The following is a 144179-nucleotide window of genomic DNA, read 5'->3' on the forward strand; positions in this document are numbered from 1 at the left end:
CAAAGCTGCTTTGCTGATCTGGAAACCCCTGGGGCTAGACAGCGAGAAAGGGGGGTGACAGAGGCTCTTTTGAAACAAGTCAGTCTTTTAAAACTTCACGGTGCAGCCTTTGTCTATACCTCTATAAAATGTCACTCTACTATCGTGATCCGAATCTAGGTCTACACATAGAGGTGGGATGAAGAGACACTGTGAGACGCTCCATCAAATTCTAGAACCTTGATTACCTTGGTGATTCCTTTTCTCATCAATCTGTCTTTGAGTGGAGAGCAGCCATTCCTGTGACGTGACTAATCTTTGGCTTCCATGGCACCCTTCTTTCAAAGAGCATCTGGTGTAATGGAGAAGAAACCATGGGGTCCGATAGTCATTTTTCTGAGTGGGAACAGCTGGTATTAATTGCCAAGAAGGCAGCATAAACACAGAGCAATTCCAGAGTGGCTGGTGAACCAGAGCAGGCATCTTTAAGCGTGAAGATGAAAATGACAGCCTCTGATAGCAGCTCACACTGACTTAGTGTAAATACTGTGTTCAAATTAGTGTAAATATTATGTTTAGTTTTAGTCAATGGGTTTGAGGACAGCAGATCAGGATGCTCAACAGGCTAAATAAGGGGGCAATTTATTTTCTCTCAGAAAAAAATAAGTGCTGAGGCAGTTCCAAGGTTGGTTAATTCAGAGATAAAAGGATATCATCAAGGATTCAGGTTCTCTCCATGTTTTCACTCAGCCATCTCATTCTGACAGTCTCATCTGCTAGCTTAATGTCCTCATAGCCACAAGATGGCTGCTGTGGCTCCAGGTATTACATGCAGACATGAAAACATCAAATAGAAGAAGAGACTATCTCCTCCTTAGGCTTTTTTCCTCCCCCACGATGAGTGAAGGAAACACTTCCCAACATTCCCCTAGTAGGTATTTGCTCATAGCTTATTGGCCAGGACTGGATTACGTGTCCATGTTTAAAACAATCACTGTTGAGAGAAATTGTACCCACCATGATTAAACCAATCAAGGTTCATCCTTGAGTCATATGGGAGAGGAATAACCTCTGGAATAAAATAGGGGTCCTGCCATTATTTAAAACAAGGGGAGGGGCTGGCTGTTGTGTTAGCAAGCAATGTTTGCTACATGTAATTATGTGTAGATATATTTTCTTTTTTGAAAATCATTTAAGGATCCTATTTACAGTCCAGACCCCCTCTCAACCATTTGGCATGCAACTGGGCAGAAATAACCATACTCAACACCTATAGGAACTTTGAATGAAACACCTCTTAGAAAGGAGAAAGGGAAAAACCTTATGAATTCAACTCTTCTTATCTTAGGGAATTATAAAGATTAAACAGTATTTAGTACCCTCACTTTATGTTTCGGTCTGATAGTGGGCATTCCCCAAGCACATTTGCCAGCAGTTTCCAGACCCACAGAGAGAAGAAAGCCTGTGAAGTTACTATTTCAAAATATATGTTTATATGTTTTAAATGATTCTGACTATAAAAGTAATTTTATATAATAAAAAGTTAATATTTTCCACATTACCTATGTGTACCTGAGTGTGTGTGTGTGTGTGTCTGAGAGAGAGAGAGAGAGAGAGAGGGAGGGAGAAGGAGAGAGAGAAGGTGGTAGAATGAAATTGTAGTTGTTGAGAAAAAGTGCTTAACAAGTCTCTTGTACACAGAAAATGAGGCTCTGGAGCATGTTTGGAAGGAAACAGGAGACAGTGAAATTGTCTTGCCTGTGAAGTGAACAGGACTGTAGATATGGGAAGAGAAGAGAGAGGAGGAAAGAAGGAAGATGGAAAGCGAGCAGGGTGGCAAGGCAGGAAGCTACGCCTGAGTTACAAATGAGAAATTCCTACAGCAAGGCGATCAAACGACTTTTATGAATGAGGAACAAGGTCATCTAAGACTTCAGTTTAAACTTAGGAGATATATGATCCTCTTTGGTCACCTCAAATCCGTGTTGTCTTGCGTCACATCCCAATGCCTTGTGTGTGTGTTTTGGGGGACATGAAAATGGCTGAATTCTACAACTAGGTAGGTGTGGAGGAAGTGATAGAGAAATGCCACGGTGCCCGATGCTTGGGTGAGATCCAAAGTTCAGTAGAAGAAACCTGACACCACAAATAACTAAGACAGTAAAACCCAGAATGCTCGGGAATTTTAGAGATGGCCCCAAACTCCCACTGAGATTTAGAAAGGAGGCAACAACAATTTTACTTAAATCTGATAGAATGGTAAGATTTAAATAAAACCGACACTTGGTTTCCACTGATATAATGAAAAATAATTGCCATGACAGTGGGCATAGTTTTATGCATTGTTTTTTTCCCCCTATACATCATAAGCATTTTCATGTTTTAAAAAATATAGTCTATCTAGATCTGAAATCTTAAACACTTTATAATGAGTTATAGCCTATTTCAATTCAAAAATACAAAACAAAAGTTTACAGGACCGCTACTCTAGATGATAGTAAAATATATTTGTATGGCCCTTATAAATTCATTTGAGTGGGGGTTTGGGCACATATTTAATTTTTATTGTGTACCTATAAACAACTAAATGCTGAAATAGCTAATGACTTAACCCCTTGAATTTGAAATAGTTAAGCTGCATAAAATGTGCTAACACCTCAAAGTAGATTTATTGAGCTGAATTTAATTGGTGTGGACAATTAAAACAGATTGGTGTGGTTGTTTTGTTTTGTTCTGTTTTCGTTTTTTCTTCAAAATCTATTTTCCTCTTCCACATTATTCTTCAACTTTTGGAGGTAAGAGTTAAGACCAGTTACGAGCCTGCCTTATGCCATGAGGCTAGCTTACTATATTTTAAGATGGATATAGATAAATTATCTTGGTAGATGCAAACTCTTTACCTTTTTTAATGCAGAACATTGATCTTAAATATTAGCAGTCACACAAACAGACACACGGACCCGTGTTAAAATATGTGAACGCATTAGTCGGAGCACTTGGCTCAAAACCTCCCTCCTCCCCTTTCCTTCCTTCAGATGACCTCTTCTCTGAGGTGCCCAGTTTGAAATTATGATCTTGAATCCTGAAGCTTAAGGATTTTTCTCAAACATTGCATAAAACAAATACAGACTGCTGAAAACAAATAATGCTTGCCTTTGATTTTAAGGGGCCAAGAACACTGGGGTTCTAAAATCGGAGGTAACGTTAATGCTGCTTTTCCATGCCTCGTCCTGGAATATCCTTCCCAGATGCGTGCTGTAGCTAAATCTTTCTACCTGCGGGCTAGAGGCCCCCAGTTAGCCTTCACAGTTTTATATTTGGGAATGATGCAGGTACTGAATAGTTTTTCTACTTGTTTGCATGTGTCACTACTTGTTAAATGGGCATAGATACCATTGTGATTAATAAAATACAAATTCATTGATAAGTACTGCTATATTAATAGTAGCCTTTTGTTTCCAGAAAAGTCTTCAGTGAGATACTAGAAGTATGACTATTGTCATGTGGATATCTGATCATTTCTTTTTATGTTGAAGAAAGGGTTTGCATAATAGCAAAAAAAAAAAAAAAAAAAGAAGAAAGAAAGAAAAAGAAAGAAAGGAAACAAACTAAAAGCCTAACATTAGAGCATTAGAGGCCTGATTAAATAAAAGACGCTACATTCTTATACTTAGAACGTTAGGCAGCCATTGAAAAGCTGGTTGTGTAGTAAAATAATGAATGACAAGGAAAATATGTATATTAGCAGAATATTATTATATGGAAAAAAGCAGGTTATAAACCATTATCACAGTATAATACTACCGTTTAATAAGTTATAGATAGATAGATGGCTAGACAGAATATAGAATAAAAGGATATCATTAAAAGATTATTACCCTTTGTGTTTGGTAATGAAATTATAACTTTTTTTCCTTTCAGTGAAGTTTTTCATTTCATTTTCTAAGTGTTCCGTAACTTCAGTTATAAGAGAAAAATCTAAACTTATTTTTAGGAGTCCTTTTATTAAAGAGTTTGCTATCGTCCCATTTATAAATCGTGTTGGTGACCCTGGTTTTTTTAACCCACTAGAAACGCTAAAGCTGTTCAATATTTTTGGTGTGCGCCACCAAGCTGATGAGCTTTTGCTGCAGCCCTCTCCCTCACCCCATTGTCCTTGGCCGTCCTGCTAATGATGTGACTTGATGCCTGTCCCCATAACTTGGGGAGAGAGCACAGCTGGGCACGTCTTTCTCAGGGAACAGGAGAGGTCTTTTCTGATGGCCACGAGAAAATGTGGAGTAACAGAAAAGATGTGTTGAGATGATAAAAGATCTTCCCTTGTTTCTAAACAAAAATGTATGTGCGTGTGGGTGTGTGGAGCCTGTATGTATATAGTGTTTCTCAATAAGGGAAAATTGTAATTAAAAGCAAGTGTTGCTCTGGGCTATCGTGGGCCATTAACTGCCCCTTTTGCCGAGCTGCAGATGGACAGAATTACGTTGCCTTAATAACGTGACTCTTAAGTGCCAGCTGTCATGCAGCATGGCAGTCCTCCATGCTAACAAAGCCCTCATTAAATGGTTTGCTCGGAATAATTTGCCTGCTCTCCCTGCCTTTCTAGCAACTGACAACTCCTCCCCTTGCCCGCTCCCCACAGACCTCCAGTGGACACCATTCATCACTGAAAGAGAAGTCTGTGCCATGTGTGATGGGATGGTAATGTTTTTAATACTGTGTATCTCCCTGTTCTTTTTTATGCCCTGTTTCAAAAGTTTTGAAGCGAGGTTGGTAGCTAGCAACGTGTGCTATCATTCATTCCGTGGCAAAATAATAATTGCTAATTTTCTTCTTCAGAGAACCAGAGCTTTATCAGGAATAACATTATGCAAATGACTATGCAAATGTCAACCAGAGGAGTATCTGGGAAAAAAAAAAGTTCAGATAAAACCTTCAGAACACATCCAAAGTTGGCTGAAAAAAATAACTGAGCATTTTAAACTATAAGGTCACCATGGTAGCATAGAGAATTTATTAACTAATAATAATCTTGTGAGAAAGCTCTGCACTCAAAATAAAAGAGGTAGAGCATACATTAGTATTTATTCTAGCTTAATTTATTTATGATATGAAGATTGTCCTTGTCAACTGTTAAGTCTCCTTGGAATGAGTCTCTTCATCTTTTGTATGTTGTCTGATGGTCCAAAATGCTTAATGTTCAACCTTCTATTAGCATTAAGCATTAATCCCTTATTTTTTCTGCTATGTATTTTCCTTATCATCAGTATTTTTAGCTTTTTTATGTTGAATATTATGGGGGGAAGGTGCATGGAAATATAGAGAAACATGCTCAATTATTTCAAAACAAAACTTTTAGGGTATTGGTGAAGAAAGCCTGTCTTACAAAACTGCATTCTTCCTCAGTGTATACCCTTTGGGAGTATTGGGGAAAGAAGCCTGATTCAAAGGAAGGATGAACTCCAACACCGTTTATTTCACGTACGTGAGGTATGTATTTATTTAACAATCAAAAAGGAAAAATTGTGATTCGTAAGTTTATTATTATTTATTAAAAGAATTATTTGGTATGTAGTGGTAATAAACCTGTGAGGTTTTATTTTTGTTCTTTTTTAAAAATGTTTATTTCTTTCTTTTGAGAGAGAGAGAGCATGAGCAGGGGAAGGGCAGAGAGAGAGGGAGAGAGAATCTTAAGCAGGCTTTACACCTAGTGTGGAGCCCAAAATGGGACTTGATCCCATGACCCTGGGATCATGACCTCAGCCGAAATCAAGAGTCAGGTGCTCAACCAACTACCCAGGGGTCCCTATTTTTGTTCTTTTTGAATATCAATTCTTTGAATTTAGTGCAAGAGTATTTGAAAGACCCTTGCTTTAAGATCTACGTAAATAAGGAGCGCCTGGGTGGCTCAGTGAGTTAAGTGTCCAACTCTTGATTTCGGCTCAGGTCATGATTTCATGGTTGTGGGAATGAGCCTTGTGACTTGGAGACTGCTTAAGATTCTCTCTCTCTCTCTCTCTCTGCCCCTCTCTCACTCATGCATGCTCAAGCTCTCTCTCTAAAAATAAATGAAATAAATAGATAAGTAAATAAAATCTACATAAATAAAATCAATAGGTAAGACTGACCTATATGATAGCAGAAGGAGAACACAAGGGCCGTTCTGCTCTAAAATATCTCACCCACCCTACCCTGACATTCCCACTGGAAAATCCCTCTCTACAATGCAAACATGTGGCCAAAAAGTAGTGACATATTGAACTCGTGTAAATGAGACTGGGTTGCCGACATCTGACTCATGGGACCCTTACTGAAAATGTGAATCCCTGAGCCCCATTCAGTTCTACCTCATCAGAACCCCTAGGTTTGGGGCCTGGGATTTGTGTTTTCAGTCATGTTTGGGATTGCAGTTTTCACTCTAGAGTGCTACATTTGACCATGAAAAATTAGAAAGGAATAAACAAATTATTAGCTCCCTTCTGCAGCCCCTCCCAAGTAGACAAAGGAGAGAGTAGTTTTATGATGACGGGGGGCCTGGGGGTTGGTAGGGAGGGGGAAATGGGTGGCAGTAGGAGTTCAGAGGTGAAATGCAGATAATGGAGAGGAGAGAAGGTGGCAGTTTTTGGAGAAAACGTCAGTGATTTAGCACTTTTGTCCAAGGCCAGACACTCACTGGGGTTTCTGGGGTCATTGAGTTTTGTTCCCAGGCACCAAGGCTTTGGAGTCCAGAGGACCTGGGGAGGGCCCCAGCCACTACCTATATTAATGAACAGTTCTGGCCCTCAGTTTCTTCACCTGCCAACTAAGTATAACAGTAGAGTTGTTATAAGGATGAAAGTGGCTGAACAGGGAAGACAAAATAACATGATGGTCAAGGGCATGGTGGCTGGAGCTTGTGGACATCATGCTTCCAGACGTCAGGTCCGCCAGCTCCAGAATTTACTACTCTCGTGTCTTAGGCAGGTTCTGCCTGCACCCCAGGTGCCTTACGTATCCACTGGTGCTAAAAAATTAGTGTCTACTAATAGAGTGGCTGGAGGGGGGTTAAATGAGAAAATACATATAAAGAATCTATAACAGTGCCTAGCATCTAAACCCCTCAAGAAATGTTACCTCTTGTCATTATTTCATATAGAAAGCAGCTGGCACCTGGTGGAATTTAATAAATGATAGCTATTAGTAATAGTAATAATCACTCTTGGCTTCAAGACAAGATCTGTTGCCAAGACCCTCTTGTGCAATCCTGGCTGAGCCCCTGTGCCTTGTTCCTAGTTTATCATAATAGTGCTATTGAGATGATCCGCGATAACATCTGGTTGGAAGACTGATCATTACATAGAGGTATATGCGCACATAATTGAGCAGAGAAATATCTGAATGGTTTATGAAGGTGTGTGGGTAGAGGGGCTGGTCGCCTGGGGCTGGCTGCAAGCTGCCTCTCATCCCTCATAAGGAGAGCCCACCAGCTGTGTCAACAGCAATGGTGACAGCTAGGTAAGAGCTGATCCCTCAGGAGTGAAATGGCATACTTAAAAAAAAAAAAAAAAAAGATTTGAAAATTCAAGAATTGTACTCGCTGGTTTAAAGCCTCTCAAATTCCCTCAGGTTCTGTTGTTTGCCCCCTTGAGTTGAGCTACCCAACCATCCCCAGAGCAATAGTGCTTCTTTTTCAAGGCTGGAAACACAGTGATTTTTTCCGTAGTGAACACAGTTTTTAAACCTCTTGTTCTCAAAACTCTCAAATTTGAAATTGGTGCCTAGTTCATTATCCTTTGTTGCCACATAAACCCAGCACACCTCGTAGAAAAATAAAGAATACAAGTGAGAAGTGCTTCCTGCTGGGCATTGATGTAATTGGCACTTAAATGGAAATTAGAGTGGGGGCGGTTAAACTACTCATCGATGAGAGGGAGGGTGAAGGAGAAGAACACGGATTATTACAAGAATGCCTGATTGTGGTTTCACTTTGGGCGAATGTGACACTAGCAGTCCTTTGTGGAGGCTCTAAAAAGTAGTCAGGTGAGAGAAATCTGATGTAAATTTTAACAAGTGTGGCCGCCATGGGTCTACTAACTTGGTTTTGCAAACGTAGTGACTGGATGCTCGTTTGTGTCTCGAATCACACTCAAGGCTGTAAAAAGATGTCATGGATAACATTATTGGCTAGAGAACCTTAAGGAAACAGGTAAATTCTTCTCATGACTCAAGATAAATCCTGTACTGGGTAGAAATAGAATATCTATAGACTGAAGAGCAGGTCTCAATGTTCCTATTGCCTAACTATTGGTTTACTGGAAAGTGGCGCTGAAGATCCAGGTAAAAACCTCCCAGGCATTGTTCTCTTTTTATTAAAACAGACAGACTGCTTGTTTTCATGGAATGCATGAAAATAGGAAGCAAATATGAAAATGCATGCATAAACCCCCCAAAAAATCTTTTAATTAATAAGAGAAGTATTGGAAGAGAAAATAGGAAAGATCATCCTTTCTATATAAATAATCTAAAACCAGTTATCTTTTGGATCAGGATGAAATTAATGTCACTACTGAAGTTACAGTCTTTATAATTCAGGTTAACAAATATTTATTGACCGTCAATTGTTTGCTTGGGTGTGCTTGTGACGAACAAAGAAAGAGGGGCTGCCTTCAAAGACCTTACGTTCCATAGGTCTCAAAAAACACAAAAACCAAACCAAACTAAACAACACACACACACACACACACACACACACACACACACACGCCACAAAACCCAAACGCTCAAAAACCAAAACACAGAAAGACAACAACCCAAAAATCTTTGCAAAGTAGCATCTACAGTACAAGGGTACATGATGTGTGATAAGTGGTGCCTTGTGGGCCATCTACTCATAGCTACAGAGAATATAAGAGAGTTTTAAAGATTTGGTGGCTGGGGAGATAATCTTGAAGATGCCATTTCAGTTGTACCTTAAATGAAGTCTAATACTTTAACAAAAGTGTGGAGGGAGAGTCCTCAAATAAGGCACAGCACTGGGGTCACTGGGCTTAGCTGGCCTGCAGAGTCTGTGTATGAGAGACGCATTAGTTGGTATCGCATTAGAAATCTGGATTTCGTAGGCACGTAGTGAACCATCAACATGTTGGAGCAGGGGAGTGACGTGGTAATTGAGCAAGTGTAATCTGATGGGGCTGGGCAGGAAGGATTGCATCAGAAAGGGTCTGGAGGCTGGAGGTTAAGCGGACGGGTGTTGTGTGAGAAATGATCTGGTCCAGAGCTAGGGTTTAATCCAAGGACACAAAAAAGAAAGAAATTATAGTCAAATTTTATGGCTTAATACTAGTATTTATGAATGAAAGACAAATTAAGATTAATGAAAAAAGTATTTGAGAACCAGATAAAGAGCATCTCAGTAGATTTGCTAGAATCTGAGGCAACAAACTAGTTGCTTCATCAACTCTGTAAAAGTAACATACTGTAAGAATAACTGTAAGAACAATCACATACTCAGTATTTCTTTTGTTCAACTAGTTCCTTTGAGACAGCTTCTAGGGACAGTATAAACCAAAACCTAAAAATACACACATACTATTTAGTGGTACAAATGCATGTTTATGTATTTTTGTGTGCATGCTCATTCATTAATTTCCAGGTGAGGAGGAACTCTTTTAGTCTGAAAATGGCAGTCTGCACTTCACCAAGATTGGAGTTTAAAGAGGAATTATGAACTATTATTTGAAATAGTCTTCTTTTTTTTTCCCCTGGGGGAAAACTTCTTATTCCAGAGGAAAAAGATAAAAAATACTGATAACAAATTATGTGGCAGCTGAAGTTTAGCAAGTTGTTCTTTTGTAATTCCTGCCACATGAGAGTTCTGTTACCTGTTACCGATATGACATCCCCTGCGGTAGGAGCTTTGCTTAAGTCTCCCAAAGAAAGGAGAAATCGGAAAAATGAGGTTGACATATTGGCTTTCATTTGTAATAATGGGCATTTGGAGTGGAAAAGCAAACTTGGAATTTTGAGAGGTCTAGGAGGGAGAGGCAAGACACATGATATAGGCTACTTCAATATATACATCATTCCTTATTCATTGGTGCTGTGTTCCCCTCTTTCTTCTACAAAGAGTTATAAATAAGAGAAAAATAAAAGAATTGACACAAGGGCTTAGCTCCTTGGTCATAACCCATTGTGGAAGCATATGCTCCATATAATATTTATGAGGGATAATCTTTGTAATTGGTAGGAAAGTGGTCTTGGGTGCTACTGCAGATTAGAAAGCATGTGTAATTATGGATCTATTTCCCTAAGCAATTATCATTTGGTAGGTAAAGGTCCTGTCTGTAACCTAAGATCTTTAACCCTTTAAGATGACGCTGTTGAAGAAATCAGTCTTCAGAGACTTCAGCTGTCAAAGACACCGTCCCTTCATTTAAATACGGTTCTCCTGCTGCACTGTCCTTTCCAGAAGACCTCTTGTTTATATTATTTGCTTAATCTCTCTCTCCTCCCATTAGTTGGTAAGTTTCATGAGTGTATAGCTAGCTGTCTAGCCCCAACCTCTTCTTTGAGCTTCAGATTCCTGTATCCAATTGCTAACTCAATTTTTCTACTTGAATATTTATTAATCTCCTCAAATTCATCATGGCTGAAACAATGCTTCCTCCTCAACAAAACCTGCTTCTCACTCAGGCTTCTCCACTACCAGGTTTCTTGACTGAAAATCCAGGAGCCATCCTTAACTCCGCTCTCTCCCTTACACACTATGGCCAGTCCACCAGAAATCCCTGTCAGTTCTAATGCTCAAATATGTCCTAAATCTATCTGCTTCCCTCCCTTCCACTGTTACCATCCTAGTCCAACCAATCCTATCTTTTCAATGGCCTCTCCCCTTGCCTCCTTGACAGCATGATGCTTTGAAAAGATAAATCAGGTCGAATCATTTCCCTCCAGCGGCTTCCCACTGCAGTTAGAAAAACTTCCAAGCCCCTTGCCTCGTCTGCCACGACCCTATGGTACCTGACAGGTTCTGTCACTTTCTCCTTCATGTATTTCAGACAGTTGGTCAGAATAGGCTCTTTCTAGACTCTCAGAAACACAGAGCCTTTACAAACCTCTGCCCAGAACTCTTCTGCTGGATCTAGTCGTATTTGCCCTGATATCTCCAGTACCAGAAAGGGTGACTAGAATGATGTGGACACTCGATAAATACATGTTGGCTGAGGGAAAGGATATAGTTAGCACGACAGAAGTCACATATTATAGTCAAGTGTCATCAAGACCAGGACAAATCTGGATCACCCAGAAAACTCATCAAAATGGAGGAAGAAAATGTAGAAAGCAAGGTCAGGTCTATTTACCCATAAGAAGGTTTTTATATATAAAATATCTTAACATATGATAGGAATACCTTATATACTAGAGCTCACACTATCACCAAGGAACTATATAATACTTTTCACAACTCGTTTAAGACAACACTAAAATATTCCTAACGATAAGGAGTAATGTTTAAAAGTACATCCCAAGCACATTTGTGCCTTGATTTTTGCATGAATAACTCATAATAGCAAGTGTTTTGTGTATTTGATTATGGGAATTTGTGAATTCCAATATGGGAAAATTGCAGGGGCATCGCGAATGAGAAAATCTAACTTTCAAGCTAATTTTGTAACATATATGGTGGCAAATGGTGAGCGCATACCAGACCACTTTCCAAGTCAAGCCCCAAATGAAATGCATTTTTTAAATGAAATGTAACATACAAAATATGGGTTTCACTATGGGACAATAATGTGATTGTTCCTCCACCTTAGGCCATCTCTTCATCAAGAACACAATTCTCTCCTCTTTCATAAGGGCTGACAACTGACTTTGTCTCTGGTTGGAGGCAAATTACCAAAGAGCAAGCCTGTTTGTTATATCATTCAACTCGTCTTTATCTCTTGCCCATTTAAAGACACATAGAAAAAACTTTTCTAAAGAAACCTTTTAGCTTCACTTCCCTCAGGATTGCTATTAATAAGTACACCAAAGCAAAGAAGATTTGAGCTATTTTAAAATATGCAACCCATAGTAATGAATTAATTACCATATAATACTTAAAGTTTTGATTATTCGTACATGAGAGCTTCTATTATTAATGATTGCTTATGAAATTAATCTTTCTAATTTCCATTATGATTCAAATTAACTTGATTAGTTGGTCTCATGATTCACATTTCTATCAACCTCTACTTTTAATTTCTGAAGCATGAAATGACATAAAATGTCTTTGGGGAAAAGAACTTAAAATTAAGATTTTTCTTTGATGTACTAAGTAAATGAATTGAATTAGATGAATAGTAATTGAACTTTGTTTTCATTCACACACTGTCCTCTGGTGTTTAAATCTCTACATTGCATGTTAAAATGAAAATCCAGAATCAAATGCAAAAAGTTAGTTGCTTTTTATTGCTTCGTACATGCAAAAGAATGAAACTGGACCAATTTCTGACACCATACACAAAAATCAATTCAAAATGGATTAAAGACCTAAATGTGAGACAAGACACCATCAAAATCCTAGATGAGAACACAGGCAGAACCTCTTTGGCATCGGCCACAGCAACTTCTTATTAGGCCTCCTGAGGCAAGGGAAACAAAAGCAAAAATAAACTATTGGGACTTCATCAAACTGAAAAGCTTCTGCCCAGCAAGGGAAACGATCAGCAAAACTAAGAGGCAACCGACAGAATGGGAGAAGATATTTGCAAATGACATATCTCATTGAGGGTTAGTATCTAAAATACATAAAGAACTTATCAAACTCAACACCCAAAAAACAATCCAGTTAAAGAATAGTCAGAAGACATGAATAGACATCTTTCTAAAGAAGACATACAGATAGCTAACAGACACATGAAAAATGCTTAACATCACTCATCATCAGGGGAATACATGAACTGCAATGAGATCTCACTTTACACCAGTCAAAATGGCTAACCCATAGTAATTAGGAAACAACAGAAAACCCATGCTAACTCAGGAAACAACAGATGTTGGCGAGGATGTGGAGAAAGGGGAACCCTGTCACACTGTTGGTGGGAATGCAGACTGGTGCAGCCACTCTGGAAAACAGTATGGAGTCTCTCAAAAAGTTAAGAATAGAGCTACTCTATGATCCAGCATTCACACTACTAGGTATTTACCCAAAGGATAAAAAAATGCTGATTTGAAGGGATACATGCATCCTGAGGTTTATGGCAGCATTATCAACAATAGCCAAATTATGGAAAGAACCCAAACGTTCACTGACTGATGAATGGATAAAGAAGATGGGGTCTATATATTCAAAGGACTATTAATCAGCCATAAATAAAGAATGAAATCTTGCCATTTGCAATGACCTGGATGGAGGTAGAGAGTATAATGCTAAGCGAAATAAGTCAATCAGAGACAAATACCATACGATTTCACTCATATGTGGAATTTAAGAAACAAAACAAATGAACATGGGAGGAAAAAAAGAGAGGCAAACCAAGAAACAAACTCTTAACTATAGAGAACAAACTGAGGGTTGCTGGAGGGAGGTGGGAGGGGAAGGGGCTAAATGGGTGATGGGCACTAAGGGGACATTTGTTTTGATGAACACTGAGTGTTGCATGTAAGTGACGAATCGCGAAATCCTAAACCTGAAACTAATATTACACTGTATGTTACCTGGAATTTAAATAAAATTTTGGAAGAAAAAAAAATTATTCAGTGGAAAAAAACGTTGCTTCTTGACTTGCAGAAGTACATCTATCTTTATGTTTGGTCTAATAATTATCTGCCTTATTGAGATTGTGGCTAAATGGATAAAAAGTTCAAATGGCATGATGAAAATTAAGTGCCTTCAAATAACACAGACTAATGGCTTATAGAATGCATATTTGTGTTGGCAGGATATAGACTATTTTTTTAAGAGTGCACTTGGAGATTTCTTTTAAAGTAAAATCACTCAGTACTAAATAATTCCTTCATTTCCCCTAGATTTTTTCCTTAAGACTCTAGTGTTTTCACCTGAGGTTTTGACAAAGGAGAATTTAATGGTGATTTCGTGCAGGCATGAGGCACAATTAGGCCCTCAGCCAGGTCCTGTGCTTATTTAGGAATTATGTAATCTTAACAAATATCCTCCAATTGCTTTAACTGAACTTTTTTTTTTCTCCCAATCTTCTCTCCCTTGATTTGAACTGAAATCAGAGTTAAAACTTTTTAAATACTATCTCTTTGTTTCTGTTTAATTGTCTTTTGGATTGGCTGGGAACTGGATTTGGGGATTGATTTTTAAAATTTTTTTTATGTTTTTTTTCTTGACCATTTTCCCCTCATTTTCTTCTATATGATTACTGTAATCATGATGCCTTTTCAAACATTATGAATCTAATTCTACTTGTTTGGTAGAGTTGATTGAGGAAATTTAGTGAGGTCCATGACCAGGATATGGAAAATGATAAATGTCAGCCTGAGGAAATCTGTCATTTTATTATAGTATGTTCCCTAAGGGCAAGTAATTCTGAATAATTGGCATGATGCCATCAGGGAAAATCTACTTTGGGGAGTGCTATGTTTTTGGAGGTAAATGTATTCCTTTGAAGCTGGAAGAACACTTCTCAGACATATTAATGGGAGCATTCCCTCTTCAGGAGTGAAGGTGACCTCGTAAGTGACTATTGACACTAAGAATGAGTCCCTGAACATCCTTTTATAAATTTCCCACTGCAGGGCAGTGATGTACAACACCCAGCAAAACTCCACCTCCAGGTGATGTCCAAAATGTGGAAAGTTTCCTGTTAGAGGGATTTATACCCTTGAGAATTAGGACCAGCAGTCATAGGATGCTATTTCTTGAAGGAACATAAGGGATGTATACGTTGGGAAAGAAATGCATCTTACAGGTCACTTTCTTAGATGTGTTATAGGCCTGCTGGTATACCCAGGATGTTCTATCTCTGAGGGGTCATGAGGGCAGGGAGCATGCTTAGTTTTGCTCACTATTGAATCCTGTTGTATCTAGCAAAATGTCTGGTATGCAATCAGCATTCAGTAAGTATTTGTTGGAGAAATCAATGAGTGAAAGTTGGCATGATAAAAATCCAAAGCTTCCAAATGATTAATATCTTAATGGTAAATAAATTTAGTGATAAGTATTTTCAATGCTCTACCGTTGTTATCTATCACCCACTATCGTCTATCTATCCATCATATATCTTCCATCATATATCTAATCTCCCTATATCTTATGCTTAGAAAGTGATTACTTAGAAATCTTCTTCATGAAGAACTAATGTTAGTGTCTTCATTTTTATACAGAAGATGTTGAAGTCTTTATCTAGAGACTCTTCAAAGGTGTCTAAGAAAAAGCTGGCCAACTGATTGGCATGGCATGGTGAGGTCGCTATGGTTCTGGATCTGGACACCATCTTGACAGATTCAGAATATGGAAAATGTGGCTCAATCACTGATGTTACTACTAGCTCAAAAATTACCGCCACCACCACTGGTGCTGTCTAACATTTATTAGAGATGCCAGGTTCAATGTATTAAGTGCCTCATTTAAACCTTGTAACAACTTCCTGAGGTCAAATACTATCGGTCCCATTTTTATAGAGGAAGAAACTGAAGTTCAGAGTGGCTGAGTAATTGCTCTAAGTCACACAGCCATGCTAAAATAAAAACAAGAATAATAATTTTCTAGGAAAAGAGGATAAAGCTTCAACATTACAATAATGCCATTAAAAATGTTCCTGGCATGTTAGGAGAAAACTAAACGCCAAGTCAGAGTTACAAAAACTGTGACTTAAATACTCAGTCTTGACAGTGCTTCACTTTAACTACAGACCTGTTGTCTACTGTGTGAACGTAAAGCCCCGGCCCAACAACTCCTTCCCCTTCCCCTGGGCCCCATGATAGGCCTGCCGTCTCTGTCTGGGATGGGGAAGGCCGGCCAGGGCCTAGATTTTCCTCCTCCACTAGGCAGTCCCTGGCTGCTTCTCTGCCATGGGTACGACTTCACAGCCCTTCTTCCTAAGCGAAGGGCACAGTGTCTGTCCTCTGGCAACACTGTGGAGAATAACACGATTCTGATAATGCAGCCTGGCAGATACTGTGTGCCAGCCTCAGCTTGGAGTCCCCAGGAAGAATGGGGAATGGCTATATCTGGGCCTGCCTTTGTGCTCTCTTTGTCCCCTTCCATGCAGGAGTACTCTAGGCACACTACCCCAGGCATATGCATTAGGAACTCCCCAGAGTTGGGTTCAGTATCTTTAGAAGTCCCCCCAAGGATGCAGATCAACTAGATTGGGAAAAGACCATTTAAAGCCCTTGAAATCCAGGCCTGGAAGAATTAGGTCAGGGGAGAAAGCGAGGATCTCCTTTGCACCACCCCGACTCCTCCCTCAACCATAGTCGGTGTCCTGACAGACACCTTCACTTTCAGTGATGACAGACAACAGGAGACTTCACTCCCTTCGGGGAAACCAAGCATACCAAGGCTTAAAATCATACTCGCTGGGAACACCACCCTTAACACAAACATTTCTTCAGGAGGAAATCATAATGGTAATAATAATAGTAATAACAATGACTTAGCACTTATTATGTGCCTGGCACAGTCTAAGTGCTTGTAAGTACTATCTTAATGGAATATATATATATATGTGAATATATATATGAATATATATCTGGTATATACTATATATCGATATAGTATATCTACTATATATATATACTATATATACTATATATAGTATAGATATAGAATATATATCTGATATATACTATATCAGATATATATACTATATCAGATATATACTAATACTATATATTAGATAATTAGATAATTAGATTAGATAATTAGATTAGATAATTAGATAATCAGATAATCAGATATATATATCTGATTATCTGATTATATAGTATAGTATATATATAGTATATATACTATATCAGATATATATATCTGATTATCTGATTATCTAATTATAATATATAGTATATCTATACTATAGTATAGATATAGAATATATATCTGATATATACTATATATCAGATATATACTAATACTATATATTAGATAATTACAGTGGGATATAAAGATATGAGAATTGTTCTATGAGGTCAGGGCAGGAGTTTGGTTAGGGAGAGAGGTTGTGAGACAATAAACAATGAAGCAGAATACCGTTTATTTATTTGGTTTCTCCTTTATTTTAGCCTCCCTCCACCCCTCACCCCCCAGACTTTGAGAGCCAGAGGGGAGAGACCTCTTCTGTCTTGTTCACTGTTCTGGGCCATGCGTGTATTTCAGTGCATGGGACGAAGGAGGCTCAAAGTAGTTGTCAAATGTGTGAATGAAAGGGGAGTAAAATGCTCACTTCCGCTGATAACAAGTTTATTTTCTGTTAGAAAACCCTAAATGGGCAGTCAAGTTATATTCAGAATCAGAGCAAAGAGAACGTTTTGGAAGGTATCATTGGCTGGTGGCACCACACTAAGATCGTATCCATCACCTTAACCAAGACGACTTGTGACTGGAACACCCCTCTTCCCTGAACAGAAGTGAGTTTTTGTTCTTGCATTTTTTTTTTTTTTTAAATAACAGTTTTATTGAGATATAATTAACATACCATAGAATTCACCTTTTTAAAGTATAAATTTCAGGAGTTTTTAGGATATTCACAAGGCTGTGCAGCCATCACTAGAAGAAACCCTGGATCCATTAGCATTCCCTTTTTATCCCCCTCTCACTCAGCGTCTGGCAAGTATCGATCCACTTTCTGTCGCTAGGGATGTGCTTACTTGGGGCATTTCATATAAATGGAATAATGCAATATGTGAGGCTTTATTTTTTTTTGTTTAAAAAAATTTTTTTTAAGTTTATTTATTTATTTTGAGAGAGAGAGTGCCGAAACCAAGAAGCTGGATGCTTCACTGACTGAGCCACCCAGGTGCCCCGAGATTTTATTTTATTTTATTTTATTTTATTTTACTTTATTTTATTTTATTTTATTGGTCTGGCTTCTTTCACTTAGCATAATGTGTTCAAAGTTTATCCATCTTGAAGCATAAATTAGTCCTTCCTTCCTTCTTATTGCTGTATAATATTCCATTGAAGGATCTACTCTACTGCATTTTGTTTATATATTCTTCAGTTGACAGGCATTTTCATCGTTTCCATTTTTCAACTATTATGAACAATGCTGCTTTGAATATTTTATGTAAGAGTTTTGGTGTGGACATGTGTTTTCATTTCTCTGGAGTATATACCTAGGAGCGGAATTGCTGGATAATTACTTTTTGAGGAACTACCAGTTTTCCGAAATGACTGCACCTTTCGACCATCTCATCAGCAAAGTACGAGGGTCCCAATTTCTCCATCTACTCTTCAACACTTGCTATTTTCTTTCTAATTTTAGCCATCGTGGTGGGTGGGAAGTAGTACTATCCCAGAGTGGCTTTAATCTACATTTCCCTAATGATTAATGATGTTAAGCATCTTTTCGTGTGCTTATTGGACATTGGTAGATTTTCTTTGGAGAAATATCTTTTTTTTTTTTTTTTAATTTTTTTTTCAACGTTTATTTATTTTTGGGACAGAGAGAGACAGAGCATGAACGGAGGAGGGTCAGAGAGAGAGGGAGACACAGAATCGGAAACAGGCTCCAGGCTCCGAGCCATCAGCCCAGAGCCCGACGCGGGGCTCGAACTCATGGACCGCGAGATCGTGACCTGGCTGAAGTCGGACGCCCAACCGACTGCGCCACCCAGGCGCCCCGAGAAATATCTTTTAAATTCTTTATCCATTCTTCAGTAAGGTCAATCGTTTTTTGTTTTTTTTTTTTAATGTTTATATATTTTGAGAGAGAGAGAACGAGCAGGGGAGAGGCAGAGGGAGAGGGAGAGAGAATCTCAAGCAGGCTCCATGCTCAACCTGGAATCTGGTGTGCAGGGCTCTATCTTCCTACCGTGAGCTCATGACCTGAGCCGAAATCAAGAGTCAAATGCTTAACTGACTGAGCCTCCCAGGTGCCCCCTGTGTCTATTGGTTTTTTAATGACGAGTTGTAAGAGTTTGTAATGTATTCTGAATACAAGTTCCTTATCAGATATATGATTTACAAATAGTTTTTCTCATTTTGTGCATTATCTTTTCACTTTCTTGGTGGTATCCTTTGAAACGTAAAAGTTCAAAATTTTGATGATGGTCAGCTTATCAAGTTTTTCTTCTGTTGCTTGTGCTTTTGGTGTCATATCTAAGAAATCACTGCCTAACCCAAGGTCATGACATTTTATGCTTATGTTTTCTTCAAAGAATTTTATAGTTTTATCTCATACATGTAGGTGACTTTTTACATTTTAAGTGAACTTTTGTACATGGTGTGAAAAAAAAATGTGTTTTCACTAATGGAACTCTTTCTTTTTGAACCTTTAAGAGGACCATTCTTTTCAGTTTACATGATGTTTCTTCAGGTATTGAGTAAGCTGCAAATATTTTTTTTACACCAAGCCCAAATTATTCAGTTTCTGGGACTTGTTTTTCTGGTACATGGACCAGGGAGGTAGCCTGGCTTTTAAGGTGACTTCTGTCGATTGATAACCATGTTCACCAAGTGTTGACTGTTTGAGAGAAAATGTGCTGCCAGACTATTTGGGGTGGGGGGATAACAATGGTTACCTACACGTTGATCATATAGAACATATTGTTTTGAACTTTTGGTCATGGGAAGAATATGTAATTTAGTGAAATATATAGCTTTGCCTGAATTAAATGGGAAGTCACGACCTAGAAAATAAATATCTTAGTAGCCCTTTACTTTTTAGGATCTTAGAAGGAAAATTTTTGTTACTGTCAACTCAAGTTTGTGGCTGTTAGTTAGGGGTTTAACAGGACAACATTTACACTGGCACTTATTGGAATGTGCCTGCTTTCTAACTGGGTTACAAATTTACTCCAGAGGATAACTTACGGCGGTATAATTAGCTGGCAAAGGCTTGCAGGTCTGGGCTTCCTAAGCCCCCTGGTGGTGAAGATGAGCCATGTGTTCCTGTTAATTGCTCCCTGGGTTAGGATGTAAAGAGCTAGAAGCTGACATTTCACTGTGGACAATTTTCATTTGGCAACTGAGTTTTCCCAAGTCAACAAAGCATAAGGTCATTAATTCTCAGAAGATGGGAAAAGGGACATTTTAAAAATAAAATCTTTGGTGTGGGGGGGCGGGGTAAACATCAGGGACCAAATTAGCATATTTTCTAATTACTGGGCTTGACTGATTTACATACACAGTGGGATGGGTGGTTTTTCCATAGGTCTCAGCATCAGTGAGAGGAATATCACTTTTTTTTAAACTATGACTAAAATAAGTTTCCTAAGTGTGTGACAAGACTCCCACCATTATTACTTTGTGTTCCAGTATCCGTATTTCTGGTCTCACTTAAAAAACCAAGTTGTCCTCTCTTACATAAGTAGGTACAAATGGATATTCAAAACAGAAGCAACATGATACATGGTTCAGAAAATAGCAACTCAAAAATACAGTTTTGATGGATTGTTGCTCAATCTGGTTATAGACAACCAATTAATAATTAACTGAACTAGCTATCAAAGTGGAATTATATCTAGAAAACTCTCAATCCTCCTTTCAATTATTCACCTGATTTAAAAAACCCAGCAACATTGGCTTATGTGTGGATTTGCCATAAAACCAATGAAGCTAAAGTTTGACAGTCTTTCATTTGCCAGAACCCTACTGAAGCCCTTTGCCAAATTTGCTTTGTAATTTTATGTTCTTTTCCTTATTTTTAACAAAAGCTTATTTATTTTGAGAAAAAGAGCAAGTGGGGGAGCAGGGCAGAGAGAGAGAATCCCAAGCAGGCTCTGTGCTGTCAGTGTGGGGCTTGAACTCATAAACCGTGAGAACATGACCTGAGCCAAAGTCTGACACTTAACTGACTAAGCTATCTAGGCACCGCAGTTCTTTTCCTTAAAAAGAGTCTCCAAAATAGTTAAGTTTCAAGTGTCACAAATCTGAATTCACCCTTGTCTGAGTTAGTTATGCTTCCTTTCTTTTTAGAGGCCATTTTTTTTAAATCGCAAAAACAAATGACTAAATGCAGATGATTCCTAAAACGCATTTTTTTTTCCAAGTTTTGTAAAGAGATGGCAAAGGAGGAAACCCTGGAGTCTTGTGTCTTAAAAAAACGACCTCCATTCATCCACTGATTTTTTTTGCTTCGGACCCACGGTGTAGGCACTGAACGAGCAGCTGAGGTGTGATAGTGGCTGGGAACATTCGTTCTGTTCTTGACTTGGTAGGACTCATGGAGAAGCCAGTTCTACTTTGCTTGGTGGGTGACTCCACAGGCCATGTTGTGCAGGATGCTGTATTAGGGAGATCTGGATTTGTCTTATTCGTGCCATGTCCTGTCTGGGTTGTAGTTTCTGTATGTGTACAACAAGGATAAATGGCTCTCCTGATTCAGAGTTTTCAGGTCAAGTTCAATGGCACAAATGCTATTAGGAAGACAATATGATTTGAAAATTAAGGGGCTTCCATGTAAGCTCTGTGAGGATTGGATTATATCTGTGTTCTTTATCTTCTAGCCCCCAGATTTAGCGCAGAGCTTGGTATGTAGCAATGGCTCAATAAATATTTGTGGCTGGAATAATTATAGTACTAGGCTTTGGTTATTTTGATCGTTCTCATGCATTAGTTAAGACTAGCTACTAATCCCCACGTTCACAATGGCACCACACAAAATACTTTTATTTCTTGCTTACAGAGAGGCCAATGGTGGGAGAAAGGAGGATAAAGGCAGGAGTCATTGAGGGGCCCAGGGCATCAACAGCCAGCCAACTGAGGCAGAAGATGAGAGTGCAGAAGGTGTAATGCACCACATCTGGAAGTAGAGTGCATCCCTCTTCTCATGGCCCATTTGGAAGAACTCAGCCACTTGGCTTCAACTCGCTGCAAGGGGGGCTGGGAATTGTAGTCTCTGGCCAGGTAGCTCCTTCCCAGGAACATCTCTACCCTTCGGAAGACAATGGGTGGCGGCCAGCCATGTCGGCTGCACTGCACACAGGATCTAATGAGAGAGAGGGGGGGTGGGGACAGGTGATCCCGGGCAGAAATGATTCAGCATGTGACAAGAGAGGAATGAGGACAAAAAGAGATCCAGAACATCAGGTAGAGAGGATGAATGGAAGCACAATAAGGATACAAAGTAAAAACAGAAGCAATCAATGTGGGTGATGTCCTTTGATCCCGTTGTATAAAAACAAAGCAACAAGCTTTAACCCCCCACCCTCCGCCCCAGCCCCCATGTCTCTTGCCTACATTTTTCTCCTTGGACTAAACCTTCCATTCATTTTCCATGCTTCATTCTGCCAGGGAGACTATGAAAGCCTTTCAAAAGCAGTTTTCAGTCTTGACTTTGAATAAGAGTGCTGCACAGTACTAAATCTTCAACGTTCGACTTATTCCAGTTTCCCCTTCGTGATGTTACTCTGAAAAATTTTACGGCGTTGAAAAAAAATACCAGTACCACATCCTTTTTTTTTTTTTTTTTAAACAGCTTGTCATCCATTAGCAATAGATTTTTTTTTTTTTTCAAGCGTTACTCCGCCAGTGACCTGGAAGTCTCTGAAATAAAATGAATTTCTAAAGAAGGCGGTCCTCACACCAGAGTGAAGGTGGCAGTCTGCCTCTGGAAATAAAATTGGGCTGAAGTAGTTGCAAGTGAGTCAACCTCAGTGAGAAACAAATTGTTTGAACAATAGACTTAATTAACTTGTGCTTGTGTCTTCCGTCACAGCAGGTGTGAAATCCCAGGGCATCTGCTGATACACCTGAGCTGGAAAGCAGAGTTGCTTCTGGAAGAGTGTGAAAAATGACTGGAGCGGTAAATAAGGCCATGATGGTCCGGGTAGCTCCCCCCTGCTGCCTTCCGGGAAGGCTCTGCAGAGAGGGGAAATATAGGGCTGAGTCTCCTGTATTTCTTTTCACTTTAAAAGAGCATTTAGCACTAATGGAAGTGCAGTCTGGGCTGACTTATGACAAGGACTCTCTCCATTAGAGGATGCATGGTACTTCTAGATGATAAAGGGGAGTGCCAGGAAGGTAGGTATGGAAACCCACATCAAACGGTTCGCCTCCTCATTTCTCATCTGGTTGAGAGAAATCCAAGTTTATACGATGCAGCACATTTGGGGAAATGTTTCAAGAGCTTTATTGTAGATTTAGGTCTCCAGTAAACAGAATTAAACACCTCTCTCTTTGGAAACCCTGTTCTGAGTTGGGCTTACCTTCATTAGGTGTTCTTTGTCTTAGACTTTTTAAGTCTTTATTGTAATGTGTATTAAATATGGCAATAAAATGCCTAGGGACGGATACTACAGAGCACAGACATAACTTCTTGTCTAGTTGTGTTTTCAAGCTTGGTTTCGTTCACTAATGACTGGGTTTTGAAATTCACTTGGGGTTCTCACACATTAAGAAAATCCAATCTACTTATTAATCTTACAGATGAAATCAACTGCATTCAGTGTCAATGATGCATTCACCTGGTAGGGAAATAGCTTCTCCCCAAATACTTATTTTCTGCCAGAAATCTCGCCACTAATTTATAATATAGTTTGGGAGAGGAATATGTAAGTGATAGGTAGAACTTTTTTAAGATTCAAGTGACTTCCAGGAGAAGAAAACCGTGGAACACATTGTGGCTGTCTTTTATTCAAGACTTTGATTAAAATGCTGACAGATGTTGTGTATATTTTTATACATGATTTATTCATTCATCAAATATACGATCAACAATTATTGAGTACTTTCTCTGTGACCAATAGCATGCTGGGGGCTGCTGACGCAAAGATGAATAGAACAGCCATAATGGGTTGACACTGAAAGGGGATCTGATCTGGTAAGTTTATCAGTTCTACGTTTTTGGAATATGCTCATTAAATGTGACCTCAGGGATGGATTTCATGAGGTTCCCTTACATTGTCCCAGGTAGTCAAGAGATATGTTGCAGGTTGGTCTCTCCCAGAAAGAGATGCGGGGATGGAGTTAGAGATGCAAAGATTTTACTGGGTAGTAACGTCTGTGAAAGGAAAAGGGAGGAAGACAGCTTGGACACCGGGGAAGCGTGCGGTCCCCAGAGTGGTTCTGACAAAGTATCTGCCGGCCCCTCCAGGAGTTCTGGAGCATCGACTGCCTTGGACAAGCCCTGCATTGGATAGCAATAGTTACACCTGCAGCTCTGAACTGCGCACTCAGATTCTCCACCGCACGGCAGGGTATTTTAAAATTTCCTGGGAAACACGGTGACACGTTTGGCAGACGTTCCACAAACTACGTCTGTCACCTTGTTTGGACCTAACTGTTTAATAAAAGGAACTGGAAGGTAATCTCTTTTGGCTTACGGAGGGCCATCAAAAAATTACTGAGACATTAAGGATGCCACGAAGTGAGAAAGCTTGGGGACTTCTGGGCTAGGTCCTTGTGCCTTGGGACGCTCAGGGAGAATGTGATCGTGGCTATCACCGCCTTGTTCGTCATTGACTAGGGCCATCGGAGAAAAGTGTGACCTCAGTCTGAAGGCTGGGTGGCCCCTAGGAGAGCTGGTGGCTGGAGCCTGTACACAGTAGCCACAGCTAAGCACATTTCTCACAGATGGAAAAGAAAGTCCTTACTGGAAGGACGATCTGAGGGGTACAGGGTGGGTCTGGCTTCAAGGGTGACGGCAGCCAGGACTCGCCTTTCTTGGCTTCGTTCTCTCTGACCGTGGATGACCTTTTCCCATCGTACAGAGATGGGGAGTTTTGGCAACCGCTCTGAAACTCAAAAGGCAAAGACCCTCTCTTTGGCCTCACAGAAAACATTCCTGATTGGCCTGGGTGCATCACATAGCCCATTCTGGACCAGTCGCCGTGACTGGGGAAATGTTTGGCTGGGGCTCGTCACAGGTCACGTGTTCTCTCCCAGGTAGTCCCACACCTGGTTCTTTCACACGATTCAGGTCTCTGCTCCATTGACACTTCTTTTGAGTCCGCTAGGCAGTCTCCATTTGCCACCCCGCTTTATATTCTTCCTGACACTCCTCACTGTAGGAATGATATTATTTACGGGGCGCCTGGGTGACTCAGTCGTTTAAGCCTCCGACTTCGGCTCAGGTCACCATCTCAACGGTTCTGAGTTCGAGGCCCTCGTCGGGCTCTGTGCGGTCAGCGCAGAGCCTGCTTCAGACCCTCTGCCCTCTCTCTCTCTGCCCCACCCGCTCTCTCTTGCTCAAAAATAAATGAACGTTATTTCTAAAAAGAGAAATGATATGGTTTACTCGTTGGTCTGGGGGCTCAGTGCCTGCCCGTTCCAGCAAAGTATGAGCTCCACGTAGGCAGAGAGCTTGGTGCCTCGCTCACCGCAGAAGCCCCAGTGCCAAGATGCATTCAGTGCATGCTTGTTGGAGGAAGGAATGATGACCCATCTGTATGGTCAGGGGAACCATGGCCCCCTGCTACACGGAAGGAACACACCAGAATTGCTCCCTACGTGGGCGTGGGTTGTGGAGAGTGGTTCCTCAAAGGAAATGGAGATGTTTAGACAGAAATAAGCAACGGTCAGCTGGGCGCTCCTGCCTGGAGGCAATCTGGTAAGGCTGGACCTCGCCATGGGATGCCACCCAGCACTCTTCCACCAGCCCAGCCATTCAGACTGGCCTCAGTTCCTCTGATGTCAGCAGACGTAGCCGTCAGCGGGATTATCAGAGAGCTGCCACTGGTGATTGTCGGCAATTTTACGGAGACAGAGGAGCTGTTACACACTTCTAATATCTGTGATCCCCAGAGCCCTCTCGTTCTTTGACAGCTCATTTCCATCTCACAAATATGTTATATGGGTCTTAGCGTGACTATTAAGTCACTAGGCCCAGGCTTATGAATAAGCTTTTATGTGTCAAGGCTTGCATCTCACGTGTGAACTGCTTCTTATCTACATGATAAAAAGCAATTTCAGTAGCACTTAACTTAATTGGTTTGTGACCAGACAAGGACCCTGGGCCCCACTTACAGAGCTTGGGCAGCGCGCCTTGGCAATTCTAGAAAACACATGTCTTCTGTGTTCTGAGCCTGAAGATGGGCAGATTTCTGCGTGTTAAGCAAGGCTTGTAGAACTTAATCTTGCAAAGAACTGGGAGACATTATTAGACAACCAAAGAGTTGAGCGCTGTTTGAAAAATGTGCCAGATTTCTCATCTGGCCTGCCTAGCCTCATGTCCTCTCCCCCACTTACAGAGCCATGTGTCCTCATGCTCACATTTGCACCCTATTCCGCAAATATTTTTTAAAATATTACTCATTTTTTTTGAGAGAGAGAGAGAGAAGCAGGGCTCACCCGATGTGGGGCTCAAACTCACGAACCTACAGATCATGACCTGAGTCAAAGTCAGATGCTTAACCGACTGAGCCACCCAGGGGCCCCTCAAAACATTACTTTAAAAAAACAAAAAACAAAAAACAATAGGCATGTTTACTTGATTGTCAGCCTGGCCAGAGCAGACTTTATCCCCTCTTCTTTGGTGCACTGGGATGTGATTAAAAAAAAAAAAAAAAAAAGTCCTATGCCTGCAGCACATCAACTTTGCCATCAGCTCAGCGGGTGATCTTGGAAGTCTCGTGCCCTCCTTTATCTCCTTTCCTCACCTGTGAAACAAGGAGGGAAAAGGTCCTTCAAGTCTCGGTGAGTCTATAAATTCCAGGGCTCTGCCCCTGGTGCACATCCTGCTCCTGGAGAGCATCTTCCTGTCACTGCCTGCGATGGGGGTCCTTTCCCCAGGCTGCTCACTTCATGGAGCTCTGGTCTCCATCCCCAGCTCCGGGCTCAGATACAAGTCCCTCGGGAAGCTGCTGAGGCGCCCACAGCCTCCTCTCCGAAGGGGCAGAAATGCGCCTCTCTGTCACCCGTGGGAATGTCTCATCTTCCCTGAAGGAAGTGCCCGTGATAAATGCAAAACAGCACGAGGGCCTTCTGCTCAGCTGGTGACACCAGACGGTGTTTTCTGTTGACTCTAGCCAGTGATACTATGCTGCCTGTGGAAAAAAAGATCTATTTTTGTCTGAGATGATGGACAGTAAATCATATGCCTGGTTTACGGTAGCTCGGGGCCAAGAGGAGCCCCGCCACTTAATAGGAAACACTGACCGAAGGCACACAGGCCAATTTTCTGAGAGGGGAGAACGCGTACAGCGGACCGGCAGGGCAGAGTGTGTGGCTTTGGTTAGCTTTCACTTGAACGAGAGGCTAATTAACATAAAAATTAATTTTATGTGGCTATCAGGCAGTTCAGAGTTTATATGCTATAAAAGAATTATAGTAATTAGTGCATCTAGCCAGCAGAACAATGCAAATACTCAGTGACATTTGTGATTTCCGGCAGTGCGTTTGCTACCTGGGCAATTCTCCTTCCGACTATGTTTCTCAAGAACGTGGTTTTTAATAGCTTTGACTTGACATTTATATCTTGAGCAAAACTGAAATGGGCAGCTGAAGACTAATTATGCTAAATATTCCAACAAGCATAATTACCAGTGCTTTGGCAGGGGGCACCAAAAGCAAGGTCTCAGTGTGCCATTTCCTTTTTTTCCCCCTTTTCTTCTTTTAAAAAATGGTTTTTTAATTTTTTATCTCCCGGCTCTTTATTTTAGGCTTATTTAATGGAAGCTGATGGCATATCCTAATGATTTTTTTTTTTTGCATAATCTCCACTGCAGTAGCTTAGAAGCATTTTTATTTTAGCATCATTTTAAGTTTTGGTTTCTGCTCTGTTAGATTCTTGCTATTCAGAGAAGAGAGAGATCACAGAAAAAGCAAAATCTTGGTCTGAGCTCTAGCCTTGGGAGTGTTTGAGCAGAACCTCCTGACTTGGTTTGAGGGCCACCATGCCTCGTGCCACACAGTGCTTTGCTTAGTGCCGGGGTCAGCTGCGGAGGGTGGGGGGGGGGTGTGGGCGCGGGTACTGCGTGCTGAGTCCTTGCAGATTTGGTTTCTACCAAGTGCACAGCAAAATTGAGAAACGAGCTTTTCAGTAGCAAATGCTAATTACAATGAAAGATTCCCAACCATATACACAGGAGAAAAACAGATATACTTCCTGCAGATCACAGTCGGCAGCATTTGACTGCACAAGTCAAGGACCTTATAGGCAAGATTATCTAGAAAATCCCTTGCTTCAGAAACCAAAATCCTTTAAGTCTTCAGTATTTAAATGCAGCTGTGTTGCTGATTAGATGTCAGAACTGGAGCACACTGAAGTGCCCTGTTTAGTGATTAGCTCAATGGACCAATTTTGCTTTTAGACACTTGCACAGAAGAAAAAATTTGCATACAAATTTGGAAACCACTATCATCTTTCTGGGTTATGCAGGAACTGGGGGCTGCAGCACTTGCGAATGCCACAATAGCCCTCGCTCCGCAATTGTCTTCTAACTTCATCTCCTAGCGAATCATTTTTATCACCGCAAGTATGGCATAGGCCTAGGAATGCTTCCACGACCAAATCTTCTCTCATTTTTCAGTGCTTTATTGATTAGTGTACCCCCACTCTGTCTGCCCTGTAGGGATCAGCACTCAGGGCTTTCAACTCTGTATCATGGATTCCAATCTCTGGCTAGAGGTGGGGGTTCCCTACTGCAAATATGTGCCCGGACTTTTGTTTTGCTTTTGTGCTGGTAATTTACATAGTACGTCATAAATTTGGGGTATACTCTTAACATTCTCTACCGTAGACAGAAATTCCTGTAATTCTCAGCTTATATTCTCCACCCTAAGCACAGGTGGACAGGGCCCCCCCTCTGCCATCTCACAGCACTGTGTGTGTGTGGTGGGGGGAGAGGGGGTGTTGAAGGCCTGAGATAGATGTGAAGCGATTTAACTTTAAAGCCCAGCCTGTCTCAGCCAACAGGGACATTTGATAGTCATACCCAGAACATGCTTCCATGACTCTGGAGACTCAGACTCAATTTGGAAGCTGCATTTCCCACTAAAAAGACTGAGTAGGAAATGAGAAGGACCGAGAAAGAGACTAAAATCTAAGCTCTACACCCCTGAAGATATAAAAAGCCATACTAAGTGATAACAGCAGATGTTTATTAGAGGAAAGCGAAAGCAGTTGGTAAAGACTATATATAAACTCTGAACTGTGAGCAGCTGCAGACACAGAGAATAGTCTGCAGTTAGTAAAGAGAGTTCTGAGATAAGGAAAGGATCACGAGGTACACACTGGTAAGGGGCCCAAACAGCGGACTTGCTCTTAACATTTGTAGGTCCAGGGCAAGAGTACAAGAGACCCATACACTATATGTCTGCATATTTAAAAGTTATTAATCAGGTTTATGAATTCGTAAGGAAAATACGTTGTAGCTCCCTACTTCTCCCTACCTTGACAAACGCAATTTCCTAAAGACGGGGAAGGTCAGGAGCAAATCTAGACTCTTCATGTTCTTCAGGCCTATCACCTACCCTCTTTTCTGATCGGCCAGGCTCTATCTCACACGGCAAGGGCCCTCCCGTACACACATGGCCGGCTTGTGCATCTAAGCTCCAGCCAGACCTCCTGCCGATAGTCACCCCTTGACCTTGACCACCCCGCTGGCATTAGGGCTGCACGTACCATGAGCAATTTCCCACCTTTGAGAGGACAGCCCAGGGAAGATGCATGTGCATCTTGGAGTGGGCTCAGGGCTAACTGAACAGAGAATTCCAGGGAGCTGGGTACTCACAGAGTGACCTAGAAGGGGGCGTGGGCTCCAGATGTGTCCCATGGGGAAGGCAAGGTGGGCTTTTCTCAACTGCCCACTCCAAGGCAGGGCCCTCTGGCCAGGGTTTAAAGCAGCAGAGGCAGGTACACAGAAGAGGATCTGTGGACCCTGGTGATGAAAGAACAAGGAAGCCTGGGCCAGATCAGAGTAGGGACAGTTTCCTTAGTCATGCTATTTTTGGTGAAAGGAAAATGAAATTGGATGCAATAATAGTACTCTATGCTGTGCTGTTTGTAATAGGTGCCTTTGGTTCTACATTAGCTATCTGAACACGCTGTGGGTTCAATAATTTGTATTTCATGGTACCTCCTCGAATCAAATGCTTACATCCAAGTGGACTCCTGTTGACCATGGTACTACCCATTCCGGCACCCAGGGTGGGAAGGACCAGACAATTCTTTCGGGGATCTGGAGGATTTAATCCCATCTGGGTGTGCGACAAGCACTCATAATTCTGCCAGGGGAATGGGGGTGGGAGAGGTGGTGGAAGTAATGAGACAAACACAATATCCTATTAAATACATGCTAGTTCGATGCCAGGTTCTATGTGTGCAACCTGCGTTTATGCTCTCAATAAACCTAAGAGATGAGGTATTCTTATATCCACCTTATCACAAAGACCTGGAACAATGCCACACAGTCCATGTCTCCCGTTCTCTGCTATGACACTTAAACGCTATGGTATTTTTTGTCATGATTTCCCTGCTATGGATTCCTTGTATGTAAGGTCCATGTTTCTACCTGGTACATTATAGATGCTCCATAAACATGATTAAACACACATTAGTTTCTCAGGTACTAAATATTAATTATGCCAGTACTTTGAAACCCTCAAAGGTAATGTGGCATAAAGACCAAAGGGAGAGTTAATAGAGACTAAAGCATCCCGTGAAGTAGACAAATACAAGACTCAGACTTGTCGACGATGTCAGCTCTAGTCTCTTGAGGAGATTTGCAAGTTGGGCTTGAACCAACAGGTTCACCAGTGCTATGTTCCTGATACACAATGAACCCTCCCGTGTGTGAAGGGCTGCTCAGCACAGATCTACGTGGGCCTGAAAAGCAGAACACATGATATCCACCTCGGGGCTGAATAACAAACGAAAAAGACGTGGCAGCAAGGAGCCCGGGCAGAAGCCGTGTTTTAAGTTGACCTCGTGAGACATGAGCCCAGATAGAGGCTCTGAACTCAAGGGTGGCCTTCAGCACTGGGATGTCCTTTCTCTGTAAAGAGAGGTTCACCTCCTCGCCCATCAGGAGCGAGAGTAGTTACACCGAACTGCATCATTTTGCCTATAAAGCAAAAGGATGTGTTTGCATTGCCTAGATGCTGGGGTAGAGGACAATCTTGTTTAATTCAGGAGGGAGACTGTGATGCAAACTATCTGCCTTTTTTACCCATAATGCTGACCAGTAAACAAGCGTGACTCTGCTGTCCAACAGGCTTCCTAATGTCACCTCACTTAAGTTATCCTCCCTTCTCACTGACAGGCCGCCGGCTCACATGGCCACGTAGACATTAGAGGACGGGCTGCTCACGAAAGCCTGCGACGCCTTGCTGGAGTGTTCATTTCCTCCTTCCCAGCTCACGCATCCTGCACCATATCTGCCGCTTCTTGGGATCCGTAGGGGCTTGGCTTTCCTGGGGAATAGGAGATCCCTCCCCTCTGGAATTCCTATGCGAATTCCAGCAGCAATCTCTGCATATCTCACTGAATGAGAAGGTTTGAACGTGGTGAGTTAACTAATGGCTTTAAGAACCATAGGCGGCTGGGGGCACCTGGGTGACTCAGGCGGTTGAGCATAGACTTCGGCTCAGGTCACGATCTCGCGGTTTGTGAGTTTGAGCCCCGCGTCAGATTCTGTGCTGATGGCTCAGAACTTGGAGTCTGCTTGGGATTCTGTGTCTCCCTCTCTCTCTCTGCCCCTTCCCCGCTCAAGCTTAGTCTCTCAAAAATAAATAAATGTTGAAAACAACAACAAAAAGAACCATGTGCAGCTCAGTCTGCCTGCCTTTGTCCTGCAACATTAAACAGAGTATTTAAAAAAAGCACCAGTCTCTAATGGATTGTGCTCCTTCTTAATATGATTTCAGGTCCTCTGCTTTCCTTTTAAATGTTTATTTCCTTACTTTGGGAGAAAGAGTGAGCACAAGAGGGGGAGGGGCAGAGAGAGAGGGAGAGAGAGAGAATCCCAAGCAGGCTCTGTGCTGACCGTGCAGAGCCTAATGTGGGGCTGGAACTCATGAACCATGAGATCATGACCTGAGTGGAAATCAAGAGTAGGGTGTTTAACCAGCTGAGCCACCCAGGCGGGCCTAGGGCCTCCTCTGTATGACCCTCTCCTTCTGCCTGCTTCCCTGGTAGGCTGGATGCCATTTCTGCAGCAATTTGGAGCTTACCACTTGCTTCCACCTGTCATGGCATGTGATCCACTGATAGACTGAAGAGAAATTACTGAGAACAAAACTATACAGATTCGTCACATGGATTCCAACCATGAAACTAAATATAGCAGACGGTACTGAAATAGAACAGAAAATATCAAATTTCCGTTTCCCCATTTGGATCTGATTACCTATCGCTTTTCATTGAACTCTAGCAGCTAGGAGTTTCTTCCTGGTTCTCTTGAGATCACATGATATCCCTGAAACTCAGCATGACAGATGAAACGTCTTTTCATACTATTTATTTATTTTTTGAAAAGTACCACGAGAATTAAAAGATCCCCTCCTAAATGCTTAGAAGCCCTTAGTAGTTTGTTAGCTCAATCGATACTTAGCTCTTTTCAGTCATTCGCCCTTTTGCCATTATTTGCCCAAAAACTAAGCGCCCTGAGATGCAACCAATAATTTAGAAGGTAAGAATTCAAGATTAAGTGTTATTGAATTGTAAAAAAGCTGGAATTCATTTCTGCTTGATTTTTTTATTATCAGAAACAGCACGAGAGAAGTGAATTTTCCTTCCAGAATTGCCGTAGACATATGTTTCTGGTTTTGCTCATGATGATCAAGGGTCTAGAGAAGAAAAAATAAGCAAGTTCTCCCCATGGCAACCCTGGGTGACGGTGTAGAGGCTGCAGGCATTGTTTCTGTCTTCATCTTGGCTGAAGGCATTAGTGTGGCTTCTAGTTAAGTCGTAAGATTCCCAGCGTTTCCCTTCTTCAGATGTTTAGCAGTTTTACACCACATGCAAATATGTAACTAGGAGGGAAGTTGCTCTCCAGTAAATGTCTCTTTACAATATTGGATTTGGCTTTGGTTCCTGTGGAGCCGTTTTTACCAGCTTCACAAACAGATCAAAGCTCTCTAAGTCAGTGCTGCAGGCTTGTTTTCATGTTTGTGATGCCTGCCTCCCTCCCCAACTAAGCCACACCTCTCAGCCCCTCAGTATCTTCCAGATGCTCCCTGGTCTTCCCTTCACAGTGTCACCAGCTGGTGACAGTCCAGCTGTCGGCACTAAGTACAGAAAACAGGCCTGAACTGAAGACACACTCTCGCTGGTTTAAGAGTATGAGATTCTGGCATTCTGCATTATTTGCTTTACATAGTGAGGGATTTCTAACACAGAAGACCAAGATGAAAATAGGTCAGTTCATGGATGTAAGATTTTCTCACACAATGATTCCAGAAGGAGCAGCTAGGTGTTCATGAATGTCGAAGCTTTCCTTTTGCGGTGGGCATCTGTTGTTTTTTTTTTCCCCATTCCTCATTTCTTCTCCTTTCTTCTGGCTCATGCCCCCACACCTTCTGTCTCTTCGGTGGAACTTCCTCTCCCCAGGAGGAGAAGCAAGGAAGCACTGATTATCTCAATTCTTATTTGCTGTGGGACCTTGGGCAAGATGGTCAACCTGTCCAAGAGTCAGATATCTCATCTGTAATAGACGTGTAATCACGTAGTTCATGGGGCCATGATGAGGGTTCTGCACTTAGCAAACGTGTAATAAATGCTTGTTCTTATTATAATAAAAATGGTGTGAGAAGCCAGGGAGGTTTGAGTTTACTTACCTGCCGCTGAGCTGGTTTTTACCTGGCACAGGAGTCAGGAAAGGCCTTAGGAAACAGGCCGTGTGGCCTCAGGGGGTTGGCCTCATTGGCTGAGGGAGGCAAGCATAGCTCAGGCCATGAATCCTCTTTCCCTGCTGGTTTGTGTTGGAGAGCTGCCCTCAGCAGATTCCTGAACCGGAGCCCCGTGGCTCTAGGGGCTTGCTGAGAAGGAAGGAGCACGTCAGCTGGCTGCTCCCCTCCCCACCCTCCTCACCCTTCAGTTCCACCCCTCCAGTCATGGTTCTTTCTCCTTCTGCAGCGAGGCAATATCCTCCATTGTTTCCCTGTGACTTTTTTGGAGACTCAGCCAAGCTTTTAATATTTTAATCTGTTTTTAAGGCAGCTTAAGAAAAGGCTGCTAACTTTGTCCTTTCACCGTGTTGTTCAGGGCTCCACAGCTTTCTGGATAAGACTTTTCTTTCGTTTCCTTTCTGCTATGTCAGTAGTTCTCACAGTGTGGGCCCAGGACCAGATGGGTCAGCATCATTTGGGCATTTGGTGAGTATGCAAATCCCCCCTCCCCCCCCCCCCCACACCTAGTGAATCAGAAACTCTTGGGTGGGACACCGCCATCCGGGTTTGAACAAGCCCTCCTGGTGATCCCGAAGTTCACTAACATGTGAGAATCACGGCTCCCATGTTTTTACATTCAGACTTTGCATCTAACATACTCCTCTGTGGTTCATCTTGGGAAGCTCTGATGGTGACAGACATAAAACCAAGGCCCATTGTGTCTGCTGGAAGCATCCATTGCTCCACTCAATCCTGTCTCCCTGGCCTGAGCTGGAAATGCCATCTGGTTGGGATCCCCATTGGGCTACCAATTAAGCAGGCCTGGACTCCACTTATTTCTATCCTGTCCTTTTGTTTTCTCTCAGCATCCTGCCCACCTGTGTTCCCCGAAATCCCCTCTCTAACTCGGTCATCTCAAGACAAATCTAATGGTGCATCAAATGTGCCACAATGACCCTTCTGGGCTTTCCTGATCAGATTTGTCCAGATTTTCCCTATACATTTGGGACAAGTCCTTTGCCCTGTGGGTAATTGTTTTGGTCAGCTCTGGAAATGTGACTTGTCTTCCACTGTTAAGAGGGAGCCCTCTTTCTAGTCCCTTCTCTAAGAATAGTGGGACCTAGGAGCATCTTTGTCTGACTTTCTTATCTGTCTAGCCCGGCCTCCAGTATCTCATTTTCCCCTTTATGTGGTTTATATATGTCCAAGTCCTCAACGTCCAACAAAGAAAACCCTACTTTTCCTCAGCTCCGGGCTCCTCTTTCCTTGGTTCTTCTCTTTCTCCAGGGCACCTGCAGTGACAGGAAGTCTGACTCATTCATGTTTCCCCCCCCAACTTTCAGTTTTGGAAAATTTCAGCCCCCCTAGAAAAGTGGACAGAATAGTACAACAAAAGCTTTTATACCCTTCCTCCAGACACACAAGTTGCTGGCCTCTTGCCACATTTGCTGTATCTTCTCTGTCTCTGTCTCTCTGTCTGTCTCTCTCTACACACACACACACACACACACACACACACACACACTCACACACTTTTTTCCTGAACCATTTGAAAGTAGGTTATAGACCCCATGACAGTTTACCCCTGAATATTTCAGCTTGTATTTTCTAACAAGGACATTCTCTTATACAACCACAATATCATTATTATGTACTATGTAATACATATATACATATATATATGTATATATATATATATATATATATACACACATATATGTATATATATATATATACACACACAATTGTATTATGTACTGTATATATCTTAACTAATGTATGGTCTCTAGTCACATTACTTCATCTTACCATGTCTCTTTGGTCTCTTTTAATCTGGAATAGTCCTTGTGACTTATTTTTTAAAATGTAAAATTTTGTCTTCCAAGCAGTGGAAGATCAGTGGTTTTGTAGACTATCTCACCATTGGAATTTGTGTGATTGTCCTCTCGCTCAATGCCAGGCTAAGGGTTGTTGGCCAGAATACCACATAGAGAGGGTTGTGTGTCTTTTCTACCCAAATGTTGGTAAGTTCTAGTGAAACTCAGGTTCCACAAGTATAGGAATATATATTATAGTCCTGAAATCATAGAGCAGAAAAGAGCCTCGCGGTCTGATACAGCTCATGTTACAAATGAATACACGGAAGAACGAAGAAGTTAGAAGGCCCATCCCGCCACACAGCTGGTAGTCACAAGCTGTTGCTGGCCGACCATTTATTAAACTCTTCTAAAATGTTAGCATTCACTTTCTTCAACTTTTCAGAACCCCACTGAGTGTGAGATTAATACTGGAGATACGGGGTAGTTGATATATTTATATAGATGCCAGACTGTGTTATTGCAAAGCTTTTTCTTTTCCTTGCTTTGAAGTCTGGCAAATCCCCCTAGTGACCTCCCTGAGAGATACTCAAGCAGCAAGGAAAGCCTGTTTCAACAGGAGAGATAAGTTTTACGTAAGGAGTGGCCTTCTACCAAGCTCCAGAAACACTTCTAGGTTAAGAGAAGCAGCAGCCCCACACTTCTGAGCTATTTGTGTCACTTCAAAATGCAGGTGTCTTTCCATTGACCTGTTTTCAGTGCTATAATCCCATTACCTTGGCACAATCCTCTGGAGTTCTGCTTTGTTTGGGAATTTCAAATTCCTTTATTTGTAACAGATCAAAAGCTATCTGGCGCACAAGCCGCATTTGGATGCGGACTCTCGGATGGGCCTTGCAGCCTTCCTGAACGCACACGTCCGCATATTTCCCAGGTAACTGCTCACCGTCTGCCCACTGCTCCTGATTTTAAATAGCGACGCTATTCGCAAACCTTTCAGTTTTTCTCCCTAGGAGGCTAACTAGTAACTCTGTTGATGAGTAGAAAAACGTGACTTTCTGGGAGATTTACCAGGTCGCTATACGCCCTCGAGTGGGGAGTTTCCAGCAGTGACCTGAGTTCTGGTGTCCGTGGAACCGCGCGGCTGCGTTGCCGGCGTGCTACGCAGCCTGGGTGGTGAGCTGCGCCCCACACACCCCACAGCTCCTCTCCTCCACCGTCTCTACACGTGGGACAGTGGGGCAGTCCCCATGCTGAGAACGATGACGGGTAACGTGGAGGAGTCCGAGCAGAGGTTGGCAAATCACGGTCCACAGAGCGAATCTGGCCGCCTCCTGTTTTTGTCCAGTCTACCCCGAGAAGGGTTTTTACAGTTTTCAATACATGGTGGGGGGAAAACTCGAAGAATAATAATGTCTCTTGACACGTGAAAATTACATGAAGTTCAAGTTTTATTGTCCATAAAGAAAGCGTTATTGAAACACTCCCATGGTTATTTATTTGTGTATGCTCTATGGCTGCCTTTGCATCACCAAGCCGGAGTTGAGTAGTTGCAAAAGATATCCTAGGGCTCATAAAGCCTAGACCCGAGACCGTTCATTCATGCATTTATCAAATACCCACTAGGCGTTTTTTTTTTTTTTTAATTTTTATATTCCAGGGACTCTGCAAGCCATTGGAGGTTGAAAGATATGAAAACACATAGACTGTTTTCCTTGGGGAGCTCAATCTATCAGGTGAAACAAGGCAAACAGGAAAATCACAGAGCAAGTAGTGCCATAGAGCTGTCTGAAAATATGCCCCAGGAACAGAGTGGGCGGCCTTTCTTAGGGGTCAGGGAAATGGGACAGTCTCGAAAGGCAAGCAGCTGACATTTCAGCTGTTGGGGTGGGGGTGAGGTGCCCAATATCCCTACCACCTTAACACAACCACCACCCCAAACATTGTGGTATTTCTTACCAGTCTTCTTTTTTTTTTTTTTTTAATTGTTTAATGTTTATTTATTTTTGACAGAGAGACAGAGCATGAGCGGGGGAGGGGCAGAGACAGAGGGAGACCCAGGATCCGAAGCAGGCTCCGGGCTCTGAGCTGTCAGCACAGAGCCCAACATGGCGCTCCAACTCACGGACCACAAGATCGTGAACTGAGCCGATGTCGGATGCTTAACGGACTGAGCCGCCCAGGTGCCCCTTACCGGTCTTCTTTCTTAGGCATGTTTTGTATGGTTGCATTCATAGCACAAATATGATTTTGTGTTCTACTTATCTGTCACCTGCTGTGAGTGGGGAGCAGTGTAGGGTTGGCGTGAAGTGTCAGTGTTGGCATTGAGCTCCTGGGAAAGTCATTTCACTTCTCTAGGCCCCAATGTCCTCATTTGTAAAATGAGGGCACAGTGAAAACCTGAGAGGGTTGTTGGGAGGGTTCAGTGAGAAAAAGCATGGACGACACTTAACAGGGACCTGATGGGTAATAAGGGCTCAGTAAATGATCAGCATGTACAGCCCTCCTTCTCGGTTGCAACCCGTTGCCCGAGTTCTCCTCCATGCAGGAATCTACCGGGTAGATGGGAAGGGGGTGGAAGTGAAAGACCAGGAGTGGAGGGTAAGTCTAGGTAAAGGGGACTTCAGGAAACCAGGACAGCATGTGCAAGAGCACTGAGGCATCGAATCTCACGGTGCCCAACCAGTTCAGTAGATTGAACAGATCCAGTTATCCACATTTTACTACTATATTATAAAAACTTTTTTTTAAAGCAGGTTGCAGCTAGATTAAAACCATACAGTAGAACCAGGATTAAGGGCAGTTGACAAAGGTATTGCACCTTGTTGTGTTCTTGGCAGTAGCTCAGGGCTTGTGATGTAACAGATGCTCGGTAAGTGTTTTTTAATGGAAACATAAAATGGTGTTTCAGGGAATGGAAAGAGTTTGGCGCAACAAGAGCATGGGAGAAGGGCAGAAAAGGATATTAGAATATTGGGTTTGAGCTCCATTGCTGGTAACTTTGTGCCTCGTTGTGAAGGTTCTCCAATACCTTATTATGTTTTTTAGAGAGGGAGAGAGAGAGCGTGCACGTGCTTGCCCTAGTGGGGGGAGGGGCTGAGGGGGAGGCGGAGGGAGTCTCAGGCAGTCTCCGCATCCAGGGTGGAGCCTGATGTGGGGCTTGATCTCACAGCCGTGAGAGCATGACCTGAGCCCAAGTCAAGAGTTGGACACTTAACTGACTGAGCTACCCGGGTGCCCCGATCCAATACCTCATTCTGAATGCAGTGGTAAGTCAAAGGATTTGATTTGGTTTGATCTGATTTTAGCAATACATTTTATTTTAGCAAAAGATTTAAAAAGCACAATGTAAAGCAGAAGGGGGAAATCCTGGAATTCAGGAGAACCAGGTAGGAAGTTATAGGAATAGCCCAAGAGAGGAATGATATGTAAACAAAGCAGAAGTGGAGGCAGAAGACTCGACAGCTCTTTCTGCCATTACAGGATTGAGGGTGACGAGCCAGGGAGAAGTTTCCAGATTGAGAAGCTGATGACACGGGAAGAAATTGGACATCGGCAATCGTACTAAAACACACAAATGCATCGAAGCAATGTGCTGTATATTTAAACTTACACAATGTCTCGTGTCAAATTTATTCAATAAAAAAAGAGAGAAGGAATTGGTTATATGGAGCGAAGTGGTACAATCGGTTTGGTTGAGTTTGCAATGCTGTGGGGTGTGGACTGAGTTAGACCCACAGGATGTGGGCCTCAGGAAAGGCTGGAGCTGAGATGTGGGGCCAAGAGTCATCGACACATGGACAAGAGTGGACACTACGGGTGTGGAGGAACGGCCTGGGAGAAGATGGACTGAGAACAGAAGAGGCACAGGACAGAAGCTTGCGAGTGTCCACATTTAAGGGACAGGTGAAGAGATGGGAACCGGCGAAGAAAAGAGAGGACATCAACCAGATGAGGAAGAGGAGCTGGAACTGAGGAGGTCCAAAAGCCAAGAGGAGACTTCCAGAGGAAAGGAGGGATCACCAGGACCCAGAGCAGGAGAGGACTTAATCCAAGGTAAGAGTGGAGAAGAAAACACTGCCTTCCAACGCATCCAATGCATGGATAGCTGTTTCACCAGAACATCAAGGGCAGGATTTAGTTTGTGCTGTTTCAGTAAATGGGTAAGAAAAAAGTGAATGGCCATCCACCTTCCTTGATTATAGCCCTGGCATGTACTCATCAACCATGAACTTGGATTTAAATAGCAGGAGCCACAAATTAGAAAAAGCCCTCACCATAGCACCTTCCTCTGCATCCTCACTGCTTGGCTTATCCAGTGCCCCAGTTGATAGAAAATTTCCCAAAGAGAAAGACGTAGGTCTTCTGCGTCGACGTGGTCTATTATCCCATAACAGAAAACCTAGGCCAAGCTACTTTCGACATGAACCTGTGAAGTGTATCACGTTCCCAACTAGTAGAGGTTATACCACCAACATAAAGTAAAGAAGAAACAAATGCTGTGGCTGCTCCAAGTGTAATTTAGAGTTCAATGTCTTTCTGGCTGTACATAAGGCACCACAAGCTAGATACGCTCACACTAGAATATCCCAGAGGCGTTTTTTTTTTTTTTTTTATTGGTTGAAACAGCAAGAAATAAAGACTAAGATAAATTTAATATTTAACTCTAAATCTTTAGTTTCCATCATTAGGCTGACTTGCCCGCAGCCATATTGCTGTAAATTAAACAGCTTAAGCTGGTGTCTTGCCAGAGTGCACAGCCGGAGAAATATTAACAGCTCTCTCCTTGTTCTTGTGCCCAATCAAGTTAAAAAACAAAAAAGTAATTTGTTTGCCATCCAGAGAGGTCACTGGAAAGAGTGGTTTAAAAAAAGTAAGCCTGTCATTTCACAGTGTATACAAATATTATGTTATATACCTGAAACTAATATAAAGATATTTGCCAATTATACTTTAATTTAAAAAAGCCATCAACCTATTTTGGCAGTTGGAAATAGAATACTGGCTGTATCCTCAGCTCTATGCTGGCCTTTGTCGAAAGCAGTTGATGGAGCTTAATATGGAAACTGCGTGATGGGGTCTCATCACAGAAGTTTCAGCAATGGTTCCGCCAATCCAATTGTCATGGCCCAGAGGAATGAAGAAAATACCTGTGACCAGACCATGGGGAACTCTCTTTCAGGAGTATGACCAGCCCAAATCTGGTTTTGCTAGAGATGGGGATTAGCCCTCTCTTCATGTTTAACTCCTTTCATTGGTCTTATAGGTCAAAAATGGACAGTTAACTGTCATACTGTCCTTCTACCATACTAATGACAGAAAGTGTTCCCACCGAACAAATATTTAGTGAATATTGCAAACTGTTTATTAGAAAGAAGAAAACAGAGAAGGCTAACATGCTAGCTTTACTTCTGCTCTCCCATGTCTATACAAAATAGTGGTGCGGGACACAAGCACATTCCTTGATCTGTCAGTGTCACCTGTCGTGACTCTGGAATTACAGTACGCACGTTCTTAAAACAGGTTTTCTCAACCCTGGCTGTACATCTGAATCACCTGGGGAACTCTAAAAGCATACAGTAGGCCAGCCACACCCTAGACCAACGACCTCACCTCTTAGGATTGTGACCCAGGCATCAGTGTTTCTTCATGCTTTCCTAATGATTCCAGTAAGCATTTGAGAGTCACTGCGTTAATGCGGGCCATGTGTAAGATTTATCTGGGAACCAGCCCAGACTAAGCTAATCAGAATCTGTAATGATTTTTAGAGGTTCCCTGGGTGATTCTAATATGCAATCAGGGCTGAGACCTTCTACCTTTAAATAGTGAGTCTCAAAGTGTTGTTATAGAGCCTGCATTAGGATCAACCACACTCCTCATTAAACAGGTCATTCCCAGCCCCACCCCAGGCCTATTGAATCAGAAATGGACCCCACCTATTTTGTAAGTTTCCCGGGTGACTCATATCCTCACTAAAGTTCGAGACTCACTGCCACAAACCTCCTCTATCCCAGCTTGATGATCACTCCACTTCCACGGAGGTGTGTTCTTTTTGCCCCGAGGAGGGTTGAGTTTTAATTCCTGTTAAAAGTGCAAATACCATGACATAATCTTTAAGATACATTAGGTGAAAAGAGCTAGATGCAGAATAACTTGTATAGCATTTGCCTTCTAAACATAATAAAAAGTTATATTTGTACATGGGCAGAAAATCTCTGGTAGGATATGGATAAAAAGGTGCCCTTGGAATGGAATTCGGCGGTTTCGGAGGAGAACTTAGAATTTGTATCATGTACATATAATTCCTCTATTAAAAAAGAGTAAAAATGCAAACACTACATGTTGATATTAATCCTCATTAGCACTTATACCCTAGAGGGAATTATTTCGTCAGAGTGTTTTTTCTGAACAGCTTTTGATCCGAGGAACAAATTGCATATATATGATGAAGACAAGGGAAATCAAAGATGCTATGAGGAAGAGAAATAGGAAAGAATGTCAGACCCTCAGATTCAACTTTACATTTTTGCCCATGTCATTCTTGACCTTGATCTAATCCAAAAGGTGAAAACAAAGCAGTATGCATCTCCCTTTCCACATACTGCTGTCAGAAACAAATCGAGGCGTCTTGCCTCCACCAGGTTCTCTCTAACATAAAATGTAGGAGTGGGGGCAGGGCAGGCGGCCCATGGCCATTCGGACCTTAGCACATAGGCTTCTAAGAAACGCGGCCTCAAATTTCCCCCTTGTAACCACCAGGTGGCAGCAGTAATCCAGTTTCTGGTCCAGCCCAGGACCTGCTTGACTAGGATGGCTCTGTGTTCAATTAGGGTCCCGGGCACAGAATTGTGGAAATTTAGACATGAAAGAACACTTCATAAAAGTTCTGCTGATGCTCACAGGTGTTTAAATAGAAAGAAATGAAGATCAGATATATTAAGAACACTTCATATTCAACACAATAGATTTAATCTATGAAGGGAAGGGAGGGAAATTGCAGCCCACTCTGTGGCAAGCGCTTCACTAAATGTCTCGAATGTTATTTCGGTTAATCATCAACACCACCTGTGAGGTGGATGCCACTACCTCCCTTTTACACACAGGGAATCTAAAGTTTGGACAGATTAAATAATGTGACGTTTCAGAGAAATAAGCAACGGAAGCAGGACATGAGCCCGGTGTGACCACATAAATCCGTGATCTTTCTATTAATGTCAGACCATCCTTTCCAAATGGGACTATCAGGCACTGGCCAGAAAGGGCTTTTTGAAGGATGGCTTCGAGTTGGACCACAGTATGCCTGCAGATGGGACAGGGCTGGAGATTTACCAGCCAAGAGCAGGATTTTGATCGTGAAGGACTATGATTATTGTTTGTGTACTCTGTTTTATGTGCTCAGCAGCTGTGCTTGCCACAAGAAGAGATCAACAGTGTTTTCTAAAGTTGGGGTGTCTGGGTAATCAGGAGGAGCTTCTCGGAATCAGAGGTGTCTTGAATTAGAGAAATCTGAAGAGGGGATAGAATGGTTTTTTTTTTTTTTTTTTTTTTTTGCCCCCTCAGGACAATAGTAACCTGAAGTAAATCACAGATTTTGTGTCACGATAAGTGTCGGTGGGAGTACTTATTAGCAGGTGGTTCCTTTATACTTGTGCTTTCGTAACTAAATAGTACCCTTAAATCTCTACTTCGCGATAGTATCTCTTCACTCTCATTAGGTCAAATGAAGAAATTACCTTCCCATACGTTCCTATACCTCTCCTCCCCATAAGTTTCCCAATTTGGGCTGGTTATACCCTTACTTTTATGTTGTCAAGGTTAGTAATTTCCATTCGGCCCTACACCTGTAAAGAAGGGCAGTCGCGCCATAACCACATAAAGAGTATTTACTGCAGAGCTGAGCAGGGTAACTGGCCAGCAGGGAAAGACACGCCATGCCCTACGCCTAACCTCATGTCCTTGTCAGGGGAATTCTTCACTCATCAAGGTCACACGGCTTTTCTCCTCCACCGTGCCCCAGATCACACCATGTTTGGTTTCTTTGCAAAATCTGTAATATTTTTTCAAAGGTTCTGTATGCCATTTCTGATTCTGACTGTTGGAAGAAAGTATGCCCATTCGCCATAGCACTAGGACATGGCTCCAGACCAGACTGTCTATCGGTGTTGTGTGGACCTTCTGGGTTTGCTCCACGTTTGCACTGGGGACTTTCTTTATACTGCACTGCTTGGCTAGCTTCCCTGTTTGTTACAGCTCAGATTTCCTCCTCAACTGGGTTTGCTTTTGTGTTTTGCTAAAACACATCCTTAATAATGAAGTCAGAAATAGTACACAGGGAGTATAGTTTCCAAGGCTCTGAATATCCGGGATGTCTTCTTGTCTCTTGCCCTTCATTGAAATTTCACAAGGAGAATGTTCTTCTAATTTTCCTCTTAACAGTGTATAGAAGGTACTTCCTCATTTTTATCTAGTAATAAGTCACTGAAATTAATGTTATCTGTGTCTTATGTAATTTCTAGGGAAATTATTTTGGTACAATCTCCATATTATTTTTAACAAAAGAGGTTGTATGAGTAGATTATGGCCTTAAATGATTTTTTTCAGTGGCTTCAAATAAAAAGAAGCCCTGTCCTATTTCCTGTACACCTTTGTAACACCAACTAGACGTTTTTTCCCCCCTCATACATTCTATTTTGTTACCGTGAAGCCTTATGGAAGGTTTTAAAAGCAATATTTCTGTCATCATTTTGTGAGTCCCATTTTCACAACTCACTTAGAAGCAAAATATTTTATGCGAAGCTGTGTGGGGCCCACAGTGAGTGAAACACTGGTTGTCAGGCAAGATCTAGAAAATAAAAGCTTCCAGTAGACTTAAAGCCAGAAAGCCCATCTGCATAAAGAAAGACCTCTCAACCCACCAACAAAACGCCTATGGGCTACAGAAAACTCCCTTTCCTCTCTACAAAAGATAGAAAATGGTTAAAGTTTTTTATTTATTTATGCCTCAGTCCATTGCTGTTTATAGCATAGAAATCTTTAATTCTCCTGCCAATAAAATGAAAGTTGCTTTTAAATGGTTACAGTCCAAAAATACTCAGACCAAAATATTTGCTGTCTTTTACTCTATAATGATCTCTGTAATACCTGAGTGGATATATAATTCTTTCTTGGGACTGATGGCTGAAGCGGCCCGCCTTCTTTGTCTGTCCTCCTCATAGGGAGAGGCAGTATATCACAGTGGTTAGAACGGGGCTTCCAGAACCCGACTGCCTGTGTTTAAAACCTGTCTCGGTTACTTCTCAGCCGAGTAACGCTGGACCACGTTGTTTTCAATTCCTGCAGCTCAGGTGTCCCCTGTGCCTCACACGTCCCCTCTGTGCAATGACAATAACAGAACTTAGGGTAGGGTTAATTGTAGAGGTTAAGGGAGTTAGCCTCTGAGAGGGCTAAGAATACTTCTAGGTCCCTGACGAGCTTCCTGTGAATGTCTGTTAGCATCACTATCATGCAGTTATGAATTAGGCTGACATGCCTCACCCTCAAGGTAGCCCTAAGGCGTGTGTCCAAAGACAGATGTGGTCACTCAGGGTTGATGGAGGAGGAGCCAGAGAGATGGGATCCTTTATCAAAGCTTCGTGGAAACAGAGAGAATGGATCTGAACAAATGTGCTTGACCACTTGGGCAGAAAGATATGGCCGATGGAAATATGGAAAAGTTCAGCCGCTCGTGTGTGTGGTGGGTAAAGAGAGGGTGGCAGAGAATATGAAGAAAAGATAAGAATCAACGGACCTTCTAGAAAAGGAAACCTGACTTTTCATTGGCACATTACACAGTCCACCAGTACTTCGAATGTCCTAATCTAGGAGATAATTGAAATGAAGTCTTTATAACTGCACAATGCAAAATGAGGCACGAGGAAGATTTCTAAGTTTTTGAATGTTGAGTCAGGATCGAGAAAAGAGTAGAATTGGGAAGGTAGGCTGTTGGCAGTGAGGGAGTGTCCATGAAGCCACATGAACGAAGGTGGCCCTCTCTCCTCATTCATGTTGGTCCTGTATGTTGGACCTTGGTTCCCTAGACTGAAATCAGAGGGCTGTGCTCAGTGGGGTCCACGAGTTTCTCCACAGTGGGGCCATCTCCTCTGCAATTTCATGTGTGAAAATATACAAAGATGGACCTTCAGTGGGGAAAGCCCAGGAATATTAGTCCATACAAAGCTTTGTTTCTCTGATGCTGTGTTTTAAAGACCAGAAGGACGAGGGGACAAAAAGTTCAAGCGGAGATCAAATCTAGCATTAAAAGAAAGAAAGAAAGAAAGAAAGAAAGAAAGAAAGAAAGAAGAAAGAAAGAAAGAAAGAAAGAAAGAAAGAAAGAAAGAAAGAAAGAAAGAGAAAAGGACATGAAAGTTATAGAGATGGTCAACTTTTCTGCCATGGGCTACCGAAATGGAGTTTGAGATAGTGTCCAGTGAATCTCTGGGTCTGTGCAATAACGCCAAGAAGGAGAATATCAGAATCAAGGAAGAAAGCTCCTTCTTGCTCCTTTTCCATCTGAACTAACAGATTAAAGTTCCTAGTTTAGGGGCCCCTAAGCTCTCCTGGAAACCTCCACTTAAAACCAGATATTACTTTGTGTTTAAACAATTACTTTGGGGATTATCTTAAATTCACATGACCGTGAGTTTTGACATCATGAAAATGGCTAACTTATTACTCATAAACTGCATATAGTAGGCAAGTTTTGAGCAATTTCCTTGAGAACAAATACTTAAACAGAGTTTTTGTGCCTATTGAATTCTCTTTCTTGAGCTGAAATGAGCAAGGCTCAGCTGTGCTTCAGCCTAGAATCATACACGACAGAGATAATGGTTTATCTTGAATGACGTTCATGAGCTACAAAGGCAGGCCTTGACCACTTAGCCATGTACACAGGAAGTTCTCCGTTTGGACCATGATGGTCCTTAATATTGTTGCATCCTGGATACAACAATGGAAGGAAAGTTAGGGGGAAAAATATGTTTCTTGAACGTAAATACGTCTTTTCAGGGGTAGGAAAATTGGAAATGATGTCATGATGTCCATTTGACAAAACTTAGCCTAAGAAAGGGCTCTACCATGCCCACAGAGGCTTCAGCATGCATCAGACGTTGTTTGTTCCTTGAAGCAAAGTGCCACATGCTCTTGTGTAAATTTTTTTTAACGTTTATTCATTTTTGAAGGAGAGAGACCGAGTGTGAGTGGGGGAGGGGCAGAGAGAGAGGGAGACACAGAATCCAGAGCAGGCTCCAGGCTCTGAGCTGTCAGCACAGAGCCCCACGCCAGGCTTGAACTCACAAACCACGAGATCATGACCTGAGCCGAAGTCTGTTGCTCAACCGACTGAGCCACCCAGGTGCCCCCACATGCTCTTGTTTATCTACAATTTAACCACTCAGAGAACTAAAATAATCCCTTCTCTCCAAACTTTAGGTTTAAGAGAGATAACTAAGGTTGTGTGGTGTTGGGGATACATCAAAACACAACAGGATCTCCTTGGTTTAAGCCCCCTTTTAAGATTCTGTTAGTTATTGTGACATTTCGGGGTGTCCCTAAAGCGCTGCAGAAGCTCGGCATACCTGCACATTCTTAGATCTTGAACTGAGCACTGTCATTTGCCTAGTTGGGTCGCGTTGCTTTCCCGGCTCTAACCATCTCTAACCACTCTGGACGAGTTTAAAGCCAAGGATAAATTCAGTGAGCCAAGCCCCAGGCGTTTAACATGATTTTAAGTGTGTAAAAGTGCTTTCTGATTTTAAAACGTGACTTTTGACTTCTCCCACCTTCCCTATGCAATTTAAGAAAAAAGACGGATTGATCCATCGATCTGGCTGGGCATCTCGATGAGACATAGCACAAGAAGGAGGCTGACTCAAGAAACCACTGAGATCTTCATCCCTTAAAGTCATCACTGCTTTGTGTTTCTAAAGTTATGGAAACAACTCAGTTTCCAGCTGCAGCTTGGGCTGGAAGAGGCAAGCCCAGATAAATGCAACAACTGCTGAGTATGAGGTGTGTGGGGATTAAATGAGCCTTCAAGTGCCCTGCCTATCATTGATACACAGAAGGTATGCCACAAGCATCAATGTCCTCAACGTCTAGCATTAGAATCAATCTCTGGATTCCTTTTAGAGTTGTCTTTGAATTTTTTTGAGCTTATTTATTTATTTTGGGAGAGCGAGGGAGAGAGCACAGGCAGGGGAGGGGCCGAGAGGGAAGGAGAGGGAGAGGATCCCAAGCAGGCTCTGTCAATGCAGAACCTGACGTGGGGCTCGAACTCTCGAACCACAAGATCATGACCTGAACTGAAGTCAAAAGTCAGACACTTAACAGGCTGAGGCACCCAGGTGGCCCTATAGTTGTCTTTAAATGTACTCAACTCACTCTTTCATTCACATAGAGATTCTTTCGCCAAATCCTCATTCATGGCTTACCGTGTGCCAAGCCCTGTGTTGGGCACGGGGACACAGGGGTGAACGACAAACCCCTGAACCTGTGGAGCCTCGTGTCAGTGGCATCGCAGAAATGGTTGCCCTCCTCGGTTGAATGAAGTCAGGAACCTGTATGAATGAGGGGGAGAGAGTCAGAAAAGGGTGCAAGTTAACTGAAAGACATCTTCGCACCCCTCAACCCACTTCTCGCTGTGGTCCAGACTGGCCTGGATGCCACCCTTGAGTCTGCGCCCAGAGACCAAGGTGACCGTGACGTTTTTTTCCTCAGCTCTGGCTCAAATCCAGGGGAGGGATGCCCGAGGAATGGCTACTTAAAGACAAAGAACAGAACAGTAACCGTAACGAAATAAAAGCCTTGAAGCTAAAAGAAAAACAAAATGTCATGATTTGTGCATTTTTTTTTTCCCCCTACAAAACCTATTTGTTCTGTGGTGGAGTATGGAGTCTGCATTTGATTTCTACAAGATATGCAGTAATGGGTTATGTACTCCAGGGAAAAACTATCCTTAAGGGAGCGGGAACGTGATGGATTCACTTCCTCGGTGAGGTTTATAATATGTGGCAGTTTTAGTGTGAGCAGGTATTTGGTCTATAAACTGGGAGAGCACGGCATTAGGGGCAGCTCGTTTCTAAATGAAGAAGGATGCGGCGCTCCCTCTCACCCTGGTTATTAGTCCTTCTGGGGATAAGCAGGAAGATTAAGTGTTTTCCTGGTGTTGTGTTTGCCTGTCACGGCAATGCGCACACGCCCCACTGCCAGCACCTTTCCACGGCCCCGCAGACCTGCTATTTTTGCTCATCGTGGGGCTCAGCTCTCATTCTGTGCCGAATGGAGTCGGGGTTATTTCGGCTCCTCGTTCAAATGCTCCCTCTCAATGAGATGCTCGACGACTCGCCGCTGGGCAATTAGACACCGGATCTCTTAGTCTGTGAACGTGTAGCTTCTTGGTCCCCGGAGGCCATTTCATGCGCTCCCTCCTCAAAGCCGGCTGTTCTGCTTGTTGCGGCTTAAATGGTGCTAAAGAGATGCAGACCTGGAAGCCAGCTGGCTTCCCGGAGGGCCTCGGACCCCCTCTGGAGCCTCCGGGCTGCGGGAGACCCAGGGCTGGTCCTCAGGTGGGCGTGTGGGAACCAGACTCGTCAACTCCCAAAGTGACTTCATTCTACAGGCCCTGTTTGCATTAACTAATCCCCTAAGAGACCGGCTGGCCCGTTAGAAACATACTTGCCAAACAACGTATCTGTGTCAGCCTCTCCGTTTGTTCTCTTCACGCAATTAAAGTCTGTTTGGGAAACCAAATTGTAGATCATGAGGGTTTGGGGCGAGGAGAGAACAGACTCCTTACGCGGCTCATTGGAGAGTAAATGGAGACAAGTTTTCTGGAAGTCAGTGTTTTATTATGTGGGATCTTTACGTTGAACAGGCGTGATGAGTTTTTTGTTTGTATCTCCTATCACCCCTTGAAAATTTATTCAGCGGTGGAATCTGCCCCTGTCCCTGGCTGAAAACTTGGCTGGCGCCCTGACTTTTCTGATTACTCATGTGGAATAGATTGGCCTGTGGTCAAAGTCCCAAACACCGGCTTGCCTCAGAGACGAAGAGTATACAGTCCAAGATACAAATCACCCTTCACCCTTCATTCCGAGGTGACGCTTTTCCTCGCCTTCCCCCAGCTGACGTCTGTGTTTGATGGGCCACCCATCTTGCGGACAGTGGTTTCAGTCACCTTCTCTCATTCTTCTCTTCCCGTCTGTCTACTTGCTAATTGCATCTTCTGGCCTGTCAGAGGACGGACCATGGTGGGGGAAGAGGGTAGGAGGCTTGAGATGAGGATCACCATGCACCCCTCCTCCCCCCATTGATGAGGGCCCCCAGCACAGCTCAGCTGGAGACATGCTGGTCACACCTACTTCCCCTTCCAAACTTGCAGCCCTTTCTGCCTAAACGATCCAAGGAAGGAAGAAGGCCCTCATTTTCGCCCTTTGAATATTTTGTTCAGGCACCTAACTTTAAGGTGGAACATCTGTTACCATTAAGGTCCATGTACGTTAGTTCGTGGATGTCTCTCTATTTCCTTGGACTCAATGCCAGACCTGGAAGTGTTGTGTTCCTGAGTGCCAGTAAGCAGAGTGGGTGAGAACCTGGTTCTGGAGTCTGGGTTCCAAGTGCCTGGGTCAAAACTCACTTTTAACATCCGTTGAAAGCCTTAAAGGTGTTTGTAACACTAGCAGGTGCTTATTTAGCACCTACTGTATCCCAGAGACTGTTCCAAGAGCTTTGTCTGTACTAACAAGTTTCATTTCTCAACAATCCTGAGTTTTATATTATTATCTCCACTTTGCAGATAAGGAAACTGAAACAAGAAAGGCTCAACAACTTGCCTCAAGTCACACTACTAGAGAGTGATAAATCTAGAATTCAGTCCAAACAGTCTGACTCCAGAACCCACACTATTTTATTTTATTTATTTTCTCCTCTCCTCTCCTCTCCTCTCCTCTCCTCTCCTCTCCTCTCCTCTCCTCTCCTCTCCTCTTCTCTCCTCTTCTCTTCTCTTTTCCTCCCCTCCCCTCCCCTCCCCTCCCCTCCCCTCCCCTCCTCTTCTCTCCTCTCCTCTCCTCTCCTATTTTAGAGAGGGGTGGAAGGGCAGGAGTGGGGGAGAGAGAATCTTAAGCAGGCTCCACACCCAGCACAGAGCCCAATGCAGGGCTCTATCCCACGATGCTGGGATCATGACTGAGCTGAAATCGGGAGTCAGACACTGAACTGAGCCCCTAGGACCCGCACTCTTAATTGCTCTGCTTACCAGTGCTCATGAACACAACAATTCCAGTTCCAGGAATTTAGTCTGAGCAAATAGGTAGACACACACAAAAATAGAGCTGGATCTTAATTGCAGTATCGCTAATAACTTGAAGACGTTGGATAAAACTCTTTTATGTGATAGGAGGAGATTGATTAAATAATCAATGGTATGCTAATATGTTAAAATCCCAAGACTTTAAACATGTATTTTAGAGGAATATTCACACATAAAAAACACAAAAGTGAACCAGTATTTGAGGAAATGCAAGTGAAAGTAAAAACAAGGTACAATTTCTCAACCCTCAGAGTGGAAAGGTGAAAGAGGAACATAGCATTTAGTGCTGGTAAGGCTGCAGGGACAGGCACATTCCTACATGGCCGGGAAGAGTTGGGATTTTTACAAACTCTTTGCAAAGGAATTGGACGGAAACTTCTAAAATGTTCCAAATTAGAAGTGTGCAACCCTTGACCAGCAGTTTTATTTATGAGAATCTATCTTATAGGCAGTAAAGCACGTAGGTAAAGCAAAAATCTGGGAATAATTGAATGTCTGTCAATAGGACGAGGGATGGCAATTACGGTATATCCATGCTGTGTTCTACTAATGTGGTTCTGTGGTTCTAATATAAGGAATTAGGCCTTGATTTATTGACCTGGAGGAATATCTGTGATGTATTGCATGAAAAAGTTTTTTTCATAATAATATATAGGGCAAGAGCCCATTTTGTAAAGAAAAGCTAGAATCTCTGTATATGTGTGTGAAAGTTTCTGTGAGGTAGAGGAAGATCTAGGTGGTTACAAAACAGGATATTAACTTTGGGGCGTGTGTGTGTGTGTGTGTGTGTGTGTGTACCTTTATGAGTCTTTGGATTATTTTGTTGGTCGCAGTTAGCATTTATATTTAGAAACTATCATTTTTTTTTATCAAAGAAACAAATATTAACTGGTACAAAAGACACTTACGATCTATTGTCACATGGAAAGAAGAGGTATATAAATCCATTTTAGGAAACGCTCTAACATTACATATAGATACATGTATCTGTGTATTTGTTTCTGAGGGTGCAGAGAAAAAGACTGGAAGGATTATAAAGTTCAAAATGTTAATAGTGATTATTTCTGACTCTTGGGATTTTTATTGTCTTTGATCTGTTTGTGTTTTCTGAAGATTAAAGCAATTAGCATATATTAATTTTATAAAGAAAAATGTGTTAGAAGTAAAATGAAGAACTGGTTTGTAAGGAAAGATAAAGAGAGTTGAGTTTTTAGTGAATTTTTTTGGGAGGATGATTGGCAAAATGGAAGCAGAGCAAAAAGCCAAATGACCTTTTACGGGTGGCACTGAACCAGTGAGCGCCTGAAAAAACTTTCTCCATTAGAGGGCGACATCTCCTGCACTGTTAGCCAACAACCTTCCAGTCATACTAGACGACCCAGAAAGATTAGAGAGAGACCCACTTTGGCGATTTCTTTTGTTTCATAGAGGCAACATTTAACATCTAAAATGCTCTGGTTTATTCCAGAAGAAGAAGGGGGAAGATAAAGCATTCGGACTCGAAGTGTAACAAGAAATGACAATGAATCCAGGAAGACGTGGTTGCAGGACATGAACAGAGTACAGAGCTGGATGCGGTAGGGTTGATGACTCACAGAGTCATGCAGGACGTGGCATGGCTTAGTGTGCTATGACCATTAAGCCCTTGAACATATCCGTTGAGAACATCTGAGACTAAAGTACATGTTTTGCTTACGAATCGGACTTAGCTCTTTCAGCCAAAGGTACATGTGTGTACGTTTGTGGGGAGTGGGAGGGTTACGTAAAACTTTCCTCAGACCCTCATCGTATCAGGAGGATAGGTGGTTTCGGAAAAATAAATCCTTTTCATTTCTCGCTCATCTACATAATATCCAAACCCAAGCTTCAGTTACACAGAACCTCAGATCTGGTATGTTTTCAGGATAAGGATAGTACATGGAGAAGAAAGAAGTAGGAAAATTATTATAAAATTAGAGAAATAAATTTAAAGACAGTTAAAATCCTAAGCTTTGCCACTGAAAATTATGGCTGAAGTAAATCCTCATCGATTGGACCGTATCATAAAACTGAAGCCGTGAGAGACCAAAGACCAGAGTTCTTGCTTTTGTAGAAGGAATTGCATTCAGGAAGAGGGCTGTAGTGTGAATGAGGAATAGATCGCAATTTATTTTTTAGTGTCTGTGGTGTCAGTTGTATGGTGTGAGCTCCATTGTTGTGGGGAATGTCAATGGCCCCCTAATTGGTCCAGCATAACCAGGAGGTGAAGAGTTTTGGGTAGGGGCTATAGTATCACTTATTGCCGCTGTGGAATGGTGGTATTTCCTGGAAGGCTGAGTCCATGGTGAAATGAAATGCCTTCTCTTTTTTATGTCCCTTTTCGTCTGATATTTCCAGTTGTTAAATCCAGGTTGAAATAGACCAAAATAAAAACCCGAAAATAAGAGCCTCAAGTTAAACCTCTGTTTGGCCAATGCCAAATAGAATTGAAAACCCAGGCTTTGGGCTTTTCAATGTCAATTAGAGCGAGTGCTATGATTTTTCTAATTAGCCACTTTTGGAGAAATTCATGACACGAAATCAAGAAGTAATCCTAAACCTGGAGGCTGATTTTTTTTTTTTTAAGTTTATTTATTTATTTTGAGCAAGAGAAAGAGCAGGAAAGGGGCAGAGAAACAGAGGGAAAGAGAGATCCCAAGCAGGGATCCCAAGCAGTGCAGAGCGGGACTCGGGGCCTTATCTCCCGAAAGGGAGCTGAAATCGAGTCAGTTGCTTAACCGACAGAGCCACCCAGGGGCCCCCTAGAGGCTAGTTTTCAAGGAGTGCTTCCTTGTTAATACTTTTTACTTCCCTTCTGTTTCAGAGGATTAGATGTGTTATGTCACAAAGTCACTCCACTGCCTCTTCTCCTTAGCTCACCCTTACCTAAGCCACTGATTTCTAGCTCTGGCCTCTTTCTGTCCACTAGAGCCTTTTTCTCTGCCCATAAATGCACTCTAGTCTACTTCATCCTTTAGGACCAACCATCCAGCCAACCCCGAAAACCCTCCCTCAAGCTCCCCACTTTTTCACTCCTTTCTGTAAGCCTGAATTCTCTGGAAGTGTAGTCTGGATGTTTCTCTTCCATTGTTTTACTTCTTATTCTCTCTTCAATCATTTCCAAACTAACTCTCACATTCATCTCTATCAAAGGTGAAAATGACCCCAGATGGCCAAATTCTCCTCTTCCCCAAGCTTCAAGCCATGTGACATTTCATCTTTCTTGAAATTCTTCTTCCTTGGCTTTTACAATACCAATCCTGCTGTTCTCTCTCAGCCCTTATTGGCTCATTCTCAGTCTGCCTGCCCTTAGAATCTGGTGTTTTCCAGATTCTGCCCTTTCTCTTCTCTGGTTTTGGGCTACTGAAGTGACATTTATTCACTTCAGATACCGTGATAAAACCCAGGGACACAAGATGACACAAAGTCACCACTTACTAGGAATCCTTGGACATACTATCTAACATTTCCTAGTCTCCATTTGGTCATGCAAAAACAAGCATTGTAAATATCTGAGGTCTGGATCTGCATTCCCAACTCTCTACTATACATTCTAAGCTGCCAGCTCAACATGACCAAAAGCAAATGATTCAGCCCCCTTTCCCTCACCCCATCTTTTCCTCCCTCAATAGCCCCTTCCATGCTTCATGGAAAGAACATTCCTCTAGCTTAGACAAAAGCTAGAAATTTGGGAATCCTTCTCTGTCTCCCTTTCCTTCAAGCTCCCCTTCCAATGAATCTCCCAAGTCTGTTACTTGTCCATCAGAAATATTACTTTGATACCCACTACTTCACTGTTTGGCTTAGGCCTCCTCATTTCCCACCTGCCAAATACTGCAAGAGTTTTTCTTTCTTCCAAGTTCTACATCAACCCCCAAATTCACCCCCCACAATGATGCCAGAGTGACTATTTAAAAATGCACATTTGATTACATCTTATCTGCTCTAAAAGACTTCCATGGTGCCCTAATGTCCAAAGGGTGAAGTCTAGAGCATTTGTAAGGCCTTTTGTATTTTGTCCCCAGCCTCCTTCTAGTGTCTTATCTTGTCTCCTTCCACACCCTGTCACTCTCATTTTAGCCACATGTACTACGGGATGTCCTCTGAGAGGGGTGAGGTCTCTGTGTCTTCATTTATGCTGTTCCTTCTCCTGAAGGTGCTTGTCTCTGATCCCTCTGCAGCGCAACATCCTCCTGGATTTCAAGACCTGGCTCAAAGTCTCCCTCTTCCTGAGGTTCTCTTTCACCCTTCTCAGGAAGAATAAAGCACTTCCTGTTTTCTCACATGCTCACAGAACCTTGTTCCTCCTTCTTTTTGTAGCATTAGAAGGGTGCATTCATAGGGGCGCCTGGGTGGCGCAGTCGGTTAAGCGTCCGACTCAGCCAGGTCACGATCTCGCGGTCCGTGAGTTCGAGCCCCGCGTCGGGCTCTGGGCTGATGGCTCGGAGCCTGGAGCCTGTTTCCGATTCTGTGTCTCCCTCTCTCTCTGCCCCTCCCCCGTTCATGCTCTGTCTCTCTCTGTCCCAAAAATAAATAAACGTTGAAAAAAAAAAATTAAAAAAAAATAAAAATAAAAAAAAAAAAGAAGGGTGCATTCATAGATATTTAAGAGTTACTTTATCTGCTTGTGGAGTTAGGACTTCCTCTCAGATATTTCACCGCCCCAGTAGCTTATCAGGGTCCTGGGGCAAGCACTCAACAAACTTAGGTTCCATGAAGAGAGGAAGAAGCCTGCAGAATGCCCCAGGTCCAGGGTTGTATGGCAAAGCCGGTCTTGTGTTCATGTGAGCATTAATTAAGGCAATATTTATTCCTGGTTCCAACAGATCCCAGATGATTCACCACTGCAACTAATTCTGAACTCTGGGACCATCAGAGTCTAAGGAGCAGAGCCACAAAGAGAACCATTTTGTCCACATGGGACCAGCACGGTCACCTCTACAACCTATGGATGGTATCTGAGCCTAGCCAGATTTCTCACTCTGAGGATTTATACCTAGCCAGAACTACTGAGCCCTTCTCTTCCCAAGTTGAGTTCCTGAGGCTCAAACTCAAGAAGCTAGTTCTCCTTCATCACTGTTTTTAGATCCCCCAGAGCAATAGTAGAGGATCTTAATTGTTTCTTTTAAATAGAAACTTTATTAGCTTTAAAAAATTATAATAGTAATACATACCTAATATTTTTATTGGGGTAAAATTTGTATATAGCATTTTTAATGGCATTCACTGTATATATATGTACAGGTGTACATTGTAATTAGACATCTGTATACACTACAAAATGATCACCACTGAAAGTCTAGTTACCCTCCATCACCATACAATTGACCCCCTTCACCCATTTTGCCCATCTCCCGACCCTCTTTCCATCTGGGAGCTACCAATCTGTTCTCTGTATCTATGAGTTTGTTTTTGTGTTGTTTTGCTTGTTCATTGTTTTATTTATTTATTTATTTGGATTCCACATACAAGTGAAATCACACGATATTTTTCTTTTCTGACTCATTTCATCTAGCACAATGGTCTATGTTGTTGCAAAGGGCAAAATTTCAGTTTCATTCTTCTTGATGGCTGAGTAGTATTCTGTCATGCATGTGTATGAGTGTCTATATATGATATAATTATTTTATATGTATAATGCACAGACACACATACCACATCCTCTTTATATGTTCGGTTAACACTTGGGTTGTTTCCATATCTTGCCTATTGTAAATAATGCTGCGATGAACAGAGGGGTGCCTATATCTTTTCAAATTATGTTTTTGTATACTTTGGATAAATACCCAGAAGTGGAATAGCTGGATCCCATGGTAGATTTATTCTATTTTTTATTTTTGAGGCAAATCATTTATTTTATTATTTTTTTGGTAGATTTATTCTGAATTTTTTGAGGAATCTCTATGTTGTCCACAGTGGCTGTGCCAACTTACATTCCCACCAATCTATTCAGGTTCTCTGCTCATTTTAAAAATTGTGACTTTGGGGCGCCTGGGTGGCGCAGTCGGTTAAGCGTCCGACTTCAGCCAGGTCACGATCTCACGGTCCGTGAGTTCGAGCCCCACGTCAGGCTCTGGGCTGATGGCTCGGAGCCTGGAGCCTGTTTCCGATTCTGTGTCTCCCTCTCTCTCTGCCCCTCCCCCGTTCATGCTCTGTCTCTCTCTGTCCCAAAAATAAATAAATGTTGAAAAAAAAAATTAAAAAAAAAATTGTGACTTTTTTTATTATTGAGTTGTATGAATTCTTTATATATTTTGGATATTAACCCCTTATTGGATATATGCTTTGCAAGTATGTTCTCCCATTCAGCAGGTTGTTCTTTTTTTTTTTTTTTTTTTTTTTTTTTTTTTTGATGATGGTGTCCTTTGCCATGCAGAAGCTTTTAAGTTTGAAGTAGTCCCACTTGTTTATTTTTGCTTTTGTTTCCCTGGCCTTTGGAATCAGGTCCATAAACACAATGCTAAGACCAATGTCATGGCGCTTATTGCCTATGTTTTCTTTTAGGAATTTTACAGTTTCAGTCGCAGATTTGGGTCTCTGATCCATTTTGAGTTAATTTTTGTGTATAGTGTAAAATAGGAGTCTAGTTTCATTCCTTTGCCTGTGGCTTTCCAGGTTTTTCAGCACCGCTTATTGAAGAGACTTTCTCCATTGTACGTTCTTGACTCCTCCGTCATGAGCTAATTGTCTATATCTGCATGGGCTTATTTCTGGGCCTCAATTCTGGTCCATTGATCTGTGTGTCTACTTTATGCCAATACCATACTGTTTTGAACACGATAGCCTTGTAGTACGGTTTGAAATCAGAGAGTAGGATACCTACAGCTTTGTTCTTCTTTCTCAAGATTGTTTCAGCTTTTGGGGATCTCTTGTGGTTCTGTACAAATTTTAGAATTAATTTTTCTAGTTCTGTGAAAAATGCCACTGAAATTTTGATAGAGGTTGCATTGAATCTGTAGATTGCTTTGCGTAGTATTACAGAAACAAATAATCTGTGTGGGGTTAATTGTAAATTGCTTGCTCCCAAGCACAAAAGTAAGTTTAAATCACTCACTGTATTCCTAAGTAATAAAGAAGCTTCCCCGCAGAAACAGCAACGTCATGAATCCAGATGGGCAATGCCTTTTTCTGTGGGTGCCCAGATGTGTGTGCGTGATGAGCCCTCAGGAGAGCCACATCGATGCTCCCCAGGGCTTTAGGGTGCTTAAAAACAAGTGGGCAATTACCCTCAGACCCATACACAGCCCAGCCTGTCTGGCGTCAACAGTAATACTAACTCTTTCCACAAAAAATTTCTTTCTGCCACATTCCTACTTTCAAGAGCAGGCAGTCACAGCTGCGGCCAGTATGCCATTTCTTTTCACTTGTTTTTAATAACTCCTCTTGAGTTAGTTTGTGAAAAGTTTCTCAACTGAGATTTTTCTTTCTGTCTGTCTTCTAAAGTGTTTATTACTAGAAGATTCAACTTTCAGATTCTCTGAAGAACATTCCTTCCTAGGAAAGGTAAGAGGTTAAAGAAGTTGGAGCTAAAATTGGTTTCTTTGTTGGCTCTGTAAAAGGGATTGGCAGCCATGGTGATGGTCAGAAGCAATAACTTAACCAATGGCTTCAGAAATGAGCTCTTCACTGTGATTTAAAAGTGCTCTCCATGAATCCTATTTTATAATTACCGCCTGGTTCTCCTGGAGCACCTTTAAAGCTTAAGGGTCTGCCAGTTTCATTCCTCAGGTGAACCTTCTGGTTAACTGTGTCCAGTTTGATGCCTTGCACTCGATTCTTACCCTATGGTCTCATTGCTGATGACTATCTAGTTACACCTGCCAGCCTTCAGAAATCTCAATGATTAAGAATTATAATACTGTGTTTTCATCTGGATTCATTTTCATCTGAGGAAACCAAAGTGTCTCTTCTTAGTAATTTTCAATATCCCTAGAGGAATTTGATTGTGCGTGTTGGAAGAAAATAGAGTTAGAATGGTGGTAATTGAACTCCTTGAGGTCATTCTGAGTCACCAGCAATTGGGAGAAGAGTCTGGAGATCTGAGTGGCCAGGTTGCTTTGTTAAGATGAACTTTGGCCATAGCATCTAAACCTAAACCTGTCATCATATAGCCTCACCTGGTCCTGGCCTCTGTGAGTGGGAAATGCTCTGTGTACATGCAGTGTGTTCCTGTACAAATACAGGAAATTCTCCAGCCTGTAGTTAGTAGTTCTTATCTCCAAAATGCAGACAGTGCAGGAGGGAAAGACCCATACTTGGTCCACAAACTTCCAATCATTCTTTGAGATTTTCACGCTCTTTACTAAACAACAGGACCCACCAAGATTTGCAGAACAATCTATGGCTAACATGTGGAATTCAGAATGTTATCAATTCTACTTTTCCTAAGAGAGTCTGCTGTCAGTGAGGCTGCATGCATTACTGAAATGAAAAAATGGGCAGGGGGAAGGAGGGGGACAGTGCTGGTTTAGAGTCTAATTAATGTTGCCCCTGATTTCTGTAATTAGCAGCAAATTTCTATTCTTTAGTAAAGGTGGTAAGAGTCTACCACGTTGATTGCTTCTGGAGCTGGGTGGTGGTAATGGGGGTGGGGGAAGAAGAGTGATTATGCCAATACATGCCTCCCCATGACTGGTCAGGTAAAACAGGCACCTGCTGCTTGGGATAAATACAGGAGCTGAGGAAATGAACAGAAGTAGATGCCTTCTCCGAAACCAGAAAAAAACAGACTAGAGGCCATGGGCAGAACTTGTTTCTAATATCTGTGCTGTGACACTCAGAGGTAACTGGACCAACATATACGACGAGACAGTAATCTGATCATCTCAGCAGTTAGGATAGTAGGTATTTGGGGGGACTTGGTTCCATTTTCAGTGCCCTGAGGATCTCCAAAATTGTTCAGCTAAGTTTAAGTTGTCCTTTTAATTATCTCTTTACCATCGCTACTCCATTACTGCCTCTGAATGATGGCTTTGTGCATTTTTCACTTAAGGGTAATGAACTTCTCTCTTAATCTAGTCCCATCATTCAACTTTGTTCCAAGGAGGTTCTTCACAGACAATTTCCATTTTAATCAGAAGTGAATAGGACTGTTGCCTTTAAAGTGGACCATTTGTGGGTTTACCAGGAATTTTATCAACTTGGATCTTTATTCAATTTAACTTTCTGCCAGAGCTTCCAGTAAAGTTCTTTCAAGGCTACAGAAAGCAGAGCTCAGAGCTCGGGTGTAGGCAGTTCCCTTGCACTCTCTGTGCCGATGTACGTGCTTCATCAGAATGAGGTCATTTGTTTTTATGAATCCCCCACGTGGGAGAGGTGGGGGCAGCCGGTCGGGAAGGTAAGAGAAGAGAATGTGTAGACATAGACTGTGATACTGGTATCAGCCTAGTGACAGTGGGAGCTGGAAACTTTCTTTTGGAAGAGCCTGGAGCAAGGGCTCAACACGACTCTAGTTTGAGACTCCTTTGTGCCAGCAAGGTCATCTTAAATGGACACCACCTTCCCCAGTGTTGGAGTCTCAAAAGCCCTGATGCTGGCCTGGGCTGAATGTGATGGGCGATGCGGTGCCGTAACCGTGTGGGCAGGTCCAGGCACTCACCAACCACGCTGCAGCAGGAGGCACGTGGGGAGTATCCCAGTGGCATCAGCAGCTGGGGTCGGTGGGTTGGGCAGCTGGCAGTCTTCTGGTACCCAGGTTGTGCAGGCAATAGCATAGGCTTTTATAGCTTCCAGATGACTTCTCTGGCCTTTGAGGTGGAAGAGTTTAGGATGCCTGTGACTCCCTCTGTGTTTGATGATGCCCCCTGCTCTCTGTCCAGGAGCACTCCCTCATCCTGCCCTCTGATGGTCGTCTTCTACACTTGGACAGGAATCTTTTGGGATGTTAAGGCTTCCCTAAGCTCCTACTCTTTTTCTTTCCTTCTTTCTTCCTTTTTTTTAAGACCACCTATTGAGGCACAGGTTTCAAATTCCAAGCGTACCATTTCATAAATTTTTACATATGCTTTTACCTGGGAAACTGTCACCTTAATCAGGATAATGAACATGGCCTTCACCCTAAAAGTTTCATGGTGCTCCTTGGTAATCCCTTTTTTGTCCCCATTTCTAGACAATCACTGTGACTATAGACCACTTTGTAATTTTGGATTTCAGGTATGTGGAATCATCTTTTTCTTTCGTGTAATTTATTTCTTTAGCATAACTATTTTAAGATTCACTCATGTTGCATGTGTCACTAATTCATTTATTTTTATTGCTTAGTAGTAATCCATTATATGGGAATAACACAATTTGTTAATCTATTGGGCAATCATCCCTTTAGTTTATAAAATTATAAGGTGTTAGAGCTGTGAGGGGCTTTACAGATCACTTAATCTAAGGAAATCATTGTAGAGATTAGATCATTGAAGCCAGAGCACTACTGAAGGATTTCCTTGGAGATTATTTAAAATTCAGATCCATGCCTCTACCTGCTATTCAATTCCAGTGGTGGTTTGGACCCAAGATTCTGCACTTTTAACAGTATCCTCTGGTGATTCTAATCCAAATATGTGGTCTACTATGCTTAAGACACTGAACCAACGGATTTAAATGATTTGTTCAAGGTCATAGAAGGTTAGGAGCAGGGGCTGGATTTTAAATTCACAGTGTTTAGTTTTTTAAGTTCCAGCCCCTTCCATTATACCATGCCAACACCAAATAACATCTGACACTTGAAAGCGTGACTTTGCTGGCATGAATCATTTTGTTTTCTAATGAAAGAGCACACCACAGCCCTGGGATTCTGAGCTATTCTCATCTATTTCCAGAAGAGTACGTGGATAACAAGGCTTTTCTTTTCTTTCTTTCTCTTCCTTCCTTCCTTCCCTCCCTCCCTTTCTCTCCCTCCCTTCTTTCCTACCTTCCTTCCTCTCTCTCTTCCCTTTCTTCCTTGCTTTTTTTTCCCCCTTGTCATCAAAGCTGCAAATATAAAATGAGACAACCATGGCATGGAAAATTATTTTACTTCAATAAAAAGACAAGGCCCCCTAGAGAAATTTCTTGACTTCATTACATTTTAATACAACCTTGCCCGTAGGTGTTTTTACTTATTTGCTTCTGGTGTCCAATTTTGTGACTCAGCACTTTTTCTTAGTGACAGTCCCCAAACGGTAGCAATAACATGGGTCTGAGTACCACATGCAGAGTCAAAGATGCTGAGAAATTAACCAGAACCGAAGAGACTTTGATCTTGGAAACAACAGCCGCACCAAAACAATGTCATGCAAGCAATCTTATTCCCTACCTCTTTCTCTTGGTCATGTTAGATAGTAAGCCATAAGGCCTCACTTGGTACATTTTTCACTTTGGTTATTCTAATTTCGGTGACCTTGGCGCTGCCTTCCTCTGAACTCTGAAAATTTGAACTCAGACAGAAAAGCCTGAACCCTGACTTGGTCCCTAGTGGCTGGAAATGTTGCATCTGTAGCACAAAGCTAGCTAAGCAAAGATATCAAGATCGTGAAAAAACCAGCAATGACATATCAGTTGAAAGAAAAGGAGAGCATGAGTCGAACTCAATCTGTCAGAAAAATTTAATTCATTTCTGATAGCGTTGGCATTTTCCTAACAATACTCTCATGATGAAATGGGTAATTCAAATGTGCTTGCTACTTTTGAAGCCCCAGAATGAGAACGGGCTTTATCCGCAATGAGATGAAATAAGAAAGGGGCTTTGAGAACTCCAAACTTCCTCGGGCAGAATTGTGAGAAGGCGCACAGTGTTCCCAGGCCCCTCAGATGCCCTTCCTGCTCTTCTAGAACCTTTTCCTGCCCCGTCTTTACCAGATATGGGAATTCATGGTTTTCCTTACTGATAGTGTGAGTTACACCCAGTCTTCAGTATCTGTGCCATCTACATTTACATTTTAATATGAATTGTGGGCATGAAGGGCTTTGTCTTTGAGTCACAAGGCTTGGTAATGAGACAGAAGATTGGTAATTACACAGAAGTTCTAATATGTGCTCGTCTATTTATCACTTGTGAGCCTCTAGGCAAGTCATTTAACCTTTATAAGCCTGTTTCCTTATCTGTAAAATGGTAATGATGATAATCTGCACATTTGTGAGTGGCTGTAGGGATTAGAGATAATATATATATATGGTACCTAGTCCATAAATGGTAATTAAAGGAATATCAGATATACAAGTGTCAGCCATGCGGGGCATGAAAACTTTGGACTTTCTTTTCCTTTCAACAAGGGGACCTTTTCAGAACCGCCCCCAACTGGATCATCAGAATGAAGGGTGATAGTCACTTACTCAGTTAAGGTGGCTCCATGGGCTACTACTGCTGTATGTCCACCTAATTTGTCTACATGTTCACTATGATCATGGAGCTGGGGTTTTGGAACATTTGTGAGAGTCGTAAAGCCAACTGCGTGAGTGTTGAACCGAGAAGGGACTCCAGCATATTTGTGAGCTTAGCTATTTCAGTGTTGCTGCATTTGAAATACAATTATAGTATACTTGCATATACAGAATGACAAGTGATTTCCACAATCTGACAAAGAAATACATCTCATTACTTTACGGTCACACTTTTGTGATAGTACAATTTCACTTTGCTGAAATGTATATCTGTATTTATGCACATATACATGCTCCTCGATGGCCTATTTCTATATTCAACCCAAAATAAATACAATAAAAACTGTCTCTTTACAATCCGGTTAGTTATTTCTTGCATGTGTTATGACAGAAGCATTCACTGTGATTTCTGTTCTTGGGTAATGAGAAGCTGTGATAGACATTAACAGAAGAGGCTTCGAGTGGAAAGTTCCCCCAGATTTTCTCACCGCCTCCCTCCAAATTTTATATGCTGCGATGTTTTTAGTCTTATTCTTATAATGTCTGGGTGGAGATGTTGAGAAAGAAGAGATGAAGTGCTGGAATCTAAAAATGAGTAAACAACTGTCAAGAGAAATTCTAAAGTGTCCTAAAGCGTGGAGAAGACTTAAAGAATTCGTTCTCGGCACCATGGCCTGTAATCGGTAATTAGTAACCTATTGGAATGGTATTCGTGAAACACCTACATTATGGATAAAGACCATTGAGATTGCATTAAACCAGTGGGAAGACATTCTGCAATATAGAACCGAGAATAGATTTCTGTCTCTGGGAGTAGGTAGCTCGCCTGGAGCCAAACGGTTCTTGGAAACCAATAACCTAATTAGCCCCAGGAGCCTGGGTTCTCTAGACTTAGTAGAGTGGTACAGTTGCTAGAACATCTGCCCATGGGCATCCACCTTAGTGGAGAGATCTTTTTTTTTTTTTTTTTTGCAGGCTTTAAAGCTCTGAAGATTCAGAAAGCAGCTCTCTAAGCGCTGAGCAACCATTTATCAATATTACGGTTGGACTCATTGCTCTCCCTGCCCTGGAGCTTTTGCCGAAGTCTCCTTCCAATCAGTCAGCTCACGCTTTAATCCAGTTACCACCACTGAGCACTGGAGTCCCTTTCCTGCCGTAGCTTTTCTTCAGTCCAAGACGAAAGGAGAAACGTTTAGATTCACAAGAGGTCTGTGTTTTCCAGCATACTGAAGCAATATCAGACATAGGTGAAAAAAAGGAAGCAGATTGTTTTCTTTCTTTTGGACAGATGTGAGAAATCTGTACAGTTTCTCAAACTCAGGTGAAGGTGAACTAGGCCTGTGTCTGCTGCATGGCTCGCCTGACTGCCAGATATGTTAAGGAAGTTAGTTGATGATGACAATCAGGTACGTTGGCACTTTCCCATTTCCAGAAGTGCTCAGTTTGGGCGGATAATGGGTATGACATGCAGGGTTTGTAAGACAAGGCCCCAATAAAACTCAGATCAGAGGTTGTCTTTGCTACTACCTCTCAGTCTCTTTTCCTGTCAATCAGAATTTGTATGGAAATTAATGGTGGCCTGAATTATGCCAGTGACATGTGATAGAGGCAAAAGGGTGGATTCAAGGATATTAAAAAGGTAGGTCTCAAGAGGATTTGGTGACTATGTTAGTTCTCTGAGCTGTCGCCATAAGTCTGGTGGCTTAAAACTACAGAAACTTATTCTCACGGATCTGGAGGCCGGGAGTCTGAAATCATGTTGTTGGCAAGACATCATTCCCTGCAATGGCTGTAGGCAAAAATCTTTCCCAGCTTCTCAGCTTCTAGGGACTCCTGGCATTCCTTGGCTTGTGGCTGCATCACTCCAATCTCTGTCCTGTCTTCGCACGGCCTCCTCCTCTTTCCCTGTCTTCTGTGTCACATCTCTGTCTGCCTCTCTCTTATAAGGATACTTGTCATTGGATTTAGGGACCATACAGATAATCCAGGATAAACTCATGTCAAGTTCCTTAGCTTAATTATATCTACAGAGACCCTTTTTCCAGATAAGACCACATTCACATGTTTGGAGATTAAGCCATGGGCGTATCTTTTTGGAGGCCACCATTCAACACACCACAGTGACCACCTAAATATGTTATTTTTTTTGACTGAGAAGGTGCCAGTGAGGATGTATCCCAGTACCTGGTCTGGACAGATGGGAAGATTGTGGTGGCAAACACCTAGGGAGAGAACATCAGAAGAGATGCTGCTTTTGTCATTTAGTTTTGGATACTGAGTTTAAAGTAGGGAATAGAGAAAGTGGATGCTTGACTTCATCATTTTGCCTCGTATTGACGTAGTCTTGAGATTTCCAATAATGCCATCAGTGCCATTCATTTAGCAGTCATGAAAGTAGATAAAAGACTAAAGCATTCCCAAATTGGGCATTAGATTATTATATCATCTTTGTGAAACTTTACTTTAAAAATACTTCAGGATAAATCATATGATATGTGAATGAAATTAATTTTTCATTTATGTCCTAGCGGTAGTTAGTTAGCATTTGCAGTATCCTGATCAACAATCCATGCTCCAGCCCTGAATACCAAGCTCTTCAAATATTGCTGTGGAAATCTGCACATGAGGATTTGCTAATTAGCATAAGAAACATAAGAAATAATTTTTCACTGCCGAAATGGGTAATGTTTAACTTCTATTTGACCCTTGAGTCCAGCCACTCTTGCATGAAAATTTGTGGCAATCTGGCGAGCCCAGCTACCCAAATCCTTTGGAGAAGCCCTCAGGTGTTGAGCTCATTTAGTCCTGGGTCCCCGCAACAGAGCTCTGTTGGCTAATCAGAATGGTGCTATTCTCACCATTAGAATACTATGGCATTCACCTTGGAGTAAACCTTTCATGCAAAATGTCTGTTGGTGTGTCTGAAGACAAAGAGTGGAACTTCCCCAAACTTACCAGTTGAGGTTGACTGTTCTTGTGCCTATTTGCCAACAAATGTTTGAGTGTTTGGCAGAATTTAGTTTTAAGACTAACTTTCATCTTAGCCTACCACTTTTTAAGGAGTATATGAGAAAGCTGAGGTAGAGTCATCCAGTTCTAATCCCCAGAGGCTATAGATTAAAAATTCTATTTAACAAAATTCTCCAGCATTTGTTGAATGAACACATTAGCTCAGGTAACTTTACAATAGAATCCTTGGCCTTTGAGCCTAAATCCCTGCAAGGACTGTTGACAATATACTCACCAGGCATCCAAAAAAAAAAAAAAAAAAAAGAGAGAGAGAGAGCGAGAGAGGGAGAGAGAGGGCACCTACAGACTTGGGTAAAAACGTGGGCTGGGTGATTTCTTCATTCATAATCTGATGACAGTGGTCTGTCTGAAAACAAGTGTATAGTCACTCCGTGAATCATAGAACTCAGCGACTTCTCTGATTGGAGAGGTTGGATCCTCTGAGAGAAAGTCACAGATTTAAAAATGTATTCATAATGGAGTGGAGGGCTATGCATACAGCAGTGTCAGTGTTGGAGGCATGTGTATATATACATATATGTAATACATATAAACGTATATGTGTATGTTCTATTTTTGTGAATATGTGAATACACACACACACACACACACACACACACACACACATATATGCATTAATCTCCTTGCATTCACAAATAAAGTGAGCGGTGCACCCATTTCGGGGATTCTTTGGCCTTAGCAAGATCTTCTGTATGTGTGTGTATATATACACACACATATATATAGTATATATATAGTATATACTATATATATATACACTACACACACACACACACACACACACACACACACACACACACACCTGAATGAGAGGAGATGGTCTTTCTGGTGGTTTATAACTAATGTGTCAAAATTGGAGGACAAATGAATGATTGCTATTAGATATTTGCTTCTATAAATGAATAGTATTCTTGATGATTCAAGTAATAGTTATTACTAGAAAAATAAGACCTTTCTGAATTTCATTTATTAAACATATATGATTTGAAGGAGTTAACAATTTAGAAACAACACAAAGGAACAGTTCTAGTGATTGAACAATGCTGTTGGCTTTGTACCATAAAGTCACCACTGGGTTCATAATCCTGAAGGGGTCCACAATTACAAGCAGCAGAAGGAATTTATTGAAAGGAGAGCATGGAAGTATTATAAATGTACTTAAGAGTAAAAATCTCTAAAACACTTTTATGTTTCTGAGAGTAAATTTTGCATAGGAAAAAGGAAGTGGCTTGCATAAATGAGAGAAATGTGTCAGTTTGGGGAAGAATGCAAGTGAAGGATGTGAAATACTAACTACTTACTTATAACTTTTAGCTATATTTTATTTTCTCCCTATTTTTGGTGAAGGAATGAATGACTAGAGAGAAACAGGAAATATGCTGAGACTCTTTCTTGGAATCATCTTTCTAAAGGAATGTATGCAAAAACTGAAGAGTAATCATTTGGAATTGAGATGCCTCTTGACGTAAGAGCCATCGAGTGTCACGTTCCTCCCCAAGTCGTAGGTCTGAAACTGAACAATGCAAGAGGCTGTTGGCCAGAGATCTTACTCTGATGAAGAGAGGAGGGCAAGGTAGGGTACTGACCTAGGGAGAAATCTCCATTCTTCTCTTGGAATCATGGACTCATAGGACTTAACGGCAGAGCTCCCTTAGAGGCCACCTGATTCTGTCCCCTCAGCCATAGTGCACACGGTGGTCATCCTGGCCCGCCTCCATGTGACGAGGTATTTACAGTTCCCAGTGCTCTAATTGTTACATTGCTTTCTCTCGTGCTGAGTCCAACTACCTCCTTTTAGATATGATGGGTTCTGGTTCCGTCCTCTGGAATACATGAAATGAGTCTCCCCCTCTTTGGCCTGACAACCCTTCAAATACTCAAGGATAGCTGCCATCGCCCTGCCTTGTCTTGAAATCATTAGATAATCAAGGACAGTTGTCCACGTGTGAAGTTTGGGATGGCAGGGACATTCTGGGGAGTGTCACACAAGCCCTATGCAGATGTTGTAGGGGAAGCAATCTGACAATCGACATAAGAGGCTCTACAATAGATTGATTTTTCCTCATCGCCAGTTTGTTTGGTCAAAGGACTTAAGAAAAAGAATTCCTATGCTCTTTTGAATGTTTTGTTCTTAAATGAAAGCTGACTAAAGTCTGGGAGTCATGAAATGAGATGCGAGTTTTAAATTGCTATTTTCATTCATTATTAGCCCAATTTTATTGTCCTTGGCTTTATGATGCAGAAAGAATTAGTTCAGCGTAAAGTGAACATGATATTGTGGTAAAGATTAAACCAAACAACAAATGATTATTTTATATGTACTCTTCTATTATTATTATTTTTTTTAAGAATCCCAGAGGGGCACCTGGGTGGCTTAGCCGATTGAGCATCCGACTTCAGCTCAGGTCGTGATCTTGCCATTCCTGAACTTGAGCCTCACACTAGGCTCACTGCTGTTGGTACAGAGACTGCGTTGGATCCTCTGTCCCACTCTCTCTGCCCCTCCCCAGCTTGTGCTCTCTGAAAAATAAATAAACATTAAAAAAAACAACAAAAAACAAGAACCCCAGAGACCTGGTCTACCAGGAATTTGCAGTTTGAATAAAAAAGGACGTCTACTAGTGCTGTGCTGTCTGTACTTTACTTTAAAACAATTTCGCATAGACAATGATTTAGTTTCAGTGTATAACAGCGGTTTCAGAGGACATCCGAAAGATGCTTCGTTATGATTCAAAGTACCCTGATTAGGAACACACTACGGGAATAGTTATCTAATGTCGGAGAGATGTGAGTCAGAGACCTATACTCTCAGAGGAGCTATTTCCAAACTTCAGCTACTTTCCTTCTTAATTTTTGATCAACACCAAAGATTTTTAAATAGTGATACTACTAGATATATGTTTATGCTTATTAGAGATGATTTATTAGGGCACCTGGGTGGCTCAGTTGGTCAAGTGTCTGAATTTGGCTCAGGTCATGATCTCGTGGTTCATGAGTTCGAGCCCCACGTCGGGCTCTGTGCTGACAACTCTCAACCTGCAGCCTGCTTCGGATTCTGTGTCTCCCTCTCTTTCTGCCCCTCCTCCCCCACTAGCTCTCTCTCTCTCTCTTTCAAAAATAAATTAAAAAATATTTAAAAAATTTTAAAAAGAAGTGATTTATTTATTGATGAAATTAGTGATCATAAAGAAATGTGGATTTGCTGAAAACACCGTGCAGGCATTCTTGGTGTTGCATGCCCAGGGCAGAAGAATCTTACAAGCCTAATAACTGTAGCCTTTAGAAGGGCACTCCTGACTTCTAACTGACCCAGTAGTCTCAGATTTGGAAGATTTTGGGGATTTGACTCCTATTAAAAAGATAGATAAATCCTGCCACTATAAATGAACCTTTCATTCAAGAAGCCATCAGAGTACCTGAAAGAATAGAGATCTGGAACTTTGTCAAGCTTATAAAACAGTTTCTTTCACCCCTTTTGTGTCCCATTTGCCTGTGGTTATGGCAGAATTCCATCTGACACCTGCTAACATTGCATCATCCTACCTGGTAGCAAGGGTATGGGAGAAAAGACCCATGGACCTCACCCAGCTTTAGTTACTGAAGACGTGTTAGACTGCATTATTGTTCAAAACAATCTTATTATCTTATTATAGATTTGTTTGTTAAACACATGCTTCCAGTTTAAAAAAAATTTTTTTTGATGTTTTTATTTTTGAGAGAGACAGAGTGCGAGTGGGGGAGGGGCAGAGAGAGAGGAAGACACAGAATCTGAAGCAGGCTCTAGGCTCTGAGCCGTCGCCAGAGAGCCTGACCTGGGGCTTGAACTCATGGACTGTGAAATCATGACTTGAGCTGAATGAAGTCGGATGCTTAACCGACTGAGCCACCCAGGAGCCCCCACATACTTCAAGTTTTGTTTGTGGGGTTATGGCTTCATTCTTCTCTCTCCTCCCCATCCCCAGCCTCCTCCGCCTCGTGTAAGAAGTATACTTCCCCATGCTTTGACTTTAGGATGGTCACAGGACATGCTTTAGCTAATGTGATGTTAATATTCATGACAGAAGCAGGGGCTTAAAACATGCTTGGGCAGAAGGCTCGCCCTCTCTCATCTCTGCCAAGACCATGAAAAGAACATGGCGGTGCTCTGGGATAAGGAATCTGAGAAACAGGGAACCGACCTGGATCCAAACCACAGCACAGAGTTGGCCAGCCAACAGCAGAGCCGTGGCAGTGGACCCACAGAAAGACAGAGTGTTTTTATTGAATGCCCCTGAGATTCTGTCGTTATTATGTGGCAATTACTGACTGGTATATGAGGCTACCAATATTGACCCCCCCCAAACCTAATAATCATGAATGTCCAAATCAGATTAGGTAAGTAGGCACTTTACAAATATTGCTTCATTTAATTTTCATAACAAATCTGGGAGTTAGGCCATATTTTTCTCATTGAACAGATAAAACAATCACAGCTAAGAGAGAGAGAACAACTTGGCCCGAATCACAGAGGAGGAACAGAATGAGTTCACTCTAAGGCAGATGGTACAGTCCATTCTCTCCTCCCATCACGGCTCACTCTTAACGACTTGTTCAGGTTGAATTCAACCTTAACTAAAGCTGTTTCCATGAACGGCAAGAAGTTCAAAAAGTTCAAAAGAGTTCAAAAAGTGAACTCATGAACCAGTGAGGGTCATTCATGTGCACATTCACTCATTCAATACATGTTTAATGAGCACCTGCTATGCATCAGTGCATTGCGGTATGCCCTGGGGATTTACTGAGAAGCAAGACACTGCCCCTGCCCTCACAGGGTTCACACTCTTGTCTTATCACAGATTTGTTTGTTAAACACATGCCTCAAGTTTTGTCTGTGGTGTAAGGATTATGGCCTCATTCTTCAACGCTCCAGACAAGACAAAGGAAGTGCCCTGCATTAGACTGTGTGACTTAAAATTTTCTTTGTTAGCATTTCTTCATTTTTGAGAGACAGAGAGAAACAGAGCATTAGCAGGGGAGGGGCAGAGGGAGATACAGAATCCTAAGCAGGCTCCAGGCTCCGAGCTGTCGGCCCAGAGCCCGACGAGGGGCTCGAACTCACCAACCGTGAGATCATGACCTGCGCCAAAGTCGGACACCCAACCGACTGAGGCACCCAGGCGCCCCATCCACTGGGTGGCTTTTAATGTGGTGACCACGAACTAGGTGGAATCCACGTAACAACTAATCTCACAAATGCATTCAACTACTAATGATGAACCTGAGCTGTTGCCAGACATGTCTTGCATGTTATGGGTCAGAGAGTTTGAGAAAAATAAAGTTACTCCTACTGTTCTGCAGGGAGGGGGGAGAAAAGCAATGGACTATTGTAATTCTTGTTAATAAACATTATTAAAGCCAGACCATTTCTGAATTTTAGAATAAAAATAATTCATCTACTGAAAGAATGGTAAACCAGGAAAGATTAAAAATTATAATTAAAGAATGGGAATGATATTTGGTATCAGAGGCATCTCAGCAGACTGTCTGAACAGCCCACTACACGAGGTAAATTATTTCTGCCATAATAATGGTATTTACTCTAATACAATGGCGTGCTAGAAATCTAATTGCAACCTGCCAAGGATTTAAAAACACACAGTTATAATGTAAAAATACAGGAAGAGTAGATATGATCTGTACTTTTAAAAGAACACGGTAATACTACTATATGGTTCAATTTTCAGATATCAGGATTTAATATAATGAGAATAGACAGAGAAAATGAAAATTGGGGAGACTTTTGAATAGGTGCTTTAAGAAGGGGATTTGCGACCGAATGGAAACAGGCTGATTTTGATTACACTTTAATATGAGATAAAGTAAAGATGGGGTAAATCCAAAGTAAAACATAATTATAAGTTTCTGCATAATCCCTGGCAAAAATATTAAAGATTAGATTCCAGAATTGTGTTAGTGGCTCCGTACGACTTTTACCAATCACAGTTACCCACTGTACATTAGGCATTGTCAGAAAACAGATAAAATATATTCATAGATGGAAATAGTCATAAAGGTATTAATAAGATAACCTGGATTTTAAAGTTCTGAAATAGAAAAAAATAATAAATACAGTTTAAAATAGAAAATAATCCACACAAACACCAGAGTGGGAGTTAGGAGACAGAACGCTATGAATTCATTTCTAAGTGAAAAGAAAATTAGGAGCAAACTACTTTTTCTATTAAGAAAGCATGAACACACCATGTTTCACACTATCCTTTGATTTATTTCACAATATCTTGTGCGTATGTTGACGAGTTCTCACGGGAGCACACTTGGATGGGGAGATAGATAGTGAGTCATGCAGGTTAATTAACCAAAAATTCAGAGGAGCAGTCGTAGCTCTACAATGGCTGGGAGAGATGGGCATTAGTCATTTAAACATAAACATAACCCTCAGTGTGGACAGAAAAATCAACAGCCCTTAACTCGATGATAATTGATAGATGCAGGAGCACATACAGGTGAGAAGAGTAGCCTCTTTTCAGGCAAATATCCGAGATTTGGAATATCTGATTACGAAGTCTGAAATTGGCCAGGTGTTGATAGAAACGATTCATGAAGTGTGGCCACAATCCATCCTGTACACAATCCATCCTGTACTCTAAGAAACCAACAGCGTGACAATAAATCTAGTGATTTTGGTGCCTTTTTTGTCTGTCTACCTCCAACACAGAAGCAGGTGGACATACACAGAACAAGCTTCTACTGAAAACCTTGATGAGTGAGGTAGATACCATCTGCCAATGTTCAGCCAAATGTGCTGTGATGGGTATATTTTGCAGGAATGGAGAGAGAGCGAGCGAGAGTGTGTGTGTGTGAAAGAGAGAGAGAAAGGATATTCTTTTCAGAAATGGATGTGGGCATGTTGCAAAAGAAATTAAAAAAACAAAAAACAGAAGGCGCTGTAGGTAGGGAAATATGAGTTAAAAATCACATTCCTACTGTAGGTCACCTCTGAAGAAAGTAGATAACCTTATTCACCTTATTCGTTTCAAGGTGTTTTCAGGGAATATGTAATTAAATAATGATGATATTAATTTCTTATTATTTTAAAAAAGATATGTTATTAATATGTTACTTTCCTGGATTCATTATTACAAATAGTGACATTTGAGGTGGTTGGAGTACTAGAAGACCTAGATATGGCTATGAATTTATTATGTTATAGAAAAATATGTATTTTATTTCTGATTATAGTGGGCAATTTGGATAAGAAGAATCATAAAAAGGAAAAATTGATAAATCTATAATCCTATCACACAGATTATGGGTGTTATGGTTTTTTCACATTTACTTCCAGCACAATTACTGCTGTCTTTCAAAGATACATACATATCATGTGTACAAATTTATGTTCTATTATTTCTTAAGATTATATCAGAGAGATTTTCCTACATGATTAAAACTTTTAATAAAAACATTTTTAGTCGCTGTGTAAATATTCTGTTGCATAAATGGGTTCTACCTTCAATGTTCTGTTTATTTATATATTTATCTGTTTATATATTTATATGTATTTATTCTGAGATACAGAATAAACATCTTGTATATCAGAATATTTTCTTAGCAAAGGTCTTCAGCGGTGGAATTCTTGAGTCTTGAGGCTAAATGCTTTCTGTGATGCTAAGGCAGACGTTGGCTAGCTGTTTGCTAGACTTGTTTGATTTTCTTTCTGGGCACAAAGATAGAATATATTTCTCAGCCTTCCTTGCAATTAGGTGCGGACTCAAGAAGGAATTCTTTCCAAAGGAACGTGGGCAGAAGTGATGAAATGAGGTACAGTGCTTCCGGGTGTGGTCCGTAATCACCTCTCACACAGTGCTCGAACCTCTCTTCCCTCGGCTGCTGGCTGTATGTCAACACAAGGGCACCAGAGTATCTGGCAGGCTCCCTCTGAAGGACTGTGGGACTGGGTACCCCTGTTTTCCACCGCCTCTAATTGATACTATGTGTGAGAAATAAAATTCTATTATGTTCAGTTATCGATATTTGGGGGTATACTCTTTGGTGTTAGCATCATCTTAACTAATGGGAATATTGGCTTTGGAAACGAGGTACAATGCTCTAAGAAACCCTAAAATTTGTAGAATTGGCATTGGGTGGTGAGGTAACTCTATCAGAGGAAGGGGTGATGCAGACCCATGTAACAGTAATACAGTGGTAAAATATGTGTTAAAACTGTCACTGGCAATAGTTCAAAGGTAGATTAAGCACTTACTGAACCTGTAGCTCTGGGGCAAGAGACTGGAAAACAGAATTTTGCGGTAGGTTGGTTGTTACTGGTTCCTATTAGGAGGATGTTAGAAGGAAAAATCAGTCTGTAAATAGCTGGATGATTTTCAAGCAGAAATAAAAATAAATGCGGAGAGAAGAAATGCGGGGCATCAAAAAGCTGGAAAGCTAACTGCTTCCACACCCCACACAATAGGAAACAAGACTGAAAATGCTTTTAAGTGATGGCCCAGCCACAAAGACCAGATTGAGGGCATATTCTTCTTTCCCCAGACTCCTGTATGATCTCAAGGATGCTGGCATTAAGCTGTGTAAGTATGTGAGAGAGCCCTTAAGGTGAGGAAGCAAGGAAAGAAATCAGGATTAATAATTACATTTAGGAAAGAATTTGGGGTGGGGTTCCTGGCCTGTGGAACTGAGTGAAAGTAAACGGATTAGAAGCCTACTAAGTAAAAACATATTGCCAAAGAAATCAGAAGCCTGGACTAAAAACGTCTTTGAATGCTTAAGCCTTAAAACCATCTTGGGACCCCCAAGCCTACATGAACGAGGAATGAGCTGTTTGGTCCCCCCTGGAGAAAGTCTCCGTTCTCACAGTAAAAATGACTAGATGGAGATGGACTGGGAAAAACCTCCGAGAGGGCAAAACCAGCAACCATGGAGAAAGGTGGACACAGGCTTTTCCTTCTCCTTTTTATTGTCTATTTTTTTTTTTTTTTTAGAGAGAGAGAGAGAGAGAGAGAGAAAGAGAGACAAAGTGTGAGTAGAAGAGAGGTAGAGAGAGAGGGAGACACAGAATCTGAAGCAGGCTTCAGGCTCCGAGATGTCAGCACAGAGCCTGACGTGGGGCTCAAACTCACGGACCACAAGATCATGACCTGAGCCAAAGTCGGACGCTTAACTGACTGAGCCACCCAGGCGCTCCCAGAGGCTTCTTACAGAAAGCAGAATCAAGCTCAAGGCAAAGCATTTCTCTACCCTAAAGGTACGAGTCTTCAGAATTCTTGCCCAGAACAACTGTTGTAGACTAGTGACTCTTGTGCCAAGAATCTTCTCTTTTTTGAATGGAAGGATTTGTGTGTTTCGTGTGTGTGTGTGTGTGTGTGTGTGTGTTGGGAGGTGGGGTATCAAAAATGCTGTTTGGCAATAAAAAGGGATGACATATGGATACATGTGGCAAGATAGATGTACTTCAAAAACATTATGCTAAGTGAAAGAAGCCAGACACAAAAGACCACGTATTGTATGATTCCATTTATATGACAAATGGAAAAAAGGCAGAAAGTAGATTAGTGGTCACCTGGCCCTTGGTTGGGAGTGAGGAGTAATTATAAATGGGCCCCCTCGGGCCTTGGGGAGTGCTGGAAATATTCGAAAGCTGGGTTGTGACAGATGGTTATACAACTCTGTTAATTTAGTAAAAATCAATGGATTGTATACTTAAAAGAAGTAAATGTTACGATATGGAAATTTATCTCAATAAACCTTTTTTTGTTTTGTTTTGTTTTTAAACCTACTGGTGAGCATGGAAGAAAACAAGTCCTTTAATACACCAGAAGGGTGAAATTCTGCGTAACCTTTTTGGAGACTTCTAGGAACATAGATGCTGAAGTTTCAAGGGTTCTGTTCTCTTACCTGGCAATTCTACTCCTGGGAATTCACTCTAAGGAAATAATTGAATACATGCTACCCGTTTGTTTCTTGCAAAGTTGCTTACAATATCGAATAGCTGAAATGATTTAAATGTTCTATCAACAGGGGTCTAAATACCTTAGAATATATCCAAACATTGAAATGGCCTACCACGCTGGTTTTTACTGTGGAGATCTTAATGTATTTACATGGAAAAACTATCCAACAGCAACAACAAACATGCAGTTTTCAAGTATGGTGTTTACAGGCAAAATATGGGCCCATTTATGTTTACAAAACCACGGACGTGTAAATATACCACATTTTACCCTTCCTGAAACGTGTGAATTTTTTTCAGCCGCTGTATGTTATCAGGAAAATAGCAACAAAAACATACGTGTTGTAAATAAGCTCACGGGAAAGTAAAATAAAAATCAGATTAAAACTTCATGCCCTGGATATGTTTGTATGTGTGCATTAATTTGTCTGGTTTGAAAGTAGTTAAATTTACATTCACGTGTGTCATTCATTTGATGTGAAATAACCCATCTGACGTACATTTTTATATTTTAATTTCTGTGACACTGATGAAGTAAATCCTACCATTCATCTTCATTGAATTTTTTCTTTGGACTGATTTTAATTAGTAAGTAGCACCATAAATAAAATCTGGCCTGTGCTCTGGAGGAGATGCTACTCTGTCATACAATGTTTAGTCTCGGGTGTTTAATGAAATAAGCTAAGATAGTCAGATGTGGCTTGGATTAAGGGTTACTCTTCCAGATCTTACCCTTCAAAAGCACCTGAAAAAAACTGAAAAGAAGGTGTTCAGAGGCTAGATTCTCACCAGCAAGTAAAGGCAGAAAGAATTGACAAATTTTTATATCAAATCGCCTGGAAAAAGTAAATGTGACTCATAGCTCTTTTTCACAGTCTGTTACAAAAACATTTGCTTCAGGGATTTACAATATTCGTTGATAGATGCTACGATCCAAAAGTAAAGTAACTTTCTGTACACATATCAATAAAATCTGGGATGAAAATGAGTAAATCTATCAGGTCGTGTGATCAGTTTTCCGAACAGATTAAAGCCATTATTGGGGACATACAACAGAAAACAATGATTCCCTTAAAAGGCAATGATTTTCGGAGCTCCTCTGACATTAAGCAGAAAGGCTTAGGCTGTGTGTTAGAAAGTTAGAAACTGCTTTGCAGTTTATTTCAAAAAAGGCACAAACATAGTATATTGGTGGGCAATCTAAGTTCCAGGTCATGTGGGTCTCAACAGAAAACTATCAGTTTAAAATAATAGAACCTGAATTGAGTAGCGTCTGACAGATGAGTAATTAGACATTGTTTGGAAACAATGAATATTCATGATAATAAAAAATAGGGTATGTAGATGTGAGGAAGAGAGAAATATATGGATATAAAGCACAGAACATTAAATGCCTGAAAACAGAAAATACTGAGGCTACTTGAAGTACTGAACCTTTTGTTTTATTTAATATAAGAAACTACTCTTCCTTTGGGTCTTTCTGTAAAAAGGAAGATTAAGGGCTTGTTTTGCAATTTACTATGAAACTATCATACATTTTTAAACAGACAGGGAGTATTTAGGGTTGTATCATCATTTCCAACAGGTTACCATTTTCCCCTAGCTTCAATATCTCATAGAAATGTCCTCTCTTTGGGCTGGACCGTATGTTGTGGCATCTTATTCTTATTTCCTTAGATCAGATGTTGTTTTTAAACTTTGACTTTGAAGCAGGAGACATTTTCTTAAGAGGAGATCCTAGGGCCAGGGGCAGCCAAAGGGTTGGGCATCTCAAGGTCACCGTGACTGTCCCTTCTCCCCAATATTGACTCACGCCCTTCCTTCATTGTTACTTTGGCCTTTAGGACAGAGGTCCCAAGCTTTGATTGCACAATGGCATCACCTGCCGAGATTGAAAATCATGTTAGCTGGTCTCACCATCAGCAAGTCAGATTTAATTGGCCTGAGGTGGGCCATCAGGACTCGATGTCCCCGTGCGATGCTAATGTGGAGGCAATGGTGGACCCATTGCTCGGGTCAGCAGTTTTCAGGATGTGATCCTGGACAGGCAGCAGAGCAGGGGGCTTCAGTCCAGATTTCCTGCATCGGTAACCTTGGGAGGGGGCCCTTCAGGTGACCTGATGCAGGCTCTCGCTTGAGAATCACTGCTTAAAGAAGCGGCTGATAATGTAAGAGGATTTTGAAGTCTTTCTCTCCCCCCGCCCCCAGGGGTGTGTTCCTTTACAGGTTTGACTGTAGAACTGATGATAGCACATGAAGTATGTCCATTATGAATGCTTTCCCTGATTCTTCCTCTGAATTGAGGATTTGGGGCCTTGTCTGCTACATGGGAGTAGACACTAGGGAAAAGATGTCATGAGCTGGTGGCCTTCCATATCTTTTGATAATGTCCTGAAGATTGAATCTGAAAAGGAAATCTTACAGCTACTGAGCAACTAAGGTTTTTTCTTTTCTTTTCTTTTCTTTTCTTTTCTTTTCTTTTCTTTTCTCTTCTTTTCTCTTCTTTTCTTTTCTTTTTTAAGGTTCTGGAATTGTTTACTATGATCACTGGAACCCTGCATCTAATTAAGACCTCTACCCAAAGAAATTGTTTGATAAGAATAAATTTCAAGGGAACACTAAATATGCCTTCTCTCTTGGCGGTAGACTCTCCAAATAAGATAAGCTTCTGCAGTAATAGTGTAGTTTGTCCCTGTATTATGTTCCTTTCTGTGTCTTTTACATATCATATTAGTGTCCTATCACTGTTATAACAAATAATCACAAGTTGGGTCAGAATCCTGAGATGCGTTTACGTTGGGCCCAAATCAAGGTGAGGGCAGGGCTTCGTTCTTTCAGGAGGCTCCGGGGGAGAATCTGTGTCCTTGCCTTTTTCAGCTTCTAAAGACTGTCTGTATCTCTTGGCTTGTGGGCCCCTCCTCCATCTTCAAAACCAGCAGGGTAGCATCGTTAAAGCTCTCTCTGACTCTTATCCTCTTTTTCTGTTGTCACATCTCTTTTCTGATCTGTGAGCCTCCCTCTTGTAAGGAGCTCTGGGATCATCTTCAACTCGTAGATAATCCAGGAGAATCACCCATCTCAAGAATCTTAGCTAACTTCATTGTATCTAGAAAGTCCTTTTTGCCATGTAAATTTCACAGATTCTGGGGATTAGGATGTGGACGTTTTGAGGGGGCATTATTTATCCACCATACATATCGAGAGACAGAAGAAATTAGGGGACTTTTTTTTTTAAAGTTTATTTACTTATTCTGAGAGACAGAGAGTTCGCACAGAAGAGGGGCAGAGACAGAAGGGAGAAGGAAAGAGTCCCAAGCTGTGTCAGCACAAAGCCCCATGTGGGGCTTGAACCCACCAACTGTGAGATCATGACTTGAGCCAAACTCAAGAAGCAGACGCTTACCCAATCTGAGGCACCCAGTCGCACCATTGAGAAGTAGTCCTTGGGGAGATCCACAAGGTAGTAAACTTCAAATTGCTATGTGCTTAAAAATCACTTGAGAATTTGTAAAAAGTGCATAGTCCTGAGCCCTGTCCCCAGAGATTCTGACTCAGTGGTTTAGTTTTGGGGATCTACATTTTACGTGCTAGTACACTGATGTTCTCCCCTCCTGGAGGTGATTCAGTACAGGTAATCCACAGACCATACCTGGAGAGGCTGCCAGCCCAGCAGCCGGGCAAACACAGATCCTGAGACATCTCTACAGAGCATCACTATTAACTCTGGTAAAACATCAGAATTACTTACTAGAGGGAACTGTGAAAAACAGAGTTTTCCTGAGCCCCACTCTAGGCGATTGTGATCCCAAAGGTCTGGAGAGGGCCAGCACATGTGTTTCTGGAAAAAAAGAAAGAAGGAAAGAAGGAAAGAAAAGAAAGAAAGAAAGAAAGAAAGAAAGAAAGAAAGAAAGAAGAAAAGAAAAAAACAAACCCTTCCAGGTAATTGTTGCTGAGCATGATTGCCCCAACCTCAGTAAAATTCCTCAGTGTCCTTGGTAGTTTTACTTGATGGAGCTCTACCAAGGACGTCTCCTATTTTCCTGTATTTAAAAAAATGATGTTACTAGCTAATATTCTTTTTCTTTGTGACTGATTAAACTATGGATCATGTTAATTCCTTATTTTCTGTCCTCAAAGCCTTTCTCAGAGCCTGGCCTACAAAGGGCACCCCATAAATGTTTCTGGAATGAATCAATGGTTCTCAGACTTTACCCTGTGTCACAATTACCCAGAAGGCTTGTTAAAACACAGATAGCTGGGCTTTGCCCCCAGAGCTTCTGACTTTAGTAGGCTTGGGTTGGGCCCAAGAATGCATTTAATTTTTTAAAGTTATTTATTTATTTAATTTGAGAGAGAGAGAGAGAGAGAGAGAGAGAGAGAGAGAGAATCCCAAGCAGGCTCTGTGCTATCAGTGCAGAGCCCAACTCAGGGCTCCAACTCAACCAATCTCAAGATCATTACCCGAGCTGAAATCAAAGCCTGAGGCTTAACCGACTGAGCCACCCAGGCAGTCCTAAGAATGTGCATTTAAAAACAAGTTCCCAGATGATCCTGGGGCTGCTGGTTGGGAGATCACACTTTGGGATCACTGGAATAGATATAGTTTGGTTGTTAAAGTCCTAATTCTTTTATAATAAAATGAAAATTTTTATATGTGGTTGAGGGATTTAAAACTCTTCCCAGTTTTTGAATTGTCCTCACTTTTTTCATTATTTCTATTTTTCTCCTTTAAAAATTATATCCTCTAGAAATTGAAAAAGAAAATCATATTTCTCCAGTAAAAGCTACCTTATAATGTTTTATTGTTTATTTCTTCTCTGTATGTGAATTCTCCAGTGACAAAACAATTGAAAATATTTGGGGAGTTCCTGTCGCTAAAGTATGTTTTCAAAGTTGTATCTTCAGCATTGTGTCTACATAATAATCTAACTGTAAATTATCTTTTAGCCTGAAACTTTAGTTTGATTTGCATTTTTGCATGGTTTGTTCTTTGATTTTTTTTGGGGGGGGTGGGTTATAGTCCTCAAAGAGAGTGAAAACATAAAGGAAAAAAGTCACATATTATGAGACCAGTTACCTCTAGAAACACATGACAATTAAGAAAGATAAGTCTTACTGAGCCATTTGTCCAATTTTCCTGAGACTTGGCAGTGCGTACTTTTTATTATAGAAATATAAAATTCATCCAGTATATATTTTTCAGGAAATTTTATGTCTTTAGAAGAAAGCTGATTTCCCCCCTGCATTTATCTAGCTAGAGATCATATATAGGGGATTGATAGCCCTTATATATACTTCTTCAACCTAAGAAATACTTCTTATGATTTAAAGGTAGCTTTCCTTATTCTTGCAAAATTATAACACTATGCTTTCCTCATAAAATACTCCTTGAAGGGCACATCAGCCTTGCAGACAGCCTTATGCTTTTGAATCTGGGTGTAGTAAGTTTCTGGCAGTGAAGTAATAAAAAGTATTGATTTTATTTATTATACTCCCATGAAAGGGCTGCATAACTGGACTGACAGAATGGAGGGTTACTAAAAATATTTTTTAGGGCTGGGAAATTTTAATCTTGTAGATAGTGCTGAATTTGACTATAATGTTGGGCTGAAAGGAGGCATCTTACAAACAAACTTATGCAATGGCTATTAGTTGTCAATACACTTTTATTGAGTGCATGCCGTATTTTCAGCACTATGTTAAATCGTCTTCTATCTTGAGAGGTTTTTTTTTTTTTTTTTTTTTGCCTCGTGCATACCTTTAAAAGATACACGTTGCCAAAAAAGTTGGTAAAAATATTTTCTATCATCACCCAAAGTAGGTATATTCAAGTAAAAAAATTTTACGACATAATTTGCATGCAATGAAAAGCACAGATCATAAATGTACAATTAGATAGATTTTGACACAGGCATACGTGCCTGTAATAGACACCCTTGGCGATCAAGATACAGACATTTCCGTCACCAAGAAGATCCCCCCAGACCCTTTCCCGGTCAATTCCCCTCCCTCCCACAAACAGTCACTGATCTGATTTCTGTCTATTCACTCTGTGTCTGGCTTCTTCCACGGCTTTTGAGATTCACCCCTGATGGGTGTGTATCAGCAGTTAGTTCCTTTGTATTGCTGAGTAGTACTCCGTCCTCCTAGGAGGCCTGGGCTTCGCAGGCAGCATCTAAGGACTCTCCTTTATTTCATCCTCTCCTCGTGTGTTGAAGCCATTTTTCCTTGAAGTGCAAGTCCTGGACTTCCTTCGTCAGTATCACTACAGCCCTATTATTACCTGATCTTATTAGATCAGAATTTAAATGCAGGCTGGAGGAGCTGGTATTTCTAGCAAGCTCTCTATGGAATGCTGATTACATTAATGATTGACATTATTGCCTTAAGCAAATAGTTTGTGAATATGAGGGGTTAAGGAAAGGGCTAGAAGAATACGAAACAGAGTGGCCAAATTGTTCCCAGTAATTCAGGCTGATGGATTGAACTAAGCAGGTTTCCAAGATTTGTGAGGTGGTGGGAAGGCGGGGGGTCCTGGAGGCCAGGCCTAATTAATTAGACGGGAGACAGAGAACTGGATCTGAACAGGTTACCACTCTCTTCTGAGCTTGAAACAACAGATTTGGGCAAAACAGAAGAAGAAAAGGGGAGAAGGGAAGAAAGCAAGACTGTTACTTTGCAGCGTCTCAAAGGGAGAGAACACAGGTTTCCGTTTACCTAAAGAACCAAAGCCTTTCTTTGCTTTTCTTGATTATTCTCCTCCCACCTGCTGCCTCCCCAAAGGCTGCCAAGCTCACCTGTGTTTTCCTTGTTGTTGCCTCCCAGCAGAAATGTGAGTGCAGCTCAAAACAGAGCAAGTGTATCAGTACTCCTGAATCACTGGTTGAAAAGCACAGCCCGCAGAACAGACCTTTTCTCTCCTGTACAGCGATAAGATGCTTAAATACCAACGTGATAAGAACAAGATAAATAATAGCAACAAGCCCTGTGATGCACTCAAAAATGGCAGGCTGGTGCCACGTACTGTCCAATGAAATGTTCTGAATGATCTAGGGGCTGGGAGGAAGCATATACTTTTCATTTATACAATTTATTCTTTTCAAGTGCCGAACTGCTATGAAACATTCCCAACACTGCGGTGAAGTGTCTGGCTACCTCATGCTTGCAGTCAACTGCGCAGACGCTGCGCGCAGATAGACACGAATCTCGTATTTCATCTGTCTTTGTTCAGTGCAGCTCGGGGCATCTGTCCTCGGCGGCCACAGGCACCCAGCAGTCCTGGAGGGCGGGGCTCAGAGCGTCTCTGGCTGGGCTGTGTCCACAGGCCAATGCAGCCCACTGTCTACTCATCTCGGGCCTTTTCTCCTGCCTTCTCAGGGCTGGGGGAGGGCCCAGACTAGGTAACCGAAGCCATTCTGACCATTAACCTAGCTAGACCTTTCTTCTTCCTCAAGAGAAAAGCTTTTGCTTATACTTGGGTCCATTGGGTATTTTGAAACATAGGGTATGTCACACATCGTTACTGGAATATATTCTAACAAAAATACAAAGAAATCTTCACCTGCATTCAGTACCTGATTGTTAGTAATAATATTACTGTATCTCATTATGCTATATTGACATTTTAAAGTTATTATATTATACTTATAAATAAGTAATTACATTAATGTAGTAATGTCTGAGAGAAGGAAGATACCGATATAAAACTTTAAAAAACCCAGTAGGTTACTTTAAAACATTTTACTTATTTATTTTTTAAATTCAAGTACAATCCACATACAGTGTTATATTAGTTTCAGGTGTACGATATAATGATTTAATAATCACGTGTAGGTTACTTTTGATTACGTTTAAATTTAAACTGTTTGAATATTTGAAATTTGAATGTGATATATCGAATATTCAAATATATTTGAATTGTGAATATGAGTCTTTTAAAATTCAAAATGTTAAAGTTCTGTCCACAGAAAAGACCCAGTAGCAATGACAGTCCAGTAATGATGAGAATGTTAGCATTCGGACTACAGTCTCAGAAAAAGGAACTGGGGATTCTTGGAGAGATCTGGTTCCAGGTGTGGAGTGGCAAATGACAAACTGAGACTAGATCATCTTGTTATGCTGGAAAGCAGGGAATCTGCCCACTGCCTAAAAGTGGACAATTTTACCATCAACAAGAAAAATAATGGCAACTGATCAAAACACAATAGTGAAATAAATATTCCTGAATTCATAATGATACTCAAAAGAGAAAGCCAAAGTAACAAACATAATTCACTTATCACTATTGGCCATAGTCTATTAACTTGTTCTCTGAAAATTAGTAATTAACTGGAAAAGTAAGCCTTGATCTGCCTTCCATGTGAAAACTCTATTTTCAAAATTTTATAATATAGCCCTAGTTAATGAGGGAGAGTTTTCTTATACAAGTATTCTAGCTAGTAAATGTAGAAGAAATGATAAAATTAGAAAAATTCACCCTTTTACATCTAATGAAATAACTGATTCAGGCAATAAACATTTATGGATGCTAAAACTAAGAAGCAAAATATAAATGAGGAACTAGATATTATTCCAAGGGAGTCAGAAGGTCAGCCAACAACTTTACAGCCAGGAATCAGGCAGTCCCCATCTGGATCTGCAGATCAATCAGTGTCATTAAAGGCAAGGCAAATAGATACTATGCACGTCCTTGTGTGATGTCATATGAAATACATAGGAGCATCTGTGAAGCATCCATGGAAAAATGTTCACCCTGAATCTAATCAAGCCTTTAAATCTATAGGAAACGTGTTGAAAAAATCAGCAAAGCCCAGAATGTCACGGAACAACTGACCCAGTCTCTTTAAGAGGGCATTGCTTGAGGGGCACCTGGGTGGTTCAATCAGTCAAGCGTCTGACTCTTGCTTTCAGCTCAGGTCGTGATCTCAACGTCGTGAGACTGAGCCCTGTGTTGGGCAAGGAGCCTGCTTGGGATTCTCTCCCTCTCCCTCTCTCTCTCTCTCTCTCAAAAATAAACTTAAAAAAAAGAAGGTATCATTTGAAAAGAGGATGATAATGGAGATGAACATGCGAGATAAACTTAAGAGACACCTCAATCTCAACAGCAGCAGCAAAAAAAATGCCCCTCTTGTGGAACACGTAGCTGGCTGTTGATTCCTGCATCCATCCCTTCCTGAATTCTCTGCCCTCCTGTTCCCCCACCATTGAAATCCAGAGGGCATAAGTTCGTGAAACTAATAGCAAGTAGAGCGGCATAAACAGAAATAGTTCTTACTATAAATGGAGCCTGTCTGAGGCAGTCATGGATTCTGGGGTGTCACAGAGTCCAATGCTGTAATAAAAACCAGATAATTTTGTGAACAATAACAGTTATAGTTACATATGCTGAGATAAAGTAGTCAAATCTCATGCTGTATGTTGGAAATTATTGTGCCCTGTGCTGCAGGCATCTAAAAAGAAAATTTCCCCGAACTGTGTGTAGAATATTAAGTGTATTAGAACTCTCCTAAGTATCAAATACAGGTAGCTTGGTGGCAACAGTGGTCCAAAATACAAACCCCATTTAATCAGGCTTCTCTGTTTAAAATTCAGACCATGTTTATATACGTGTACATGAGTGTATGTGTGTGTATGTGTATCTGGTTTTATTTAACTTGTCACATTGACAGAATTATCTGACATTTTTTAAAATGTTTAATTGGATGAATTTGTTAGTGAATCATAGCTAGATGCTGAACAATTCCAAGTTAATAGCAGAGATCAAGTATCTTTAAAAGGAATATCAGGGTATAAAATAAACTTAATTATGTAACATACCATAATCTACCTAGATTTGTGATTGTTTCTACTTTTTATTTATTTATTTTGGTTGCAGATTCCTTTGAGAATCTTACTAATATTTGGGATTCTCTTCAGAGAAAGACATAAACGGGTGAAAACTAGTCAACAATTTCAGAGAACTTCAGACAACTTTTCACCACCCCCCCCCCCCCCCCCCCACCGCCCTGGTAGAGATTGCATCTTCCAAAGATGGCCACAGAAATAGTTTCCATCCCACACACTCTTCTGCGACGGGACTTGCTGCTCTCTGATCAAGAGGCCAAAATCAAATTCTTCTCCCTTTGCTTTTGGGAAGACCTGAGTGATTCACTGAGACAAAAGAATACAGAAGAAGCAATATTCTGGAACTTCCAAGATTAGATCATAAGGAGCTACCACCTGGGACTTTGAAACACTCACTCTTGGGATCCACCCTCTCAGGACACTTCATCTCTGAGTGTAGCCACCATGCTGTGAGGGTCACAAACTAGAAGGAGAGGCCACATTTGGCCACTCGGGTTGACACATTCAGCTGAGCTCACAGCCAGCAATGAGCATCAATGCCGGTCCTGTGAGGGAGCCATCTTGGACACCCAACCCGGTTGAACTCTCAGATGATTCAACCCCAGCCAATATCTGCCTGCAGCTACATGACAGGCACCATGAGAGAGCTGCTCACCTGAGCCCAGTTGACCCACAGAACCATCAGTGATAATAATGATTTGTTGTCTTCAGCCACTAAATTTTGGGGTGATTTGTTACATAGCAATAGACAACTATAACACCCACCTACCCCTGTTGAGAACCACTGCTCTTAATGATTTATTGACAAAAAGGAGATCAAATTAATAGATTGTAGTTAAAAATTCTTAGGTCCAATAATTTACTAGCTGTATATTTGTGTGTCTTATAAAAATCACTAAATTTTTACAGCATTTAGCTGTGTTCTGATTTGAGTGGTTCGTTTTTTTTTATTTCATTTACAAATCAACTACAGTACAACTGGCTCTTTGAGGGGTTTCCTGCTACAACCAGTAATTCTTATACAGTGTCTGGTATCATTCTACATGGATTCGGATGATTTTCACAATCAATTTCTCCTCCCTTCTTCTTTTTCCCCCTCTCTTCTGCTCCTCTACCATGCCTACCCACCCACATACATGTGTCAATACCTTAAATCCTCGTATTCCCAACTGACTGCCTAACATTGACTGCTTTGATTTGAACGCCAGACAACACTGAGAAGAAAAACCTTTTGAAAATAATTGTTTCTAGGCCTTCATCCAGAAATTCCACTTTTGGATGTTTTCTTCCTTAACAGTGAATGGTTAATTCAGATAAAAATTGAGTTACAAAATGTTTATCACAGCATCGCATATAATAGGGGGAGAATTGGAAATAATCTCAATGTACAGTTATAAGAGGCTTAATAAATGATGGCATTCCTATGCTACAGAATACTATGTAACAATTAAACCGAGATAAAAATACTTATACCGACATGGAGATTCAGGATATTAGCACATGTGATGTGAGCAACGCTTTAAATGTACTCGCAGAGTTTGGCCTGGCTTCTAGAGCGCCTGTGATCTACCATGAGGCAATGGCCATCTGTCCAGGGGATCACTGGTCCCGGAGTGAGGGACATGCAGAGCAGACCTGAACTTGAAGCAGGGTCAACTCAGCCAGGGCACATACCAATGAATGAGAAATGAATGTTTGCTGTTGAGAGTCATTGAGGTTTTGTGGATTGTTATGTGAAAATCTGACTAACACTGTCTGATTCGTCACTCAGTTATGGTGATGTTTGTGTAGCTCTCCTATGGTAAAAATACAGAAATGGGAGATCTCATTAGATGTAGAAAGAAGTGATATGGATTACCCCAGGTAACCAGTAATGTAATATATTTATACTGCTTTACGAATATAGTCGTAAGTTTGAGAGGAGTCTATTTGTCGTTCTCACCGACCTGTTCACATGCCCTGCAATGGCGTTTGCAGTGGACTTGTCTAAAATTATGAAAGCTACTTGGTTGATGTTAAAATGAATGAGCCAAACTTCTACGCGTCTCCTTTCCTTTATACTCTTGTCTGATGTTTGGTGTCACATGTCACTGTATGCATTTCTGTCTGTGGCTTCCAAGTCTTGAAATGCAAATGTATTTTCACACAAAATGGGAATCTTTGGTTGATATATAATGTTGCTGTGGGGAGCATTTTAAACCCATATTAACTTGGTGCCATTTTCCATAAGTGTTTAGACTCCGGTTCTATTGGCGAAGGTGTATCATTTCCTTAAAGCAAGGTTTTTAGCGGTGGCACCGTTGACATTTAAGGTCAGATAATTACTTACGGGTGGCTGTCCTATGCATTTTACTATTTTAGCAGCATCCCTGGCCTCTATACACACTAGATGCCTGTGGCACCCTCCGGATCCCTGCTCTCCTCTCCCCACCGTGTGCAGTAATTGACCATCAAAAATGTCTTCAGACTTTTCTCTGTTTTCTGGATGGCAGAGTCACCCAGATGAGAACCACTGCCTTAACAAGTGAATTTTAATGCAGTGGTTGTCATCCCCAGCTGCACGTTATAATAATCTAGCAAGCTTTTAAAAAATATCTTATTTTGAAGTAATTTCAAAATTGCTGAAAAAGGCAATCATGGCACAAAGAACTCTTGCGTACCACTTATTAACCTTTGCCAGATGTACTTCTTCATTCTTTTTCTATATGTATGCATAGATTCTTTTTTTCTGGATCATTTGGGAATAAGCTGCAGACAGTATGACCCCCTGCCCCTTGATATTCAGTGTTTATTTCCTGGAAACAAGGATATTCTGTCACATGATCATAATATGAGTAACAAAAATAAGAACTTGAAGATTGATAAAATACTATTATCCAATACTCAAGCTTTGCCAAATATCCCCCAAATGACTGTTTTTTTCACAGACCGGGACACTCGTTATATTTTGTTGTCATATTTTTTTTTTTAGTCTTCTTTAATCTGGAACAGTTCCTCAGCCTTTTGTTGGTTTTTTTATAACCTCAATATTTTTCAAGAGTACACACCCATTCTTTGGAGAATGGGTCTCAATTTGGATGTGTCCACTCTTTCCTCATGATTAGATTCAGGTTGTGCAGTTTGGGCAGGAACATTATGTGAGTGAGGCTGCGAGCTTTCTAGCACATCTCATCAAGAGCCACAGGATGTAGGTTAATCCCTCTATTGGTGATACTAACACTGATCATTGGGTTAAGGTGGCGTATTCGTTTCCTAGGGCCACCATAACAAATTACCACAAATCACGTGTTTTCAAACAAGTTGTCAGGACTGTATTCCCCCTGGAAAGTCTAGGGTATAATCCTTCCTTTCATCTTCTGGCTTCTCATAGCAGTTGGCGTTTCTCGTAGCTTCTCTGCCTCTATATTCACATGGCCTTCTCCTCCTTCTCTCTGTCCATGCCTTCTCCCCTTCTGTCTCTTATAAGGACACTTGTCATTGTGTTTAGGGCTCGGGTAATTCAGAATGATTTCATTAAATCTTTAATTATGTCTGCAAAGACCCTGTGTGCATGTGAAAAGGCACATTCACAGATCCTGGGGGTTAGGATGTAAACATATCTTTTAGGGGACACCATTCAAGCCAATACAGATGGTGCCTGCAGACTTTTTCACTGTAAATTTACTGTTTTCCCTCTGTCATTAGGATGTCATTTGTGGGGAGATGCTTTGAAATGATGTAAATATTCTTTCTATTCCTCATCAAACTCTTAACTATTAGTTTTAGCATCTATTGATTATTCTTGCCCAACTGGTGATTTTCTAATTGTATTATTCCTTCCACATGTATAAGTTGACATTCTTTCATAAGAACTTTTCCTTCCTCCCTCCCTTTCTCCCTTCCATCTTCCTTCCTTCCTCTCTCCCTCCCTTTTTCCTTCCTTTCTTCCATCCTTCCTTCCTTCCTTCCTTTGAATATATCAATATATATATTTTATTCAGTGGATTCTAATCTATTATTGCTATTACTTTACTTTCATATTCAAATTTTCCAGATGTGGCCAGCAAGACTCCTGTCAAGCAGAGTTGTGTGTGCTTTGACATGACTCCCATCATTCTTTGAGCAATTTTCTACTTTCTGGCACAAGAAAATGTTCCAAGCTCATCTTACATTTTCCCCACCCCGGCCCTGGAATCAGTCATTTCATAAGGATCCTTGGTTAGAAACCAAAATCTGGGTCTTTGAGAAATTTTTCTCCAAATTGTATATCCATTTTTATTGGCAAAAAATAAACATTTTAATAAAAAATAAATCTGACAATAACAACTGTTAAGGAGGATGTAGATCCACTGGGACCAATCCTAGTGGGAATTAAAATGATAAAGTTTGAAAAACTTTCTAATGTAGTCTGTCCTGGTCTCTGAGGTGCAGGGGAGAGCTTCAGCTTTACCTTCATATTCTAGGATTCTCTCAGTGGTGTCTTAATACTTGAACAGATGTTAGTTGTTCTTGTGAGGGGGAGAGAAGTCAGGAACATCCTATGTCACCATCTTGGTGATGTCATGCCCTGGGATTTTTAAATATAATTTTTGAGCCCCTCTTCCAGAGATTGTAATTCACAAGTCCTGGGGTAGGGCCCAGAAAGGTGTGTGCATGTGTATATGTGTGTGTGTGTGTGTGTGTGTGTGTGTGTGTGTGTGTGTGTGTGTAAGATTTCAGGTAATTCTGTGGCAGAGCAGTTTGTAGGAGCTACTACCCTAATGCCTTTAAACCATGATTTATACTGCATTCTTCAAAGCACATTTGTTTATCTAAGGGAATAAACACTTGCCTCATACCTTAATTACTGGATACCAGAAAAACCAAGCAAGATAAAACCTATAATCTGAAAAAACATGCTAGATATCAGATGTCAGTGATAAATGTCTAAGATGGAAAATGTATTCCATAATGTAAAATAATTATTGATTACAAAATCAAGTCAACTTAGATTCAAGTCTAGATTTAATTACATTCTCAAGGAAGAAAGTAGAAATTTTACTTTTAAATTGCATTTCTCTGACTATAATCTCTCTCTCCTTCCCTCGGTCCCTCACACACACACACACACACACACACACACGCACGCACGCACACACACATGCGCGCGCACACACACACACACACACAAGAATGCATCACTTTATGGGAAGGGGTCAGGGAACACAAGACTTTTCACAATGGAATAGAAAAATCATCTATTTCAATATCCATTGCTTGGCTATCTTCAATAATAGATAACTCCGAGAAGAAACAAAATTACTTCAGTGAAGCCAACAATACTGTTGAATAGCTTTATCACATTCTGGTATTGAGCGTGATAAAACATTTTTCCCATATGAAATTTTGGGTTAATATTTTTTTATTTCTCAAGAAGGGAAGAACGTTTCAAGGAACTAACATTTATATCTTGAGGAGGAATTTCTTCTTCTAGCTACAGATAATTAGTATATATACTGAAACTCTGGGTAACTTTGTCTTGGTGAAGAAGAATGTAATATACCTTATTTTTCAGATGGACTTTTTTCCTTCCTAAAAATCACAAAGATAAATTAGGAGAAAATCCCCCATGGAAGTAAGAATTATAATTCTTATTATCAACAAATAATCACAGTTGTCATTTCTGAATCCAGTAGTCTCTCCTCATCTATGATTGTGTTTTCTGGGGTTTTGGTTACCCAGGGGGAGCTGCAGTCCAGAAGTGGGTGGTCCTCCTTCTAATGTATCATCAGGTCAGTAGTGGCCTAACGCTGTGTCACCTCACTGCATCTCATTGCATAAGCATTTTATCGCCTGACATCATCACAAGAAGGGGGAGTCTTGTACATAAGATATTTTGAGAGAGGCCATATTAATATAATTTTTGTTACAATCTGTTGATATGACTGTTTTATCTTATTATCAGTTATTAGTTATCATTAATATCTTACTGCATGAAATTTAGAAATTGAACTTTATCATAAGTATGAATGTAGGAAAAAACATAGTATATCTAGGGTTCGGTACTATTGGTCATTTCAGGCACCCACTGGGGGTGAATATATCCCCCACAGATAAGGGGGGACTACCGTAGGTACCAGGAGTTTTATGTATCATCTCTATTTTGCAAATAAAGAAAGTATAGAGAAGTGAAATAACTTACCCAAGTTCATGTAGCAAAGAAATGGCTAAGCTAGGACTCAAGTCCAGTCAGGGAAGGAAGGTTATGTTCTGCAGCAAGCAGCCCCCAAATCAGCAGCAGATAACAAAGGTGCAGCTCATGCTACATGTGCAGTCTGGGTTGGCTGTGGCTCAACCCCATTTCATCTTTATTTTTGAACCCAGGCTGACACTGAAGCTTCTGTTTGGGATATCGCCAGAGACTGTACAGAGAAGAAAGAGTATGGCAAACCACACACTGACTCTGAATGCTTCTACCTGACAGAAGGAACAAAATGGCTTCAGGGAAGCCAAGTGTAGCCTTAAACAACTATGTCACATTTTGGTATTGAACGTTGGTGTTTTGCATTTCAATAGCCAGTGCAACTTAGGGTTAAACCTGATGTGAGTGAGGTGGGGAAGTATAATCCTCCAGCAGGGAGAGGCAGTAACTATTTGTGAACAGTAATCAGCCTCCTGCAGACCGGCGTGCGCGGGTGACATAATTTAACCTGAAGCCGGTGTAGCAGTTCCCTGGTCTCAGCAACTGGTCCATGCTGGTCTCATCAGACTGAAGCAAAGATTGTTGTTTGACAACCGGGAGCAAAGTTGACCTTGCTCTTTCTCTAAAATGGAGCTGCTGGGGCGCCTGGGTGGCGCAGTCGGTTAAGCGTCCGACTTCAGCCAGGTCACGATCTCGCGCTGGTGAGTTCGAGCCCCGCGTCGGGCTCTGGGCTGATGGCTCAGAGCCTGGAGCCTGTTTCCGATTCTGTGTCTCCCTCTCTCTCTGCCCCTCCCCCGTTCATGCTCTGTCTCTCTCTGTCCCAAAAATAAATAAACGTTGAAAAAAAAAAAAAATTTAAAATGGAGCTGCTGTAGCCATTTTTCTGCCACAAGGGAGAAGTGTGACAAAAAGGCTGGTACATGCCGCCAGGTGGAGTCAAGAGGAATGGGTCCCCAGCACTGGGGGCGCAATGCGTTTCTGGAACAGCTCATCCTGAGGGTGGTCCATCTTCTGAACTTTTTAATGATATAGTCCAATAAGTCCCCTAGGTCAAACTAGTCTGAATAATTACTTCTATTTATAACTGATAATATTAAAATGCACAGCCTAGAAAAGTCCAAACTCTCTTGGATGAGGCATGCATGTGTGTATGTATAATATGCTCGATTTTGTGTGAAAACAATGTAGTAACATTATGAAAATTTTGAAAAATAAGAAGGAAATGGCCTATGATCATACGCCCAAAATACCACCTATTAATCAGGTGTGCACGTATTCTTCCTGTACTCCCCACCCTGTCATGTGCATTAATTTTTATATAGGTTATGTCAAATCATCCAAATAATTTTGTATCCTGGCCTTCTCACTTAACTATGCAAGTCAATTCTTTCCCCACATTGCTACAAAATATTCTAACGTCATTGAAAGAGCTGCAAAAGGTTCTAGGCATACTATAACATAGGTGAAAATTTCCCCAGTTGTGGGGTGCCTGGGTGGCTCAGTTGATTAAGCATCTGACTCTTGATTTTGGCTCGGGTCGTGATCTCATGGTTCGTGAGTTCGAGCCATATGTCAGGCTCTGTACTGACAGCATCGAACCTGCTTGGGATTCTTTTTCTCCCTCTCTCCTTGCCCCTCCCCCTACATGTGTGTGTGTGCGGTCTCTCAAAATAAATAAATAAATTCTTAAATTAATTAAAAAATGTAAATTTAAAAAAAAATGTCCCCAGTTATGGACATGTAGGTTGCTTCCAGTTTTTTACTTTTTTATAGATAACAGTGCCACGTATATATAATATATGTACATGGAGAAACATGAGAAGGACATATGCAAAACATTATACCAATGGATGCTTTTGATTAGGCCTCTGTGCCTCCTGGACCATAATGTGATGAAACTCACAGAATTCAGTAGGAGCTGGGTTCTGCCTACTCTATGTCATTATTACAGAGGCAAATCTGGCATTATTTATTGTGCTAGGTTTAAAAAATGGCATAAACATCTTCAAATTTTTGCTAGAACAAAGAACTACGATTTGAGATAATGTTTGGAATAACTGGTAAAACTCAGAAGATAACTTCTAGATGGAAGCTAGCAGGGGGCTTGCACACATATTAGTCGTACCAAGTCAGAAGGAAATGCTACTGAGATATATCAATAAAGATTATAGGCAAAAATGATCTTTTTGTATTGAGATTCTCCACTGACATGAACTGCTCATGCAAATGTGTTTGGTCACTGTCCTCAGAGGTTATGCTGAAAGGGGGCAGCTCTTCACTGTCCCCTAAGAGCCTGTTTATTGCCCTGCTGGGGTCAGATGGTTCTGCCGGGCCTGGCCTGCTCACTGGCCTCCGATGGCTCTCTGTCTCTGGTCCGGCCAGAGACTGTCCCCCAGTAACTCTGCAGCCTGAGCATTTTCCAGTGAACTTAGGTAATATATCCCTTTCTAGCTTGAGATTCATTTAGAGCTATGTCTATTTGCTATAAATAATTAAAAGGGGGCTGATGTGGTTATTCAAGAGTAGTACCCAGGCACTTCTCCAGCTCTTTCTCTTTCTCAGCCTCATTGAGTAACTGGAAGACTGACAGACTCTTCATTGGACGTCCGATTCTTTGGCCCTGCTACCCTCGGTCTGCAGATACAGGGCTACAGCTGTAGCCCCTGACATCTGTTTCTCAGCCCAGGTCCCAAACACAATTTCTTGACAACTATATTAGCAAAAGCATTTAGCCTGACTCACAAGAGCATTTGAAGCAGAGCCAGATAGTTAGTTTAGTGGATCTGATTTCCTGAATTAAGGAATCCTTCTTTGGCAGAGTGTGGGCTGGTGGAGCCATAAGGGTGGATATTAGTAACTTCTGAGGACAGAATAAAAAAGGAGCCCAGACATTAGAAACAAACTTAGAAAGTATCTCCTCAGGGTGAAGTTGGTCTAGCAGAGGCTCACAGGGGGAGGCTATGGTATCTCCTCAGACATGATGTGAATGTGGATGGACCTAGGAGTGAGATCTGTAGCTCCCAGGAAGTACAGGGGAAAGATGAGGGACCACCAATAAAACGTAGACCCCGGAAGACAGACAGATGCAGTCCCTACTTGCAGCCGTCACACGGTCACTGCAAAAATGAGCAGCCAGTGAAATCACTTTGACTGTAATGACTAGTTAATGTACGTCTTTGGTTAAATTCCATTCAAAGAACACAGAGAGATGCCAACGTATCTCTTTATTATAAATTTTTAAATGTTTTAATTTTCAACCCGCGGTTGCAAGCATTATTTTAGACAATGCTTTAGAGTTTCCTTTGGTAGTGTTTGTGTTAAAAAACAAAACAAAACAAAACAAAACAAAACAAAAAAACTCCGGTATAAGGCCACGACTATCTCCTACAATTCAAATTTGGTCTTGTGCCAAAGCCTAGGATAGGATTTCATTGATACTTGATCCAGAATATCCAATGTAGATCAACATATCCTACTCTTTTCGGACAAATGCGAAACCTTCAGAGCAACCCCACACAAGTGACTTGTTCATGACAGCTTTGCTCCTCAGGCTCTTTCAGGTCCCCAGAACATAAGCTCCCTGAGGGCACCCAAGCCTGGGGCGTTCACTGGCTTCTCATGCTTGGTAAGCACCTTGCTGCCTCAACAGATAATAAATGCTAATGCATTTCCTATATCCTTATATTTACTGAAAAAAAAAAGGCGTGGGGGGGAGAGAAAAATTCTAAGTGGATGTAGAATAAATAAACAAATACTACAGGATGAAAGAACTTGAGTGAAGTTGCCATTTAGGGAAATGTGTGCTTAGCACAGAAACAAGGTAGGTAACCCTTTAAAAAGAGAGAGAAGTAGAAAAGTCCGTAGCATGTTTTCTCTTTTCAGAATTTCCCGAAACTACAGTGTATTACTTCCGATTTTCGTGAGGGTTTTGCTCTGCTCTCTGCAATTACCCTTTGAGTACCATCACTACAGATGAATCTGGCACCCCTGCTCTCTGAAATAGCCCTGGTGCCTCATGGAGATGAAATTCGCTGCCTTTCAGTTTCCATTTGGTAACAGGCCCACGCACATCAAGTCCCGTAGGCCGTTGGTTGCTCGGCCCCGTGCACAAGAGTGGCGGATGAGAGAGGGAAACTCCACAGAAGGATTCGGAGGCAAGAGCAGCCTGGCCTCAGTGGGAAAGGGCAGGTAAGGGAGCAGGGCCCCTGGACGCTTGCTAAGGAGAATGGAGTATGATGACTGGAGAGAGAGCTCTTGCTAACCCACAGGAGCCCTGCAGGCATGCCCCTCCCCCATTTCCTGGGGGCAGCCACTGCTTTCCTTAGGGGTCTGTCAGGTCCTCAACCCTGCTTGTGCCACCAATATTCTGGGAAGTGACAGGGCAGACCTTCAGCGTCAGAAAGAATAACGGGGCACGCAGAGAAAAGCAGTCATATCGCATAGCAATTGCTCACGGAGCTGAGTCCCAAGACCTTATTTCTGAACTGAAAAACTTACTTTAAGGTAGAAATAGATCTTATATACCTGACAACATCTTCATTCTAATCAGTCCCCTGTAAAATGGGCGTACTGGCCTTTATGTATGCCACGCTGATGTTATAAGGATTCATTAATGCTTTTAAAGTCTGGACTTCAAATCAACATGATTTCAACTTGAACCAAATGGGAGGCTTTTAAAACAACAGGCATATCTATCCATCTATGCTAAACACCACGGAATTCCCCTTTGTTCTCCGCTAAAATTTAAGGACCTGAAACAGCCGAATGTTTTCAACCCTCTAATTCTTGATGGCTGAAGCAGTGCTCATAGAAATACTGTAAGACTTAGTAATTTCTTGCAGAATCTGATTCCTTAGGGGAAAACGCTCTTTGGCTATTTTAAGCAGTGAGTTGCATGTTCTTTGAGTGAGTCTACTGTCATAGCAGCTGATTTACCACAGGAAAGCAAGAAAAGTGCCTGAAGTCAGAAGTGCTTTTCCTTCTCCTTGGTTTGGGGATCTTTCTTTGACTTTCAGGATTCAGTTTTGTGACCCAGATATCTATCACGGAAAATTTCAGTTAGTGAATGATAATTCTTGGCAGTTTGTAAATTTCCGAAGTGCCAGATTTAATGAATCTTCAGATGCTATGGTTGGGCGCTAAAGGTTGGGAAAGCACACCAACAGAATACCGGAAAATCATGGCAGAGGAATGAGAAAGCCAACTCTGGGAGTCTGGGTAAATGTATCCAGAAAATTCAGGTTAAAAAAACCCAGATCAGTTAGAAGTGTAAGGCTCATCTGGATTGCCTTAATTTTAATCCCATTATGGTTAATCCGATCCCACATGGAATTATAAACTGATTTACATATTCCAAAAAAGTCAGGAAAACAGCCAACCAGTGGCCTAACAAAGCAGTCTCCCACACTTAGAAATGGTCTGAAAGGGAAAACAAAGTTAATCCTTTGGGGGGAAAATGTTTTAGTGGCTCTCAGTCAATGAATGATGAAACAATCAGCAAGGGGGTAGGGCTGTGTAATGCCTTTTGTGTAAGAACACAGTTCAAGAAGGGTGCCGCTGTGGTCGCTGAATTTTGTGAGATTACAAAGTGTGCGTATAACTTGGCCATAGACAAATCTACGTATTCACCAAATCTAAGTATTAGACTTGGGAAAACACTTAATTTAAAACAAGGGGGTGGGGAGTGTTAGGAGAAAGGAAATACACATCTGAAATTACATATCTGAAACCCTTGGGGTCCAGAAGTATTTTGTAATTTAGGACTTGTGGCTCTTGGGTGGGTAAAAAGGTAAATATATTGTACCATACATAAAACCCTGAGTGACATCTGGGCAGCACCCTGTACTAAAGCAAATTAATATTTCAGCAGTGAAGTGTATGAAAATTCACACTGATTGTGATCAATGAAGATTAAAAATAGCTTCAAGTCAGTTCAGGGCAGGTTTTGTTGCTAAATGAGTTTATGTCTGGCCGGGCTTTGATATCAAATGAGTTATAAAAAGCCTTTCATTTATCAAACCTCTTTGGACTTCAAACTTGGTGTATAAGGGATTGGTAGCCTAAATGCTTTATGCAGCGATGAACGTACCTCTCTGTCTGGAAGAACTTACCTGAGCTGCGTGATGGTGAGTCTTGTGTAACGTTGGCACAAATAAGGGCAATCAGGACACGCCTTCACAGCAGTGGTGTAAGAAAGTGAAATAAGGAAGAACAGGACGTCTAGCAATAACAGGTATGATGGTGGGACAGGCACATTTGTGAAGAGGCAAAGAGTGAGGAATTCTGCATCAGTTCACAGACGTCCTGAGTTCAAGCTTGATGCTATTACTTGTTTAGCCTACGTCTCAGTGTCCCCATCTGTGAGATGGGAACAGTAATGTCATAGGGTTGTGAGGAGTCACCAGTAAAATAAAACCTGGAAAACACTTAGCACAGTGCGGGGTGCATGGTTAGCAGTAAAAAATAAAGTTAACTGCTTGTTACTAATGGTAGAGATACAAATATCTCATTCAGTGTATTTCGAATCAGTGGTGTCATAGGATTCCATATAAATACACACTTTTCTCCTGCCTCTGATGGGACTACTCTTAGGAGGAAAAGCACATTTGAGGGATGTCTCTTGAATAGGAATCTTGCTTCATTTAAACTTTAACATAAGCTACAGGGGTTTTTGTTGTTAAAGTAATGGACTTCCCTACGCTGACCCACTGCCCTGACCTTTTTTGTGTGTGATCGTAGTTTTAAATCAACCAGTGTATTAGGCCCCAGAATTCTGTTACAACTGACTTCAGAAAACTATTTATTTTTCTTCTACGGTTTTCTGAATTAATCTTATTTCTTGGTTGTCATATCTCATAACTCATAACTTTCTATGTATTGAATTTTGGGCTTTCTCGTTCCCCTTCACCATAAAGCTATGTACCTGAAGGATCACCAGCCCTTTAGTCTTTTTTCCCCTTAATTGTCACTGCAAAACAAATTCACACACTTTGTTGCGTGCAGATGTGTGTGCGTGTACATGTGTGTGCGTGCGTGCGTGTGTGTGTGAAGGAAACAACTGAAAAGGGAAAATCTCTTGTGAACTTTCATAATTTTAACAACGTCATCCTACGTTCCAGAGATAACTGATGTTAACCATTAGGACTGTGTTCTTCCAAATAACTTTCTGTGTATATACAAACATTCATATCCTACATGCTAGGGAGGGACTTGCTGTTGATTTAGCAAAAATATCATTATATACATTCTGTTCCACAGCTTGCTTTTTTTCCTGTTTAACCAGGGGCATGTTTTCCTATTGTAATTGTTCCCATTATTTGTAACAAGTTGTATTCTTTTAAATATAATTGTGTATAATTATGAACATATTTCTTCACTCACTGAAGTAGTATTTACTGGTCATCAAAATGAGGAAGATAGGTGCTGCCTGCCTGCTATGAGAAATGCAAGGCTGTAAGAGCCATATTTTTTGTCCTCTGGATGTTTATAATCTGGAAGGAGAAGTAAGACAGGGACACATATTAAGTGGTACAGAATATGTAAACTTAGATGTTGGTACCATGTAGGTGAGAAGAAAGCAAATTAATTTTTGGAAGGGCTGGTTAGGAAAGGTTTTTGGGAGATTTTGGATTCAAGTTGCATCTGAAAAGATTGGTTGGATTTCAACGGATGTAGAAGAGGCAGAAAAAATACCTTTCACCAAATCTCTGAGAGAAGAAAATACAGGACAAATTTAAAAGAGGGCCATAATCCAGATGCATGGATTGTGAAACACTTCTTGATTTCAGAGATATTAAGAAGTGGGGATATATGTACAAATTAAATCAAGATAATATAGTATTTGTCCAATTTGACTGGAATAGCAGGTTTCCAGAAGGTACAACTGATAGAGAAGTCTGGAAAAATAAGTAAAAGCCAGATCAGGCGAGTCTTGAATGCCAGGGGAAATCTGAAATTTGCCTATTTTGATTCTTGTATAAAATTTGCTTCCAGATTCTTCTTTTCTTCTTATCACAAGCTATTAGAATTTGGGAAGAGACCACATGCACTAGTCTTGAAATATATGTCTACATTCTGGAATACATATTCAAATGATGTCTTTAAACATGTTGGTCCATTTTGGCAGGCCTTCCCATTACAGACTGTTTCTTTTTTCCATAAAGAGGTAAACATTTTATAGTCATTTACTATGTGCTAGGTACCAAGATGTCAGTAACAAACAAGACAGCTTCAGCCTCACATACTCAAGGCTTGGTTAATGGATTCCCAGTGCCATCTCCCCACTCCCAAGACATCCATGTCAAATTTGGCTGGCCTATCAATCATTAAAAATGACCACTGCCTCTGACGCCTTGGCCTTGTTTCTGGTTTGTGGCTATGATTTCCTGCTTGCTCTGCTGAACTCTGACTTCTTAAAATCCCCACACCCTTTCTTAACACCTAGGTGACTTTTTCTCACTGTGATTTTTTTATTTAAAGCAGAACTGCTTACAAATGTGCTTTTATTTTTTTTATGGCATCTCCATAATTATTTTACTAAAGGAAAAAATATCGGATTGTGGATTCCCTTGATGTCAACAAAGACAACTTACAATGAAGATGATGCTAGAGCACAGATGGGATTAGAAATGTGCCAAATATCCCCTACAGAAAATATTTATAACAAACACAAATGGAGAAAACCTCCATTTGGGTCTTAGAAGTAGGCATGAAGCTCACTATAGGATTTTTCATTTTCTTGGGGAATTGACCCGTTTACTGTAATGAAATGCCCCTCTTTATCCCTGATATATTCCTTCTTCTGGAATCTACCTGTCTGATGTTAATACAGCTGTTTTAGTAGCTCCCAAGATGGTCTCCAATGATCCCCAAGCCCTGGTATACTTGGGGTACACACACCCTTCTGTAGTCCTCTCTCACATTGTACCAAAATTGCTCTGTGTGACTAATAAAATATGGTAAAAGCAAAGTTACTTCCCTTCTAAGATTAGATTATAAAACACTGTGACTTCTGTCACAGACCATGTTTCTTTCTCTCTCTCTCTCTCAGAATACTCCTCTGGGGGAAGTCTTGTCATGAGCAGCCCTATGGAGAATCCGAGCAGTGAGGCCAGCCACCAGGCAAGTGGGCTTGTATGCAGATCCTTCGGACCCAGCCAAGCCTGACACCTAGACTGGGACAGACCCTGAACAAGAACACCCAGCTAAGCCACTCCAGATTCCTGATACACAGAAACGATGAGATAATAAAAGTTTGCTGTTTGAGATGGCTACATCTGGGGTAACTTGTTACGCAGCAATGGATAACTTATACACTTGGTACACTTGGCTTTCTTTTGATTTGTATTTGCTTGGTGTTTTTGAGGGTCCCAAGACCACCCCAAGTTTGATGATTGGCCACAAGGACTCACAAGACTCAAGGGAAGGTTATATTCACAGCTAAAGTTTATCATAAAGGGTAACTGAGTAAAGCGTCAGGGAAGGTATGGTCGCTGGGCAGAGCCCAGACGCGTTCAGTACTGGTTCAGCACTGGCTTCAGAGCCTTTCATCAGAGGCCACACACAATCTGCTTTCTCCCCAGCAGGAACTGATAAGAACATGTATGGAATGTGTCTACCCAGGGAATCCTGTGGGAGTCTTAGGGTCCCAGGCTTTTTTGAGGTGCTGGTCATGGTCACATAAGCAGATCTTACCACATGACCAGTCATGGCAACTGAAACTCAGGGTCTCAACAGTGAAACTAGGTGCACATCATTGATTTTGCTACTCAAGCCAAACAACTTGTCAGGCTAGTATAGCACAGCCCGTTGCTCCAGGTACACACAAACAAAATCATCACCTGACATCTAAGGGCCATATTGCCAGTGGTTGGCCAAGGGTCATTCATGGTTCCAGATTCTCTTGGAGATATGCAACAAATAAGCAACCAGATCTGTTCTGTTAACTCTTTCCTCAGTAAAACTGCCAGATATGTAGCTGAATAAGCCTTCAGAAAATTCTAGCCCCTAGGCTTCAAATCTTCCAGGTTGGGCCCCCAGAATTGTGAAGCAGAAGCAAGCATTCCCCACTGTGCTTTGTAAGAATTTCTGATTCACAAAAAACATAAGAAATAATAAATGATTATTGTCTGAAGCCACCACGTTTTGGAGGTAGTGGGTTATACAGCAATAGGTAAATGATACAGGGTAATATTTTCTTGTTTCTTTGCCAGTCTTGCAAATTTTTACTGGACGCTCGATGTCAATTTTATGTCTTAGGACACTGGATTTTGTTGTATTTCATTAAATAGTGTTAGATTTAGTTCATTGTTAGCTAAGTTACTATAAGTTGGTAGAATCCTTTTGAATTTGCTTTTAAAAGTCCAGAGCAGCCTTTAGCTTAGGGCTAATTTATTTATACTACTAAACCAGTAACTTTCTCAACACTGTTTCAGAGATTGGTAAACCCTTTTGGTAAGGGGCCATATGGTAATATTCTAGGGTTTATAGGCCATATATAGAGATCATCCCCTGTTGCATATTTTTATTTGTGTGTTTTTATAATCTTTTAAATATATAAAAATAATTCTTGGTTTGCAAGCTTTCAAAGACAACCTGTGTGCAAGATTTGGCCTGTGGGCTGTATAGTTTGCCAACCCCTGCCCTATCTAATGGCCTTTGCATTCTACTCTGGCTGAAAGGAACATGAATTATTCCCAGCCCTGTATGAGTTCCAAAAACTTTTCTCCCTACTCATTCTCATGGTTCTTTCTTCAGCCCTGGCACCATGGCCTTTCTGACCTCTGATCTTTTTCCCACTCAGCAAGACTGCAGGCTCTGTGTGGTTTGCCCTTCCTTGGCTGCAGCCTGGGCATCTTGAAATAAGCTGGCTCAATCACAGAAGTCATCTCCTTTATCCCCCTCCACTCAGGGATCACAGTCTGTGCTTATTTTTCAAGTTTTTGAAAACCATTGTTTCATGAGTTTTCCTTTCCAGTTGATTCAGGTAGGAGGTTAAATCCAGCCCCTGTTATTCTATCTTGGGAGGAATCTTTATTCATTCTTGAATTAAGTTGGCATCAGTGCTTGTGTTTTTATTTGGGTACCTATACTTACTCCTATGTGTTGGTTTCTACCTATATTGAACATAAACTTCTAACCATTTAGTTCTGTTTAATGTCTTTCTTGTTAAACATGAAACCGTATCCACACATATGCAGACCATCATCAATGCCATCAATAGAAGCTTAACAGGATGAACAGGATTTCTTGTGGGACAAATCTTAAATGATCTAGTTGATCTGAGCCTAACTCTAGACCTGTATGGAATTTCCCTCTTCAACATCCTTAGTACTACACATGTACTTCTGAAGGACACCTTCCACTTTAAAAAAAAAAAAAAATTTTTTTTACATTTATTTATTTTTGAGAAACAGTGAGACAAAGTGTGAGTGGGGGAGGGGCAGAGAGAGAAGGAGACACGGATTCTGAAGCAGGCTCCAGGCTCTGAGCAAGCGGTCAGCACAGAGCCTGATGTGGGGCTCGAACCCACACTGTGAGATCATGACCTGAGCCGAAGTCGGATGCTCAACCAACTGAGCCACCCAGGTGCCCCCACCTTCCACTTTTTAAGACAGCCTATTTCATCGCTGGACAGCAAATAGTTGTCAGACAACATATTTTATAACGAGCTAAAGTGTAATTCTTTATAACATTGACTTTTTCGTTTTTATTGAATTTGTGTTTGACCTTTTCTTTTACCAATTCCTTCTAGCCTTCATTGTGCACTCTTGATTCAGTCTACAGATCTGTACTGTGCTAGGCTCTCTGCTTAGCTTGGGCTTGCAGGGGTAAGAAAAGGAAGGTGATGTCCCAGCCTGATGCATCTTTAAGTGTGATGGGGGAAGAGGGAGTGTAATCAAACAAGTGTGTAAATACGACCGAGATTACAGTGTGCTATGTGCCATGAAGAAACGCGATGCGATAATATTTTATAGATGAGCACTGATCAGGGCAGTTAGGGAGGACAGTCTTGAGGAGGTATGAGTTGAGATCCAAAAGCAAAGTAGGAGATAATCTGACAAAAGGGGTGAAAGCTTCCAGAAAGAGGGAACAGCCTTGTGAAAGGTAATGGGGAAAAAAAAGAGCACTTGGTGTTACATTTAACTGCAGGAATTTCAGATGACCCTCTTAAATGCTCTACTCACTCAATGAACACCCTCAGTCTTAGAAATATCACTATGTTACCCAAAACACATTTCTGATATTTCGGGCATACTTGTAGGGAGGCAGATTTTATTTTCCCATAAAGGTACTTTGGATTGCCCTTTGGAGTATAATTACCCCCACCTTAGGTTTTGTGGAGCTTGAAGTTAATACATTTGGGGGGCCTTCTTGAAGACAAAATATGTAAATGTGGGATACAAAGTTAAGTACAGGGCTTGGAAGAGGCTCTTGCAATTGAGTGGCCCTGACATTGACGCTTCATTAATTTTAGGGTAAATAAATCTATCTCCTGCCTTGAGGTATTCAAGGGTGCATAACCACTAATTGGTAGTGTTATCAAGGAAGTTCAGATGTTGTGTTGAAATCTGGACTTGATATTCCTCTAAGAGTCTCCCAAATGCAAAGATTTTGTGTTTACTTAAGTTCCAGGACCGAAGAGGTCAAAGTTTGACTTTTTGTAATCTTCAACCCCTAGCTGTTTATAGATTGAATTGTCTGATAACCCAAACAATGGTGCCATGTTTGGACTGAGTGGCTGGGTGTGGGTGTGGGTATGTTTCCTTTAAGTTCTGAGTTAAACGAATCCAGTTAAATGTCCAGCCTCAACCCCGGTGGCCAGTTGTTTCGTGCTAGCACCCAAATCTCAAGCCATAGAATGTAAACTAAAAAGGTTTCTGAACCAATGCCTGGGTTGGATTCCCGTACTAACCAGTGTGTGTATGTGGTGAACATGTAGGAGTGGCTCAGAGATAGCGCCTCCATCCTCCACCCCAACTAGTCACCTCATACCCAGGTCTGCCGGGCAGAGGGAGGTTGAGGAGAGGAAATGGATGGTTTAGTGCATGGCCGTCTCTCCAGCCGCATACATTGCCTGCGTCATTGTCAGAAGGGAAGGAGAGCACATTACACATAGAGACTCAGCACTACCCCCCTCGAACGAACAAAACAAAACCAGAACCCTCAGAATCCATTATGCTCTGAATCAGTACTATAAAATCGGGATAATACTAACAACAACAAAATAATAACAGCCGCACCATGAGCACTTTTGCATTCCCAGGCTAGTTGTCTGGGCAGATCATAAAGCTCTTAGCAAACTTTAATTAGAGCTCAGAGGTGGGTGAGTTACGTGTCTCAAGTTCCTGCCATTCTGGTCACCAGAGAAGTAAAATCAGGTGAGGTTAAATGGTTGATTTATGGACACCTGGTCACGCTCATCCGCGATTGCTTTTCCAGTCTGTCAGGTTTTTTGGGATCTGACTTGTTAGCTCTGCCAGGCCCTGCTCCCGGCTTGCAGGGGCTCTGGTTTGGAGCTAATGTGTTAATAACCTCAGCTCATTGCCTCAGGGCTCAACTGCACCAAGTCTGGACGCGTTTGCTCTTTTTGGAATGAGTCTAGAAGGGACACCTCTGAAACCAGGGATAACAGTCCAGGAGCCAAGTAGGCTCTAACTAGCACCTGCCAGGTACAACGTGCAAACAAGGATAGTACTTCTCAATAGGAGATAATGGACTGCAAATGGCTCCAAGCTGGTTTACATTTTTTTCTGCCTTAATATCTAGAAACAGTTTAAAAGCACATTTTTGCTATTTACGTATTCTTTTTTTAAAATTTTTAATATTTATTTATTTTAATGTTTATTATTTTTGAGAAAGAGAGAGACAGCAAGCAGGGAAGGGGCAGAGAGAGACGGAGACACAGAATCGGAAGCAGGCTCCAGGCTTTGAGCTGCCAGCACAGGGTCCGACGCAGGGCTTGAACCCACAGACCGTGAGATCATGACCTGAGCCGTAGTCGACTGCCCAACTGACTGAGCCACCTAGGCACCCCAACCATTTATGTATTCTTAGGAACTGCCGCCACTTCTAAGGAGACAGGAAATTTTAGGGCTAGTAAGGGAATAGAAAATAGAGTGTCCTTGAAGATTTGTGAAGATTTGGAACTCCCCTGTCCTGCATGTCTCCTACCCCACTCAGACTTCTAGAGGGCCACTGTGCCCCCTGAGGACAGAGCACTTCTGCCTTAGGTAGGGACTCCAGGATCAAGGATGGGTGAGTGGGTTTGCTCACCTAAATTCAGTCTTGGCCGATTAGTAATTTCCCAAATGCCCACAGTCCTTTAATATTATCCATCCACACGTATGGTGACACAGATCTGCCTCAAATCTATGTGAAGTTTTTGGTACCGACAATCAGGAGAAGGGACAATAGTGTCTTTTACTTATTAGGCAAAGAGTGATTGCCTTCTGTTTCTCCTAAAACATTTTCCGAACTCCAGTGGCCTTTGTTAGGTCTGGAACTCTGGGGTTTGGAGAAGCAGCTCCTTTCCACCCAGATTTCATGTGTATAATTTCAAAAACTATGATTCTGCTCCTTCTCACTCTCCTTTGCCTGGTCTCATCTGTCCTCATTTCTAAGTCCCCTTTCTTTCATTCTTTCTTAAATTGTTGAAACTAGAACTTCACGCACACATTCTTCTTTCATGCATGGTGGTTTTTATCTGAGGATACCCTAACAATTTACCTTTATACTTAAAAAAAAAATGTTTTGTGTGTAAAAATTCCCAGTTCTGGGGGTGCCTGGGTGGCTCAGTCGGTTAAGCATCTGACTCTTGATCTCGGCTCAGGTCATGATCTCACGGTTCATGAGATCAAGCCCCGCACTGGGCTCTGCACTGACAGGAGCCTGCTTGGGATTCTCTCTCTCCCTCTCTCCCCTACTCTCTCTTTGCCCCTCCCCCATTCTTTTTTCTCTCTCTCTCTCAAAATAAATAAACTTAAAAAAATTTCCCAGTTCTGGCTTTTTTTTTTTTTTTTTGTCTGATACATTTATTATGGAAAGAGCTGACAATGCCTCCTGGTGCTCTTCTTAGATTTTAACTGATAACTCAGAATTTATCTCCTGCAGGTGAAACATTTTTTCCCCCTCAAGTTCTGAATTATGCCTGCATACTTGGAAGCTCATTCCTCTTTCTTCTTTCAGTTTCCAGTTGTCTTTTCCTTTCTGTTCCATGCATTGACACTACGCTGCTTGGAAAACCAGTATTATTAATAATTTACCAAAGGCTTAAATGGAAGAGTTGTCCTGAGACACGTGCTTGGCAAGGGGGGCCTTCAGGGTAGCTTTTAATGTTATCGACTCCAGGTGTGAACACCAGGGCCCTAGGCCATAGGGGCAACATCTGCCCGGTTGGTGTCTCAGTTGGCTAGGGCGGACGTACAAGGTACCATTGACCGTGTGGCTTAAACAAAAGAAACTTATTTGCTAACAGTTCTGGGAGCTGGAAGTCCAAGATCAAACTGTCACCAGGGTGGGCTTCTTTTGAGGCCTCTTTCCTTAGCTTATAGATAGCTCTCCTCTCCCTACGTCTTCACATTGTCTTCTCCATGTGCATCTGTGCCCTGGCCACGTTTTATAAAGACACCAATCATTGCATTAGGGTCTACTCTAATAACTCATTTTTTAAAATTTTTTTTTAACGTTTATTTATTTTTGAGACAGAGAGAGACAGAGCATGAATGGGGGGAGGGTCAGAGAGAGGGAGACGCAGAATCGGAAGCAGGCTCCAGGCTCCAAGCTGTCAGCACAGAGCCTGATGTGGGGCTCGAACTCGTGAACCACAAGATCGTGACCTGAGCCGAAGTCGGACACTTAACCGACTGAGCCACCCAGGCACCCCTAATAACTTATTTTTAAAAAAAACAGCTTATTTATTTACTTGAGAGAGAGAGAGAGAGAGTGAGAGAGCAGGGGAGGGTAAGAGAGAGAGGGAGAGAAAGAGAATCCCAAGCAGGCTATGCAGGGCTCAGACACACGAACTGTGAGATCATGACCTGAGCTGAAACCGAGAGTCAGGCGCTTCACCGACTGCGCCACCCAGGTGCCCCTCTAATAACTCATTTTAATTTAAAAGACCCTTTCTCCAAATACAGTCAAATTCGGGGCGCCTGGGTGGCGCAGTCGGTTAAGCGTCCGACTTCAGCCAGGTCACGATCTCGCGGTCCGGGAGTTCGAGCCCCGCGTCGGGCTCTGGGCTGATGGCTCAGAGCCTGGAGCCTGTTTCCGATTCTGTGTCTCCCTCTCTCTCTGACCCTTCCCCGTTCATGCTCTGTCTCTCTCTGTCCCAAAAATAAATAAACGTTGAAAAAAAAAATTTAATAAAAAAAAAAAACAAAACAAATACAGTCAAATTCTGAGGTACTGGAAATGAGGATATCAGTATATACCTTCGGGGGCAGGGATACAGTTCAGCCTATTATCAGCGTATCACCGTATCAGTATATTATCAACCCCTCATGTAGATGCCACATTTCCAGCAACACTTAACTACAAAACATAACCCCAAACCCTCAACGTCCATCCAAAAGTCGGCCTACTGAGCCCCATGAGGGCCAGATGTTGCAGGCCCCTCTTTCACGTTACAGACTCCTCATAACAGGTGTAAACAAGCTGCTTATCTGATCCCCCCAGCTCCGGCGCGCCAGGGTGCAGGGTAACCGCCACCCAGAGGGAAGCTTCGCAGAGAGGGGCAGGTGTGCCAACCGCAGCAGGAAGTGGCTCCCGCACCGGGAAGGCAGCAGCAGAGCCAAAAAAGGGTGAAACCGTATCGTCAGTTGCCGTGTGGTACGATGAGAACAGAAAGAGACAAAACTTCTGCTTGTCAGGAGTAGGTAATGTGACTTTCAAAGCCCTACAGTAGAAGCCTGTGGAAATGTTCCCATTCAATATAGTAAAAGTTGGGCGTCTGAAGGAGGCAGACTTCAGTTGTTAGAGTGATTCACCTCGGCAAAATTAAAACGTCCCAGTTCTACCGGATAAGTGCTTCTTTCTATAGATGGCAGACAAGCTCCTGCTTGGAATTCATGACGATTTTGCTATAATTCTCAATATGAGCATGTGAGAAAAAAAAGCTTGGGGGTTTTCGTGTCCCAATGGTCCTCAGGTGGGGTCTTAGCCTCCCGTCAAGGCTTCACAGTCCCTGAGATTCACTAGCAGGTTTCAAAGAAGATGTTCATCAGACAACTTTAATTTAAGCCATCCCCCCTGAAATGTACAGTGGATTAATATTTTAATGACTTCTCTAATGCTTTCATGAATATAGTGCAATTGCACGGCACTGGATTTTGCGTGTACGTGTGTTAGACATAGTGATACGTTTAGTGGAAGCATTAAAGACGTACTACAATTTCTATAACCTTGTTTTGGCATTTCTTCATGTTGTAGTCTACCAGGAGGCCCAAAAGTGGGTGCCACCTGGCACTTGTGGGCTCTGGAAGGCCTTGTGCCAGAACGTGCTCTGTGCTCACCCCCGCCTCCCCTCTGAATCATCTCCTCCAGTCCGCACCTCATGTCTCTGGCCACGTTCTGCCTCCTGTCATAGTTATTGATGAAGGTGTTTCATCTGTCTTGCAGGATTGTGAGCTTAATTACCAGCAACTATCCCTCCCGCAGTAAATGTACCTAGTCTGTTTTCTTTCTTTCTTTTTTTAATGTTTACTTATTTATTTTTAAGGGAGAGACAGAGAGAGAATCCCAAGCAGGCTCCGCACTGTCAGCACAGAGCCCGACGCGGGGCTTGAACTCACAGACGGTGAGATCATGACCTGAGCCGAAATCAAGAGTGGGACGCCTAACCGACTGAGCCACCCGGGTGCCCCTACTCTTTATCTTCTACCTGTTAAACCATTTGAGTTCTCTGTAGTGTTTATTGCACACACCTTCCAAGGTAAGGAACGCTCAGAACTTATTATGCTCAAAGGAAGATCACCCAGAATGCTTTGCTAGAGAGCTTGAACACCTCACTGCAGTGGTGTGCTGGCAAATGGTGAGCAACTACTCCTGAGGCTGGGGGATGATGGTGGAGGGACGGGGGGAGAGCCTGACTCTTAGTGTTTCCTGGCTCTACACCTCTCTGAATGTGGAGCTGGGCCATGCACACAATTGGCTCTTGCCGGTCAGTCAGACTTCAGAAGTTTCCGGTGTACGTCTGGCTCACGGCTCAGGGGTAGTGAGAGACGCTCTTCTGTAAAGAATGGAGAAGCCCACTGAATCCCTTCTCCACCTGCACGAGGCAAGCCTATTCACCAGACCATCTCACTTTCCAGGTTTCACTCCTCTCAGCCCTCCCCAACTAATTGCACAAGATCTCGACAAACCCTGAAATAGCTTTCAAGTCATGGGCAGTGAGTCATAAAATGGATCCCCTCAGAAGCTTTAAGGGTCACTAAGATGAAGGCAGTTCAAAATTCTCAAAATTAGTAATGTGTATGCACAGGCTGACTTCGGGGTCATAGTCATTAACCCTCCAAAACATTTTTTTCAAGCATTAGCTCAATTCCCTACCCCTTTGCACACACATACTTTTTAGCCATGTGCTAATGCGTCCGTGACTTGGCAGTTTTCCTCAGTGAGAGGCAGTGTCCCCCCATCCTACTTCCTTTCCCCCACTTCCATTTACCAGAGGGAATACATTTTGAACTTCTTTAATCAGGAGTTTTGGTCTATTCTTCTATTTTCCAATAAGATGTTCTGTTCTCAATAGATAGTCAAAAAATATTTAACTCTCATTTTATGCGGTATATGAGAAATACACTTTTTCCAACTACAGGTGCTCATAAACGTTCATTAATTCTTGCACACACGAGATCATTTCTAATATGGAGGAAACGTCTTGTCTTGAGAAGGACTAGTTTCCCTGCTTAGACAACAAAGGTTGGATGAAGGAGGTGTCTGGCCTCGCTCTACCCTTCTTTGTTATAATCACAACACGTAGGTGTTCATCTCCCACAACCAAATTCTTCTAAGTTGCCACAGTCTCGGAAGCCTTAGCCAGCTATGACCCAGATCTTGTGCTCAGCTACTCTGGTTTCTGGGACTTAGGGGGTGAGAAAAAATAGAGTCTTAAAAACAAATAAACCCATTGAAAACGATAGTGAAAAAGACAGACAAAAACAACCACTAGTGAGGATGAAGAGAAACTGGGTGCCTCATGAGCTGTAGATGCGAATGTGTCATTGTACAGACCCTTTGGAAAATAGTTTGGGAGTTTCTAAAACGTTAAGCCTAAACTTGTCATATGGCCTAGCAATCTTGCTCGTAGGTATCTACCCAAGAACAACGAAAAGGTTATTTCCATATAAAGTAGGTATGAGAATGTTCACAGCAGGTTTATTCCTAACATTCCCAACTGGAAAAAATCCAAACGCCTGCCAACCTGTGACTGTAAGTAAACACAAACTGTGGTATGCCCATACAGTGAAATACTCTACAGAACAAAAAGTAAAGCCAAACGGGCACATATGCTACAATGTTGAGGAGCCCCGATTACGTTATGCTAAGTGAGAGAAGCCAGACACGACAAACTACAGTTATGTGAAATTTCTGGGAAAGGCCAATCTGTGAGAGACAGAACGCACAGCGGTGGTTGTTTGGGGGCAGGAGATAGAAACAGGGATTGACTACAAATAAACACAAGGGTTCTTTTTAGAGTGATAGAAAATTGCACATTTTTGTGCAACTGTAAATTTACTAAAAATCATTAAATTGTGTGCCTTAAAATGGGTGAATTTGTAAAAAAAAATGTGATGTTTTTATTTATTTTGGGGAGACAGAGAGCATGAGCGGGGGAGGGGCAGAGAGAGAGGGAGACACAGAATCTGAAGCAGGCTCCAGGCTCCGAGCTGTCCTCACAGAGCCCAATGCGGGGCTCGAACCCACAAACCGTGAGAACATGACCTGAGTTGAAGTCACATGCTTAACCTACTGAGCAACCCAGGTGCCCCTAAAATGGGCACATTTTATGACATGTAAACAACACAAGTAAAGGTCATTGCTAATTCTATGTAGCTTTCGGTTTTTCCTGTCTGATGACAAATCCCAGTGCAGCTACATGTCACCCAGTTACATCTTTTCTTTTTATTAGCCGATGAGGAGGATGGATAAATATGTTGCCGGAGGAGGCAGGGGCTAGCTCAGGCCTGACAGATCCATAGATGCATTGACAGGTTTTCTTTGGCAGCAGGCATGCTAGTTACATAGTCTGCAGGGAAGGACGTAGCTTATTCGTAGAGTTTCCACCTTTCCTTTCACATAGTGGGGCCTGGGAGGGAATGATGTTTCTGTGGAGGAGTGTGTGCCTCTGTGGTCATCTGCATGCTGGGGGAACTATTTTGGATGTAGAGTTTTCTGCTGTCTTGATTCCAGGAGACAAAGACACTCCTTGTTAAACTGACGCTAGTCTTAAAGAATGAGATCATTTCTCTGACCGCTAATCTCTTTCTTATCAAATGTCCTCTCTCCAGGCCCTAACAGAGCAGGAATCCCATAGGGAATCTTCTGGTTTTAACTTGAGCTTTTGATGTTGCCTTTGAAGAAATATCCCGGAGCCTTCTCCAGAACAGCCAAATATAAGGTGGCAAATCCCATAAGGGGACCAGCCAGGCGTTGGGAGAACGGGAGCTTCAGCAAGAAGTCTGTGATATGGTTCCAGCCCCCAGTGGAGAAAATAAACTATTTTTTGCCTCTCAAAGTGGCAAACTAGAAAATGAGAAAGTACACACTGTTCTAATTTGGAGTATAGAAAATAATGAGCCTGAGAGTATAGCCTGGGTGGCTTAATTTGCTTCAAGCAATACCCCTAAGGAATGTTTTGCCCTGGTGGTCTAGTTCCTCTGCCCCTGTGGCCCCAGCTACCTTTTGGTTTTCATGTCCTTTGCTTCTTCTGTGTGTACCTGATTTTTTAAAGGTGTATTCGCCCTTAGAGAAAATAAACTTTATTTTTTTTTACTATAGGAACACTTAACATGAGATCCACCCTTCCGGTAAGTTTTTAAGTTTACAATTCAGGATTGTTAACTACAGGCATGTTGTTGTACAGCAGATTTTTGAATTCTTTCATCTTATATAACTGAAACTTTATATCCGTTGAACAGCAGCTCCCTCCCTCCCGCCAGACCCTGGCAAGGACCATTCTACTCTCTGTTTCTACAAATGTGGCTATTTTAGACACCTCATATAAGTAGAATCATGCAGTATTTGTCCATCTGTGTCTGGCTTATTTCACTTAGCGTTATGTCCTCCAAGTTTATCCATATTGTCACATATAGCAGAATTTCCTTGTTTTTAAAGACTGAACAATAGTCCATTATATGTATATGACATTTTTTTCTTCATTCATGCATCACGGACATTTAGGTTGTTTCCATGTCTTTGGTTGTTGTGAATAATGTTGCAATGAACATGGGAGGGCGGATATCTCTTTCTGACCCTGATTTCAATGATTTTGGATAAATACTCAGAAGTGGGATTGCTGGATTATATGGTAATTCTAGCTTTTTTTTTTTTTTTTTTTAAGGAACCTCCAGCCTGTTTTCCATAGCGGCTGCATCATTTTGCATTCCCACCAACAGTGCATAAGGGTTCTCTTTTCTCCACAGCCTTGCCAACGGTTGGGTTGTTGTCTTTTGTTTTCTTGATACTAGCCATCCTAACAGGTGTGAGGTGATGTCTCAGTGTGGTTTTAATTTGCATTTCCCTAATGACTTGTATTTGCCTTTCTATTACTAGTGCCTGGCAATGCCTAGAACAAGCAGATGTTCAATAAATATTTGTCGAGTCAGTGAATTAAGTTGTAAGTAATCCCTTCTTCAGTACACGCACCAATGATGATTCAGTGTGAGCTATGAAGGTGGAAGGGGGAGCGTAGTATCTATGACACAAAGGCCAAAGGTCTCCGGGCCGGTGGGTTTCCCTGGGGTTTCATATTTGAAGGCTGCCAAAAATGGCTGGGACCTGGGGACTTAGAGAAGTTCACCACAAAGGGGAAAAAATTAGTGTTTTGAGAAGAAGCTAAATTAGAGTACTTTGCACAAATCACTCTCTTAAATATTTGCATTTTCTGAATGTTCGTGCTCTGGAGCAAAGCCCAGGAATGCTTGTTTTTTTGTGTTTTGTTTTGTTTTGTTTTGTTTTGTCTTTTCAATGTCTCCCATCCTTCAAGGCTCAAGCATCTATCTCCACAGCTGCTTTTCCCGAATCTCTCACTCACTGTAGCACAAGTTCTTTCCAACAAATATTTGTGTTCCCTCCTTCCTTTGGATCCTCGTAGCTCTCTATACACTCCTCGCCACTCACCCTACTCTACCTTGGTCTCCTGTGACAGCCCTCTGCCCTTACCTAATCCTGCCTCCTCCATGGCAAGCTTTGAGCCAGCAGCACCCTTGTGTCCCATACGGAAACTGCCACTTAGGTACTCAACATCTGTTTAAATGGACTGATTACTGAAATCATTTCATTAGTATCAGATTCCTTTTTTAGGCAGGGAAAGCAACTAATGAAATGGCTTATGGACCACATGTACTGTTTAAAAATAGCTCCATTTCAAAAAACTGTTGTCTATGCATAGGTGTCGTGATTCAATTTTAAAACAGAAAAGCAATATTTTTCCCCCAAAATCCTTGACGGGTACAGAAGGAATATTTTCAGAAAGGATATTATCAAAAAAAAAAAAGTCTAATTTCAGGAAGGAAGGCAGGCAGAGCTAGGGTGAGGTTCCAGGTCTTTGTTAGATTGTTACTATGAAAATATGTGGTCAATATTTGACACTAGTGAATGATATTTATGAAATGTTTTGCCCCGTATGGACATACCCCTAATTAATATTTTATATGAACAAGGCAAGCTTAAAAAATCAATCTGGACTTTTGTTAGTTTCGTAGTGTCTGTAAACAGTTTCAGTGTAAACCTTTCTCAGTATTTTCCCCAAACTCCTATCAGCATGAGCATTTCTGGAAAGATCATGGTTTTCCTTCTGTCTCTACATGGCATGACAGAGGCAGCCACATCCATTGGGTGATATTTGTGTGAGCTGGAGTCTAATCGTGACTTTGGCAGTGAACAAATGGGTAATCTGGAACAGCCACTTGAGACCTCAACCTCCTATGTGAATCTGAATTATAAGGGAAGTGGATATCATGATTTGTCATCAGCAAACAGTAGGATTTCCTGTTCCCTCCTCACTTGCAAGGCCCACAGCTGAGGCTCTCTGGTTCACTTCTTTTTTCCCCTCCATGCAGCTGCACCCAACCACTTTCAAAAGAATCAGGATCAAGTTTCTGGAGGCTGAGTGATGACCAGCTGATAGGAAGGCTGTGATACCGTGCTTGGGGTGGGCAGCAGGGAGGGGCCGGGAGGTGAGGAGATGTGGGCGTGGGAAGGAAAAGTCACAGTGAGCATGGATCCTGCCCATGCTCAGCATCTTGGGGCAGAGGGAAAGAGAAGACAAGGGGGTGAAGACAGAGGGAACTAGCTGGGCTGGGAGAGCTGTGCTCGAATTGGCTGGGCCTCAAGTCTTAGTGTCGTTCGTCACTAGGAGACTTAGGTCCTTAGACAATACAACCTCCCTCTCCAAATCCATGCACTCTAGGGTAGACTTCTAACAGCCTCATTAAGGGCCAATTCTGGTTTAAAACTTCCTTATATTATAGGGTAAGTAAATACCCAGCAATGATTAGATCTTCTGGGGCAAAAGGGCACGAGAACATTGTGAGTCTAAAGTGCCAACAGGCCCCCTCTCTACAGTGTGCTCACCAGAGAAAGGTTTCTCTTTCCCAGTTGGAGCTCATGTAAGCCCACCTCTGCTCCACTGGGTAAACCCTGAGGGTTTACCTCCGCTCCTGGACTCCACATTTTCCGGTGCCTTCAGTCTTCAGGATTGTGTCCTGACTCCCTGTACCAAGGCTGGACCTCAGGAATGCAGGACTGAATGCTTCCGTGCCTTTCTTTCAGTCCAGCTGCAACATTCTTTTAAGTTGGGGGAGGGCAGAGTTACAAGGAGGGTGCAAACAGGAGACACAGCTTACACTACTTTCTGATTTTGCTCAGGTTGGGCTGGGCCTCTCCTCCACATTTTAACAGACTAAACTAAGAAGCCAACAAAAAGGCAGTGCAGGGGGCATTCGGCAGCATGGAGTACGGCACGTTCGTTAAGGGAACACTGTGCTGCCCTATTCTTAAAACTCATCTGCCTTGGCTAATAGCTCTGCAATCTTGACCTGTACATCTCACGTCTGCTCGTCTTTCCTCGTATTTATTTGTAAAGCTTCCTGACAAGGCAGGTATGCTAGTATTTCCTGAAGCATTCTTTACCCATCTCCACAATTAGGGTTTTTTTTCTTTTGAAGAAAAAAAATCTTTAAATTAGATATCCAATATCTCAGATGACTATTAAGGAAATCTTACTGCTTTGCCCTCTCTACCAACTCAGATCCTAGTCCTGCTTCTATGGGATATTGTTTTATTTAGAGTTAGGGTGTTGTTGGTAATGTTAACCCCTACATCACTTTATCCTCACTTTGAAAAAGCCCACAGCAAAATTTCCATTAGACCTAAGTATGGGAAGCTTTTTACTTCTTTTTTTTTTAACTAGTACATTTTTATAGATGATAATGTGATTCTTTTAACAATCACATTGCTTTTTCACCTTGGCACAGCTCAACTATAGTAATTGTGTAAAAACCCTACGGCATGTCTCCTTGGACCAATTTTCGGATTGGTTTCATCACTGCGTGTGTGCATGTGCATGTGTGTGTGTGTGTGTGTGTGTGTGTCCTGGAAGGAAATAATTCAAGGTTTCAAAGTTTCAACTGAACAGGTTAATTTATGAGTCCTTTTTTGCATGTCCATATTTTCTAATTTGTGTGTGTGTTGAGTAACATTGCTTTCATACCAAGAGAAAATTAACAAAAGAACTTAAATAATAAAATAAAGCATGGAAGGAAATATGTGAAAATTCTGTCTTAATGAATTCCTTTATTAATGGATATTTAGTTGTTTTAACTCATCTACTTTTGTTGGCCATTTAGATCATTCTGTTGCTGTTGAACAATTCTTTTCCCCCAACTTTTTGGTATTGTAAGAAGCAAAGAACATAAGTAATTTGCTTTAAAAAAAAAAAGGAAAGAAAGAAAGAAAGAAAGAAAGAAAGAAAGAAAGAAAGAGAAAGAAAGAAAAAGAAAAAAGGAAGGGGCACTTGGGTGGCACAGTTAGTTTAAGTGACTCTTGATTTCAGCTCAGGTAATAATCTCATGATCATGATCTCATGAGATCGAGCCCTATGTCGGGCTCTGTGCTGACAGTGTGGGGCCTGCTTAGGATTCTCTCTCTCCCTCTCTCTATGCCCCTCCCCTGCTCATGCCCTCTCTCTCATTCTCTCTCTCAAAATAAATAAACCTTTAAAAAAAAGGAACCAGTTATAACAATCAGACAAAAATGCTTACGATGCACAGTGAGCTACAAGGTCAGCTCACAATATACATTCCAAAATCACCAGTGCTAAAAGAAGCAGTCATTGTGGTTACTCATTGTCATAAAAGTATTATTTTACCAATTTTCCTACTGACCAAATTACTTTTAAACTAAATACCTATAAACACTTTATATTTGGTCAAATTGTGTTTGGCGAGATTTCATTTGGCCAGATTGTTTTCAGTCAAATTATCTGCTGCAGTTTGTGAACTGCATTTCCAGTCAGGGCTTGATATGCTTGATATGCTGGACTGTGAGGCAAAGAGGGTGGTTTTATCAGTTCTGAAGCCAGTGCAGTCTACCTTCCGGAAGATGCCCACCATTCAAAAGAATGGCTTGTTCTAATATTTCAGAGATAAGCAAGAGCTCCATTCTGCAGTGAGGAATGTGGCTCTGGTGGAAGTTTGGCCAAATAGAAACCAAAATGAGAATAAGCTATTCCCTTTTTCCATTACTTTAGGTAACCATTTAGTCCATTATGAGCCTTGAGGCCACTCTGGATGTAACTAAGACTTTCTTTTTTTTTTTTTTTTTAATTTTTTTTTAACGTTTATTTATTTTTGAGACAGAGACAGAGCGTGAACGGGGGAGGGTCAGAGAGAGGGGAGACACAGAATCTGAAACAGGCTCCAGGCTCTGAGCCGTCAGCACAGAGTCCGACACGGGGCTCGAACTCACAGACCGTGAGATCATGGCCTGAGCCGCAGTTGGCCGCTTAACCCACTGAGCCACCCAGGCGCTCCTGTAACTAAGACTTTCTATCTGAGTCTAGTGCAAGAAAAGAAAACCCGAAGTTACACTAAAACTTTGCAGTAAAAAAACTTCATTCTTCAAGATGTTCAGTTTCCAGGGAAGTTGTCACAAAGCTGAAATGATGGAGGCTTCTAGTGGATGTAATCCCCATGTTCACAGCTTCTTGCCTTTTGTATACATTGGGATGAGAAGAGGGGTAAGGATAGGCTTAGAGTTTAGTTTCTTAAATGGCTGGTAAGCAAAGGTAACTTGGAGAAGATAATTTAAAGTCTTTTTGTTTTCCATAATAAGTCTTTTTGAGCCATGTCGCTATCCTTAAAACCCTGCACATCCTGATGCTGTGCTTTCAGGGTCCTTTTGTTTCTAGTGTCACAACATTCTACCTGCCCTGACATAGTTTTAGAGCTATTTAAAAATAGAATTCCCAACAACAGCAACAAAAAACCCATCTGTGTAGACCTAGCGGGTCTGTGGATTGGAAAATAGTCCTGGAGTCTAGGATTCTAGCCTAACTATGCACCTAACTTCCTGAGTAGGATGGGACAAATTGGTTGCTTTGCTGCTTAGTTTCTCGATCCATCTATTCATCCATTCTTCTGACAGATAATCATTAAGCGCCAGGACCCTATGGATACAAGAATAAGTAGAACTTGGTTCCTTTATCAAGATCCTTAGAACTTTGGAAAAAGACAAAAATCAAAGGTTGTAATGCAGTGTGGTAAGTATGGTGTTGGAAGTGTGCATACAGTGCTCAAGGAGCAAAGGGAAGAAACATCAAATCCCACTTGGAGGTGGTGGGGAGGAGAATCAGGGACCACTTGGAAAAGCTGATGTCTTCTGGAAGCTTGAACTCTATAAAATGAGAGGGGTCCTTTAGTCGATCTATAAGAACAGTTCTACATATTATGTTAATTGAAGAAATGCTCAACTGAGCTCCTTGCATAGGGAGATGCTTTCCAGAGCTTCAAGAAAGAAACAAAATATATTAATAAGTTTGCTTAATTTATCCATGACTGCTTACACCCTAAGGAGTGGCCTAGGTCTCAAGACCTCCTTCTTAAGGTGCACCATGAAGATAATAGTAGCTTCCAGGATCTTCCTGTCACTTATTTACCAGCAGTCATTTGAAGGGTATCTGGCCTTCATCACATGCCAGCCACCTTTATGGCTCCTTCCTCTGAACATTTCCTTGTAATAAACTGTGTAGTCTTTTTACTCTAGGTGGAGTCATTCAAGTGTAAAATATTCACAGAGAAGCAACCACCAAGCTTTGTCTCCATTTATGGGTACATGTAGCCTGAAAGTTAGTTGTTCACTAAATATCATTTGATTTCTAACTCAAACAATGCCTCACTTTTCTAAAAGTAATCTGCTCCAAATCTGAACTAATTATAGAAACATTTACAAATCTACAAAAATTATTTGAAAACCATAAGCCAACAAACAACTACAATTTTTAGCATACACTGTTGGTTCTCTTCCCAATGTCTAGTTTTTCCTCTTCTTGTTCCTAAGAGAATTCCAATGTGGTCCAGGGTGGATGCTAGTTAGCCCAAGTCAATCCCCGAAGTTGTAGCCCCAAAGTCAGTGGTTGATTTGAGCAAGGGCAATTCTGGGCCCTGAGGGGGAAGTTGGCTGAGGGAGCTGGAGTAGATCTGGAAAAGGTTTCCTTCCCCTAAAGGAGACACAGAAGGAAATGTTCTTTCTCTCTTCTTCCTTGGAACATTGCTGTGTCTGGGATGTGCCTCTGGAACCACTGCAGCCACATTGCCACCTGGAGGATGAAGCCAAGTGTGGAAGACAGGGGTCTGGTAGAATTATCCAGAAGTAAAATGGGGCCCGAAGTGCTGTGCTGGACTCTATCCTTTTTGGAGCCTCTTTGTTCTATGACACAATGCATTGGCTTGTTGGTTAGGCCGTGATGGGTCGGGGTTTTCAATTATTTGCAGCCCAAAGCATCCTAACTGATAGCCAAGTATGCACTGAAGTTTATGCACTCTGTTCATAGAACATTATGTCAGGCATTTGGTTCTAGGAAACAGGCTTATCTGATTTCCCAGTTCCAGGAAACAGGCTTATCTGATTTCCCAGTTCGTGGCAGATTAGAAATAGCACGTTCGAAGTGGAGAAAGGGGCTGTTAGAAGCAGGCAGCCAGACAGGGAAGGAAGCATAAAGGTAGAAACCAGAACCCAGGATGTAGCAGTGTGGGATTAATGTTGGGGCGAACAAGTCCGCCCACCTCCCGGCTCTTGTGGGTATCAGAGTACATCTCAATGACTAATCCAAAATGCCAACCACGTGCCATCAAGGGAAGCTTGCTTTCTGCTTAGTGTATTCTGCTTTAGAAGGGGGGGATGAGGCTGATTAATATTTTTAAACATTTCTTTGTAAACAAAGAAAAGGTTAAATGATTAAAGGGATAAGCTTATCTGAAAAGGCACACAGAGAACCAACTCACTCACTTGCTCTGCTCAGTAAATGAGTGTCATACATACATGCAAATGGACTCTGTTAGAAGTTTGCCTCATCCAGAGAAAAGGGAGGGTGAAAAATGATGCCGTGTTTTGAGTGCTGCACACAGCAGCTCATTTCTGTTTTGGTCCCCGTGAGAAGCCCCGGCAGAGGAGAAGCAAAGCTGGTGAATAAGGACATGGTGCGGCTCTTCTGCAAGTTACTTTATTTTGGTTCAGTGGTTCAGCAAGCCTGGCTAAGCGGTTTCCTCAGAAGCCTGCCAGTAGGAAGTAAATAAGCTGCTTGAGTCTCCTACTACGGGGGGTTGAGCACTTGTAATTAAAATATAAATAATTCTCAGGCCCAACAGCGTGTAGACAAAAATGACTGGAAAGATCACAGACACTAAAATTGTACCACACAAAACAGGTTCTAAGCCTTTGTCTACACAAATGCTAAGCCCACCAGTCGATGTAGTTGCTTCGGTGAGAAAGAACTCAAAATAAGTCATTTGCAACTATGTTCAGGAAGACAGCTGGTTGCCATACTCCTCTGACTCCAGGGACTGAAATTGAGGGTGGCTTGTTTTCTCAAGTTTCTGGGGCCTGGACAATTCAGAACACAAGTGTTAAGATGAACCCAGGCCTTTTCTGCAATCAGCTGGTGAATCTGTGGCCCCACAGGCTTCCCACCCCTTGGAAGTGGGAGAGCAGCTCCAAGCTGCATAGCTGTGAGCTCAGCCTGGTTCCCCGTTTGCCCACCCATGGCCTGCCAAGGCTCAGAAGAAGATGTGCTGTCTCCACAGCCCTCTGCCCATCAGGGTGTTACTTGGGTTTTAAATTATCCTCCATTTGCGGGGTACCCTGAAATTTAAATAATATGCAAATAAATGCTAAATTAGGTGGTAGGAAACCTAATACTACATTTTATAATTACCATCAAATGTGCATGTACCTTATACACAGTAGGTACTCATAATTTTTGATAATTGATAAGTGATTTATCAACCTGTATGAGGGAAATATATAAAGAATCAGAGAATTTCACTAGAGAAACAGACTAGGGGTGTCTGGCGGCCTCAGTTGGTAGAGTGTACGACTCTTGATCTCGGGGTTGTGAGTTCAAGCCCCATGTTGGGTGTGGAGCCTACTAAAAAAGTAAATAAGAAAAGAACAGACTAGTTAGAGTCATTGGTTTCCAGAGGCATTTTTCCCTTCCTCCTACTGTTTTGCTGTTCATATTGAGATTGTCACTGGAAATTATTATTATTATTATTATTATTATTATGAGTCAACATTTGGGGATTGCACTAAATGCTTTATATTTGTGCATTCACTTTGTTATCAACAGCAAGCACACAATTATTAAACCCGTTTTAAAGATGGAGAAAATGAGGCTTAGAGACACAAGGTCATTTACCAGGGGACATAGATTGAGGCAATGGTTGGATTATCAGTCATTTATAAGTCTGTTCCAATGCCAGAGCCCTAACTACTATAGTTATTGATGACAGTTGTGTTGAATTTTTCCAAGGTTTTCCCTAGTTTTTTAAATAAAAGGGACTTGAGAATCTCTCGCCAGCATTTGAATTTGTTGCTTTATAGGAGAGAGGAGGCTGGAATCATGGCTAATATATAGACAATGGTGAGAAATTATGCACACTCATGAACGTATGTTGTCCCAGGAGGGGCAAGACTAACACATGATATTAGAGTTATTTATTCAGGCAACTCTAATTAAAACTGAGTTGAGCCCAATGGTGGAGTATTCTACAACTCAAATTTGTAAATACTTTTCATTCTAGTGTTTTCATTTTCCTTAAATGTTTAGGATTCTTATTGATTTTTTTAGGTTTCATTAAAGTTTTCTTACACTCGATATTCATTCATATTTTAGACTCATTCATTCAGTTAGCATTTATTACCTCCATAATGTCTAAACAACACCACGCGTGCAGTGGAAAGTAATGACACTGGAGACTTGTCTTCATGCAGTCAATTGTGGACTTTCCTACTTTCCTTCTTGATGACTTTTTGGGCTCACAAGGTGTACCAGACACTGGGTTTCACTTTGGTGATCTCCAGGTGGATCCCCCTGCATGCCTATGGGATGTATAAAGTAGTTCAGGTACCCATATTTTAGAGTGCTGTTCTTCCATATTAATTTTTATATATATTTGTATATATGTGTATATACATATATATGTGTATATATACGCATATATAAATTAATATACCTATTAGTATACATAATATACACATGATACATAACACATAATACATAATATATACATATATACATATATGGCTTTGGTAACATATATGCATAGAAAATACATGCTTACTATTCTAGCAACTCATGTTCACAGAAAAAAAGTATTAAATAATAAGAAAAGTATGAAGCTGAAGTGCAAAATTTCAGAAGTTCTACCACTAAAGATAATTGGCTTTTTTTTTTTTTATTTAGTGTTTTGCCTTCCATGTTTTGGAGTTGACTATTTTGTTTGGAAGAGTTCTTGACTCTCCCTCTCCCCCACTTTTGTGGGAACTTCTCTTTCCTTCACTTTTTTATTGACCCCATTCGGTTCAATTCGATTCTGCTTCCAGGAGTTTTTCCCCTGGGTGGGACCCTGTCCTGGAAGGGAGCTGTGTCCTCAAATTCCCTATTTTGTGGATCTCTTTGTTGCAGTCTTTAAGACCCCCAGGTGCTTCTTCTCTGTACCTTTTCTCACAGTGTCTGTGGTTTGCCATCACCTGTTTTTACTTTGTGGTCTGTGGGAACATGTTGTGCCCTGTTTGGCTGCATACGTTATTCATGGGCTTTTGGTTTTTCTCTTTAGTTGTTTTGTCTCTATGTAGAAATACAGAAAGATTCAAAAGCGAGGTCACTGTCAGTTCCATCTTCCCAGAATCTCCCTCCACTCCCAGGCCTCGTATGAATAACACGTTAAAGCTAGCTCCAGAACAAGATCAATGCCATCCTTGCCTGGCCCCAGACTAAGAACTAATGCTCTACATATGCTATGTTTCTCAACCTTGGCTGCACATCAGCAAGGACCTCGAGTGCTACAAAAATGCTGATGTGAGGGTCCTAACCCCAAGAAACTCCAAGAAATTTAATTGGTCGGGGATTATGTGCTCTCCGGGTAGTTCCAACGTATAGCCAATAATAATGTAACCAGTAATGATAAGAAAAATAATTTTTAAAGCATTTCAAATTCCTTAGCAATCTACGGAGAACAAATCAGTTACTGTTTGCTCAGTCTGCACATGAGTATAATCTCTTTCCCCATTCTTGTCCTGTATGGTTTAGGTGAGACTTACCCATGCCCCAGAAACTGCAGTAGTCCAGTTACCCAGGTCTGGCCAATCAGGGTGCTCCAGTCCTATCTAGACACATGACCCAAGCTGAACCAATGAAACATTTCCCTGTGTTCTTTGCTAGAATTATCGTGAAAGAGTTACTTTCTTTTCACAGAAATTGTGACATGAAAGAGCAGTGTAAACCTTGAACTTTGCCATCTTTCCTCCAGAATGAGGAAAATCTGCTTAAGAATGAAACGGAGAGAGGAAACCACTGTTGAGAGATGGAAAGAGAGAATATCCTGATAACACGGCTGATGGAATTTTTAGCGGTCTAAAATATAATACCCCTCTTTGTCAATTCAGAATAAGTTTTGAAATAGATGCAGATGCAGAGGTCAGGTAAATGGAGATGAACTAGTTTCATTACTGAGAAACTGACTGAGCCCTTGTCTTTGGGTTGCTGCCCAAAAGAACTTTCTAACACTCTACTCCTTTGTTACTTTGATTTACAACCAGTCACTGGCATGGCTGGAATCTTTTAGACTTTGCTCTCCACTGCAGACTGCTTAGCACAGTGTAAGAGAGCAAACTGGGAAGACAGAAGATCTGACCAGACAGCATGGAGGGCACCGGAAGAGCCGAACCCACATGCCCACATGCCCACGTGCCAGATCCTTTTCCCAATTCCGCAGGCCATGGCTCATGGTTTGGTGACATGAATGTCTGCTAGATTTTAATCCCCACTCGTCCCCTTGGAGCCACAGACCCAGGTCTCTTCTTCTACCTTTGGGAAAAATAAGTGAGGAGACTGAAGGTGCCAGTGTTCTTATGTTTGCTCATCCTGAGAGATTTGCAATTGTTTGCGCCCCTGGATCCAGCTACCTATGAAGCCACTGGCACTCCTGAATTTCCCAATTATGATCAAATAAATCATCTTTGTGAAGTTCTTCTGCCTGCTCACACCTTTTGCAAAAAGTCCTTTGATTAATATATTTTTTTTTTGTTCTTCTTTGTAGCATCCTTTCCCATTGGCCTCCTGACCGATGGCAGATCAGTCATGTTACATTGACACAGGCATACCTTCGCTGGCACTAGAATGTTCTCAGGAGAGCTGACATAGTCACATTTAAATATATTTACTATACAAAGGTCAAAACCTTTGAATATTTTGCCCAAGACGAAATTTTCACCGCCCCCGCACCCCCAACAAGTACAGTGCTTGGCTATTATATTCAAGAGAAAGCAATTTTTCAGAAGAAATAGCCCCCTCCTTTTTTTATTGGGTTATCAAGAACACTAAAACACCAATATCTGGATAGGAGGAAGTGTCTGCTCTTCTCAGAATCCTCCAAGTGGTGAGAAGAACTTAAACAATTTATTATCAGGCTGCTGTGTTTTAATCTGTTGCTCCTGTGGTGGAGGAGGTGGAATGTGAGAGATCTTTTCTAGAGGGGGAGGGTCCAGCAGGGTTTCTGCAGCCGGAAAAGGGTTAGCCGTTGCCAACACTGGGTTATGAGGTGTTACAAGTGTGAGGTGGAGGTGTTAGAATAGCACTGGCATCAGGTGACGTTACTAATAATTATTCTTTCTAGTCTAGTGGTATTCAATTAGGACACTTGTTCTTTGGGAGAATCTGCTGAAAGCTGTGTGGTTTTTTTTTTTTTTTTTTTTTTTTTTGCTGTTCGCAGTTGTTTCTTTGCTGATACCATGTCTTTTGCTATTTTAAAACACTTTTTGCTTCTTCTGTGGTAAAATAAACAAACAAACAATTTACTATCATTATGCTGTACACCTTAAACTTACACAGGGCTGTATGTCAATTATATCTCAATAAAACTGAAAAAAAATTCACTTAGTTTAAACTGTAAATACTGTTTCTAAGTATTACATTAAAAATGAGCTTGAGAATGAAGTGGGCTTTTTTTTCTTTTGGAGCGGGGGGCGGTAATGTGCTATGGTTTCTTGTGTACTATTCTCAGCCGAGTCTATTATTTCTGTTTTCCCCTCTTTCTTCTCTTTAACCAAAGGACAAAGCATCTAATATTTTATTTCTAATCCCTAGTTTTTTTCATTACCTATCTACTAACTTCATTTGGTATTAAAGGAGCACTAAACATAATGAAGATTACTTTGGGGAGGTGTATTTTAAATGGTGCTGATGTGCTGCTAGGGTTCTGTTAGCTACGCAGTAGAAAGGACTCAACAGCTTTCACTACAATCCAGAATAGCCAGTGAGAAAACACATGGGAGAAGGAGACATCTCCTGCACAAAAGTATGAACGGGCATAAAATATTTATGAGTAGCCTTAACAAGAAATGTGCATGACCTAGATGAAGACAATTATGTAACTGTATCGAGTATATAAAGAAGATGAATAATGATAATAGAGGTTAGCATTTCTGTGTCGCTCATGCCAGGCGCTGTGCTTCATCTCTCCCTGAGTCACCTCCTTACCTACGAAGCAGAGCACTGCAGTAGCAAGCACGAGTGTGGCTGTCGAGCCGGACTCAGTTTACTTAACTTCTCTGTGCTTCAGTTTACAAAATTAGGAGGGGACCAATATGTGCCCAACAGAACTGTTGTAGGGTTTGATAAGGCACCGCAATAAACTGCTAAGAACAGTGCCCGGCAAACAGCACCATAGGCACCATTATTATAACCATGTTCCAGAAGAAGGAATTGATACCACAGAGGCTAGAGGCTTGCCTAACATCATCCAGCAGGTAAGTGACTGGGATTCTTTTTTTTTAATGTTTATTTATTTTTGAGAGAAAGACAGAGAGAGAGCAGGGAAGGCGCAGAGAATGAGGGAGACACAGAATCCAAAGCAGCTCCAGGCTCTGAGCTGTCAGCACAGGGCCTGATGTGGGGCTTGAACCCATGGACCGTGAGATCATGACCTGAGCTGAAGTGGGACGCTCAACCGACTGAGCCACCCGGGCACCCCTTGACTGGGATTCGTATGTTACAGTGTCCAACTCAACAGCTAAGACTCTAAATTTATTATATGTTTGTGTAAGAAGGCAATGGCACTCGTTCTGATACTTTGTAGAATAATTCTAGAGTTCATCTGGAAGAATTTACTGGTGAAGTATTTTAAAAATAGAGAAATAATGGGAAATAAGTCATATATGATTGCATCAAAAATGTAAACATTTCTATGTTAAAATAGAAGATAATAAGAGTGACGGAAATGTTCTCCATCTTGATTGTGGTGATGGTAACATGACTATAATCCTAGCCAAAATTTTTCAAACTTCACATTTAAAAGGGATGGATTAAAAATAAATAAATAAACACATACATACATACATACATACATACATAAAATGAATATTATGTGTGAAAATTATATTATAATAAAACTTGGAGGAAAAAAAGATAACTATAATTAAAAAGGCAAGCAATCTGGAGTGCCTGGGTGGCTCAGTTGGTTAGGCATCCAACTCTGTTTTTTCAATATATATATATATATATATATATATATATATATATTTTTTTTTTTTTTTTTTTTTTTTACATTTATTTATTTTTGAGATACAGAGAGAGACAGAGCACAAGTCAAGGAGGGGCAGAGAGAGAAGGAGACACAGAATCCAAAGCAGGCTCCAGGCTCTAAGTTGTCAGCACAGAGCCCAACGTGGGGCTCAAACCCACAAGCTGTAAGATCATGACGTGAGCTAAAGTCGGATGACTAATCAACTGAGCCAGTCAGGTGCCCCAGGCGTCCAACTCTGGATTTTAGCTCAGATCATGAGTCCAGGGTCATGGGTTGAGCCCCACCACGGGCTCCATGCTGGGTATAAAGTCTGCTTGGGATTCTCTCTCCCTCTGCTTCTGCCCCCATGCTTGCACATGCGTGTTTGCACGCTCTCTCTCTCAAAACAAAAAAAAAAGGAGGGGGAAGCAAAAAACTAGGGGGAAATTTACCCAAATATGGCAAAGAGGCAATATATTTGCTACAGCACCAACCAAGGCTAGTTAATCATATAACCTATGACCCAGCAATTCCAGTTCTGGGTATCCACACAGAAATAAGTGCTTATATCTGCCAAAAGGCATGTAGAGAATGTTCACAGCAGCCTTATTCATAGTACCTCCAAATTGTAAACAACCTAAATTTCCATCAACAAGAGAATGAGTAAATAAATTGTGGTATTTCCATACAGTGGAAAACAACCCAGCAATGAAAATGAATGAATGACACTTGCAACATGGATGAATCTCCCAAACATAATGTTTGGAAGAAACGAAGGAAGCCCGACACAGAAGAGTACCGGCAGCATGTTTCCATTCACAGGAAGTACAAAACAGGTTGAAGTTATCTATGACAGAAGTTAGAATAGTGGCTGCTTGGGAGTGTTGACTGGGAGACTCTGGGTCCTGGAAATGTTCTGTGTCTTGACTGGGTGGTGGCTACAGGGGGCATACATATGTAAAAATCTGTTGAGCTATGCATTTAAGACTTGTTTACTTTCCTGTATGTAAATTAACCTCAAAAACCAAAAGACCTAATATGAATTAATAAGATGGACCGAAGACTTGAGGTCAAAAAGGAAGAGATCAATGGACTTAACTCTTTATGGACACAAAGATGCATATTCCATCTGGTAATGAAATGTTATTTTTAACTGAAGAAATGAAAAGTTTAATTGAACAAATGAATATTTGTTTTTAAATTTAAAACGCATAGCTGAGCAAGATGAGGACATTAGGAAGAAGGCTCTGAGATGAAGATTTGTGGGCAAATGATGACCAAGCAAGTTCTTACATGAGATGCCAGTAAGGAAGTGAGACGAGTAGAAGAAGGAGGGGAAGAAACCCAGGAAAGGTATAATTGCAGGTAAGGTCTCATGCTCAGCCTAGTCCCATGGGAATTCTGGAGTGTAAATGACTGGATGGTTTATTCTGCCCCAAGACAAGTGAGCTGGGCTTTCATACTCCTCTATCAGTCAGGGGTTGGCTACATCACCCTCCCACACCACGCCATTTCTGACTCTCAGTACATCCTGCCTAAGGGACTCCCATAACCCAAGAGAAACTCTCTGAAGAAGGTTCCAAGTGAGTTATGTTAGGACTAAGGGTGCAGCAGTTGGGGGATGGGCATATAGAAACAATAAAGGGGATCCAGGGAATCTAGGTGGAATCCTCCTGATGGTATCTGCAACAATTGTGTTGATGACAGGTTAGGGGGTTAGTAGGCAGAGGTATCATTTTGCATGAGATTGAAATGACCAATTATGACCAGTTGAACAAGTGAAGAAATAAAGCCAGGGATGAATGAATGGTCTTTCCCCAAATGACTCTGTCTTTCCGATAACCTTCTTATGCTTTTATAGAAAAGTATATAAAATAGGTGCTTTGAGGGGCGCCTGGGTGGCGCAGTCGGTTAAGCGTCCGACTTCAGGCAGGTCACGATCTCGCGGTCCGTGAGTTCGAGCCCCGCGTCAGGCTCTGGGCTGATGGCTCAGAGCCTGGAGCCTGTTTCCGATTCCGTGTCTCCCTCTCTCTCTGCCCCTCCCCCGTTCATGCTCTGTCTCTCTCTGTCCCAAAAATAAATAAACGTTAAAAAAAAAAAAAAAAAAAAGGTGCTTTGTGGCCAAGTTTAGCAGAAGGGAGATGTAGCAGATTTATAGACAAAGAAATGAAGAATTAATTTGTTCAGAAAATATTCAGATCTTATTCAAATCTTAGAATCGAATGAGTGCTATATGTGCTAAAGAGAAGCACCTGGGCTGTAAAATTGTGTGTGCTCTCTGGCAGGTCCATTTGGTCGCCTTTAAGTCTTATCCTACCTTGCACGGTCATATACAATCCTTTCTTTGCTAGAGTACTTTGCACTTGATCGTATTTGGTCTTAACGACATCCTATGAGGCCGCAGGGCCCGTTGTTTTCCAGACAAGGAAAGTGAGGCCAGATGGGTTATATCTCTGCTTCGCTAACTTAACAGTGCATCACAGCCACTTGTGGCAGTTTTGTAAACTATTATTTGGAGTGCCTGGAAGTGAGGACCAAACCCTATTTTTCAAAAAAACTCTGAAGGTGATCCTGAAGTACAGCCAGATTTGGAAACAGCGAGATTAAGTGATCTTCCCAGAGTCCTGAGGAAAGAAAGAAAATACACCCAAACCATTAATTTTTTCAATCTTCCACCCACTTATTTATTGAGCATTTACTTTGCGTTAAGGATTCTGCTAAATACTGGGAATATGACACAGAAAAGACAGTAATAATCCTCCTGGTCTCATAAAAGATTATGGTCTGGGGAAGGGTTAGGGTATTGCATCACACAATTCTAGGGCACCATTCAACAGCGTTGGGCAGACAAAGCCTGCAATGAACTTGGGGATGAGACAGATATTAAATTAATGATTACAGTGGCTCAGCTGGTTGAATGTCCGACTTCAGCTCAGATCATGATCTTGCAGTTCGCGGATTCCAGCCCCGCTTCTGGGCTCTGTGCTGACAGCTCACGGCCTGGAGCCTGCTTCAGATTCTGTGTCTCCCTCTCTCTCTGCCCCTCACCCACTGGCACTCTCCCTTTCTCTCTCTCTCAAAAATAAACAAATATTAAAAAAATGTTTTGTAAATTAATAATTCCAAGTGTGATAAACCTTATAAAACTGGAGCCTTAGTGTATTTAGGGAATGATAATGTCAATCATCTTCATATTCAGGAGAATCTCTGGTCATTTTGGGCTACTGGCATTGTCTTATCCTGAAGACAATCAAAACTGCTAGCTGGTTATATATGTTAAGTGCTCCCTTTTATTAAAACATTACATAAGTAGATGGGTAGGTTGCTGCACAGAGATGCCCCTGACCTTTTGATCTCAAATTCCACAAGCCAGATTGAACTTCCTACTGTGGGATTTTTTTATAGTTATCCAAGCAAAAGATAATCCTGCAGAGAATTTGCCTCGAGTCCAAACAGATCTACAATTCAGCTTTTATTTCCCTATTCTTTTATTGATTCAGTAGGGGACTGGGAGAAGTTGTTTGTGTATTTGTTTTCTGTTTTAGATAAGATAGGTAGACATATGTATTTGGTGAAGATGAGCACCCAGGTTTTAAGTTTCAAGGCCTTTAGACAAATATTCTCCAAAAGCAAGTGTGAGCCATCTGTCTGGGTCCTGCAGCCCAGCGTGTGGTGAGGGCCATAGGACTCACCTTCACATGGGGACTGGAGAGTAATGGCCTCATTGGGACAGGGCAGCTCTATGGAGAGTCCAGGAAAGAGATGCGGGGACCCCAATTCCAGCACGCTTTCCTCTATACAGCAGCTGCCAACACATATGCCATTTGCCCCATAAAGTTGGGCTCTCTTTGTGTTTGAAAATGCAATCTGTTTAAAGTATCCTTAGCATATTTTTAGCAAGCCTCAAGATAATTCTAAAGAATGATTTAGTGTTCCTAACACTATTCTTATAGACTCCTGCCATTCTGATTTATTGAATCACAGTCTCCTTTCACCTTTTTTAAAAAATTTTTTATGCTCTTTGAATTCATCAAAATCCTTGTGTGCATCATGTCAGTTCCTTCAAATTCTTCTCCTTTTTCTTCCTCTGTAGTACAATTTTGGTGGGGGTGGGTAGTCAGTACTACAGGAGTTGGTTAAGTTTTGGATTTCAAAGTGTTTCCCTGAAGACAGTATAATGTCAACAAAGCAAGCAATTAAACTGAGGAGGTGCTGACTGCGGATGAGCGCATGCCAAGTTGTTAACACAGCAAGTCATTAAGCGAAGTGACTACTCAACTCAATAAAGCAAGATTTGCCCTGGATGAGCTACCCTGGGATAATACAAAGTTGACTACATTGGGCAAATTTTCAACCAGGGGAAAGGTTGAAGGCAAAGATAACCCGCACTAAACAGCCTTTCAGAGTTGAAGAAATGGAGTGGACCTCAACAGATCACTGGTTCCAAGCCCTTCTCTTAAACACATGATTAACTGACCCTTCTGGCTATAAGCCTGTCCGTTCTGGTTTTCAAAGTTCATCAGAAAAGACATGCAACTTATTTTTTTAAAACAGCTTATTCCATATGGAAGTGTCCAGTCACTACATTGTATAGCTGAAACTAATATTACACTGTATATAAACGAAGTGTAATTTAAATAAAACTTAAAAAAAAAAATCCAGCTTATTCCAGTGTTTAGTTGCTTCTAACTGGGTTTCCCTTGTGTCTAAATTCTTCCAAATTCCAAGACTCTTCCAAATTTAAGATCAGTTTCCCTTGGCCAAATTTCTAGTTTCTTGGAAAGAATTTCTCATCATCTTTCTCATTAAAGGCATTAAAACACACAGGCTCTAGAGCCAGATTGCCTGAGATATGAACACCAGTTCAACCACTTGGACCCACAGCTACTTAACCTCTTAACCTGCCTAAGTTTCCTCATTGGTAACATGGAGATTCTACCAGTTAGCTACCTCAGAGGACAGCTGTGAGGACTAAATGGGATAACGTATTTAAAGTTTGCTTACTGCTGGTACATAGTAAGTATTCAATAATGTTAATGATAATAATAAAATTGTTATTATATATATAATATATATTTAGTGTTTATTTATTTTTGAGAGAGAGAGAGACAGAGAGAGAGAGACAGAGAGATAACGTGAGTGAGGGAGGGGTAGAGAGAAAGAGAGAGAGAGAATCCCAAGCAGGCTCACTGTCAGCACAGAGCCCGACTGGGGGCTCAGTTCCACAAACCATGAGATCATGACCTGAGCTGAAATCAACAGTCAGATGCTTAACTAACTGAGTGCCCCTAGAACTGTTATTTTTAATGCTTCTCCTATTGAAAGGTGGTAACTGAACCAAATTCTTAGTCTTCTGCTGAGCATTAAAAAAATTCAAATTCCTTTTTGAAAACTTCAAAATTGTCTCACATTTTTTTCTGAACAATTAGTCTGAGGCTATTTAACATACTGGTTGATATCCCTATCCACTCAAAAGACTAGAAATTTACTATATCATACCATTTTTTTTTTATAACAATGACCTTGAATCTTTAAAGGAAAGATTGCATGATACAATACACTGAAATTCTTCTGAACTTGAGGAAAATGTTAGCCAAGACACATATTACTTTTTCTTTTTCAATCAATCATTAAAGAGACAATCAGAAATTAGCTAGGTCCTGAGAATCTAGTGGTGAAAAGTAATAGACATGCTCTTTGCTCTCGTGCTGCTTACAATCTGGTGGGGGAGGCAGATATTAATAAAAATATCGTAAAAAGCAGAGGCCTAGGTAACAAGTGAGATAAGTGCTATAAGGAAGTGAAGCACGCTTCTGTGTGAGTACATTATGAAAAAGCCTGACCTCACCAGGTTTGCCTGAGGAAGTGACGCCAGAAGGGGAGACTTAAGCAATGAGTAGGCAATAATCTGGGCCCAGGGAAGGGGCAGTTAGGCTGCTGAGAGCAGCTGTGGGAGGGAGCTGCTCTGCTTCAAGGGACTGTGGGGGAACAAGCATCAGAAAAGAAGGATCAGAAAAGAAGCAGCAAGGCTGGGAGCTAAGAGTGAGGGGAGGAGCCCCGCTAGATAAGGCCAGAGGAGAAGCCAGGCCAGTCCTGCAGACCCTCCGAGGCCTGCTGAGGATTGGCCTCCTTAGTTCAAGAGTAGTGGGAAATCATTGACGATTTCACACAGATTGCATAGAGCGAGATCTGACTTGCATTTTGCAAAGGTGACTCTGACAGCACTGTGAGAAGTGGACAGGTGAGGGGTAGGAATGGTTGCAGAGAGGTCAGTTAGGACACAACTAGAGAAGTATAGTGAGATGCGTTGCTAACTTGAAATGGAGTCTTCACAGAAGAGATGGAAAGAAATAGACTCCTGTCATAAATTTTGTAGGCAGAATTTGGTAATGGATAGTTGTGGGGGCTGAGGGATGACAAGGTGTTAAAATGACTCCTAAGTTTCTGACATGAGTAAATGAAAGGATGAGGTACCACTTACTAAGATGTAGAACTTTATAAGAGAAATTGGTGTGGGTGTTAGAATATGAATTCCTTGGACATGTTGAGTTTCACATAATTATAGTATTTCTGGTGAGCATGTAATCAAAACAAAAAAAAAAAAATGGAGAGTCCTGATGAACATTTTGTTCAACTTGGTTATCATGTTTCTTTAGTGACTGTTTCTTTGCTAGATTTAGTATTTGTCTTTCTAAAACAGAACAAACTTGGCAAACTTTTCTATAACATACTGATAATAGCTTAGGATCTGAGGCAGTCCAGTTAAAGACATCAGATTGAACATAAGCATTTGAATACCTTCCCTCCTTCACCCAGCCAAGAGAACAACAAGATTATCATTAACCAAGCATAAATGTGCAAGGACAAAAGCAATGAAATGGAAGACAATAGCAATAAAACTTTAAAAACTAGGAAGCTAATAAACAAGTAGTAACTGAATTTGGATACTCAAGAAAGTAATGAATCCTCTTTTAGAGAGGCATTGTTAAGATGAAAAAAAGTCTGTGTGTCTGGAACATAAAAGAGATTCAAATAAAGTGTGTTCCTCAAAGAAAAAAAGTGACAAACCAAGAAACAGACTCTTAACTATAGAGAACAAATTGTGGTTATCAGAAGGGAGGTGGGTGGGGGGATGGGTGAAATAGGTAAAGGGCATTAAGGGCTCACTTATCTTGATGAGCACTGAGCAATGTATTGAATTGTTGAATCACTGTATTGTACACCTGAAACTAGTATGACACTGTATGTTAATTATACTGGAGTTAAAATAAAAAACAAACAAAAACAAAAAAAGAAAGCTGAATCTTAAACTTGATAACCAACCCAAGTCGGTTGGACCCAACATGCAGTCCTAAAAAACTGAAGCTTTTTTAGGTACCTTAGGAAGTGGGAGTGAGGGTGGGGTTACGGGGATGATTTGGTGGAAAGTCTTTTTGTTTTTTTTAAAGAGAGAGAGGAGCTCTTGCCTGCAAGCAGGGAGGGCTGGGAAGAAGAGGGCAGAGGGGGAGGGGAAGGCGGGGGAAGGAAGGGGAGAGAAGGGGAGAGGGACAGAGGGAGAGGAGCAGAGAGAGAGACTCTTAGCAGGCTCCATGCTCAGCTTAACTCAGTACTCAGTGCAGAGTCCCCCACATGGGGCTTGAACCCATTACCCTGGGATCATGACCTGAGCTGAAATCAAGACTCTGATGCTCAACGGACCGAGCCACCCAGGCACAGTTGGTGGAAAGTCTTTGTAAGAAGCTGACAGAGCTTCAGTTCCCACCCCTATTCCCTGAAGGTAAAAGACGGCCTCTTCTTCATTCAGAATGAAACTGAAGTCTTGTTCTCCTGACAAGAACAGAGGGGCTCTGGATTGGGGTGTTGGGGAAAGATGAGAGCTATTAAAGACTGGGTATTATATGTAGATCTATAAACTGTGTGTTGAAATTTCCTCAATCTTCTTTCTTCACGTGGCTCCTGTCGGCCTTCCTGTCAGAGGGCTGGAAGAATTCTCTGGGTAGCCCTATTGCTGAAGAGAAAATCGACAGACCTGGACCCAGTATGTCAACCTATGTAGCAAACTCAGTGGAGAGTCTCCTTATGCATAAAGATTATCCTCTCTTCAATGTTCCATTCTGAAAATAACTATAGACGGCCAGTAATCACCAGATAATTGAGGAATGCCTATTAATGAAAGGTAGGGACGAAGACAAACAGAGGGAAGCAACTTGCAGGAAACAAACTTTGCCAATAGAAAACTTAGAAAATAAACAACCTTCTCCTCAGAGAGATAAGAGAAAATACGAAACAGCAGGGTGATCTATAAAAAGAATATTCAGCAAGTTCAAAAGGAATTTAGATATTAAAAATATGACATTAAAAATGAGAAGTTCAATATAAGTGCTGAAAGATAAAATTGAGGCCATCTCCCAGGAAGTAGACTTAAAAAAAAAAAAAATAAAGGACTACAGTATATAGATATAGGAGAGAAAAGATATGAATATTGGAGAACCAGTCCGGGATGCCTAATCTCTAATAACGGGGCTATGAAAAGAAGGGATAAGAGGATAGGAAATCATCAAAAGAAAAAAAAAGTAATGAATATACCCTACAATCTCAGTTTCCAGACTGAAGGGCCCACCAACTACCCAGAACAGAATAAGAGTTAAAAATGGATGCCCACCTGAGAATATCATAATAAAACTTTCAGTGATGTATTCTCAGCACCTATAAGTGCCCGGCACCTAGTAGGCACTCAATAAATTTGTACTGAAGAGTAAACAAAATGTCCAAAACAAGAGGGACAAAGAAATGGAACCTCCAGTTTCCGGGGTGGGGCGGGGGGAGGAGTTTTAATATAACAAATCAAGCATCAGAATGTCATCTGTCTTCTCAATAGCAACACCCAAATCTAGAAGACAATGGAGAAAATGCTTTCAAAATTCAGAGGAAAAATAGATTTCTAAGCTCTGGAAAAGTATTAAATGTAGAATGAAGATATTTTTGGATATGCAAGATCTCAAAAATTTTACTTCTTTGTGCTTTTTCTCAGGAAGGTCCTGAGTTGTGTCCTTCACTAAACAAGGGAACAAACCAAGAAAGTGAAAGACATAGAGAGCAGGAAGTAGGATCTAAGACTAGAGAGAAGTGAAGAGAATCTCCGGAAAGAGGCTAAATGGGTATCAGTCTCCTAACTGGAACTAATGTTACGAGCATCTGACCCAGATTGGAGCAACCAAGTCTGATTTCTTCCAGAAGATGAAATGATTAGAGTTTCTAGTTCATTTGAATATATTAAAAGGTGAATTAGATAATTGTGGGGGAGTTTGGATTTGTATTAAGTATAAAGAAAACAAAGCATGGGGCGCCTGAGTGGCTCAGTCGGTTAAGCGGCTGACTTCGGCTCAGGTCATGATCTCGCGGTCCTTGAGTTCGAGCCCCACGTTGGGCTCTGTGCTGACAGCTCAGAGCCTGGAGCCTGTTTCAGATTCTGTGTCTCCCTCTCTCTGCCCCTCCCCCGTTCATGCTCTGTCTCTCTCTGTCTCAAAAATAAATAAACGTTAAAAAAAAAAAATTAAAAAAAAAAAAAAGAAAACAAAGCAAACAATGATAAAACACTCATGACAATAAGTCCAGAGAATATAGGAGGCTGTGTAGTAAAGGAAAAGTGGTCATGGTGGTGTACAGGTATCGTAGATATTTGCCTGTTCATAATAATGTGAATATTGAAAACTAGATGTAATGAGAATCACGGGAGGACTGCCTTAGTCTATTTGGGCTGCTATAACAAACTACCATAGACTGGGTGGTTTATAAACAATAAAAATATATTTCTCACAGTTCTAGAGGCTGGGAAGTCCCACATCAAGGCACTGGTAGATTCAGTGTTTGTTGAAAGCCAGCCTCCTGATTCAGAGACAGTGCCTTCCGGCACTAACCTCACATGGCAGAAGAGGTGAGGGACCTCTCTGGGTCTTTTTATAACTGTGTTAATCCCATTCATGAGGGCTCCACCCTATGATCTAATAATCTCCTGAAGATCCCACCTTCAAATGTCATCACATTGGGGATTAGGTTTCATATAAGATATTTGGGGGGGGGGGACACAATCATTCAGCAGACTATATTGAGAGAAGGGGCAGTGGGGGCAAGAGCTCACGTGGGAGTGGGAAATACGGAAGACAGAGCTAAATCCTCACCTTGTAGAGATGCCAATAGACAATGCCTAAAATGAAAATAACAATCCAAGCACATGAGCAATATAGAAGTAAATACCTTAAGAATCAGCTGTTGGAGGGGGTGGGAATGAAAGTAGTTGCTTCTAGGTTGTAAGAAATAGGGTAGTGAGGAATTAGGGACTGTTGTTTTCAAAGCAAACCTTGAAGAATTATTTGATTCTTTAAATTATGTGTAACTTCAGTAAAAATGTAAATTAAAAAAAAAATCAGGCTCTGGAAGTATACTGCTTGAGTACAGATCCAATTCCTAGCATTTACTAATTGCGTGATGTTGGGTAAGTTATTTACTGGTTGCGTAAGTTATTTAATTGCTTTGCGCATCAGATTCTTCACGTGAAAAATGGGAAAAGTAATGGTACCTATTCTGTAAGATAGTTGAGTAGAGTATATGAAGTAAATAAAACCGATAAAGCTTTAGCACCATGCCTGGTCTACATTCTGGGATTTTGGGGCTTCCTTTTGCTTTGTTTCTGCCAATGTTCATATTCTCTTCACTCAGTCTTTCCCAGGATTCTCAAATTACTATCACATTTCAGATCAGACCCGTTTCTCAGACATTAGGCCCAATTCATTAGGCTTAGAATTCTGAGTGCTCTTTAATACATTGAAAGACAATACCAATAACATCTTATTAAGTCTCAAAAAAGCATATATAGCATGATACCATCCCATGTGTATGAGGAATTCTTCCAGAATTTATTTGGAAATATATAGACCAGGAATTATGAGTAATCCTCACTTGCTTCTTTATGGTCTTTTTTTTTTTTTTTTTTTTTTTTTTTTAGTATAATAGATATACAGTACTCTATGAAATGCAAAAATACTTATTTTAAAAAACAACTCTTTTGTCATAAATTTACAATTTAATCATTTATTCCTAGCATGACTCTGTAAGAGCCAATGTATTTCCACATTCCTGGTGGCACCTCACTGCCTCTGCCCAGCAAAGCAACATTCGCAGCCTGTTTGGAACATAAATTATACCAATTTGCCAATAAAGAAATTGAGGTTCACTGGTGTGTCTGAAAGCCACAACCAGAAAGGGGCAAGTTAAAACCTAATTTCAAATTTTTTCATTCTAAGCTTAATGTTCTTTCTACCATATGAACTGAGGGCCTAAGCACTCTGGTCTCAAATTTATGATATGGTGGTGTGGAGTAGATGATCTTTGAATTCTTACAACCCTAACAGTGCATGAATTACTTAGGTATGTGACAAGAGTAGGCCCGTGACATTAACAACATTTATTTCTTCCACAAGGGGACTATGGCTTTCATGAAACCCCAAAGGCTGTAGGATCATGAAGTCCAAGTTCCCTGCATGCAATTTTCACTCCGTGTCTTACTCATAAATACTAAGGCACAAAATAGCTTTGGGTTTTATTTTCACTTTTGCAATCACTTGGGAATCTCATGGAAGCTGAGCAAGAGATCTGGGAACTCATAATGCGTTTCCCAAGAAGCTGCAAAGGTTGTGAAATTCACAGGGCTCTAATCTCCCCAAGAGAATGGGAGCTGAGTGGACAAGACAGCTCATTTCCAGTAATGTTCCTGGCTAATTCTCTGGAAATAATGGAGAGGGCATGGTAGTTACAGCCTAGTTGTAGGCTCCCCGTTAAGGCTTATATCCAGTGGGACACCCACAGGATTTTCTTCGCCTTCTGTCCCAGACACGCGCTCAGCAAGCTGCACTTAGCCACCAGGAAAGACCATAAATGCTACAGCCTAGCCCACTCCCCTGCCCAGCTCAGAAGACACAAAAACCAAGTTGTTGCCAGTGACAGAGTTTCAAACTGGATACAAATCAAAGAAACAGAGTGGGATTGCCTTTTGCTCAGCTCTTGGCTAAACTGTGTGTAATTAACTGTGTGATCCACTTTTTCAGTCATTCCACTCTACTTGCTGACCCCTCACAGCAATTAGTCAGAGGTCTTCTTCAGGCTGAGTGATTGTAGGCCTTGGTAAATTATGCCTCTGTGAGAGATAACCTTTAGTCTATGCTTAAAGGCCTAGGATCAACTCTTGAGAATGCTCTTTTGAAAAACAAATCGCTGTGAAACTGTTCTGAGAGCTGATTGTATTAAAGAAAATCCTAAACACCCTTCATAAGCACCCATAAGCAACATGTGAAGACTGTCTAATGCATCGATTAGAAGTTACTGGCCCTTGAGCATGCAGATATTTAATGAGCCATTAAATAAAGTTAATTGTTTTGACACGGCAGACTCAAAAAATCCATCCTGACATTTGTTTTCCCAAACATTCTTAAGGGAGATTTAAAACTGGGAGAGGGGCGACGGTGGTGATTATATTTCAGGGACTACTCTGAGCTTTTACTCAGTCTTGCCTTTTAGTGTCCCTTCTCATCAGGACTCTGTCTCAACCTACCACATGTGCGGAGCTTTCTCCCTCTCCCCATTAAAATGTCATCCTGTAACCAATATGATAAAATCAGTCAAAATGGTGTGTAAAGACCGGTTGAGTTTATAGTGTTCCCTCTTGCAGGGTTATATTCATTTTAGTAGTTCTTAGGACAAATGAGAGTCTGGAGTCAGCGTTTACTTTGGAGGAGGGAGCAGTATGGAAGCTAAGTAGTATGGATTCGGTCACTTAGCTCCCAGGGGCAATGTCTGAGCATTCATTGATAAGGCCCAAGGGGTGGTATAATCCACATTAAATTAACTGTTTGGAACTTGCTCAGAGTATATTGGCTTCTGCTCCTGACTGGTAACTAGAAAACAATGCATTTAGTTTTCATGACCTTTGCTAATGGGAGCCTGTGAAATATCCAGGGGATTACAACTCTGAGAACCCTAACAGGAAATGTTTACAAAGTTTCGGACACGTACAAGCTTCCCCAGAAGGGCTATGAATTTACAGAGTTTGCTGAGATGTCAGTTCCGATGGAAGGGCTTCTGAGGCCAGTAAGAAAGTCGCTGTGCGAATGAGCAAGGCCAGAACACTGCCTGGCCTGTGTGTCTCGTCTTCCTGGTGTTGTTCTCAACTTGTTTCATAGGCGGTCAGTCGTCTCATTTTTCACATGTCTCCTGATCGTTAGTTCTGATAATACAGGTGAAGCTCTAAGAAATGATTGTTCATAGTGAGGCAACCGAGTCCTAGTGTAAGTTAGTGTGTGTATTATATAATTTGGAGTTAATTTCAGTCTGTGACATGAATAAGTCTTTTTACCAAACCAACAAAATATTGAAGTGTTTTAGTGAGTATTACCATCCAGTGCAAAAGTTGTTCTAGTGAAAATGATATTTTGGGTGAAAAATGAAAAGGCAGTAATTTATTCTACAGATATGCCCCCAAATATGTCAAAATGACCTATGTCTCAGCTTATATATTGCAGCATTGTTTGTAATACCAAAAGATTGGAAATCATTCAAATGTCCACTGGATTAATCAAATAAATTATAATATACCCATCAATGGAATATCATGAAGACCTATAAAAAAATGAGCAAGTTGTATACCATTATGGAAAGATCACTAAGATGTATTAATAAAGATTTAAAAAAAAAAAACCCAAGGCACAGATATTGTAAAATAGGGACAGAGGGAAATAATATGTTTACATATTTGCTTATAAAGGCAGAGACTGACTATGAGATGATCTACAAGAAAGTGGTAACTTTGGTGGTACAGGGAACAGGAGAACAGAGTACAGAGATAGGAAAGGGAAAACTCCTGAGACACACTTAAGTACCTTTAGAATTATTTGGGGCACCTGGGTGGCCCCGTCATTTAAGTGTCTGATTTCAGCTCAGGTTACAATCTTCTGGTTCATGGGTTCGAGCTCTGCATGGGGTTCTGTGCTGACAGCTCAGAGCATGGAGCCTGCTTCTGATTCTGTGTGTGTGTGTGTTTCTCCCTCTCTGTCCCTCCCCTGCTGGTGCTCTGTCTCTCTCTCTCTCTCTCTCTCTCTCTCTCTCTCTCTCTCTCGCTAAGGAAATGGATGGACATTAAAAAAAAAAAAAGAATTATTAATCATGTGAATGCATATTCCTCTCAAAAATAAATTGTATTATTTTTTTTATTTAAAAGGTAAATGAAGAAATAAAGAAAAAATTAATTTATTTAAAAGGTAAATAAAGGTAAATAATTTGCAGGGTGTTGAGTTTATGCATAGGAAATGATATGCCCATCAATGGCATGAGAAGAAAGCCAAGAAATAGAAAATTTTTAATTTTCACAATTTTGGAAATTTCAAAAATTTCCAGAATTACCTTTTAGAAATTTTAAACAATTACTGTGTGATGAACATATCTGGCCACTTATGATCAGCTGAATCTGTAAGTGTCAAATGGGAAAATAATGACAAGTTGTATTGTTTAACCAGGACTGTATTTCTTCATACTGTGTCTTAGCAGACCCTTTATCAGAAAATCACATTCATTTTGGTGAATATAGTGACTGACCTGACAACATCCATTCAACTCCATCTTTCATTGTATTGTTGAGTTGCCAGTGACTGGCCAAGGTTAATTTAGGCCAGTAACAGAATCCCATCTCCCTTACTGATGTTTGTTTGTTTGTTTTTTAAAGTTTATTTATTTTGAGAGAGACAGAGACAGTGCAAGTGGGAGAGGGACAGAGAGAGAGGGAGAGAGAGAATCCCAACCAGGCTCCATGCTGCCAGTGCCCAACGCAGGGCTCAAAGTCACAAAACGGTGAGATCAGGACCTGAGCCAAAACCGAGAGTCTGACGCTCAACTGACTGAGCCACCCAGCCGCCCCTCCCTTACTAATGTTTAATTGGTTCAGGGATGAACAACCTGTACTAATCGAAAAAGGTCTTCATATGTATAGGTTTTCTATTTCTGTTCGAATTTATGGTTAGTTTGTGTTTTCATAGCAATTATGTTATTTGTGGTTTTCTTCATACATGTTTTCAGTTACCATGGAACTTAGAGAATGGTATTTGTAATGAGATTCCTTGGTGGCCAAGAGGTTAAGGCAAAAGGAATTGACTCCTTTTATAAAATACTTCCTCTAGGAGAAGGCAGAGTGGGCAGATCCCGCAGCAACTCTGTACAGCTCTCCAGTGTCTGCCTGACAGTGATCCCGTCTCCCCGGGACAGCATTGGATACTGATTCTATTCCAGAGGTCGGCACAGTTTTTCCGTAACAGGTCAGACTGTAAACATTTTGGGCTCTAAGGACCATGTGATTTCTGTCACAACTACTCAACTCTGTCCTCGTGGCCAGAAGCAGTCATCGGCAACAATGGCAAACACACGTGGTTGGCACCTTTCCAGTAAGTTTGGGGCCATAATTTGCTGACCCTTCTTCAATTCTAATTTTGTTTTTAAAATTCAGTCTCTAAGCAGATCACTCCATTTTGGGGATGATATCCAGAATAGGTCCTATTTACATAAAGCAGTTTGTAACCTGTGGTGTGATAACCTGGCCATGTATTTAGGGTGGTGGAGACCCAAACTTTGGATTCAGAGAAACTTGGTTGAAATTTCAGTTCTGCTCTGCAGTAGGGGTGGAGCCTGAAGCCTCCCTCCTATCGTCATTTTCCCATCTGTGGGATGTGGATAAGAGTCCTACTTTAGAGAAGTGTTGCAATGATTAAGTGACAGCATATGTTAAGTGCCTGAACCAAAGAAATTGCCCCCAAAATAGAATTTTTTTTTCTCCAAGCCCACAGCAGTATCCTCCCCTCCACACATATAAGAATTGGGCAACACCCCAAATTCATCCACATGTATTTGTAAACCCTCTTTTCTATGGTTAACCTTACAGATTTGAAATTAGTTCTAATCAGCTTCAATTTTAGATGATGCTGTTTTAAAAAAACCAAAAACCAAAAAACCTGTCCTCGATTTCTGGGAATATATTTCATTTAGTTCTTGAAACCTCTTGCGTGTTAACGACAGCCAACTACAGTATGTCATCAAAGCATTAAAAAAAAAAGTCTTAATTCTAATAGCTCTCAAGGAAGTAAAGGAAAGCTGTGGAATATCTATCAGATTTTAAAAGGCCACTAATCAAAAGAGATCTTGCAGAAAGAGTAACAAACTTAGACTCTATTTAATGTTTGCTGCGATCATAACTATGCTTTTTAGAATTGGTTGTATGTAAAATCTCTTAGG

General features: G+C 41.4%; 2 long non-coding RNA genes across 3 annotated transcripts; one reads left to right on the forward strand and one right to left on the reverse strand.

Annotated features, from left to right (window-relative positions):
- Positions 1-21711: 21711 nt before the first annotated feature.
- LOC147578599 (uncharacterized) lies at positions 21712-92994 on the reverse strand. 2 transcript variants are annotated; one of them, XR_015255406.1, is made up of 4 exons: positions 92358-92994; positions 83156-83275; positions 48123-48248; positions 21712-22058 (listed from the first exon to the last, which is right to left on the reverse strand). It is a non-coding gene; the product is annotated as an uncharacterized LOC147578599 (long non-coding RNA). The 2 variants fall into 2 exon arrangements; XR_015255405.1 differs by lacking the exon at positions 83156-83275 and having other exon boundaries at positions 92362-92640.
- A 3222-nt stretch (positions 92995-96216) lies between these two features.
- On the forward strand, positions 96217-101633 carry LOC147578600 (uncharacterized). The gene is made up of 2 exons (XR_015255407.1): positions 96217-96549; positions 101411-101633. It is a non-coding gene; the product is annotated as an uncharacterized LOC147578600 (long non-coding RNA).
- Positions 101634-144179: the final 42546 nt, after the last annotated feature.

Source organism: Puma concolor, chromosome C1, assembly GCF_028749965.1.
Source record: "Puma concolor isolate L17-30 chromosome C1, mPumCon1.1.hap2, whole genome shotgun sequence".
Classification (NCBI taxonomy): domain Eukaryota; kingdom Metazoa; phylum Chordata; class Mammalia; order Carnivora; family Felidae; genus Puma; species Puma concolor.